Source organism: Thalia democratica, chromosome 2, assembly GCF_965202585.1.
Source record: "Thalia democratica chromosome 2, ktThaDemo2.hap1.1, whole genome shotgun sequence".
In the NCBI taxonomy this organism is placed as follows: Eukaryota; Metazoa; Chordata; class Thaliacea; order Salpida; family Salpidae; genus Thalia; species Thalia democratica.
Window position 1 is genome coordinate 34,620,802 of NC_139166.1, and position 105,777 is coordinate 34,726,578.

General features: G+C 25.2%; 3 protein-coding genes across 7 annotated transcripts; 1 reads left to right on the top strand and 2 right to left on the bottom strand.

Moving 5' to 3' along the window:
- Positions 1–2,042: 2,042 nt before the first annotated feature.
- Positions 2,043–16,296, top strand: LOC145850010 (uncharacterized). 3 transcript variants are annotated; one of them, XM_082955145.1, is made up of 9 exons: positions 2,043–2,332; positions 3,226–3,397; positions 8,429–8,727; positions 8,829–8,998; positions 10,359–10,491; positions 10,670–10,757; positions 12,356–12,441; positions 14,879–14,998; positions 15,246–16,296. In XM_082955145.1, the coding sequence occupies exons 1-9, from the start codon at positions 2,099–2,101 to the stop codon at positions 15,954–15,956; spliced, it is 2,013 nt and encodes a 670-aa protein (XP_082811271.1). In that variant the 5' UTR covers positions 2,043–2,098; the 3' UTR covers positions 15,957–16,296. The 3 variants fall into 3 exon arrangements, with proteins under 3 accessions (XP_082811271.1, XP_082811272.1, XP_082811273.1); XM_082955146.1 differs by having other exon boundaries at positions 10,362–10,491; XM_082955147.1 differs by having other exon boundaries at positions 8,429–8,721.
- A 4,363-nt stretch (positions 16,297–20,659) lies between these two features.
- On the bottom strand, positions 20,660–48,539 carry LOC145828554 (maltase-glucoamylase-like). Its single transcript, XM_082936310.1, has 35 exons — positions 48,513–48,539; positions 48,205–48,355; positions 47,723–47,834; positions 45,194–45,419; positions 44,255–44,415; positions 43,255–43,427; positions 43,095–43,187; positions 42,578–42,816; positions 42,215–42,333; positions 41,880–42,069; positions 41,322–41,438; positions 41,171–41,261; positions 40,739–40,886; positions 40,328–40,452; positions 39,472–39,652; positions 35,754–35,873; positions 35,499–35,641; positions 33,902–34,164; positions 31,318–31,550; positions 30,558–30,783; positions 29,882–30,042; positions 29,494–29,666; positions 29,334–29,426; positions 28,553–28,791; positions 28,167–28,285; positions 27,831–28,020; positions 27,291–27,407; positions 27,140–27,230; positions 26,707–26,854; positions 26,296–26,420; positions 25,922–26,102; positions 25,616–25,735; positions 25,361–25,503; positions 21,559–21,821; positions 20,660–20,764 (listed from the first exon to the last, which is right to left on the bottom strand). Exons 1-35 carry the CDS (start codon positions 48,537–48,539, stop codon positions 20,660–20,662), a joined length of 5,406 nt encoding a protein of 1,801 aa, XP_082792436.1.
- Positions 48,540–62,544: 14,005 nt separating this feature from the next.
- LOC145829391 (zinc phosphodiesterase ELAC protein 1-like) lies at positions 62,545–80,495 on the bottom strand. 3 transcript variants are annotated; one of them, XM_082937165.1, is made up of 8 exons: positions 80,422–80,495; positions 77,138–77,299; positions 75,906–75,999; positions 73,188–73,336; positions 71,280–71,489; positions 68,545–68,645; positions 63,535–63,746; positions 62,545–63,267 (listed from the first exon to the last, which is right to left on the bottom strand). In XM_082937165.1, the coding sequence occupies exons 1-8, from the start codon at positions 80,477–80,479 to the stop codon at positions 63,117–63,119; spliced, it is 1,137 nt and encodes a 378-aa protein (XP_082793291.1). In that variant the 5' UTR covers positions 80,480–80,495; the 3' UTR covers positions 62,545–63,116. The 3 variants fall into 3 exon arrangements, with proteins under 3 accessions (XP_082793291.1, XP_082793292.1, XP_082793293.1); XM_082937167.1 differs by lacking the exon at positions 62,545–63,267 and adding an exon at positions 63,945–64,026 and having other exon boundaries at positions 63,546–63,746; XM_082937166.1 differs by lacking the exon at positions 71,280–71,489.
- Positions 80,496–105,777: the final 25,282 nt, after the last annotated feature.

The window sequence follows — 105,777 nt, forward strand, 5'->3', positions numbered from 1 at the left end:
AAAAAACTATATACACCTTTAATTGTAAACGTTAGAAAAAAACAATAGAATAAAAATAATTAATTTGATTAAAATAAAAAACTAACCGTTAGTGTTTTACATTTACTAGATATTTAAAATTTAAGTCATGTTTACGACAAATAGTTTTATTATTCAAAAATGTTGCAAAAAATGTGTATTTTATAACAAACATTCTAAAATAAAGCTTGTAAAGTCGGTCATGTACAAATATACTGTTAAAAATATCAAAAACTTATGACATAACCGTGTTTTTAGTTTAAAAGTTTTAAACAAAAAGAGTAGTTTAGAAAAAAGAATCTATCCTCCGCCAACAATAAACAACAAAACTCATTACAAAAGTGATTTGTTAATGAAAATTCATTTCTTTTTGTAAAAAAAAACTTTGTTTAGTTTTGAATGCATTTGCTTTTTACCAAATATATTTAAACCTGAACTTAATTATACACTATTATAAAAAATGTACACAAATTCTACAAACAGTCAAATTTTTGATTTCAAAGTAAGACAAGCTTTATATATAGAATATAACACTTAAATCTTTTTAGGACACAAAACTCTCGGACTCTAACTCTTTATACAATTTTGAACTTTAATGTGATGCAGTAAAAGTTTTTAGATTAAAAAAAAAAAATAATTCGATTATTTATCTGATTTCTAAGTAATAAAAACTATATAGAAAACTATGAATGTTATTAAAGTTTACGAAACAAGCTAAGTTTCAATTACTAATTTTAATAAACGTTTGTATAAGAAACTAAATGTTTTAAATCTAGGTAAATAACTTTTACAATTAACTATTTGTTTAAAATATAAAAATATCACGTGACTTTAATCGAGATGTGATTAATTTCCTGTTAAATTAACGTCATTCTGTTTTGTTTCGTTTTAAATTTAAGTTAGCTTTGTTTGAGTACCTTTTTTTTAAATAAATTAGTTTAAAGTATAATCAAACTGATAAAGCTTGGTATAAATAAGTAACAAATACGTTTTTTTTAAAGTTATATTCATGCAATTTGTTATTTTATAAAGTATTTTTTGTAGCATAAGCTAAAAAATTTCTGTAACATTTTTCTTTTCTTGATCTTAAAGACTAAATGAGGAAGATGATTTAAACACTATTCTTTAAAGAAAAACAATGTTATTATTTTACAACTATTACTTTATTCATAGTAAAACTTTCTTGTAAAACATTAATAGTCTTAAAGTGATAATATGATTTTTAGCAAAGTAAATATGAGTATTCTTTTAAATTGAAAGTTAAGATTAGTAAAACTAGTATTATTAGGTATTAATTAAAAAAAATGTGAATTAAAGTTTCAAGAAATTTAAGCTAATATGTATTTAATTATATAGTTTTTGTTTTTTGTTTTTTAGGTAACTATTTAAACTAAGTAATATGATCATTCACATAATCAACTTAGTACATAAAACTACTAAAAAAATTTTTTCTTTATAGTCCTTGGAATTTTATTTGTGCAGTATTAAATACTCCATCAATAAACTACTTAAACAGATATTTATGCAATAAATTTATTTTGTGTATCAGAGTGAAATATTAAACAATATACCTGCAATTAGAAAGTTTTGGTCGGATAATTTCCGATCTTTATAAGGTTTTATTTTATAAGTTTAAATAAGCTTCTAAAATATTTGATACTGATAAGTATAAATATAGGTACATTTAAACAAAGTTTTTAGTCAATAAAAAGAGCTATAAAGTTATGTAGTTAAGTATTGAAAAAAACGAAATATTGTTTGTTACAAGACAAGCTATTTATTGCAACATTAAAATAAGTACTTAATTACGTAAAAAGTATTTCCGACTATTTAAAATCTGTTTGTTAAGTAACAAAAAGTAAAAAAAAACTAGTTCATAAATTACAATTAAAATTCTAGAATGAAAATTTAACAATTTATGTGGAAAATAAATCTTGAGTATAATCTTACTAAATTTAAGTGTATTTGTAATAACCAAACTTTAAAGTTAAATGGTCATTCAAAATAATACACAACACATTTGTTTAGGGTAAAAATATATTAAACGACTTTTTAAATGTATGTTGACTGAAGTAAACAAATGCGAGGCCACCGTCGAGTTTCTTGTAATGACTTAGGTAAGGGCGACTGTGAAGGTTGGTTGTGGAAGAAAAAAACAGAAGGAAACTCAACTGTTTCATCAAGCCCAGCAATTTCTTTTAAATGGTCTAAGAGGTGGGTTGTGATTAAAAACTCCGCAATTTACTGTTTTCGTGGTAATGAAGTTGAAGACGAAAGGGCAGCAGAAAGCTACATCTTATTGCCCTGTTATAAAGTTAGTAATCAATATATAACTATAAAAAGTAAATTATAAAAGCTAATTTTCATTTTAAAATAAATTAAAGTTTCATAAGTTCAAAGTAACTATTTCTTAAGTTACTAATTTTATTAAATAAACTTTTCCTCTTAATTTAATGGGTTAGATTGTAGAATTACTTATTGAAGTATAGTTTTGGTGATTAAAATTATAATGATTTGAATCTAATAACAGAATTTGAAAAGACGTTAAAATGTATCCGTGGTGTGCGACTTGATAAGTGAAAGGTTCTTCGTGCACCAGGTCCTAGGACCAAATATTTTAGCGTTTTTTTTTGTCATTCAATTAAATATATATATGATGTAAATTTAAGCTTTAAAATCTTATTTTCACTTGAATTTTAATTGGTATACTATCAAGTTAAAACTTAAATTTTGGTATAGTTAACATATAGATATTGAATTAGTTATTACTACTTTCAAATTTTAAGCTTTTCCAAAAAGTTATAGATTTTCCGTTAACTCTGGTTAGGTACATATTTATTAGAAGTAGTCTTTATATTCAAAATTTCAAAAGATAAAACCCAATAAATGCAAATTATCACTATATGTTTATTTCATAAGTTTATCGAAATAGTCAAATAAAATTTAGTATAAGTATAAGCTATCGTGAATTAGTTTAAACTTTAATCTTATTACGCCGTTTCACTACAAAAAAAATTTTTCAAAAGAAAATAAAGCTTCAACAACTATTTTTTCATATAGCTCAGACGCACACCAGCAAGTTTTAAGTAACTAAGCTTTAGACTCAAATTAAACAATCTAAAATACAAATAGTTGATTAATAAATAGTAGTTAAATAAAAAAGTGTTCTATTCTGATATTTAAATTATAAATCACATCAATCTTCAGGTGCAACCAGCGAATGAGTGCAAAAGAAAATATGCATTTAAGATCACTCATACGGAACGAAAAACATTTTATTTTGCTGCTGAGAGACAAATAGATCAATCTCGATGGATGAACAAAATGCAACTTGCTTCTATTCAGTACTACGAAGAAAAAGTAGTAACACAGAAAGAAGGTAAGTAAAATATAGAAAATTAGTGCTTATTAAGGTGGTGAATATATTTATGCTTAACATTTTACCATCTAAAAAAACTAGTACACAGATGATTGTTAGTTAAAAAATTGCGCTAAAAATTGTAGAAAAAATAATTTAGTAATTTCTATAGCCCACAAAAATATCTACATCAAGACTTAATTACTCAATTAGATATGTAATATAACTCAATCAAACTTTAAGGGAAATAAAAATTAAAATATAGTTTATAGATTTCATGCAAAAAAAATATGTTTCAAACTTGTAAAAAACTAAGAGTTTTTTTTTTAACTTAGGTTTATACTTTCGAAGTTTAGAACTTAATAAAGTTATATAAATGTTTATTTTTTTACATTATTAGTAAAATCAATCTAATTATTTTTCAACCTAAAGTCGTAAAGTTTAAATGTTATGAAATTGATTGTATATTGAACTTTTAATTTTTATAACGATTGTATTTAAACCTGATTTAAGCAATCTGCTTTTCAAGTTTCGCTAGTTTCAATTAGTTGTTATATAAGGTTATTACATACTAACATTACTATACTGATCTTAAAATGTTTGTTTTCATTATATGCTAACTAAACTTTTTCTGTCAAGACCGTATTAATAATAAACTAAAGTTTGAACGATTTGAAAAAAAAAAGACTTTAACTTAAATGGAAATTTTAGCTATAAATCTTTTTTAGTAATTAATTTCCACAGTACATTTGAATTTAAAAACAAATCATTTTATTTGCTGAGTTGATATAGCTTGAAGATTTTTAAAATTAATAGACCACATTTAAAAAATATGTTTATACCGATTATTACGCTTTTTTTTTTTCGAAATTCGTTTAAAAAAAAAAGTATTTTTGCAGAGTAGATTTTTTTTTATACATTCTAGTTTGTTATTTTAGCTTAATAGAAATGATAGAATTAAATTTTTTTTCTAACTGCATTGGCTATAATTTCAGTTAGAAAATAAGATTGTTTTATATTTTAAGAATGCATTATGATAAAAAATTAAGATAAATAGACTCAAAACATAATCGTTATTTTTTCAATTTAAATAACATTTATAAAAGCTTGTTTCTGTATATTTAAAATATTAAGCACACGTGTACAGTACACGCTACCAAAACATTAGTGTACAATAAACAATTGAAAGTAGGAATACTTTAAAAAGTTGCTAGTTTAGAGTATTAAAAAAGTATTCTAACTTTTATAAAAGTTACTTTAAATATTGGAAATATCGCCGAAAATAATTTTTGTTTTCACATTAATAAAAAAACTATAACTAACTATATGTTTTGTTCGTCATTAAGTTTAAATAAAGTAAGTCATAGTATTATTTTGCTTTAAATAAGAAGTACCTATTCTTATATTATTAAGTACTATTTTTTGTGATCTACCGAATCCAAGATTCGGATTCGGCCGAATGTGGCCTTTTTGGACTCGGATTCGGATCTAGCCGAATATTCATTTTAAAATGAGATTCGAATTCGGATCCGGCCGAACCCTATATTTCGAAATAAGACTCGGATTCGGATCCAGTATACCACTTTAAAGTTTTTGAATTGTACTCAATTCTTTGTCAAAAGTTAAATGAAATGTAAAACTTATTAATGATTTCACGCTTGAGTGGATAAAACAGTGCTTTTTCACACTCATAAAAGCCTTCTCAACTTTGATTTCGAGTTTTGTATACAATATAAAAACTATGATAAATTGTTTTTGGTAGACTTTCAAATAAATTAGGTACATATTAAGGCGTTTAATCTCAGCTTTTTGGATAACTGCTCTTACTTATTCATCATATGTTTAGTTTTTATGTTTGACCATGAACTTATTTCGGTTCAAATAAAATTTTGTTTATTCTCCTACGAGAAAAGAAAAAATGAATATGCTTGTAGGTAATTTATTTTATTTCATTTTGGTAAGGTTTTTCTCAGGTCACCTCAATTCAGTAAAATATTATCTGCATAGCTCAGGCCTAACCAGGTTTTTATTCTAAACATTTCTGTTAAGGTTATCTTGAAAATTTTTGACATATATTTTATGGATAAATTTATGGAGTTTCTAGTAAGGAGGTCTAGTTTAGAAAGACCATGTAATTATTTAAAGTATCTTTTGTTTGTTAAAATGATTTTCAGTCGCTATTTAGATGTTGATTGTTTACTTAATTGTGTCATAAATGACTTGTGTGGAAAACTAATTGGATTGATATAATTTACTTTTTCCTAATTTAAAATAATTACTATGTTATTGTGTCTTTTTTGGAGAGCCTGTTAGCTGGAATAAAAATCTAAGTTATAATAAGGTTGTTTTTTTTATATAAAGGTCAACTATTTATACAAAATAAAAAAATGCAACTTAAATATGTAACATTAGATCAGATGCTTGCATACTTTTATATACTTGTATGTTAATGTTTTATTTATTTATATTGACATAAATGTTATAACTTCAAACATTTTATAGTTTATTTTCGAAACAATGTTCTAAAGAAAAAAAAATCTGTTAGTAATAAAATCTAAATTAATTTATAATAAACTTTTATTTTATTTAATGTTCTATTTTTGGATTAAAAGATTGTTGTGAAAACACAATCTTGAAATAGTTTAGGTTATATCATTCTCTTGAACGATAATAATGATCATAATTAGCAATATATCATTTTATCATAAATTTCTTTAAGCGCGCATTGGTTAAATAAAAATTTGAAGTTCAAACATCGTGTTTTGCATTGCCGGGAAATGGTGGGTGAGCACACTGGCAAAAACATTTGTAATAACATTCAGGATATGCTTAGTATTTTTGAATATTACCTTTGATCGTGTTCACGTTTTTTAGCGAGACAACGCAAGAAACATTAAAAAGGCAATATCATTGTTAAAAACCTCGTCAGTACGCTTCAGCTAATCACTAAGGATTCATTATTTGAGGACGATCGTATCAAATTGCTATTAGCAAAGGTATAAAAATTAGTTTGCTATTTCAGACTTTCTTCTAAAGCGAGTGAATAGCTAAAAAAAATCAGATAAATTTTGACCACGCACAAACAAAACAAAAAGCATTTTTTAGGTGGAACTAAACATATCTTATGCTAGAGTTACTAAAAAATCTAAAATCAAGTGTCCGGTACTATGTGGCTAAGCATAAAAACAATTAAGATTCAATTGTTACAGCTGAAGAATGGCAACTGTTCAATCACATTATTCTACTGCTCGAACTTTTTTTTTTGTAACAAAGGAGTGTAGTAAAAACAGTGCGTTGCTCTCAAGCGTGATCCCGCATGCAAGATCAATGAAAAAGTTTGTTAACTTTTATAAAAATTCAGAAGAAGTATCAAATGTTTGTAAAACTTTAGCCAAAAATATAGGAGTTTTGCGAAAACAGGTTCTATACAAACTTGAATGACATAAAACTACTGTTAGTCACAACAGCTGTTGATTTACGACATCGACTTTCCGCTTTCCCTTCTTACCTCAATATAATGTTAAAGAGCAGCTAAAACTAAATGCTAAAAAAACATATTTGTTTCGAGGCTGATCAAAGCGATGGTTCTCCTATATTGCCACCAGAGAAACCAACACCACAACCCTCTGTAATTTTTGATCCGAAGAAAAATCAAAAACAGCTACACAGGAGGACGAGCAACAGAATTCTATTGATGAAGAAAATAAAGCAGAAATAAAGGGCTTTTTTGCTACAGAAAACTTGAATGCAGAAACTGAAGAGGATTAAGTCTTAAACTGGTGGAATTTGAAAGAGACAAAATACCTACATCTTGCCAGCTTTGCAAGAAAATATCTTGCTGCACCATCATCTTCTTCTATGTATTCTCAAAGATTATTTTCTTAAGCTGGTAATTTATACGAGCAAAAGCGTAATCGATTGCTTCCAAAGACCGGCTAAAAACTTTTATTTTTCTTGTACAACTTCAAAAAAACAAGAACAGTCTTTTGTAGTATAACAGAGACATCTTTTGCAATTGTAGTTCGTTTTATATTTATTTATATTTCTTTATTGTAATGGTAAAAGTGTAATCTTAAGTTGAATTTAATTTTTTTTTATTTCAACTGTAATTTCTACTCTTTTTAGGCCTTTACCTAAGTTGGTATTATATTTAGATTTATTACGGCTTTATGTTATTTTAAATCTAACTATGTTTTATAAGTAAGAACACTTTTAAAGGTTTGTGTTCTAACTCGTTTGTGGTCACAATAAAAACTAATTATTAAGTTAAACGTAAAATGTTTTAACTTTGTTTGTGATTTGTTTTTTGCTTTAAGCATTTATTAAAGTCAAAAATTTATCTATTATGCATAACAAAAATACAAGTTAATTTGTTAATAATGCTTGAATGGATATCAAAATATTGTAACTAACTAAGCTTTTGTGTATGTAGCTTGATTTTTTTTTCATGCATTACGTTTAAACTTTTTTTTTCTAGTAAGTAACAATATAATACGTAATTATTATTTATAAGCTTGTTTTGTAATTACATTATAAGTAGATTGAATAATTAGGATTACAATTATTAAAATATTCGGATTTGGATTCGGCCAAATCAAAATTTCAAAATTGAGATTCAGATCAGGATTCGACCGAATCCTAATTTGCAAATAAGACTCGGACTCGGATCCGGCTGAATCCAAAATTTTTGGATTCGGTAGATCACAGTATTATTAAAACACATGTAGAAAGTTTCATTCAATTTCATATTTATCAAAAAAAAAAAGTTGACCTGACAAGACAATAAAAACATGGAAAACTGTACGTGTACATAGAAAAAAAAAACTTAAAATTCTATAGTTAATAATTCACATGAAAAATTAAACTTTTTTGTATTAGAAAAATTATTAATTGTTATAGTATAAGAACTAATAACAAGTTCTAATAATAATAGTTAAGTAAAAATAATGATATATGAAGTTTTTTATTACTTTTTAATGATTAAAGTTGACCAATAATTTAAAATTATAAAAAAAAAATAGTTTCTGCCTTATTTTTAGTTATAAAAAACAGAAGCTTATTTAAGTGAAAGTGAAGAGGAATTTACTCAAAAAGACCTGGATAACTCAAATATCTTAGAAGGAACATCAAAAAGTTTTCTTTACCAAGATGGTATTACTCCAAGATCCTCTCCTTGTAAAGTTTCAAAAAATAACAGGAGAAAGTCACAATCTCTCGATGACCTGCCACTAGATGGCAAAAATGAAAAAATCAGAAACAATAGTCAAGATGACTGTTCCCTACCTAGAAAAAACAAAGAAAACACAAGTAAAGGTGAAAAAAGAAAAAAAGTAACAGCAAAAAGAGTATGTGTATGTATTGATATGGACTAAAATATTAAAAAAACTAAGATTATTATATTATATAGTACAAAAATTTTTTTCAACATTAACTAACTTTTTATATTTTTCAGACTCAGTCTCAACTTAGACCATCAAGTGGCAACTCTTTCACGTCATTTTTAACGAACCGTCTCAGAAAAAGCCCTTCTTCGATATCTATCGATAAAAAAGTACGAAAAAATGAAAAAAACGACCGAAGGTCCGCAGGTTTTCTTTGGAGTCCTAAAGTCTCCGAAAAGAAGTTAGATTTTTTTCGTAATTTTATGAAGAAAGTCTTGATTAAATAATAGTCTGTATTATCCTTAGTATTTTTTGCTTAAGTCTTAATCGTAATTAAAATCCCAGCTAGAACAATGATAGGCAAAATATTATTAAATTTGAAATAGTTTTAGAGTTTTAAAAAATTTACTTGCTCAAATTAGAAAATTATACTTCGTACTATTTGAACGAAGATTTTTTACAACATATTTAATTCATTAATACTTTGAAGTGTTTTTTACATTTATCTGTTTTAATTTTAAAGTTTAATTTAAAACTAATTATATTTTTTAGCAAACTAATCTCAATATTATTTTCTAATATTTGTTATAATTCAAGCTTATATAATGGTTGAAAGCTATCTTAAACAGAGTAGCATAGTTTTACTATTTAAAATAAAAACAAGAAAAATTCTTAGTTTCAAATGTGAAGTAATTTTATGAATGATACAATAAAAAATGAATAGAAATTCGAGAATGTTTGAAAAATCTAAACAGCGTTTGTTGGAATATAACCAAAAGAACCTTGTTGAAGACAAGGCAATTTAAACAAGTTAAACTAGTTGTATTTAATGAATTTCGAAACATTTAGAAAAAACAAATATATTAGAAGATTAAGTTTAGCATTTTAAAAAATAGTAATTTCTTTTCTGTTTACTAAAAGTCTAAAACGCTTCTGATTGGCTAATATTTTACTAATTTTTTTTCAAGTTTAGTTTATAAAAAAATCTTTTTTTGATAATTTTTTTGTATATTTAGTTAAGGTGGGTTTGGGATATGAGTAGAAGTTAAAAATTTTGGGTAAAAGTGGTTAGGGAAAGGGGTTTAGATGTTATTAATATACTGCTGTTTAATTACTTTACCTTATTTGCATAATGTTACAAATGCAAATATCTCAGAAACCTTATAACTGCAGCCGACTAACTTATTTTAGGATCTAGATAACTTTAACATTAAAACTGAATAGTTTTCTTAAACATGATAATAACATCATAGTTATACTGTTATTTGAACATCACGAGTTGTTTATATGTTTTTTAAAACTGAACAATACTCTGAATTCAAAGTCGTTTCGACTAAGTCTCTCAGATACTAGAATATTATTTTATATTATGCTTACATTTCAGTTAATTCTACTTACTTATTTATGATATAAATTTTTCTTAATAGCAAGCTTGTTTTTAAACTTTCTGTTCTATGATAAATGCTTAAAATATGTTTATGATAATTAGAAAAAATAATACATAAACAGATATATATATAAAACTGGTTGTGGAATAAATCATAAACTAGCATATGCTTTTACAAAACTAAAAAACATAATTACAATAATGTTTTATAAAGTAGACTATCTGCTCCTGGTACACCATCTAGTGGATACTTTTACCGCAGAAGTTATGATCCTTCTCACCAAAGTTATTTAAGTGGAGAAAACAGTTCTGTGTCAATGGTTTCATCGGATAGAAGTGGAAGCTCTGTTAGTAAAAATAGTGTAATACTATATATTGTTTAAGTGTTTTTTAAAGAAAAAAGATACCTCTGCTGCTTTAAAAAAATAACAGTTATTACATCATTATGAAAAACTCAAGTTTTTAGAATTCAAAATAAATTAAATTATACTGTTATAACTATTTTAAAACTTATAACTTTTACAGACTCCAAAGCAAAATGAAGAAAACGGTAGAAATAGTATTAAAATAACGATATCTCCGAAAAACAAAAAGAGTTATAATTTTAAAGAAGGTATTGTATTTTTTATCGTAATAATGCAAATTTAAAGTAGAAACTTCGCTTTGATTTTAAAGGTTGTTTATCAGTTAATTCAAATTTAAAAAAATTATGGACAAAACAATGTTTCACTCGTTTAAACTAAATCAAACAAGATCATCATTTGAATTAAATCTGTAAATTGTTTTACATAAACATGCAAAAAGACTTTAGGCTAAACTTGAAGTAAACCTGGCATTTATTAGTTGTTTGTTGATTGACAAAAAAGGCGCTCAAAATTTTTGGTCAAAGGACTTGGTGTACAAAAAGAAAAACATTTTGGTTATCGATACAAACACGAAGGATACAGTTTAATGTCTTGTCTAGGACATGTTATATTCTCAATAGTCCTAAAACTAAAACAATAGAACATTTATATTAATAAATTGAACAATAAAAACATTTCAATATAATTTTAGATCAACTATTTTTAATTCATACAATTTTTGATAAAAGTAAAATATACAGCTTTTAGCCCATAATTATTTAGCTATAAATTCATACTTTATTTCTACTTTTGTACTCACATTTTGACTAATAATTTTATATAAAGTAAATTTAAAGAACCTTTTGTTTAAATCTGATATTTAGTTGAATCAAGCAAAATTTTTATCCAATATTTATCAAAGAAATTTTTTTTCAGTTAAAAAAGTAAAATACTATTAATTAACTTAATGTAGAAATAATTTTATTAGAAAAGTAAAATATGAACTAAAACTATATAAAAGTTCATCTAGAAACTTCGAGTAGAAAAATAAATAAAATTTATTTACAATCTTTACATAAAAATTTTTAGAATGATTTACCATTAGAATATAAAAAGTTTTTTTGCTGTAAAAATGTTACAATAGTTAAATTTCAAAGTTGGTATAAAAGCTTGTTTTAATTTAGGTAGAAAAACTCATACAACATACATAATTATTCAAAATATAAACTTAATCGTTTGCTGATAAAAGTCCTAGCGAAACAAGTTCACTGGAATATGTAAAAATAGCAAATTTAAACAGTACTTTTTTATTATAGTACTAGTACATGTTTCTGTGTGTTAACAAGTCAACACACTTCAAGGGAGCCAAGTATTATACAACGTACATATATTTTTTTCATAAATCACATTTGTTTTAAGTTATTTACAAAGAAACGAATAAACACTATTAAGTTTTTGTGCTTATCAAGTTATTCTTTTCAAAAAACAATTGTTCTAATAAATTTTAATAGTTGTTTAAAATAGAGAAATCTATTAGTAAAGTATCAATTCTTAATCTAAATACTTTGACTAATATTGTGGATATTTATCTGTTTAATCTAAGATTTAAGCTAGGCGTAGAACTTAAGTTTAACGTTTATTTTGCATAGAATACCTTAAATTTTAAACTTTCAATTGTTCTAACATAAGCTAATTTGAAAGGTCTAAAAGTGTTAGTCTAGGATTCTATTGAAAAAAAAACAAGTTTATAGCAGCCGACTATTTTAATACTTAGCTTTTTGTTTTGTGTTTAACAAATCATAAAACCTTTAAACTAAAAATATATTAATATAGTTTTTCTTTAGTAAAAAATTAACGATTTTTTTAGTAAATGGTGACAACAATATTGAAAATAAGGAAAATCAAGAAGCATCAACTCATCAGGAACTATTTGCTGCAATTAAAAAAGCTGAAGTTAGTTAATTTTATTGTCGAAAATAACATACAGTTTCTATCTTTATAGCATTAAATTATTGAATCAATACAACAACTTTAAATTACTTATCAACTATACAGTGTGCATAATTTCAATAAAAAATTTAAAACTCTCATAACTTAAGTTGATATAAGTAAAAAGATATCATATGAGCAACTGAAATGCATTGATTCTTGAAAAATTCTATATTGTATATTTAATACTCAAAAAACTAAGAATTCTAATACTTTATGAAATATATTTATTAAAACATTATTAAAAAAATGTATATTGATACTTTTAAAACTATAGAAAGGATTGGCTCTACAATTTTAAGATTTGGCTAATATAAGAAACTAATGCGTTTTGACTAAAATAAAAACAATTGCAAGAGAGGGAAATAAATTAAAAAATGATGTTTTTATATATAAAAATAAAAACAAGTTGTACAGTAATCTTCCTTTATTGTACCAGCATATGTTTCTGTGTGTTAACGAATCAACACACTTGAACTGGGTTCTGTAAAAAAATAATTACTGTAATGAAAGAATAGAAGCATAGAATAAAGTAGGTGTATACATGTTTTCATTAAAATAAATAATTTTTACAGATAATAGTTAATAATAGGTAAAATACTTAAAATAAAATCCGACTGTTAGAAAACAGGACAACCAGGTATGATCAGACTCTAAAACGAGCTTTTCACGGTATAACAAGTCCAAGCTTAAGCTCTGTAGACTTTCGCCTAACTTATTTAAACTTATTTTATATAATTTTTAGTGAAGTTTATATGGTTCGTTACAATATATCAAAAATAATAATTTAATGAACTTAGATAAGTAATTCTTGTTCATTGGTTTTCAACTTACTGAACATTTTTTAGAACAGAAATTTCTGGTAAGCAACGTATTTTTTGCAACTCAGCACAGCTTATGCAAAGGATTTAAATTAAGCCTTTTAAATATTTTTACAATTTTTCTCTTAATTCGATTTTTAATTAAATTAACGCTTATTTAATGGACTTTATACTACAATAAGAGTTATTTAGTTTTTCGAATTGTTTTACAAAACTATGGCGGCCAAAAATATTTGTTTATATTATTTATAACAAATATGACCCGCAAAAGACTTTTTGTATTAATTGATATTATGAATTGTTCTTAATTTATAAAAGGCTGTCGTACACTGCAATAGAACTTTGAATAAAGTTTACAAAGGTAAATTTATTTCTAAATAGAAAATACGTTAAAACCTAAAATCGTACAAACAAATAACAATCATAAGTATTGATTTGATATAAAAAGAAGTTTAATTTAAACAAAAGTTCTATTGAATTTATTGCTTTACAAATATTTCTCGCTTATGCGATGATCACATATAAAGATTACATGTACAAAGGCTTCTTAAGTGTGAAGCTCTCTAGCAATTTATTGTTTAACCTCAATATGAAAAGAAGTAAGCTGAACGAGTATGAATCAATCAACATACTAATTCACTTTTAAGCATACAAGTTAAATCTTTACCATTAGAATTTTAATTAACGCTTTTGTAAGAATTAAAGCAAACATAATTATTTATAGATGTTTGTAGTATTTTATTTTCATTAAAAGCTCTATCCCAGTGGTCTTCACAATAATTGAAGTCTTTGCACTATAAAAACCTGAAAAAAAAATCGGTGCAGCTAAAGTAAAAAACATCCGACAAGTATGCCGAAAACCTTTTCTTTCTTTTGTTTTTGCTTTTCACCACGAAAACAGTAATAACTAGTGAAAGTTAAAAAATTACACAAAATGTTTTTTATAAATTTAAAATCATCGATAAGCTTTGCCAACAACTTTTTTTTTTGTTCTTCATTATAAGAACATCTAGACTAGAATAACCCTCAAAGATAATTTTGTGCACCTTTAAATAATTTTCGACCATCCTGAAACTTTTGTGCATCCTAAAACAACTTTCGTGCACACTGTGAAGACAATTGCTGTATCTAACTAATTGCATCCGAATCTGTATCTTAGCAAAAATTAAAAAGAAAAAAGGATGCAGTAGATTACTACTAAAATCTTAGTTTAAACAAAAAATAAGTTAATACAATTAAAAAAGAAATAAAGTCTGTTATCTTATCAAAAAAACTTATTATTTATAGTAAAAGTTTTCAAATTTTATTGAAAAATTTAAAATAATCTTTAAATAAGAGTCTTTTAGTTTAAAGTATAAACATAATATGTCTAATTAAAGCTTTTACTAGTAATTTAATACAGAACAAAAACATTTAGTATGATTTGTAAACACTTCATACTTTTAATAATTGAGTAACTTATGATAAGTTTCTTTTCACAATCTCTCTTCTACGTACATGTTCGATTTCTTAAAAGCTCCAGAATCTTTTTTTAAACTTGTAAATTATAAAACTTTAATTTGTTAAGAAATTTTTCTTAGGTTGATATAAACGGAGGTGATCGAAAGACGAGTTTGAGAAGAAAGATGACTGTGCTATCACGTGATCCAACCAAAAATGAAAAGATGCTAAAAAAACGAGCATTACAGAGAGAACTTAAGGTACTTGAGATCTTTTCTACTTTGTTAAACGATGTATATAATGAAATTAAGTGCGAAAAATTACAAAAAACTTAAAACTTAAATGAACTAGTCAAATGCAATTTAATTAAAAGATAAATTAAAGGAATCTAAACAAAACTTATAAATGGAAAATAGTTAAAACAGTTGTTAATAAACACAAACATTTTTAATCTAACGATCAGAAAAGTCAAAAATGTATTAGATGTACTACTAGAAATATTTACAGGCAAAAGAACAAGAGTTAGAATACTACAACCAGTTGCTGAAAGATGGTATTTCATCTGTAAGCAATCATCAACTTCATTTGTGGATAAATCAACATCTCTCACTAGTAGCAGACATGGGAACCATAAGACAAATGGTGCGAAAAAAGAAACGTGATGCAGTTGCCAATGTTAATTTTTCCCCGTCTGAAAATACAACTGAATCAAAAGTTTATGAAAAAGTTTTTGAATCGAGTGATATTGAAAACATAAAAAAAAAAGATGAAATTTCCGGAAAGTTAAAAGGTTTATTATTAGAAGAAGACAATTACTATACAGAAAGTAATGAAGATTTAGTAAAAGAAGAAAGTAGTTTAGACGGTCGAAGTCCTTCCATTGAAATACTTATCAACAATGTCAACAACTTTATGAAAAGTTCAGAAGACAGAGAAAAAGTACCTGATAACCTAGAAAAAAGTCTTAAAACAACTGTAAATAAAGCTTTGGTAAACAATGCAAGTAATGATAATGATGAAAAGCAAGAACTAACTTTAACTAAAACATCTGATGAAAATGTTGAAAAAAATATCAATTTAAACAACAATGTTTCTAGAAAAAGATCAAAATCACAAGATTTTGATAACAGTGATAAAGTTTACATTGATAACTTAACTACTATTGAAAGTTTTCAAAAAAAGAATGACTCTTTTTCATATTTAGAAACTGATTTATAATAAAATCATAACACGTTTTTTTACGTTATATTTCATTATACAACAAAGTTATAAAAAAATACTGAAAAAATAATGATATTGTAATAAACAAAGGTTAAAAGAAAAAAGTATTTGAAATACAAAAGTGTGGAAAAACTAAAGTATAAATTGTTTATAACAAGTAATAAGTTAATTTTTAGTTTACATGTATGAGCTCAGTTATTTGTTTTCAATTATATTGCTATAAAATCGTATATAAAATGTATTTAAATAAAAAAAAATTACTCCACAAACTATCGGTTATAGTTACAAAAACTAATTTTATGCTTAGTTTGTTGATAATTTAACTAGAATTATGTATAACAACTTTTTAAGAAATATGTAGCTTTTCATTGCTTTTTAATACATTACTGAGTTTTCATAAATAATAAGATCTTATATAAAGGAAGTTTTATAAGTTATTAAAAATAAAACTTTATCAATTTCTAGTTTTTATTTTATTAAGTAAAAATATGTCTTTGTTTTTTTCAAACAAACTATAATAATCATTTTTGAGCTAAAAATAGATTCTTTTATTTTAGTAATTTACTATTAAGAGGATATAAAAAATATTTTATAAATTATTGTTACTAAATTTAAAAGCAAACAGTTTAAATTCTTATAGCATATCGTTTTTTATTAACTAGAAATGTTATTATCTTTACGTAAAGCTTAACAAAGTACTATTCATAATGCAGAATTAGTTATTAACTTATATAAACTTATGACGTTTAGCCAGAAAAAGCTGACTTAAGTACGGATTTGTATCGTTTTATGCAATTATTTAAAATAAAAACTAAGTTTTTTTAAGTACTCTGTTTATATCTTTAAATCATTTAGTTTTTATTATCAGTATCATCAATGTAATTTTTTAACAAAGTTTATCAAAAAAATGTTTAGTAAAGCAGCAGAAAACTCTTTAAGTTTTTCATTTACAATTTTGTTGCACAAAATTTATTGATATTACTTCATAAATTTTAGCATTTTGAAATTCATGGGCAAGTAAGAAAAAAAGAAATCTTTTTCATATAAATGAAATACCAATACCCCAAATCTTCTTATACATCTCCTTTGTAAATTTTTTAACTAAAAACTATTTTATCTCATTAACTAACAAACAATTAGAGAATTGTACTAATACACGGTTATATGGTAGTACAAATTCTTAAAATTTAATTTATTCAAGGGGCCAAATCTCAAAAATTATTTGAAATTGAAAAAATACAAATAAACTAGAAGGTCTAAATAATAAAGTTTATGATTGTATAAGAATATTCAATGTAGATTACCACAATAATTACCAACATTTTAGTGTTTTAGCCGTATCTCGAAAGTAATTAAAAATCTGAAAATTAAAAAAGTACATAAACGTCAAACATATAAAAAAAATTAAAGCAATAGACGTTAAAGGTATTGAAAAGAAAGCACAAGCGAGTCTACTAAAAATACTAATGTTTCATAGTAAAAATTTACTACTAAACAACGAATAATTAAAACTTCTTTTTTTTATCAGTTTTTCTAGGGTTGCACAGGAAACCAGAAAACCAGTCTTAACACGCGCCTGCTTATTACTTATATCGACTAAGAAGATAAATGATTTTATATTTTGTGTCACGTTCTAAATAACAAATATTTTTTTAACTATAGAAACTTTAAGTTTTGTTTAAAAGAAACGTAGAAGAAGTCATGTAGTTAAAAGAGGAATATACCAATATACCAAAGAAACTGATGCTTATTATTAGTTACATATTACAAAATTTTTATAGAAAAAAATAAAAAATAAAATAACTATGTTAAATTTAATATTCAATTGTTTTTTAATACACATTGTGCTAAAAAAATTAAAAGTTTATCAAAAATAAGTTTTGTATATTTTTATGAGTTGTTTGGTTACGAACTAATATTTACAAAGTCCTTGTTATAAGATTAACGTTATCGCAACTATGCAAAAATTATTAAACTGTATTTTGAATTGTCTTAATAAATCTCCAATTTACAAAAGTTTATTATAAACTGTGAAGTCCATAACTGACACATTGTAGAATAGTTTTGATTATAAACGGTATAAAAAAATATTTATTTTATACATACCGTCAAAAAAAGGCGTTACCAACAGACACATTACAAACTTTAAAGAAAAAATAAAGCAAAAAAAAAAAAAAAAGTATAATTTTTGCCTTTGTAATGATAAACATTTACTATGGTAGAGCAAGAGTAAAAAATCTAATACTTGATGAATTCTGTAAAGAAAAAAGTTTCAGATAGCAAACTTCTAAAGATATAAACAAAGGCTCGGCTTCTTAGTGTGAATGTTGAAAAGAGTACAGTCACCTTCCTCTCTAGTTCATTCTTCAAACAAAGCTAAAAAGTGTGATTTCAAGAAATTATGATCAATTTTTTAGAAAACAACTTAACAAATATTTTAAAAGCCCATAGTATTGTGCAGACATATAAAATACATAAAAAAATAAAACAAATATTCAATTAAAAAAATAAAATCTTTTGAACATTTTTAATTTGTTTAATTAGTTAAATAGATATATAGAAATAATTTTTCAATATAAAACAATTTTTAATATATTTTTTAAATCTTAAATTTAAGTTTAATAGTATTTTTTAGAAACTGTCTTCTAGGAAATTTTATTTTAGTTATAAATGATGCTAATGTAATGTGTAAATTTTGTTAAGTGATTTTTATACTTTTTAATTTATGTTTAAGAATAACACTTTAGGTGTAAACTGTTCTGTTTTTTATCTTATTTTAAAACATTTTTATTAGTATTTTTGAGTGTTTTACATTGGTATTTTTTTAGTTTCATTCAAAATAAAAAACCTTAAATAAAAAACTATTTTTCGTGAACAATTAGTTAGTAATAGAGTTTAATTTGAAAAATAGTGAAAAATACAATTTTGCACTTTGAACACAACGTATTTTGGATAAAAAGTGCGAACTCAAGAGAGAAATCGTTAATAAATTAAAAAACGATACTAACATAAAATAACTTGATTTAGTATTTAAAATAAGTGTTAATGTGATTGGTTCTAAACTAAATGCGTATTTTTCTCTCATAAAAATGATAGTAATTTGAAAATATTTAACAAATGTTAAAGCTTTTTAATACAACTGTTATAAAAATAATAAAAAACTGGGTACTATTTGTAATTAAATTACAAATAGTACAACTCATAAATATTTAGAGCATGAATTGTCAAAGTTTGAAACTTGTGCTCCTATTTAAAAACTTTTATTCACCCAGTTTTCCTTGCACTGCAAATACATATTTTTAAAAATAAGTGCTCTATTGTATGATTTTAACCTTACTCTACTACCCTATAAAAATAGTTCCTAAAATAAACTACTTTCTTTTAATTTTTGGTTTCTTCATTGTTTTTATGTTTTATCCTAGACAAGACACTAAACACACCTGTATAGTGTATACTTGTTTTATTTGGCAAATAGTATTTATTTTACAATTAAATGAACAAGTTACTGCTTATTGTTTACTGAACAACTAATAAAAGCGCTCAAAATATTGGTTCTAAGACCTAGTGCACGAAAAAACCTTTCGGTTATCGAGTCGTACACCACTTGGATACCTTTTAACGTATTGTCCAGGACATAGTTAAATTTGTTTTCGTTTAAGTAGGAACCCAAACGGAAGTGAATCAATAAAGTCTATAGTTAATTATACATAAAATAGAACTTTTTGCCATTATATAAAACTATATAAAAACTACTATTAAATAAAAGTGTAAACATGTTTAGTATCTTTTACTGTTATTTATTTAAATAGCTAATGACATAGCTTTTATGCTAGTGCACAATGTCATAATTATATGATTATTGATTTGAAGAAACAACTTTAACTAAAAACTAGAATAAATGTTAGATCAGTTTTTTTTGTGTTATTAAAGCGAAGCTTACTGTTTTAATAGTTTGTTTTCGATACTTTTAGTGTTTACAACTTTGTAGCGCTAAATTGAATATACTCTTTAAAAAAGTTAGGTTAGAAAAATTTATGAGAACAAAAAATTAATGCTAAAAACACACTACAAAAGAAAAAGAGATACATTTTTAGAAATCTAAATCTCAACATATTTATTAAAACATCATGGTTTGAATAAAATACAAGAAGTATAAAGCTTTTGTGCTTTTCTTTAAGAAACTAACAACTGAGTATGCACATTTTTATTAGTTAAATTATCAATTAAGTAATTGATTATTATTTTGTGTTTTTATGATCTGACCAAGCTTAAATGAGAAGCTAATCAAAATATAATAAGGATTATATCATGATGTATACCATTCTTAACTGAATTTTGATTTAGAAAAGTGTTTTAGAACCTTAGATATCCTAAATATTTATGCGGTGCGTACAATTTTTTAATTTTTAAACTGATTAAAAATACTAAACAATTTTACACTTAAACATCATCAAAAACTTTTAAATTATCGTGTTCATAGAGCTTTAGTTTCTAAAAGTATTTTCATCAAATTCAATTTATCAAAATTTAGTATCAATAAAAATTAATTCATGTCATTTTAAATAGTATTTAAATGTTAAAAAAACACCAAAACGACTGTTTCTGTAAACATTTTAAAAGTTTTAAAATTAATTTAGTTAAAGCAAAAAGGCATATAAAATTATAACAAAAGTATATAAAAAAACAATTAAGAACATTTTTTAGCTGTATTCTATATCAAAAAAACTGTCGACTTCTTTTTCAAATCTCCACTCTATACTCCAGGGAACGTTTGGGTTTAACGTTAAACCTTCTACATTTAATTTCTGAAATTTAAATATTGTTATATCCAAAAACAAAAAAAAAAGTATATATGATATTCTAACATAAATAAACTTTATAAACTAATGCTTAACAGTAATTTATATACCACTAACAAAACAACAAGTTTACAAACTAGTTTTAATTTTCAATTTAAATACAACTCATAATTAAGTTATATTTAATGTCTGAAACTTTACCTTATTTTCTGGACTGTACGTAAAATTTTTATGTACATTATTATCAACTAATACGCTATTTACACTATCAAGATTAATCCCAAGTACTTCTACGTTATCAAAAGTTTGATTCATTTTATAACTCCCTTCCGATACTGTAGATGCCAATGAAGTCTACAAATTAAGGTGTTATGAGTTCAAAGTTGGGAAAGTTAAAAGTAATTCGGTAAACTAATTTTAGTGTAAGTACGAATGGGTATTTATACGACTACTATAAATTCTTTGTATAGAAGATATTGTAAAACAAAAAAGTTTACAAAAAAGAAAGTTTTGAATAAAATCACAACTTTAAAAAAAATTAAAGTTTTAATTATATTTTTTTGCTGTTTAACGTTTTAGTTAGTCTAAAGATCTTTAAAAGTATATAATCAGTAATAAACAACAGTATTTAAAACACTATGATGTAGTAAAGTTTAAATTTTCCATTTATTTACTTAAGCTTTTTTTTGTAATATTTCTGTCACAAACCAACAATAAAAATTGAAGTAACTTTTTGTTTTGTTTTTAAGAACATTAATTAGTATAAGAAAAAAAAAAGTTTTGAACAAAAGATAAATAACCTCGTTTCCTCTAAAAACAAGAATTAGATACTCATCATCTTTAGGGTCAACAACTTCCCCATTATCCCAATAAAACTGTCCATAACTCAACACTCCTTCATCATCACAAGCATAAATAATTCCCATGTTGTTATTTCTTTGAATTGATGTAGTTTTTTCTGGCTTCTGAGTGACGATTATAGCTCCTCCTCTAATATGAATAGGAAGTTTTTCTAATGGTGCTTCAAGACTTTTTGAAGACTTTCTAGCTTCTATTTCATTACCTAACAGTAGAAAGTGTTTAAGTTTTAGAGAAAATATTGAATAAATTTTTCAAGTTGGTAATTAAAAAAGTCCTTTTTAGTTTAAGCATCTTTATATATAAATATCCATCAATAAGGAAGTATAAGTTTCTATTTAGATATTTTGTAATACTTATAAACATAATTTAGTTTTGAAACACAGCTATCTATAAAACTTAGTTTTTATGTAATAACTTCTTTGTCTGTTTTACTCATTAGATATCTTAAACGTATAATTATTTTGTTTATGTTATTGTCAACAATGTTTTAATTTTCCTTAAACTTTCGTAAATAATATTTAATTCCGAATTGTAATTTAGATCGAAATAGGAAATGGTACTATAATATCACTTAAAGTAATTACAGTATACTACCGCTTAAGTACGCACTTTTTTTGGTACGCATCACGCCTTTAGTACGCACTTATCCAGAAAGACAAAGTAAAGGATATTATACTAGAACTTCAAGAAATTCCAGTTTTTTTGCCTAAATTTTCAATCATCAAGTTTTTCCAGATTATTTTATGTTTCCAGGTAGAATTGCCAACCTGCTGAGTTAGCCTGATACTTTCACAATTTTTAAACTAGGGTGAGTAATCCTGAGTAGGCCAAGTGGCCTGAGATTGTGACAGTCCTGTTGTTAAATGTTAACAAACTAAATACTTATGTTGTGGTTGCAGAAAAGTAAAAAGAATAACGATATTTGAGCTGTAATGCTATAAAATAAATAAATATAGATGACAAAGTTAAAAAAACCTACATATACAAAATAGTTAAGTCATAATTTAACTTAAATGTACATACATTGATGTTTTAAAAATGTTTGGTAAACACAAAGTAGTTTGGTACTTTCCCTCTAACAAAACAAAATGTAGCTTAATATTTTTTTTAAATCATTGACTGACATTGACTTTCTATATTAAATGTATGTATTAATTATGTAGAAGCTTTTAATAGAAAAAATAAATCATTTTAAAATCTATTAAAAAAATTTGCAAATAAGAATTATGTTTTAAATGTTATTTGAAATAAATGACTTGTTTATTTGGCTTAATTATTTGGTGGCTAGTTGTAAGAAAGAAAACAAACAACTAAATTTCATACTATACTATATCGTCAAAAAGTACGCACTACCCGTGCTAAGTACGCACTTTTTGGTCGGGTTCAATTTGCGTACTTAAGCGGTAGTGTACTGTAGTTACGTAATGATGTTAAAATAATATATGTGTTATTTGAGTTTTTTTTTAATTAAAACATTTTTATTAGTTAAATTATCAATTAAGTTGTTATATTGTAGTTGTTGTATGTGTTCGAAAGTTCAGTGTCATTTTCATATATGCCACCTTTAAAAGATTTTTTATGATTGGCATACCTGAATCTAAACTGAGTCGAGCACAAGCCGACATGGAACCTCGTCTCAACGCCAGAGTTAACTGTGGCCTTGTAGACGATGTTCTCTGAACGGCAATTGCCCCCTTTCAAATTATATTTACGGCAAATTTATATGTACTGCAAATTTGGAGAATATCATTAAGGCACACAACCAAAAAATTTTAAATCAAAACTCAGGAATTCGAAGTCAGTGTGGCTGCGCTGGCAGCTGTAAATATAATTTGAAAGGAGGCAATTGCCGTTCAGAGAACATCGTCTACAAGGCCACAGTTAACTCTGGCGTTGAGACGAGGTTTCATGTCGGCTTGTGCTCGACTCAGTTTAGATTCAGGTATGCCAATCATAAAAAATCTTTTAAAGGCGGCATATATGAAAATGACACTGAACTTTCGAAGTATGTTTGTGGCTTAAAGCGCGGCGGCATTGACTTTAAAATATCCTGGGAAGTTATAAAAAGAGCACAGCCTATAGCTGACGGAAATAGCCCAATATGTAGGCTGTGTCTCAAAGAAGCATCAGCCGTTGTATATGCACTGAAAGACAAGAGATGCCTAAATAAAAGAAGCGAGTTTGTATCGTCTTGTAGACATATAAAAAAGTCGCTTTTAAAGTTTAACAAGTTTTAATTTCATCTTAAAATAACCTAAATTTCAGTTTGTATCTTAATTTTATCTTTATCTCTTTCAATTATCTGTCCTAATATAAAAAAGTCGCTTTTAAAGTTTAACAAGTTTTAATTTTATCTTAAAATAACTTAAATTTCAATTTGTATCTTAATTTTATCTTTATCTCTTTCAATTATCTGTCCTAATATATGGTTACTCACTGAAGTTTTATGAATTTTTGCCAGTTTATTGTCGATTGGTAAATTAATCTTTGCACAAGCCGTTTTGCATGATTTTTGATAGTTTCAAAATTACGTCATAATCTATTTATGCAAAAAAAAATTTAACTTTCATTCGTGATTTTGTTTTGTGCTTTATTTTAAACTTGTTTTGAAGCTGATGAGTGCATAGACACGAAACTCGAGTCCTTTCAGTTTTACATCTTGTAATAAACTTTTATATATATATATAAATATATAAAAAAAGGTTAATGTTATAAATATATATATATAAAAAGGTTTATTTAAATAACAAAAATAAAAGGTTTATTTAATAAAAAAAAACAAAACACACAAATGAAAGTTAAAAAATTTTAACATAAATAGATTATGACGTAATTTTGAAACTATCAAAAATCATGCAAAACGACTTGTGCAACAATTAATTTATCAATCGACAACAAACTGGCCAAAATTCATAAAACTTCAGTGAGTAAATATATATTACGACAGATAATTGAAAGAGATAAAGATAAAACTAAGGTACAAATTGAAATTTAGATTATTTTAAGATGAAATTGAAAACATTTAACTAAAATTACTTTTACTAAATTTGTACCTTAGTTTTCTTAGTATCAGCCAGTTTAATTCAAAAATTTATTCTAAAATCTAATTTATTATAAATTTTTGAATTAAACTGGCTGATGATTAAAGCTTTATGAAAAATATTTACCAATATTTTTAAAATCGTACTTTTCCAATAAATTATATATATTTAACAATAAAAGAATAATATTTTTAGTTCAAGGAAAATAAATTTATCGTGACAATAAAGTGTTAACGTTATAAGTGTTACAAATAAATAAATTTGAAAAGAAAAACAACTATTCTGCTAGATTTTAATGGAAACAGAATTTACTATTAAGAAGTATTTTCATCAAATTAAGAAGTCATCTTTTACGTAAAAATATGTTTCTAAGCAATAATGCAAAACCACAATGTTAAGATTTTTTACAATACAAAACAGTAGTTTTAAATATTAAGCAAATTCATATTATAAAGAAACGTTTATAGTTTTGTAAACATAGTAAAAGCTTTCTAAACAAATGTATTTTAAAACAAAACCAACTTTAAATTTTTTCATATTTGTTATAAAGTTTTTGTACTATCGCTTACTTTTACTTAGTATGTTTTTTAACTTAGTTATTCGAAGTTTTCTAAAACTAAAAGTCTGAAAATGTCAAATAATAAATCAAACTAAAACTATTAGAAAGTAAAAGTTTCTAATATTTTTTGTTAATATTAACCTGTAAAGTAATCAAACCATCTTGCATCTGGAAAATAACCGGTTACTTCTGTAGCATGTTCTTCTAAAACAGGAGTCAACAAAATATGTCCTCCAATTAGTATCTGTTCACTTATTGTGTAAGTGTTAACATCTTTTGGAAACCTAAAGGTATAAAATGTTAAGTACTTTTATAATTGAATATTTTACATGTTTTTGAGCTCTATTAGGTATTAAACTATAAAGTTTATTTTTAGTAACAATTATTTGCATTTACTCAGCAAGTAGAGATCGAACTACAGTTGATCCTCGTGTACTTGACATATAAAACAATGTGTAAAAGTGAGGTAGTATTGTGTACCGAACCTTTAGTATATCAGCAACTGCCTTTTCGAATCTGTTAAAAAAATTATACAAGTTGAAATATATTTTTTACTATTAAACTTCACTTAGCAGTTAAGGCAAATGTGGCAGAGTTCATAGAATACTTAGTGAACAGAGGCTGGTGAAAATAAAGGATACTTGTTTTCAAAATAAATAAAAACGTATTTTTACGAGAGTTTTAACAACATAATACACAAACTCTTTATCAAAGTTAGCTGGATCTTGATCTCTATTTGCTACATCATTGTGATTTCTAGAAAATGGGTAAAAAGCACCAATTAAACTCCATCTTAGGCATAATTCTCTCGGAGAGTCATAAAAAAATCCACAAATATCGGCTCCAACATAAGGTATTCCAAATAAATTAAATTCCATCATTCCTGCAATTAGTAAATAACTTTTCAAAATATCTAAATTCTATTACAGCTTAATTTAATTATAAAAAAAAACATATCAGAATATACTTAAAAAGCAATAAAAAAACAAAAAAATTGTTTATAAAAACTTATGTTTTCAATAAATAAGTAACTCCGTCTGATTAAGTTTAAAGTTTAAACAGATAATAAAAGTAACCAATCAATGAAGCTCTCATAAAAGGCCATTCACTGGCATTATCACCTAACCAATGACCTCCGTGGTGCCCGCTACCAGGGAAAGTTGATCTAGAAATTACTATACACCGACCTCCAGTGGATGCTCTGGTGATATTTATGAATATTTTATTGTGTATAATCTAATTAAGTTTAAGTAAATAGTAGCTAGTTGTTTTACCGAATTAAGATTGAATTTAATACCAAAAAGGTATCTTAAACCATAAAAGCTAAAAGTTTAATCTATATATTTAACTCGAAGATTAATTTACATAGTTATAGCTTAATATTTAAGGAAAAAGTCTTTGATAGTAAATAATTTAAAAATAACTTTTTTATATCAATCTAGACATTTGTTCGAAAAATTAAACTTTTATTTATACAAACATTAGACCTGCATGCATCTTTAGTAGCTTCAATTTGATACCTTCCATACAAGCTATGCATGTTGTAATGGAGTTCATCTGAACTTAATGTTTTTGGATTGTGTTGCTTACTTGACATGCAAAGAGTTTTTTCGTATAACCGATTTCCTATCACGTCTGTTTGTTATTCATAAACATACTATAATAAAATCTTAATTCAAAGTTTGTTTGTTACTATATTAAGTTTCAGTTTATATTTAAACAAAAATAAAACTAGTATAAAGTATTTTTGGGATATATAATAGTAAATTCAATAAACTGAAACGACTAAAAAACGAACTAAAATAAGTTTTAAAACATTTACTACGAATTTATATTGTTGAGTTATTGATAAGTTTTTGACTAATATGAAACTAACAATAACAGTTGAAATTATAAAAGATTTATTTTAACGGTACTTACTCGGATGAAATGGTATATCGTCATCATACTCACTCGGAGGGCAGAAATTATCAACTGTGCCATTTTTAAAACCTACTGGCTCATTCATATCCTAAAATATATTTTCAAATATTAGATATCTATTCAAAGTTTTCTTAAAATTTTATCTTACAATCCAAAGTCCATCAAATTCAATCAGGTTTTCATGGAAATCGACACATTGTTTTTTCCACCATTCTTTTGTTGAAGGTTTTGCGAAATCAGGAAACCCAACATAAGCTCTAAAAGCCTTTCAAAGAAAACAAAAATTATGAACTAAAAAAAAAAGAACTTTAAGCAATATGGTACTTAAAAATAGACATGAGCATATTGAATTACTGAGCTCTTACGTAAAACTTGAGATGTTAATTTGAGAAAAAACCAAAAAAAGTAAACTATTTTAAAACTTAGTATTTTTTAATCTATGTAATGTAGTATGACGTTATGTTAGTTTGTGTTTGCTAGTATATATTGATGTTATTATTTATTTAAAAATTTATAAGTCCGATTGTTTTTTTATTGTTAAGTAAGAAGTAAAAATAAAATTTTAAAAGCAGATGAAGTATGTGGAACGACATCTTATTTTTCTGTTTGAATAACATTTAATTAATTTAGTTTTTAAGTGGAAAATAAGATGTTAAGTTTGTGTTTTTTGAATATCATTATGTCTAACATTTGTTTGTTCCCCTACAGGCCACGAATCGTTTGTAGTTATATTTGGATAATCAGGCCATTGTTTTTGGTATAATATATCTGATCCGTCAATGTTTTTGATAAAAACGTCATTATTTTGACCTTCTTCGAATGGAGGATAAGGATCGGTTTCGTTCACGCTTATTGATGGATCCAAAATTACTATATATCTGTTAGTGTTTTATCCATCTTATTTAAAACAACTGAAAACATTTTTTAGCTAATGGAAAAAATAGAGATAACAAAGTATTATAGTAGAAGTAGTAAACAAAAAAAAAAATTAAATACTAATAAATTTTAAAGAAAAAAAAAAAACTTCATTTGGTTATCATCTTTTAGTTTTCGTACGTAATCAGGAAGACCATAGTAGGTTACATTATCAACTGTAAAGTCAAGTTGACGTTCCATGTAATCAATATCAGAGTATTGAACATCCTATACAAAATTTTTGTAGATAAAGATGATTACGTACAACGGAAGTTAACATATATATTTTTAAGTTAAAGTAATAAAAATTTAAAAACTTTTAAATTATTTTAATATTTCTTATTTGCAAAGTTCATTTACTATTTCTTATATTTATTTTATATAAAAAATATTCTAAGAATTTTTTACTTATTTCGTGACACAAATAAAATAAATTCTAAAAAATTAAACTTTTTAAAAATTTAATTAGCTGAAGGAATAAAAAAAAAAACTTACATATGGAATATCGCTTGCCAGCATTCTATCAACTACTTTTGTTAGATTTTCTATATTTTCGTAACCATATCTACACAGCTGAAAACCTAGTGACCAAAAAGGTGGCATGTATGGACGTCCAATTAGCTGAGTGTATTGGTCAGTAACTTGTTCAGGAAGTGGTCCAAGAAATATTTCAAAATGAAAAATTCCACCAACTGATCTGTAGGTTAGAGCAGGAGTCGGTTGCAATTCTATTTCTGTTTAAAGAAATTTAATTTTTATATTTTTCAAAAATATATTTTAAGTAATAGTTATACTCGAATAACTTAAAATATAAAAACATTTTCTTATAAAAAAGTACTGTGAAGTTGATTAAACTTTAAAACTAACCACAGCTTTTTTTAGTTTACTCAAAATCAGAAGTTATGTATTACAAGTTTGGTTGGAAAAATTGCTTTAACTTTTGTTCTTTCAAACAATATAAATAAGACTAAATTTTTCAGAACAAAGTATATTTCATGCTTCTTTCGTCAGTTGTATACTAAGCAATAAAAATAAAATTTCAAATCTAACATATGTAGTGGAAATGTTAGATTTGAAATTTTATTTCTATTGCTTAGTATACAACTGACGAAAGAAGCATGAAATATATTTAGTTCTGAAAAATTGAGTCTTATTTATATTGTTTGAAAGAATTTATTTTAATGTCAAATAATGTTTAAATAACTTTGTTGATGTACTTTAAGTAAACAAAACGAAGTTATGAACGATGTAGCTATTTGAAGTTAGTAAAGCGAACCTTGAGCGTTGCTGTTAAGAAACAAAATTCCGTGGCAATTTCCATCTGATTCCATGTTTATATGAAAAGGATGGACTCCATATAAATTTGCATCTTCCTGGCGCGTATTAATTGATAATATATTATAAAACTTATTCAAATTTATTTATGCTTGAGAAACTAACTCCAACAAACTGATCCCTTGAAAACATTCCAAATTTTTTCCAATTTACATCGTGGTTAAAGTTTCTGTGCTGGTGTTCTCCAAAACCGTAAATATACTCTGATGATAATTTTGTAGACAGTTGTAAAAACTTGTCTGCAAATATCATTTGCCCTAACGTTGAATCAAATCTGTAAATGTTTAAGTTGCATATTACTAATAATAATCAATACTAAATAATTATGAAAACAAAAACCTTACATATTTAACAATTTTTTAATAACATAATTTTAATTTATTTTCTGAAAGTAAAAATAACAAATAATAAATAATCTAAAACACCACGACATTGAAAACATATATTTTAAATTTAGAACAAGTAAAACTATAAACTGTAGTTACACACATAATATTTCCAGATGATTTTCTTTTAACTTGAATTCCAAATTTTCCATCAGTGATGAAATCAACATTGTACAGAAAGTCATCATCATTGATTCCAGCTTGCGGTGTATCTTGATAAGTAGTAATTGGAACCTCGTATCTGTCTTGTCCAACGGGAACGATCTTAAAAGTATAAACAAATTTCACATAAAGTATAATGCTAGAGTAAGTATCTTCGGCAATGTTTCAAAACCTTTATAAACTAAAATGCACTCGTTTCTGAACAGTATGTTGTAAAGTAGAGTAGTTTATATACAAAAACCTAGCATCGAAAATAATGAAACAGTTAAAAGCTAAACTACTTAGTTTAAACAAAAATTTCACTAAACTTTTATCTTACTTAAGTTTTATGATTTAGGCCTCATTTTTTTACAGAAAATTTAAATTTTAACGTCGAGGTTTTTTTAATAGATCAATTTAAACTTAACTTAAAAATAAAAAGTGTTCGAGGATATGTTGTTAGTATTGTTCATGATAATTAAAGCTGAACTTTTTATTATTTATCTTAACAATTCTTTATCCTAGCTATTTTCGTTATTTCAAGTTTTTGTTTATCATATTATAAATTAAAAAAGTCTTATGTTTACTTTTAAAGAGTTTTTTTAAACACAGTTTGTCTTATGTGTAAGTACACTTACTTTAACTTGTACTCTTTCTTTAGTCATTCTTACAACTTCGACACTAAGTTCTTCAAAATCAGATCCATACCAGTTTGAGCTAGCTGCTTTTGCACTTTTAGTTTTTAAGACAATTTTTTTTCCGTTCTTTGTCAATTCTTCCTCTTGTGGTATATAAGTATCAAACTCCTCGTTGTCATAGTAACAATTTGGAGCTTCTGAACCAGTGGGCTCACTCCATATGCAACTTTATTATTTTTTGTAAAAGTTTAGATAGTTTTTATGCTTAGTTGTTGTTTTGAAAATTATAAGTTTTTAAATTCATATTTACTTAAACAAAAATTTGTATAAAAATACTTTTAAGTTTTCTTAGAAATTAAAAAAAAATCATAAAAAATTCTTAGAATTACTGTAAAAAATATTAACCTGCTTTTTTACTATTTTTTTAGTTATAATTCTAAACTTTTTTATTATAATAATTGTTACTTAGGTTTACAAAGTTTATAAGTAAACATTTTCGATTTTTAGTATAAAAGCTTAAAGTTTTACTTGTTGTAAATGTTTTACAACGGTTTAAAACACTCCTTACTAGCTTTATACAATATTAACACTACTACTTAGTTTCTAATAAATAGCCTATTAAACAGATTTCAAACTTCAATTTTTTTTCGTTATTTAACTTTAAAAACCTAAAAAATAATACTTTTCTTTATCTAAGTTTTGTTTTTGATCTAAGCAAATTAATGTAAACAACGAATAAAGTTTTATACAAAAAATTTACTCTCTGGCTTTACAATCATCTTCAGAAACTATAGTGTCTATATCTGGAAAGCAATTGAATCGTTTATTTTCATCAACTTGTTTTTGTGTTGTACTTTCCCAAACACTAGTTGTAGGATTGTTAGTAGTCTGATCATTTGGAAGTGTAGTAGATTCTTCAGGAACTGAAACAAATCCCCAAGATACTTTCCAGTCAGTGTTAGGATTAATTGACAGTCCATTGACTTTTAGTGTCTATTAGTTTTGCGTAATTAAAGTTTATTTTTAATAAATATATACCTTTGTTTACTACCTTGCTATTTAATAAATTGAATTGCAAGAATATATAAATGGTTAAACAGTTGATACGAAAATCTTAAATAAAATCTATTTAACTTACAAAATTGCTTTAAAGTTTAAATAATTTATGCTTTAAATTATCAAAAGAAACCTGACTATAGTATTTGTACCTTAGTTTCTTTACTATATGTAAAGTTTTTATGATCAAAATCGTTGACTAGGACCGAGTTTACGTTATCAAAAGCAACTCCCATTACTTGTATATTCTCAAAAACTTGATTCATTAGGTAACTTCCTGAAGATACTTTAGATACTAATGAAGTCTGTAAAAACACAAAAAACATTTGAAAATTATATTTAAGCGTGTTTCAGTTATAAAAGTTTTCAGAAGTTTCTAGTAGTACGTGTTGTTAAAAAAATCTTAGTGTTTGTATGTAAAAATTAAAATTTCCGTAACTAAATTTAATGAATTTTAAGCTCAACAAAAACAAATTGTGGTAACTTTATAGACAAAAGTTGAGACTGTTGTATTTTTAATTTTTATCTTCTCTTTAAAACTAAAAACCTATTTGTTGTATAATTACAATGTAGTATTTATTCAAGTAAGTTAAACGTTCGCTTTATTGTACCTAGCTATTTGTTGTTAACAAAAAAAAATAAGGGGAAAACACTAAAATATTTACATCAAAACTATAGCTGTTATACATCGCTATGTCAATAAAACTAGTTAGATGATCAAAAAATAAAAGATCAAAATACCTGTGTTATACTTTTATAGTAAAAATGATTAAAAAAAGTTTGTTACTCTAGTTTTAGCTTGGTATAAAAAAGTTTAGGTTTATTAAGAAATATGTTTGTATTACAATTCACAAACGAAGTTTTAATTTAAGCTTAAAATTTTAACATATCTAAAATTTGTTTACTTACATTTAGCTTTTTGCATGGTTCGGTTTTACGTTTTTAAATGTTATAGGAAAAACCTTATAAAAGCAAAAAAAAAAAAAGAATAATGCAAAGTTAAACCGTGCGAAAAACTCATTTTATGTAAAAGTGATATTCCCTGCTATATTGACGCTGTGCTAAAGTATCGCTCCATGCAAAATTAATTTTTTTTTTGCTAAAATGACAATTTGTACTAAATTTACGCTCTGTGTAAAAGTGACATTCTGTTAAAAAAAGATCCTCCGTGCTAAAGTGTCACAGCGTTCAAAAGTGACCCTTAGTTCTAAAGTGACGCTTGTTGATAAGTGATTCTCTGTGCAAAAGTGACGCAGTGGGATTCTGACTATTTCCGTGGAAAAATAATTGTATAAACTTTTATAAGTATTGTAGTAATTTTTATTTAAATTTTTAATTAAACTTTAAAAGAAAAGTTAAGTTTTTAAATAGGAGATCTCTGTATTTTTGAATGATAATTTAGAATATTTATAAGATTTACTTGTTTTTATCCCATATTAACTCTAACATTAAACTCAGAAACTGTAATGATTTTTCTTAAGTAAAAACGATTTTGTTATTTGTTACTTGTAGAGTTATGTTATTCATTGTATTGTTTTTCAGTATCTGTTATCTTTAAAAGTCTCTCATTTTTTTAAAGTAACCTAAATTATTTTAAATAAGGAGGTATTATTTATGAATGGTAATGTTTAATTAAATTCTATATGTCTTATATATAAAAACGAAATACCAGGTTAAAGATGAGACGTCAAATAAAAAATTAATCATCAGATCAAAAATAAGACAACAACTTTATTTCACATACGTACAATGTTGATATATTTTTAGTGTGCGACGTAAATTGAATCAAGTATTTGATAGGTCAAGGGAAATAATTATTAACTTAATAAAAGAAGTTTTGTCCATTTTTTATCCTTGAAAACTTACTTGCCTCAGACCAGATTCAAAAAATAATTAGTCTTAAAGCTAGCTTTGGCCTAATTTATAATGCAGAAACACTGCAATTTCATTTGCCGGTTGCCTTTTATGTGTTTTTAAATAGGCTAGGGGGTGCAGAATTTTGAAACTCATTTATCGTGTTTCATTATTTACTATCTTAACGGATTGTTCGTTATTTATAAAATAAACTAAAGCAATTTAAATAAGGATTTGTTCATTAGCACTTTTTTATAAAATTATGAGAACTTTTAAGTTTCTTAAGTACATTTTACTAAAAAAACACCTGTGAATAACGTTGAAACAATTGAGAAATATACTTTTACTATGGGGTGCTCTTAAATAAGCATACTTTTATACTGTTCGACTTATATATTTCTAAATAATCACATCTCATTAAATTATTCAATTACCTCGTTTCCTCTAAAAACAAGAATTATATACTCATCATCTCTAGGGTCAACAACTTCCCCATTATCCCAATAAAACTGTCCATAACTCAACACTCCTTCATCATCACAAGCATAAATAATTCCCATGTTGTTATTTCTTTGAATTGATGTAGTTTTTTCTGGCTTCTGAGTGACGATTATAGCTCCTCCTCTAATATGAATAGGAAGTTTTTCTAATGGTGCTTCAAGACTTTTTGAAGACTTTCTCGCTTCTAACTCTTTTCCTAAAAAAGAAGGTTTTATCTACAAGATATTTTCTAAAAATATTTTACTAAGTTTTTGTGTTTAGAACTTAGATTAACAAATACCACACCTAACATGTTTTATTAGGTAAATTAGATATAAGTATTTTACATACGATACTAAAATTACCACTAATAAATATAAAAAACAAATGATTATATAGTTAATTCATATCTACTAAGTTTCATAACAAAATAGCTTTATAAAGTAAACTAGTTGTAAAAACTAGACCAAAAACAATAAATTTTAATCTGCTTACTTTTGCAGATTTTCAACAAGCTATACCATTTAAAATACAACATGTACTAGGTTTGCTTTTTGTTATTACATTAACAGTCAGTAACACAAAAATTAACAGTAAAAAATACAAAAGGTATTATGTAAATATTTTACTTTTTAGATTTTGTATGATGTATTGCTTATAAATTAATTTCAGTTTTTTTTTTAATTTATAGAGAAAAAAAAAACTTTGTGTTAGTACGTTTTCCCTAATTATATTTATCTTCTCTATTTTAACAATTTTTTAGATATGAGTTGTTGTAATGTATTACTAGCTTTTAGTTAATAGCTTAAGGTAGTTATTTATTTTACAATACATAACAATTAGAGTTTATAATACCCTTTGGTCAACAAGAGTTTTACTATAACATACCATTTTACTGTAAGAACAGTTAGTTTTATTTTGTTAATTGTTAAAAAATGAATAACTAAAACCTCAAATAGTTTATGTACGTTTTGATAGCTTTATGATTTTTTTTTAACACCCTGATTGTTCAAAAAACCACAATAAATAAAGAAAATTGAGTTCTAATAAAAGAATACAGCCGTTTTGAAGTGTTAAACTTAATGTATAAAAATCTTGTTAGGAAAAATAATTATTCTGCTTGGTTTAAAAAAAAACTATAATAACTAACCAAAAATAAACTCGACCTAATAAATAACTGCACATAATACTTTGTTTTGAAAAAAATACTATGATGCAAATAAAACAATAAACATAACGTAAAGCTTTTTATAATTCAAAGTAATAGTTTAAAAAATATCAGTGAAATCTTATTATAAAAAAAAATGTTTGTAACTTTGTGGACATTGTAAATATTCTAAAAAATTTCTAAACAAAACCAACTTTAAACTTTTTCATATTTGTTATAAAGTTTTTTTACTATCGCTTACTTTTACTTAATATGTTTTTTAACTTAGTTATTCGAAGTTTTCTAAAACTAAAAGTCTGAAGATGTCAAATAATAAATCAAACTAAAACTATTAAAAAGTTATGTTGTCTAATATTTTTTGTTAATATTTTTTTAGTGATTACCTGTAAGGTAATCAAACCATCTTGCATCTGGAAAATAACCGGTTACTTCTGTAGCATTTTCTTCTAAAACAGGAGTCAACAAAATATGTCCTCCAATTAGTATCTGTTCACTTATTGTGTAAGTGTTAACATCTTTTGGAAACCTAAAGGTATAAAATGTTAAGTACTTTTATAATTGAATATTTTACATGTTTTTGAGCTCTATTAGGTATTAAACTATAAAGTTTATTTTTAGTAACAATTATTTGCATTTACTCAGCAAGTAGAGATCGAACTACAGTTGATCCTCGTGTACTTGACATATAAAACAATGTGTAAAAGTGAGGTAGTATTGTGTACCGAACCTTTAGTATATCAGCAACTGCCTTTTCGAATCTGTTAAAAAAATACAAGTTAAAATACGTTGTTGTACTATTAAATATTTTTACCAGTAAAGGCAATTGTGGCATAGTTATCAACCCTCGATTAACTCAGATAAGGCATCGTACAATGGAATAAGTTTTGTTATACATATAGTTTATCGAACAAATGCGAAAAAATAATAATTTTTGCTCAAAAATTTTTTGGTTCAACGACCTGGATAGCAAAAAGAACTCTCGGTCATCGAGTTGCATACCCAAACTTAAATTGGTAAAAATTATGATGAGCTAAAAATAAAAAAAAAGAAAAATTTAAACTCTAAAACGAAAAGCTCTATGAAAAATGACACTATTAAACTTAGCTATATTAAATATTTGTCTAAAAAAAAAAAAAAATAAATTTCCAAAAAAATTAAAGAACTTTACACAGACATATATCTAACTTTACGTTAAAAGGTTAAGTTTTTATCTGAAGTTTTAATTTTAAAATTCATCTAGAACTTTGCAAATAACTTAATTTTTATATGATTTAAAAAAGAGAAAAAAAAAAAATATTTTAAGTTTTTTTTTTTAATGTGTGTTTAAGAATTTCGACTTTACTACCAACTTAATTTAACTTTTAAAAAAAATAAGTAACAGTAAAATAAAGCTACAACATTGAAAAAAAATAAAATAACAATAAAAAAATAAATAAAGTAAAGCTGCTATATTCAAAAAAAAAGTAAAACAAAGCTGTATCAATAAAAAAAATTGCTTAAATTAAATAAAAAGTATAGAATAAATATATAATTTTAATTAAGCATTTCGAGCTAAAAAGGTTTTTTTTTGAATTTTATAGTTTAAGTTAAAAAATAAAAATATTTCACATTTGAATAGTTAAGTAAACTATTGTAAAATTTTTACTTGATTTAAGTGTTTATTGTATTTGAATAAGCTTAGTCTGAGGAACAGTATATCATTGAAACAGTGTAACTTAAACACAACTTAATAAAAATTATTACAACTATGGTAGTACACTAAAAAAAAACTTACACTCGCAACATTTTAGTATGTTAAAATTTAAACTTTTTTTAAAGAAATGTTTATGTAAACGAATCAATTACAATAACTCTTAAAAAAATTGTTTAGAAATGTGAATACATAACAATCTCAAAATACTCTGCACTGCAATGCGTTTAAAATGTTAATTTTTAAGTACAACTACTTATCCAAGTATATAAATATTTTGAATTTAGCTTCTTTGATTCGAGCGATTCTAAAACTTAAACTTTTGCAAATACTAGACGTACAGCTTTCTGTAAAGCATTTGGAACCTCTAAACCTAAAAAATTCAATATACTGTTAATATGTTGTACATTAAATAATTTTTTGAAAGTCAAAACTAAAAATATCTAAAAACAAATAAAACTAATAAACTTCCTAAAGTAAAAAAATAATATAAAACTGAATTAAACGTGACATTAAAAAAAAAAAACTGTTAAATAAGTCAACATAACTAAAAATTTTAAATATGTTAAAAGTACTTAAAACATGAACTTATGTAATTATAAAGTAAATGATTAAATTTGTTTTTTGTTGTCATTAAAAATTTTGCGTTAATAATCTAGCAGACTTTAGGAACTTCTATACATTTCTTTATATACTTTTTTATTGTTATTTATAGCGAGGAAAACAAAATAAAACTTTAATATTCGATTTTTCTTCCTTTTAGTTGCCCCAAAAATTGAAGGCTGAAGATATAAAGAAAGTGTTTAACCATATTTCGGAAAATCTTAGATTTCGTAGTTAGAAAGCTGAGATAATATAGCAAAAGAAAAGTTTACAAATGTGAACGACTTTACACCATTTAGTTGTGAATTTTTTTATCTAAGGAAATTCCAAAAAATATGTGGTCGTAAATTTTCTTTATTTTAGTTTTCATTCCCTATACTTCTCTACAACGGATTTTGAAAAGTCAGTAAATAAAGAATTAGAGGAAGTTTGGACTTAAACTAGATATAAAAATAGTTTAATTAATTATGGTAAAAAAATATAAATATTTGAGTGTTACAATAAATAGTAACCTTAGTTAGACAGAATATGTGGATACATTAAAAACTAAACTATGAAAAACAGTTAGTATATTGTATAAAATAAAATTCTTTTTAAATAAGAAGTATCTGTGTTTAATCACATTAGATACGGTTTGTTGTGTAAATGTAGATCTTGAAAGAAAGAAGTCTGTTTACTTATAAGTTAGATGTATTTATTACAAAAGATATGATGCAGGTGTAAGAACGTAAAAGTTGCAAAAAGAGTATCAGATGTTGAAAATTTGTTTTAAATTGAGCTTATTGTATAAATTTTATCAGCTTTTTAGTGTTATTTTAAGAACATAAATAAAGGTACACATACAGACAGCAAGTTCTTCTAAAAACTATTTTTTACCGTAGTTTAATAAAATTGAACAAAATCTATTAGCTTATAAGGTGAAATTATAATTAAAATAGGCAATTAGTTAACAGATCATCTTGGAAAGTTTCAAATTGACTTGAGAGATGTGTTAATCAAAAAATTAAGACAAATAAAGTGTAAATAGGTTGCTTGAGTTATTATTTTGCTAATTTTATGAGTATGCTGATAATTTATTAATATCAAAAGATAGTCCTTACTAAGTATTTTGGCTGGGTTACCAAATGAGTTTGTTTCAGTCTAGACTCTAGATCGAAGCAATTACTTATATAACTTAGAAAACGACTAAAATATTACTTTGTAATAAAGTTTCTTATTTGTAACTAGATTTACTACATCTTTTATATAATTGTTTACTTATTGAATTAAAAAACACATGAAAAAAATAATTCAAAAATTGAATAGTTAAAACCTTGGCTGAATTAATGTCGAAATAAAAAGTTAATGGCATCTTATCTAACTTATAAGTTTGTTTCCTTCTTATGAATAAATTCACATAATATACGGTCTACTTATTTTTTTTTGTTTCTGTATAATTGGTTTATCTCGTTATTGTATAACTTACAAGTATTTATACATATACATTTAAAGTTATAAAAGTTAGTTGTTCAAAAAAGGTAAAATTAATTTTATTTTATTCCAAAATTATTTTATGTACTTTTAGGATTAATAACATTTTTCTTTCCCTGATATTTGCTAAAGAATTTTTCTTTCAACCAATAACATAAAAGTTTTAATTTTCATACTAAGTTAATCTGAGTTAAATTTCATATATTGTCTTTTCAGTTGTACGATTTTTGTTTTTGTTATTGATTAAAAAAACTAAACTTTCAAATGTTAATCTTTTTTTATATATTTTTAAATAGCTATAGAACATTTAAAATTTTTTTTTAACTTTCTTTGACTATACTTTTTAGCATTGATTTTTTTATCGTTTTCAACAAACTTTATATTTATAATTTCTTACTCAAGTTATTATTATCTGTGTGACTTAAAAAATTAGTCACTGATACGTAATTTAAAATCTTGATAAAAATATTCGGCGTAAATTTGACTGAAACTAAAATAAAGTTTATAAAAGACTATATAATTTAAGCTCTGATATTATTTAAGTTCATTAAAAAGGTGTTTTCTTTAAAGTTTTAACAACATAATATACGAACTCTTTATCAAAGTTAGCTGGATCTTGATCTCTATTTGCTACATCGTTGTGATTTCTAGAAAATGGATAAAAAGCACCAATTAAACTCCATCTTAAGCACAATTCTCTTGGAGAATCATAAAAAAATCCACAAATATCGGCTCCAACATAAGGTATTCCAAATAAATTAAATTCCATCATTCCTAACAAAAAATTAAACTCAAAGTATTTAGAATAGTTTTTTATGAAAGTTAAGTTTACCATTTTAGAACTAAATATATTTATTGACTAACCACAAACTAATTATAAAAATGTTTAACCAAGATTTACTTTTATATTAAATACAGGACATATTAGTTAAAGTAAAACTCAAATCTTTAAATGTTTTTATTGAATGCTTACTTGAAAAGCTTATTTTGTCAAAAACCTTACATAAATAAAAGAATAACATATACAAAAAATGTCATATGCATTTTTACGCTCGTATAATTACTAGTATTTTTAATTTTAATTTTCATGAACTTAAAGAAATAAAACTTTAGTAAGTTAAAAGGTTTTTTAATATACAAAAGCTCTGTTATAAATGGTTTTTTAATATACAAAAGCTCTGTTATAAAAGCTTTTTATATTGCTAACTTTTGGGAGTTGTATTTAATTTGTTTTTTTAACTATAATTATTAGATGTTTAAGTTTTTACGCTTAATTAATTTACAAAACTTAGCTTTATATTTTATACAACTAGATTTAAACATAACAAAGAACAATAAACTGTAGTTTAATCAAAAACACAAAAAAATTAAAAGTATGTTATTCTAAAATCTATAACTAAGTAACTCCACCTGATTAAGTTTAAAATAAAAACAAATAACAAAGATAACCAATCAATGAAGCTCTCATAAAAGGCCATTCGCTGGCATTATCACCTAACCAATGACCTCCGTGGTGCCCGCTACCAGGGAAAGTTGATCTAGAAATTACTATACACCGACCTCCAGTAGATGCTCTGGTGTTATTTATGAATATTTTATTGTGTATAATCTAATTAAGTTTAAGTAAATAGTAGCTAGTTGTTTTACCGAATTAAGATTGAATTTAATACCAAAAAGGTATCTTAAACCATAAAAACTAAAAGTTTAATATATATATTTAACTCAAAGATTAATTTACATAGTTATAGCTTAATATTTAAGGAAAAAGTCTTTGATAGTAAACAATTTAAAAATAACTTTTTTATATCAATCTAGACATTTGTTCGAAAAATTAAACTTTTATTTATTCAAACATTAGACCTGCATGCATCTTTAGTAGCTTCAATTTGATACCTTCCATACAAGCTATGCATGTTGTAATGGAGTTCATCTGAACTTAATGTTTTTGGATTGTATTGCTTACTTGACATGCAAAGAGTTTTTTCGTATAACCGATTTCCTAACACGTCTGTTTGTTATTCATAAACATACCATAATAAAAGCTAAATTCAAAGATTGTTTGTTACTATATTAAGTTTAGTTTATATTTAAATAAAAATAAAACTAGTATAAAGTATTTTTGAGATACATAATAGTAAATTCAATAAACTGAAACTACTAAGAAACAAGCTAAAACAAGTTTGAAAATATTTACTACGAATTTATATTGTTGAGTTATTGATAAGTTTTTGAATAATTTTAAGGTAACAATAACAGTTGAAATTAGAAAAGATTAATTTCAACGGTACTTACTCGGATGAAATGGTATATCGTCATCATACTCACTCGGAGGGCAGAAATTATCAACTGTGCCATTTTTAAAACCTACTGGCTCATTCATATCCTAAAACAGATTACAAAATATTAGATATCTATTCAAAGTTTTCTTAAAATTTTATCTTACAATCCAAAGTCCATCAAATTCAATCAGGTTTTCATGGAAATCGACACATTGTTTTTTCCACCATTCTTTTGTTGAAGGTTTTGCGAAATCAGGAAACCCAACATAAGCTCTAAAAGCCTTTCAAAGAAAACAAAAATTATGAACTAAAAAAAAAAGAACTTTAAGCAATATGGTACTTAAAAATAGACATGAGCATATTGAATTACTGAGCTCTTACGTAAAACTTGAGATGTTAATTTGAGAAAAAATCAAAAAAAGTAACTTATTATAAATCTTAGTATTTTTTAATCAATGTAATGTAGTATGACGTTATGTTAGTTTGTGTTTGCTAGTACATATTGATATTATGATTTATTCAAAAAAGTATCAAAATTTATAAGTCCGATTGTTTTTTATATTAATAAGTAAGAAGTAGAAAAAACACTTATTTTAAAAGCAGATGAAGTATGTGGAACGACTATCTTATTTTTCTGTTTAAATTACATTTAATTAATTTATTTTTTTCAAGTGGAAAATAAGATGTTTAGTTTGTGTTTTTTGAATATCATTATGTCTAACATTTGTTTGTTCCCCTACAGGCCACGAATCGTTTGTAGTTATATTTGGATAATCAGGCCATTGTTTTTGGTATAATATATCTGATCCGTCAATGTTTTTGATAAAAACGTCATTATTTTGACCTTCTTCGAATGGAGGATAAGGATCGGTTTCGTTCACGCTTATTGATGGATCCAAAATTACTATATATCTGTTAGTGTTTTATCCATCTTATTTAAAACAACTGAAAACATTTTTTAACTAATGGAAAAAATAGAGATAACAAAGTATTATAGTAGTAGTAGTAAACAAAAAAAAAATTAAATACTAATAAATTTTAAAGAAAAAAAAAAAACTTCATTTGGTTATCATCTTTTAGTTTTCGTACGTAATCAGGAAGACCATAGTAGGTTACATTATCAACTGTAAAGTCAAGTTGACGTTCCATGTAATCAATATCAGAGTATTGAACATCCTATACAAAATTTTTTTAGATAAGGATGATTACGTACAACGGAAGTTAACATATATATAAATTAAAGTAATAAACGTTTAAAAACTTTTAAATTATTTTAATGTTTCTCATTTGCAAATTTCATTTACTATTTCTTATATTTACTATTTTACTATTATGTATAAGAAATATTTTAAGAATAAATTCTAAAAAATTAAACTTTAAAAAAATCTAATTAGCTGAAGGAATAAACAAAAAAGCTTACATATGGAATATCGCTTGCCAGCATTCTATCAACTACTTTTGTTAGATTTTCTATATTTTCGTAACCATATCTACACAGCTGAAAACCTAGTGACCAAAAAGGTGGCATGTATGGACGTCCAATTAGCTGAGTGTATTGGTCAGTAACTTGTTCAGGAAGTGGTCCAAGAAATATTTCAAAATGAAAAATTCCACCAACTGATCTGTAGGTTAGAGCAGGAGTCGGTTGCAGTTCTATTTCTGTTTAAAGAACTTTAATTTTTATAATTTTTAAAAATATATTCTAAGTTTTAGTTATACTCGAATAACTTTAAATATCAAAAATCTTTCTTGTAAAAAAGTACTGTGAAGTTGATTAAACTTTAAAACTAACCACAGCTTTTTTTAGTTTACTAAAAGTCAGAAGTTATGTATTACAAGTTTGGTTGGAAAAATTGCTATAAATTTTGTTGATGTATTTTAAATAAACAAAACGAAGTTATGAACGATGAAGCAATTTGAGGTTAAGTAAAGCGAACCTTGAGCGTTGCTGTTAAGAAACAAAATTCCGTGACAATTTCCATCTGATTCCATGTTTATATGAAAAGGATGGACTCCATATAAATTTGCATCTTCCTGGAGCGTATTAATTAATAATACATTATAAAACTTATTCAAATTTATTTATGTTTGAGAAACTAACTCCAACAAACTGATCCCTTGAAAACATTCCAAATTTTTTCCAATTTACATCGTGGTTAAAGTTTCTGTGCTGGTGTTCTCCAAAACCGTAAATATATTCTGATGATAATTTTGTAGACAGTTGTAAAAACTTGTCAGCAAATATCATACGACCGATGGTAGAGTCAAATCTGTTGTTATAGTTACTGGATATCGTTATTAACTAAAGGTGGGCAAATACGGCTTGTGGGCTGAATCCGTAAAGCCAAACAAAATTCTCAACCCGTGACGTATGTTTCAGCTTGAAACTACTATAAAAGAAACCAAGTACAAATTTTTGAACATTATTTATTGAAATATTTTCTTAACTTGATTTTTAGTACTCAATAGTTTTTATAAAATCATTTTGTCTTAAAAATTTTACTTTTAAAAAGTTTCAGTTTGTTTTAATACACGGCCGAGAATACTTTTTCTATTAAATTAGACTTTAAAATAGTGTATACTCCTATAATTTATTTTAAAGGCTTATTCACTTCAACTTTAAAAAATGCTCTATAGCATTAAAACAAATCCTGTTTTTTAACCCTGTATTTCACGGTTTTGTTGACATATTTACTACAACTTGTTAAACTCTTTTATAACTCTTATAACTATCTAACATCTTTTTTATATTCATATAAAAATATTTTGTTAAGTTACTTTTTATGTTAATTTTTAAAAGTTAATTGTTTTTGTACATAAACGTACAAACTGGTTTAGTATATATCTATTTTTTCTTAATTTTGTTAGTGTGATACTAAAGTAGTAATAAAAAAGTGCTTAAATTCAATTTCCTTTACTAACTGTTTTTTTTTTGAAAAGTTACAATAATTAAAACATTTCTGAAACTATTAGTTTTAGTCTTATATCATTAGAATTTTTAAGGAATATTAAAACTTTTCTGTTTAATTTAAATTATGTTAACTAGAGGCAATGTAACTTCTTATTTTTGTTTCATTTTTAATAAAATCTTACAAACATAATGTTTTCAGATGATTTTCTTTTGACTTGAATTCCAAATTTTCCATCAGTGATGAAATCAACATTGTAAAGAAAGTCATCATCATTGATTCCAGTTTGCGGTGTATCTTGATAAGTAGTAATTGGAACCTCGTATCTGTCTTGTCCAACGGGAACGATCTTAAAAGTATAAACAAGTTTCACATAAAGTATAATGCTAGAGTAAGTATCTTCGGCAATGTTTTTAAAACCTTTATAAACTAAAATGCACTCGTTTCTAAACAGTATGTTGTAAACTAGAGTAACTTATATACAAAATCTAGAATTGAAAATAATGAAGCAGTTTCTATTTAAACTACTTAGTTTAAATAAAAATATTGACGAAGCTTTTATCTTTTTAATGTTAAATTATAAACAATGAACTTTACCGCAAGATCAACAACAACAGCATCCAAGACAATCCTACGACCGGTTTCGTCCTTATTAGGACTCATCAGACCTGTCTGATGAGTCCTAATAAGGACGAAACCGGTCGTAGGATTGTCTCGGATGCTGTTGTTGTTGATCTTGCGGTAAAGTTCATTGTTTATTATTGATGGCATATAACATCTAAACTTTCTTGATGATGGCCGAAATAAATACTGGCTAATGTTAAATGATAAAGGTTTTATTTTTCTACCGAAAGTTTTAGTTTTAATTTTTAGAAAATTTAAAAAGATCAATCTAAACTTTACTTAAAAAGGATATGTTGTTAGTATTGTTTACGACACTGCAAGCTGAAATTTTCCGTATTTAGCTTAACAAATATATATTTTAACTACTTTCGTTATTTAAAGTTTTTACAAATCATACTAAAAATTAAGAAAAACCTTATGTTTACTTTTTAACAGTTTTTTTTAAACACAGTTGTCTTTGAAAATTAAATGTGCTTATAAAGTATATGTGTAAGTACACTTACTTTAATTTGTACTCTTTCTTTAGTCATTCTTACAACTTCGACACTAAGTTCTTCAAAATCAGATCCATACCAGTTTGAGCTAGTTGCTTTTGCACTTTTGGTTTTTAAGACAATTTTTTTTCCGTTCTCTGTCAATTCTTCCTCTTGTGGTATATAAGTATCTAACTCCTCGTTGTCATAGTAACAATTTGGAGCTTCTGAACCAGTGGGCTCACTCCATATGCAACTTTATTATTTTTTGTAAAAGTTTAGATAATTAAAAAATACTATTTTAAAGCTTAGTTATCATTTTTAAAATAAGAAATTTTCAAATTTATCAAATTTTTAAATTACTGAAACAAAAATTATTTTAAAATAGTTACAAGTTTTCTTGAAAGTATGAAAGTCTCAATATTTTTTTAAATAACGGTTGCTTTGTTGAAAAAATTAAAATAATTTTGCTTAATAAAAAAAAATGTATATACATATATATTTATTTATTTATTTATTTATTTAATTATATAAAAACAATAGTTTAGACAGCTGTTTCGTATATGAAATATAAAACATCATGTACTCCTCAGTAAGCTACAGTTTATCACAATAGTAAACAGAAATTTAGATATTGAATTTTTTTATAATAATTATGACGTAGTAAAAATACAGTTTATTATTGTACAGTTAGCTGAGTTTGAAAAATACGCTGTAGCTAACTGAGGAGTACATGAAGTTCTATATTTCATGTACGAAACACCTGTCTAAACTATTGTTTTTCTACAATTAAATAAAATCTAGCTCCAATTCAATTTGTCGAGCACTATCGACCAGAATGGTTTTGCATGAATTTTTATAGTTTGAAAATTACGTCATAATCTATTTATGCTTAATTTTCTAACTTTCTTTTTAGTGTTTTGTTTTTTGCTTTATTTTGATCTTGTTTTGAAGTTGATGAGTGCATTGGCACGAAACTCGAGTTCTTCAAGTTTTACATCTTGAAATAAACCTTTTTTTTTTAAAAAGCCCTTAAAGAGGGCCCCGTTAGAAGATTAAATTAAGTTTAAATGAAATTAAAAGAAAGCTCTGATTAATGTTATGTATGTTATGTATAATGTTATAATGTATTAATGTTATGTATAATACTTTTAATATTGGTACTGAAATACTTTTTGAATTAGTTGTCTAGAGCTGTCAAATTTTTATAACCTAAGTTTTCAAACATCTTTTAAACTTGAGTGTTGTAAAAATTGTTTTTTAGGATTATTTAATTATAAAAACACATAAGTCTGATGAATAAAGGACAAAAAACGCTCATTACTTAATGTTTTGAATTTCGTACTTTGCACTATTGTTTATACTCAACTCAAACTCTAAAATATATATATATATATATCAATATTATTAAAGATTTTATAAAAAGTTCTGGTCGATAGTGCTCGACAAATTAAATTGAAGCTATATATTTATCTAATTATATAAAAACAATAGTTTATACAGCTGTTTCATACATGAAGTATAAAATTTCATGTACTCCTCAGTAAGCTACAGTTTATTAAAATAGTAAAGAGAAATTTAGATTTTGAAAATTTTTATAATAATTGAGACGTAGTAATGATACAGTTTATTGTACAGTTAGCTGAATTTGAAATAATACGCTATAGTTGTTAATTTGTGCATATTGGAAAATTTAAAAAGGTTATTTTAGAAAATTTTTATAAGCTATTAGAAAAAAGTTTAAGACTGTTAGAAAAATGTTTTAAAATACTCGTGTTTGCGGCTTAAGTTTATTTGTTTTATTTTTTTTTGTTAAAAAAGTATTTTTGATAATGGATACATATATTGTTTTGTCTTTCGCTTTTCTTGTTAAGTGCTACGTTCTTATCTGATTTATAAATTTCTATTTTTTCTAAGTTACAAAGTTTGCAGCTGAATTTAGTATTGAGTTTTGTTTTTGTCCGGTTTAATATAATTCAGTGGGAAAAATTAAACAGGACAAAATCAAAATTTAATACTAAATTCGGCTGCAAACTTTGTAACTTAAAAAAAATAGAAATTCATAAATCAGATAAGAACTTAGCACTTAACAAGAAAAGCGAAATACAAAACAACATATGTATCCATTATCAAAAATACTTTTTTAACAAAAGAATTAAAACCAACTAAATATTAAAACAAGTAAAACTTAAGCCGCAAACACGAATGTTTTAAAACATTTTTCTAACAGTCTAAAACTTTTTTCTAATAACTTAACACATTTTTCTAAAATAACCTTTCTAAACTTTCCAAAATGCATAAATTAACAACTACAGCGTATTATTTCAAATTCAGCTACCTGTACAATAAACTGTATCAATACTACGTCACAATTATTATAAAAATTTTCAAAATCTAGACTTCTGTTTAATATGTATTGTAATAAACTGTAGCTTACTGAGGAGTACATGAAATTTTATATTTAATGTATGAAACAGCTGTATAAACTATTGTTTTTATATAATTAGATAAATATCAATATTATATACATATAGTATTAAAGTTTCAGTTTGTACAAACTTTCTCGTTTTGCAGTTTTCTTCTGTAATTACTTCATTTGTTTCAGGAAAACAATTAAATCTTTCTATTTCTTCTATTGGCTGTTTAACTGGAATTTCGTCGTTTTTAGGTGCTGTTACAAAATAATGAAAAATCAAGTCAATCATCAAATATAGTAAACAAAACGTTTAAAACATTGTTGTTTTTAAGTTTTTTCATTAACACGCTAATAATTTTTTTTCATACTTTCTGCTTTTAAGCTTTACGTTTTAAAATTAATCATAAATACGATATTTATACAGCAGCTAGCAATTTTTAAGTGATTTTAATTTACTTTAATATTAACTAATTGACTAAGTTCTAACAATTCGCCATGTATAGTTTCAGAATAAACAAAAAGCAAAACATCAAACGGAATATGTTTAATCTAGTTTTTTTTTTGCTTTAATTTTTATACAAAACGAAGTACATTGTAACAAAATAGTATATAAAAAAAGATTAACCTATCACTTTGTAGTAAACAGGTAAAACTATAATAAGAACAAGCACTCCAAGACCTGCAAGACCTCCTGCCACTTTTAAAAACAGCTTTTCATCTTTTTTAGAAATAATTGAAGATGAACTTGAACGATTTATATTTCCTCGTTCTTCAAGCTGTATATGTAACAAAAAGAATAAATTTTTCTTTATATTTTTCCAATTAATCTAAGTGTAAGTGTATAAATATAGTGATAATGCATTCTCTTCTTCTTATTATCTTTAAAAAATTAGAGAAAATACGATAAAAGCTTCAAAATTAATTTTAACTAACTGAAATTCTGTCGAAAGACTCTGTCATATCTTTATAAAAGGTCTTCAAAAAATATCAAACTATATTTTTCTAGTCAGTAGTATGTTAAAACAAAATCTATCATAAAATATAAATCAAAGATTAGAAAAAAAACTTTTGAATTTTAGTTTTTAATAGGTTCGTTAAACTTATCTGTTATTTTATTATATGCTTTATAAATGCTACATGTAAAAAAGTAAGACATTTCTTTATCAATATGTAGGGTAAACTCAATAACAAAAATAATAGATACATTTCAGAGCTTTTTTTAATTGGTTTTCTAACTGAAAGACTTTTATTAACAAATTAACCACTATAAAGTTACTTCTTTCAAAACTATTTTTTTCAAACAAGAAGTTGTAAGAAAAACTTTTTCAAGGCCAGTTAATTATTAAGTGAACTTTACGTTAAACATCTTCATTTTCAAGGTCTGTTTTTACACTAATAAAAATACATTTTTGTCAAACAAAAAGCCTTAATAAAACAAAAAGTTGTTTAATTAACAACGCATTCTACGGTTTTAATCATCTCTGCAAACAACTTATGTAAACAGTTAAAGAGAGGAAGACTTAGCGTAAAACGTTACATCATATGCTTGTTTTCGTTTAATATATTCCTAAGATAACTATATACTATAGTTTTATACATAAAATCTTTTTTTCCGATTATGATAATAGTTTTAGATTACAGTTTTTTTTCGAATTGGGATCATTTAAGTAAATTATATGTGAACTTTTTATAAACTTTGTTTACTTATTAAAAATATTTTGGTAGGCCTTAAAATATTTTATAACATGATTTTAGTTTTAAATAAAAATTTTAGTTTTACAAAAGAAAGTTTGCATATTAAACACTCAAACTTATTTTTAGAAAATCAACTTTATATAAATACCTGAAATTTGCAAGCTATTTCTAGTTTTATTAAATATAATACAAAAGTATTATTTTTATAAATTTTAAAATGTACTGATTGAAAGTTATTTACCATACAATAAATATTTTTAAATGGTATTCAAGAACAAGAGTTTTATAATAGTAACTTATTGTACGTTAAGGGCTGCTTAGCAGCAAAACCTCGGTAGCACCAATAAACGTCTTTTTTGAATCGATTTTATGATCGCTCACGTTTGTTCGAGCACTTTATTTTTATCTAGCTAGAGACTTTTATAGTCTGAAATAGTTAAAAAATTAAAATATATTTCATATACTATAATAAAATATGAAAAAGAATTATTTCATATATTGTAATATAAATATATTTCTATATTTTAGCGAAATTTATACATTAACAACGTATTACTTTCAAGATAGAAAAATATATAAATCAATGAAAAAAAAAAAAAAGTCAATCAAGAACTTTTCAAAATATACAACCTGTTTTACAATCTACAAAACGTTCGACCTTAGAGTTTATAGCTTAAAATTGTTTGTAGATGTTCAATTATCACAAAACTCATTGTGCTTAATTTAAGACGATTTATAACATTTTACATGTTGATTTATGTAACTTTTTCTAATTTTCAAAAATTTTAAGTGTTTTTCGAAAAATCAAAAAGTACCTCTGTATAACTCCTCCATGGTCTTAAACTCTGCACAATGTGTTTTTGTGATAATTACCAAAACAATTATTTTCAGCTAAAAATTTGAAGTCGCATTTTTTAGATACCATACAGTTGATTTCAAAAAAATCGAAATTTGCTACCGTGAAAGTTTTTTTCTAATCATTTAAAACTTTGCTTACAGTGTTTTTTTTTTTAATATTTGCTAAATCAAGAAAAAAAATTGGTAAAAAACTTAAAGGTCGTATCTATTATAAGCAGTAAGCACCCTACTCAACATTACTAATTTTCTTAGTTTATTATTTGATTTAAAGCAAAAATTTACACAATTTTTCTACAAATTTAATTTTGTTTAAAGTACATTTGTTTTTACTACTATATTTTAAATATTTATGAAACCAATATGATTAAACTATATACTAAATAATTATATTTTATTATAATATAATAAATAAAATAAACACTCAATAAAAGAAAGAAAGGTTTATGTTAAGAAAAAAGGTTAAAATGTCAAATGAAAATGAAATCAAATTGCTGATTGAAAATTCCAAGATTGGAAAGCAACTGAAAGAAAAACTTATAGCATTTGGAGTTCAAAAAGATATGTAGTTTAATTCACTTCAAAATGATATTTGCAAATTAAGAAATGAATATACTGAGAAAAGCTTGAGTCTCGAACAAAGGTTGGTCGGATTAAGAAGTGATGATTGTACATGTGAAAAAAGTCTAAGCCTTGACAAAAATATACTGCAATGGAACAAGAAATTTGTGATCTACAGACATCTTTCCTTGAGTTTAAACAAGAACTTTCTACAAAATTTGAAAAGTTCCAAACTAAGTTTCTGACCTACGCTGATGCAGTTCGATTGAACAAATCAGCTGAGTTTTTCACAGATATTAGTACAAAATTGATTTTGGTTACTGAAAAAATTGAAGCTCAAAGTGATGAAAAACTAAAAGTAAAAAAGGCACTCAATGTGATTGTTTTCAATATTTCAGAATCAGAAAGTCCTAATAGCTCACTTGAAAATTCGAAAAAGATTTAAAAACTGTTTAAGAAATTCTGGGAGTAAACAAAACTATTAAATTTGAGTTCAACTCATTGTATAGAATGGGAAAAATTAACAAGGATAGATGCAGACCAATTATGATTAAGCTCAACAATTTAAAAGCAAATGAGAGACTTTTAAAATTAAGAAATCTGCAAGTTATTAGCAAAGGAAATGAAAAGGCAGTATATATTAACCCCGATAGAACAGCTTCAGAGCTATTGGATTTTAAGAAATTGCAAGAAGAATTAAAAATAAAACAACAACTAGCTGATGAAAAAAATCTGAGAGTTTAATACGTAATACGAAACAACAAAATAGTTGAAAAAATACAGCAGCCCTTTCGTTACACCACCCTGGAACTCTGGGGTTAGTGTTAGTTGTAACAATTTTGTTGAAAACTTTAATACATTTAATCTATTTTGTCAATCTGTTAATTAACTGTTAATAGTACTATTAGTTCTTTAAAACTTAAGTGTACTGAAACCTTAAGCACAAATTTTCTTAATAGGTCAAAGTCTAGTAAAAAAAAATTAATAAAAGTTTCATATACAAATATTAGATCTATTATTAATAAAATAAGTTTTGTTGAGTTTTATATGTGTACAAAAATATAGGTTTATTTTTCTTAACTGAAACTTGGTTAAATCCTAACATTATTAATTCTAATTTTTGTCTATTTGGGTATAATGTTATTCGCAATGATAGACTGAGCAAGGGGGATGCGTTGCTGTTTTTGTTAAAAATTGTTTAAAAATTATGAAAGTTAAAAGTGAATTTATTACTTTTGTCGGTTTTGAATTTATATGGTTTGATTTAATTCTCAATGAATTAAAGTTAAGTTTTTTATGTATTTATATCCCTCCAAATCTTTCTAAGTCTATAAAAATTGTATGAAACATGATTGACCTAATTAAACATTTTACACCAAATAATGTTTCTTTTTATATCATTGGTGACTTTAATTTTTCAAATATTGATTGGAGTATTCCAAGCTCAACTTTTAATGAATGTAATAAAAGTTTTATTAAGTTTTGTTAAAAAAAATTTTAAATCAAATTATTTATTCACCTACACATAAAGACGGTGGTATTATTGATTTAGTGCTTTGTTATTGCATGGGTTTGGATAGAATTAAGTTTCATTCAGTGGACTCACCTTTGACCAATACTAATGACCATTCCCTTATATCTTTTGGTATTAATGTTAATAAGAGTATGAAATCAGCTACTGTGACACTTTACCCAGGTTTTTCCAGAGCGGATTTTAAGTGTGTAACGAGTATTTGATAGATATATAAATTGGAAATTTATTTATAATAAATCAGAAAATTTACAGGAGTTTTATTATAAATTTGTTAACATTATTAACTTTGCAAATCAAAAAATTTGTGCCATTGAAGAAGAAAAATAGAAAAAGAAAAATATATCCTTCTAATTTAAAAAAGCTACTAAAAGAAAAGCAAAAGCTATACAAAAAATGCAAGTTAGATCAGCAGATTACTAAAAAATTCAAGCTAGTTTCAAAAACATACCAAAAAGCTTTGAAAAATGTTGACATACAACATGAAAAAAGCTTTTGTAAAAGTACAAACTCAAAAAAGTTTTACTTTTGTAAAATCAAAGCTAAATTTAGCACCTTTCTTTCCTCTTTTACTTAATGAAAACAATTTACCATTAACTTCTGACTTTGATAAAGCATCTTGTTTTGACAAATCATTCCAAAAAGTATTTAGTAAAGATTATGAAGATGAACATGTTAAACTTATTGATAAAAGTTGTCCTGAAATGCAGGATTTTTTTATTAGTAATAATGACATAATTGAATCTAAAAATTATTTAAAACATAAAATACTTAGAACAGCAGAAAATATACCTTCATATTTTTTAAAACAAACTATTTGCTCTCTCATTTTTCCAATCTCGTTAATTTTTAATTGCTCTTTAGCTATATCTTTCATACCAAAGCAATGGAAAATATTTTACTTTATACCAATATACAAAAAAGGAAACAGAAATACTCCATTAAACTACAGATCAATTTCACTAACTAGTAGCTATGCAGATCTTTTGAACATATAATTTAAATATACTTAAATACTTAATAAAAATACTTTATCATCTTTTTTAAAATAATCTTATTTCTCCGAAGCGATTTGGTTTTCTTCTTAAACGAACTTCCTGTATTCAATTATTTGATTGCTTTCATTCATGGTTAGTATCTTTTTTTACCAATAAATCTATCAATGTAAATTATTAAGACATTCAGAAAGCGTTTGACTCTATCTCTCATTTTAAGTTAATTAAAACTTTATCTCAATACAAAATTATTAGAAATCTAGTTGAATGGTTTGAAGAATTTCTTCAGGATAGAACACAAAGAGTAGCTATCGGTAACACGTTCTCAGTATAATTACCAATATATTGTGGAGTTCCTCAAGGAGGGGTCATTGGCCCACTTTTATTTATAATATACATTAAAGTTATAGCCTCAGAAGTTGATTATAATAGCAACATTAACCTTTTTGCAGACGACACAAAAATATTTAGCCAATCTAACTTAGTTTTACAAAAGTCTTTAGATAAAATCTACCATTGGTTAAAAGAAAGGAAATTAAACCTAAATCCAAGCAAATGTCATGTTTTAAATATTCACAGAAGTACATCTATTCCTACGTTTGACTTTAAAATAAATAATGTAATCTTACCTAAAACTGAAGTATTTAAAGACCTTGGAATTTTTATTTGAGGTAATTTAAAATGTAACCATCACATTAACTATATTTACCGTACTACATCAATTATATTTTTTTTGGGATTCTTAAAAGTTTTATATCTACGGATTTGATAATTCTTAAAAAATTGTACCTAGTTTACATCCGTCTAAAGATGGAATACAACACACCTTTATGGTCTCCATGTTCTATAAAAGACATCAACCAACTAGAAACTATTCAAAGAAAATTTACGAGATCAATCTTTAATCGGTGCAACATTTTATATACGTCTTACATAGACAGACTAACAAAGCTTAATATAAAAACTTAAGAGTACAGAAGACTTAAATTTGATCTTAGTACTTTTTTTAAAATAACTAACAATGAAACTACTATTGATTCTAAAACTTTTTTTAAACCTTATAAAAATAATTACTCACTAAGAGGTAACAATAGAAAATATACATGCAAATATCATTTCAACAATGTTGGTTGGCAAAGATCTTTTTCTATCGTTTGGTAAAAATGTAGAACGAAATTCCAAATGAACTAGTATCTTGCAAAAATCTTGAACATTTTCGGTTAAAGTTAAAAAAACTGATTTAAATAAAATATTTACCAGTAAAGTTTATAAGTAATTAGTTTTGGTCATCTCTTTAATCATTGATTTGGTATGTGGTATGTAGTTTATTGGTAGTTTGATTTGTAAGCAACACCTACCCCTTAAAGATCTTAAGTACTTTTTAATTTCGATTTTTTGGCCGGTCTATTGTTAAAGTGCTTAGGGCTTAAGATTCTAAAATTATTGGATGCTTAGTTGATTTGTAAGCTAGATTTGTGAATTGTTGCTGCAACATGTTTGAAGTGATTTTTGACTGAATTTGCCGTGGTGAAACTTTGTGAACATGATTAATGGCGAATAGTTGTTGAGATCAATATTCTGCAAGATGAAGATTTCTGTCTAAAACTTGAAAATTAATGCCGTTTTGAAATTTCTTGTTTGATGAAGAGTGGTTGATTTATGATTTCAAGATGGCTCCTAGAATTTCGAGCCAGGTTCTGAAGAATTTTGTCAAGAGATGCTTGTTTCAAAGAACTGTTGTTTTGGAATGTATAATTGGAGATTATTGGCTTTTGAATCGTTGAATATTTTGGTTGTGAAAGTTTGAGTTTTTGCAGTTTGTGCCTTGTATGGGTTTTATGTTTGTTTTTAACACTGTAATTTGTTTTTTTCTTTTTATGTTAGTGTCTTTCAGTTTAAGTGGCTTAGGTGTTAATGCCTAGGTCCTTCGTTTGACAATAAACTTCAATAGTAGTAATTAAATTTACAACACATAGGTGTTTTAAAGATATCAGTCATTACTTTTGACGGTTTTAAAATTTCACTATTAACGTTCAAAACTATGCTTAACTGTTTTAAATTATAAGCCATATTTTTAGTTTGTTTACATGTACTTTTTTTTGCTTTGTCATACTATTGTAACAATTTAATTTCAACCAGTTATACCTACAAAGTTAGTTTTGTTAACTAGATATAATATTTTTGACAAATGTTTTTACATAATCTAGGCAAGATTTTAGTTTAAAGCACAAACAAATTGTTTTAATATTTTAATAATAACAAATTTAAACAGTACTCTTTCTTTATTAAACTAACACATGTTTTTGTGTGTAAACAAGTTAACACATTTCAACAAAGCTCTGTAAAAAATAAATATTGTAGGGAAAGAATAGAAGCTAAAGTAGGTGTATATATGTTTTCATTAAAAATAAATACTATATATTGTTCTAGAATAATTATTAATAGTATATACAATATATAATGTTTAATCCGAATGTTATAAAACTGCATAATAATTGTAATTATAAAATCTAAATTATGTAAAGTAAAATAAAAAATAGAATAACAAATCAAAATATAAACCACTCACATGAATGTGAAGAAAACTAATTCATAAGTCTGAACGGTTCTTAAGTATGAGAAAAAATATTTAATAATTACGTCACGATATTATGTTCTAATACTTTAGCATTGAGTAAAACCAATTATCTTGCATTGCAAGATAGATAATTTATTCTTTATGTCAGCAAAAAAGCAAAACAGTCAGGCACACAGAACAGTCACGTGTAGACCACTTTTAAGACCTGGTGACAAAGATCTGAAATCCGAGCATAAAAAATGTGGTCAGTCACACTTTGATTCATCTGTGAGACAAGTTTTATCAGGATGAAATTAGTAAACTTAAAGCACCTGTACATGTATAAGTACAGAGTAAGTACATGTACAGGAAATTGTCAAAAATATTGTTATTAAATTGAAAAAATTCTCATTGATTCTTGAACTGCTTAAAACAATATTTTTCAGAGTATTTAGTAAATAACTCTGATTAATAAATTAATTATTATGTGATTAAACTTAAGAAAATATTAATTGTAATAAGTTTTTGATTTGATTTAAGTAGAAGCCATATGTATTTTATTAGGAAAATTTATCCTTTGTCAACGCAAAAACGAACTAGTCTATTTTATAGGCTAATGATTTATTGTCTAACAAAACCGTAGTTTTTTCTAAAAAATACTATGTATATAAAAATGCGGCTGACAATGTACTTTTAATCTAAAAGCATAGTTTTCAATTAAAAAAAATGTTCTATGATAAAAACTTATAATTAGGCTCTTAATATAATAATTATTAAAAATTTCTGTTATTGTTTATTGAGCAATAAAAAAAGCGCTTAAAAATTTTGGTCTAAGAACCTGGTCTACGAAAAAAACTTTCAGTTATCGAGTCGTACACCACATGCTTTTACAGTTTCTTACGAGCTATTACACATAATTTTTTATCAACTAAATATTTAATCTTTAGTAATAAAACAATCAATTAAACGAAGTGAAAGAATATAAAACTAAACGAAAATTAACAGAATGTACTTAAAAACTTGTCTAATAATATAAGAACTAAAAAAGAAATATATACAATTTTAAACTAACTTATAAAAGGAGATAAATGTTACTAATAGCAAACATGTGATTACTTAAATGATAGGTTACAACTTCTTTAAAGAAGGTAAAAATGTAGTAGGCTGAAACAATTTTATGTTAAATTTTTTCAGTATTTTGTGCTAAAAGTGTAATTTTTCTTTTTTATTTGTTAATTTTACTTGACTAGTAAACTAATTTAACATTTAAATAGATAAATAAACTAGTAATAGTAATAATAACAATAACAAATTTCTTTCTACTTTACAATATATTTTTTACATTTTGTTTACTTGTCTAAGTCTAAAATTGTAATAATAAAAATCAAATAATATTTGCAAACATAAAAAAAAAACATTTAATTTTTTGATTTTCTTAGAAAAAGAGATTTTTAAACATAAGTTTGCTTGAAACAGTTATCTCAGCTTACTGTTTAAATACTTGATTTTCTTTTAAAGTATATATATGTATAAGTAATTTTTTTTACATTGGCATGCAAAAAAAAAGGAAAAAGTTTGCAAGCATTCTGAACTTAATTCAAAATAGTAATCTTAGAAAATAATCTAAAGAGTAACCAGATAGAAAATGTTGCAATCTAGACTAAACCACTGTTATTGTAGCCAAACAAATCAACTTTTGAAAAAAAAAAAATTCGGCAATTAAATGAGAAATACTTTTAACTCCTTAAACAAAAGTAAATAAACGAGTAGCAATGATCTCTAATGACCTTAATAATCACTATTTGATAGATAACTTTTAAGTTTATCCTGGAAATTTCCAAAATAGCATATTTTTTTTAAACATAATGGTAGCTTAGTCCATAACTTACTACCTTGGTACGATAGCGATTTATAACCTATTTTGCTGTTTAGCTAGGTAGGAAAAAAAAATGTTACTGTAGACCTCGTATGACAATTATGGACATTTCTTGCACTTTTATAGTAGCTATTAAAGTTATCTGATAACAAATTATTGTTAAACTTCAACTTAAACAGACCTGATTTATATAGATATAGACTTTTAACATCTAATTTTTTTTCTAAGTTTTTAAATCTTTTACACTATCATCATATTTCTTATAATGTGTGTATCTAAGTGCTCTGTCTATGAGAACATTGACATCTTTTATACATTTTTTGTTTGCTTTTCCCCAGCACAACAAGCCATAACTAACATTGCTCACAAGCAAAGAATTAAAGATCAAATATAATGCTTTTTCATTTAAGATGTGTCTCGTTTTATAAAACATACCCAACGCTTTTTGTAATTTCGTTTTTATAGTTTCTATGTCTTCAGACCATTTTAAATTTATGTCTACAATCATCGTTTAATTGATTGTTTTATTACTAAAAGTTAAAATTATTAGATGATAAAAAATTATGTGTAATAGCTCGTAAGAAATTTCATAAGCATGTGGTGTACGACTCGATAACCGAAAGGTTCCTTTGTACACCAGGTCCTTAGACCAAACTTTTTGAGCGCTTTTTTTATTGTTCTATAAACAGTATATATACTTTATATTATAGTTATATATATTATAGTTATTCCCAAATATTTATAGCTACTTGTTATTGTTATAATTATTTAACCTACTTTTACATTAGGATCTATATATTTCCAAAAACTATTTTTTGATTGCTGTAGAATCATGCTTCTGGTTTTATTATATATACTGTTTATTGAACGACAAAAAACGCTAAAAAAGTTTGGTCCTAGGACCTGGTGCACGAAAAAATCTTAATTATCGAGTCATACACCAGAACAGTTTAAAGTCATATCCAGGACATATTGAAGTAAAGTTTGGGTTGTTTACCATAAGCTAATCTGATAGTTTTTTTAGTTATGTATTAAAACTTTTACTATCATTTAAGTATGTGTTTTTTGTTAATGTTTATGATAATAATGTTCACAGTACAGTTTATGAAATATGAGTTCTAGTACTTTAGTCTTTTTTACTTTATACATTTTCTAAAACGATAAACTTATCCTGATTACCACAATTAGTTTAAGTAACTATGGCCTGCAGAATCTTTTTACTACAAGTGTGACCCAAGGGCAACTTTAACTAAGAAGTTTCACCCGCAACTTATCAAAGGCTGAACTAATTAGGATTATGACCAATAAATACGTAAAACTTATGGGTTAGTTTTTTTTCTACAGATTAAAAATTTTGTTTTTAGGAATAGTGACCCACAAAGTGACCTTTACTCTAAAAAAAGTTCATACGCAAAACTTTGCAGTTTTAGACTGACAAGCCTCGATTTAGAGTTTAGACTGACATTTTTCTAATGTTTGTTGCTCTAATGTTTGGCGCCCAGTTAACTTTATAACCATATGAAGGAGTGTAATCTATTAGTTATAGGACTTTTTGATACATTTTTATTCGTTTAGTTTCATTTAAACCCTAGATAATATTTTAGGAATTACTGAGTGCATGAAACTTACATTACTGGTAAAACATATTTGTTAATACTCAGTCCTAGTTAAGTCTACAAAATGAAAAAAAAATCTTTTTAAACACAACTCTTAGAAACACTAACTTTATCATTCATATCATTATTTATCACACAAAAATTACACTTTATATAATTTTCTCAAATTTCACTTTAGAAATTTTTTAAGCATTTGAACTGATAAAAATGAAAAATTTTCTAATATTGTCAAAAAAAGTATCCCGACTGTATGAACCCTGTTTCTACTAAATATATATAAATATAGCTTTATGTAGTTTAATCAGTAAAGATACTCTAAAAAAATTGTTTTCAAAAGAACCAAAAAAATGTAAAGGCGATAGAATGAAAAGAGTTACTGTAATATATAAACTTGAAATAAAAACAATCTAAGTTATGCTAAACTCTTTAATAGAGAAAAAAAATTAATGCATCCTAATCCCTCATTAGTTTACAAGCTTTTCAATTTAATAAAAAGAGGTATACATTTTCAAAAAATTTTTTGAATTATTTGATTTATGCCTAGTTGTTCTTACACACGACTAGCAGGCGGAAATTAACTTTTTAGAGAATAAAAATTAACGAAGTGAGTGTTGTATTTGTTTGGAAATTCACTTTTTAGTAGTGATGTACCGGACTCACAATTTCGGGTCCGGCCGGACCTGGACTTTTTTTTCAAATTAGAATCCGGCCGGAACCGGACTTTTTTTTCAATTTAGGATCCAAAAGAATCCGGATTTTTCTTTTAATTAGAATCTGGCCGGAACCAGATCCGGACTTTTTTTTTATATCAAGATCCGGCCGGATCCGGATATCAGACAAAAATGGCAATATCCGGCCGGATCCGGATAGTGAGTCCGGTACATCACTACTTTTTAGAGAATAAAAATTAACGAAGTGAGTGTTGTATTTATTTGTTTAGAGCTGGGTTTCTTTTTTTTTTTTTTAATATTTTTGTTTCTAGTAGTTTAGAAGTTATATAACTTTAAACACAACAGTTTTTGTATATCCAGTTTAAAAGCTACTGAAAATACTCTATAATTTATGTAAAAGCTAAGGTTAGCAATAACTACACAAAAATAACTCAAATACTTTTGTATATGGTAATTCTTGTAATATTTGTATAGATCAAAGTCCTGAAATAATCATCGTTGTAATTTTTCTAAGGCTTTAGTATATAATAAATGATAGAGAAGCTAAAAATAAATTCACAGACATTTTTGTTTTTAGGACCAAATTTTTAAAAGGATTTGTAAGTATTATTTTGAAACCTATCTACGTTTAAAAAACAGTATCAATTAAAAAAAAAATTTTTATTCTAGAATTTTATGTATTCAAACAACTCATCTCGATAAACAGTAAATGTAATCAATAATAAAAATTGTGTATACATTATCTTAAGCTCTGTTTAAATTTTTAGAAGGCTTTTGAAAGCAACTTTTTACAAAAAAAACATGAGTAATCTTGACTAATCTTTCTACAGAAAAATTTGGTTGCAATTCAAGTTTCATAAGTTTTATAAAAACGTGAAGCAAAATAAAAAATCAGGTTGAGAAAGAAGAATTCCATTTTATACAATCATGTATAATACTTGGTTATCTAGTCATCAAAAGTTATTACCGCCTGACCCCCTTCTAGTCCTTGTTGAAACTGAGCAAAAACAAAAAGTAATCAAGTTTATTATAATGTGCATTACACTATAAAAACAATTTTACCAATTAGACACAATAAAAACTATAAAGTACTAAAACTTATAGTATAAAATGGTAAAGATAATCTATATTTGTAAAGACTGTTTCTAAAAAACTAATGCGTATTTCTCTATTAAATAAGAGTTTTATCAGTAACTTTTTTTAAATACAGTGCTTATTCAATATAAGTTTCAGTTGAGTAAAAAATTTCAGTATTAATCATCAGAATTTTTGTGTGGTACAATTATTTATGTTGTAAAAACTTTTAAGAATTTTTTAAAGTTCAGCATTTTAGTTCATTATTATGACGTAATTATACTACTAAAGCTTACATTTAAACTTTGTTCAGAACTAGTTAAATTATCAAAACCTTTGTATGTTAAGTAAATCAGTTTTTAGATTTTTTTTAAATAAAGTTTGTTATAATATGACTTAAAGCTTTTTTGATAATGATAACTTGTTTTACGAAAAGAATGAATAACAATTGTTTATGTTTGATTTATAATTCAAACTACATTATAAAAGCTGTTAACTCAAACACTTTTTGTTTGAGATGAGGTGCATGACAATTCTTTTTTTATGTTCATTTATAAGTTGTATAAATTTGACACACTCAACATACCAGGTTTTAGAAATGGACAAGACATAAAAAAAAAGAAAACGAGTTGCACTAACCTTTAAAAATAAATAAGAAGTTTGTAATGTAAAAAAAAAAGTGCTAAAGTCTTTTATAATGAAGTAGTTTAGCACAGGTAGGTCGACTTTGTACGACGTTTGAAAAGTTTAAAATAGAAAAAGAAGAGCTGAGCTTTTCTTATGCATTGCATGATATAAAGCAGTTATATTATTTTACAGAAACAAATGATTTTTTGTACTTATCCGGACATGTTTACAGAAAAATTTTGCCGAAAATGTACGGATAAGTGAATAAGCCCTGTGCTAACCTATAGGATTTATATAAGTTAGACTGCTTAATAAGGATCTAGTCATGTCAAAAACGTTAAGCTGCTATGGAGATGTCCAATTATTTCTTATAATTAATGCAACACGAACTAAACATGTAAAAATGACAGTAAAAACAAAAAGCATAACTTCTTGAGAAAATTCTTGAGATTTTTAACATAAGAACAATAAATTTATCAATTTAATGTTGGTTATCTAATTAAGTAAGATAACTATTTTTCCGAAAAAGATAATAATATAACTTTTTTTCAAATAATGTTTTTTGCTTAAAAAACAGATCACATTAAATAAAATGGGTTGAAATTCCTAGTTTAGATAAAAAATTGGAAATAGTTTAAGGAACAACAAATTTAAGCTTAAAAACAATGAGAAAAATATAAATTGTTTTATTCAGCATTAAAACTTAAACTTAACAAGGACAGAAAATAATGAAACGCGGCAAAAAAAATACAATTTACTAAAATATTACCTAATAAATAAAGCTATATAAAAAACACTTATAACTAAAATACTTTAAAGGAACTTTAAATGCAAGTAACTTTAAATGAACAATAAATCATAATTTTATTAAACTATCACAACTTATATTTCTGAATTATATGTAGCTACTTTAAAGATTTTTTCAATAATTAAATATTCAAGAGAAATAAAATCTAAAATTTAGTACAACATAAGTTAAACTAGTAGCAGTAAGGTAACAAAAAAAATCAATGTTACAATTATATCCCAATATTATAGATAGATGTAATTTTAATTTCAATAGTAAGTTAAAAAACTTTCAATCAACTTTTACAATACTAATATTTAAAAAACAACATATAAAATTTATATAAGATAATTAACTACATGGTTGTCACAAACTCAGGGTACTCAGGATAATTGGAATTCTAGAAAATCTCATGATGACTCAGGATATTTTAGATTTACTAATCTACGATGCTTTGAAAAACTTGTCTAAAATTTTGACTGGTGATTTATAGTTTAAAAAAATATTAATAATCTTTTTTAATTTGCTTTTTTTTTGACTTAATTTTCAAGCATCTGAAATTTACAAAAAAAAAACTGAAAAATTCAAAACTAAATAAATTAAATTTTTCTAATAGCTTAAATTATCGTAACAAAGTGTAAAAAGGTAATCTTTCTTATTCAATTATACTACTATTACTGTAAAAAAAGAACTTATGCTTTATACTTTACGGGAAACAGTAGACCGTCGTATGCACAAGTTATATTGTCAGCGTTAAAAACTTTTGAAGCTTCTTCTTTCAGTATGTTTGTTGTCAGAACTTCCTTTTTGTTATCATCAGTTACGCTACCTTCATCTTTGTATCTTTGAAAATTCAATTACCATTGAGTTATTATAACGTAAAATATTATAGGCTAAATTACTACTAAAATGAATTTGATATCAGTTGATAAAAGTTGTAAATCATATTTAAATATTGAAGTATCCTTAAGATTAAAAAAAAAGTCATAGAAACATTGAGAAAAATGTATATATTGAATTAGAACAGGAAATTAAATAAATATATTTGCTTAAAGATTAGTAAAATTGTTTTCAAAATCGATTAATAATTATTCTAAACAGAAAAAAAACCTTTGGCTGAAATGGGTGAGTATTAAATGACGACCATTGACTACATTGTTGAAAGCAAACTTTGCTGCTTCGAGTGGTGTCGAATGTCCGTGTTGATGGCACTGCTCCTTATCCGCTTCACAGTTTGTTGCTTCATGTACTATGACGTCGCAGTCAGCGCAAAGCTTGCTCATACCTGAAAACGCATCGCAAGTGTCTTGGATAACAGCAACCTAAACATTTATCTAGTTATAAAAATTTATCAAAAAATTAGTTTTTTAAAGTAAGCATCAACAACTTAAAATCAAAACTTTTTTTTTTTTTTTTTTAATTACTAAAAGTAAATACACAGCACAACTTTATGCAGTTTTTACTTATGTTTTGACAGTGATAATAAAGTTGTAGATGAAAACTTGTAAAAATGCAATTACTGTTATATAAAAGTATCTTCATAATTATAGTACGGTTCAGGGGTGTCGCGTGGGGTGGCACACTGGAGAGCTGTTGTTCCACCTAGTCAAAAAAAAGAAGAAAAAAGAAATTATTTTCTATTAATTTACGATTTTTTGACTTTTTGTTGAATTTAATGATAAATTAAAATCAAGCTAAATTTTTGAGCTGCATTGAGCTACAGCACTATGTAAATTGAAAAGATAGTTTTTGAACACTATACATTGAAAAATGTACTGAATGTAAACAAACAGAATATACTAGATCTGAAGTTAACTCTCTTAGTTGGGTGTGCAAGATCCGACTAACACACATACAAAAAAAAAACTATCCTAGCCTAAAGTTTTAACGAACAAGTTCTGATAGGCATTATTGTTGAAAATTACAGAACTTAATAGTTTTGTGTGTGTTTCATTGACAGTTCTTAAAGTAATTGTCCATAAAAAAATTAACCATATTTTTCACATAATATTTTTATTTTATTTCGAAATACCTTAAAGTATTTAGAGAAAATAAAGGCACTACCTTATTTACATGTAACACATGTAATTTTTCTAAAGATTATTAATTTATTTTTTGATAATTTTTACTATGGAAATAAGCAATATGTTGCTGACAAGTTTCATTTTTCAAACTAAAAAAGTACTCTCAAATTAAAAAATCTGTTTCTACGAAACTTTAAAAATCTTACATGTTTTGCTGAAAAAATTTGTAAATATTTTGTAATTACTGCTACAAAATTCCTTGCATTGTCATTGTTTGAACGTTGAGCTCAAGAGAGTATTTAGAGCTTGATACGGTTGCATGCACGAGCCAGATAAAAAACGGCCATATTCGTACACTAATGCAATGTTTCAAATATATAGATACTGACGCAATGGAGGACCAAAAAACATGAAGGTAGTTTTCATGTGAGAAGTTAGTCAGTTAGTTTTGTGTGCAGCTGTGTGAGAGACCTCAAGAAAGAACTCTTTACTTTTTGTGTATGTTTATTGTAAGTATTGTTTGATATAGACTTAATATTTAAATTGTATGTAAACTGCTTTAAATTATTAAAGCCAGATTTACATGTTTAATAGTTTATCAAACCTTTTACAGTTTATTGCTTACTAAAAGTTTTATTTAATTTTTAGTTTATTGTCTCAAGTGTTTTGAAATAGACATAAATATTACTAGTTGTTTAAGTGTTTATTACTTACTCACTAATACTTGGTTTATTGAATTTAAAAGATTTAAAAAATTCAAAATAATTTTTGAGATATAGCCGGTCAAAGTCGGAGGCAACAATAGGATCCTTATGGTAGGCGCAAACTAAAACGGCAAAAATAGACTATTTCACTAAAAACCTATCTTCTCCTTCGTTTTTTGAAAATAACTACCTCAAACTTTTAGGAAATGTTCCTTGGTATATTTAGAAAATTCCGTCGGAAAGAATTTTAATAAAATTAAAAAACAAAAATTTCATATAAAAATAAAGAAAAAAAACTGTTTTTTTGTTGTTTTTTATTGTTATAAAATTTTAAATTTTTTTAAAGTTTGTTTCGAAAGAATTTTCTAAATATTGCAAGGAAGATTTCCTGAAAATTTGAGGTAGTTATCTCAAAAAACGTAGGTGAAGATAGATTTTTAGTGATTTAAAGTTATTTGCTGTTTTAGTTTGCGCCTCCCATAAGGATCCTATTGTTACCTCCGACTTTGACCGGCTATATCTCAAAAATTATTTTGAATTTTTAAAATCTGTAAAAAGCATCTTGTAGCTTAGTAAAAACTTTATAAAATAAGATCAAATTTTAAAAAATGTGTTTTAACCAACCTTATTTAAACTTACAAGTTTCATGCATTTATTTTAAATGTAAATTTTATTCAATATTAAGTATATAGATAGGTTGTTTAACTGTTTTTGTTGTTGTTGTTGTTTTATAGTATTTTTTTTAATTTGCTTTTTATGTCTTTTAAAATCAGGTATCATTTGCTTTAATGTTTTAACAACTTTTAAGTCTACACTCTCTTTTATGGCATCATAAATATTTTTTTAGAAAAAATTTTTAAATTAAAATACTTTTACATAGTTTTTGCTTTATTTGTTATTTAAGTGTATTGATGGCTAAATTTATCTAACTTTGACTTTTGGTTTTTTATTATTTTTTTCAATACTTAGATGTTTTATATTAATATTACATTTTTTAGATAATTTTTATTATTATTACCTGTAGGTAGTTATACAAATCTTATGGTAAGTGTTAATAAACTTTACTTTTTATTTTACAATTTATTAAAAAATAAATTTATAAATATTTTAGATATGTAGTTATTAATATCATTATTAGACTTTAATAATTTCGTAATTAATTTTAAAATTGTTTACTCTAAGTTTTTTTATTTTACAATTGTTGTTGATTTGTAATTCGCTAAATGTTAATTTTAAGTTAGTAAGTTTGTAATTGTGCAAATGCAGAAATTTTTATGGATTTTAAATTTTAAAAAGTAGCTATAGTTGTCATAAAACGGTAAAGATAAATAGAACTATTAGATATATTTTTTAAGTATATTTGTTATTTTATATTCGATTTAACATGTATTCAAACTAATACGTAAAAGTTTTTTTTTTGCTTAAAAGTTTGCCTGATTATTTATTTAACATTAATGATTTTTCTAAATGTTTCAAAATAGGGGATTTTTTAACTTCACAATGTCAATCTGCAGCACCCCCTTAACATAAAGACCACGCGATGCCACTGGTAGGGTATAATCAAAACCATTAGTAAATAATTTCATAATTTAAAAATGAAGTAGTTGTCACTACTATATTATTGTTTTAATAAATTTTAAAGATCATATCTAGTAGAGAATGTCAATAAAACTTGAGCTTGTCTCACGGTGCATAAAAGTCAAGGCTGAAACGAGCGTGTCAACTGTCATGTTAGTGAAAATAAATTTTACACGTACGGCAATTAGACGACCTGACGTCATCGATCTTATCAGGGACCAGTAGCTTCGTGTTAAAACATAACAACTGTTTGCAGATTTCCTACTACAGCATACTTCGGTTACAGTTGACTAATTGCTTGATTAGCTTGATTGAGAAGCTCGAGTCTTAGTCTACCGAGAGATTGCGGTTTGATGATCCACGTGAATCAAAACCTGCTATTAGCTGAATTTGAGCACTGGAAATCTCACAGCACATGACAGTCCAGGTATTAGCTATGATGTCTCTTACCAATGTTTTTTATCTAGTATGTGTTAAGTTGTGCAGTTAGCTAACTAATTAACTTACTTTGTACTGAATTAAAAACAGTGGAGAACTTTGATTATGAAGATACAATCAATATCTTTAACTTAAATTCTAAAAACTAATCGATGCGTAAATTCAGCAGAATATAAAAGGGTTTCTACGCAAAATTTAGCAACTTCCCTAACTATTATTGGTCTGTAACCAGTTTGGCTTATAGCTAAAATAAATGATGTTGCCCGTAATTTAGTTGTAACTGCGTAGCATATTATTAAGATAATTTTTTAGTACATATTTATTTTTCAATTTCGAAATAACTAATTGGATATGACCCCTGAAAAATCATAATAACTTAAGTTGCTCGAACTACTTCATATATATTTAACCAGAGTTGTCATTCTTTAAGGCAAAAACTTTACCCTGAGTGATAAAAAACTAGCCTAAGTTACATCAAGCTAGCCTGAGTTAAAGAGAAAATCAAATATAAGCTAATATTAGTCAATAATTTTTTTTTTAATTTTTAACCAAGCCTATACACCTACATATACAAATATAACAACAGAAGGATTAGGAAAAAAACACAACTTTAAAGAACAATAAAAGATTAATAGTCATGCAAACTGTTTTAATGTTATATAGAATTATTGAAACTAGCCTGAGTTTTTCGGAAAAAAAAAACAAGCAAGTTTGAGTCAGCTTGGGTTTAAAAAAAGTTCAAACTAGTCTGGGTTGGCCTGAGTTTTTCAAAAATTTTTAATTAGCCTGAGTGTACAACAACCTTGTGTAATATTTTACTTTCTGAGTGTTAATTTTTTTTTCAATAAGTTTAACTACAGCAACACTAATACTGACTTTATGATAGTTCCCATTCACTGATAAATATACCTCTTTGCAAACAATCCCTGCATGCGTCAAATTAAAAGTTTGAAATTGACAAACCTTTTTTTTGCGTACAAAGAACAAACTTTTATTTAGAAAAAAAAAATAAATACTAATTCATAAAAAAGTGATTCTTAAATTTATTTTAGAAATTCAGAAAATTTAAAACATTTACACTGACATATTTTGACATTTTACCAACCTTACATAATTATAGTAGAACTAAGGGTATAAAAACTAAATGTTTATATAGAAAAAAAAATTACAATCTAAAACTTTACTTTAATAATAAAAAAAAACAATTTTAATTTTGGAAAATCTGTATTTTCAAAGTTTTTAACTGACAAAAACTGACATTTTCCAATATTTCTAGAAAATGTGATTTTGTTTGATTTGGCCTGACGCGTGGAAACCGTGACATAAGCTAAAATTTACTGCAATGTTTTCAATCAAACTATTTCAAATCAACCTACTTTTCTACCTTGCTGTTCGGGTCCTAAAAAACATTCAGCTCGTATATACCTTCCATCTTCTAACGTTACTGAAATTCCTTGTTTAATGTCCTTAAAGTATTCTGGAAACATTTTTTTTATTCAAATTTGTTACAATTATTTTTTATTTATAAATTACATTTAATTAAAACACAATGTAATTATTTATCATTTAATTTTTCAGGTCTTCTTAAACTAACGATTTTTTTTGTAATCAAACTTCTAAACCACTTTCAAACATTTTGTGTTGTTAATTTTACTAAAAGTTTTAACAAAACTTAAGTCTATTAAACAAACAAGAATAAAGAAATAAACCTAAAGCTTTTTAATAACTACTAAAAATTAGAAATTTTAAGTTGTTTATCTAATTTTCAAAACTCAGTCTGTATTAAAGACCCATCAGATTTCGTCACAACTTGATTTTAGAAATAGATCCGAATCAAGTTAAATGTAAATATGATGAGTTAATTTTTTGTAGAAACAAAACGTCTCAACTTAAAAAAATTATACTAGATTAATAACAAATAGTTGCCTGAAACCACACAAGTACACAATTAAGCATAAACAAATTAACAGTATTAAATATCTTTACAAATTGTAATTGATGTATATTTAAGTTAAACAGATTTATAAATTTTGTAACGAGATTATAGAAGTTACAAAAAGATGAATGAAAAATGCCAAAATAAATCTTCAATTACTATCAAGGCTTTCAATCTTATTTTTACACAGGTTATTACAACAGTTTTATTGATGAATTAAATCATCAAACTTCCATTACATCACTTAAACCATCTGTGTACGATTGATGTATTTTCGATAAACAGCTCTATCAGCAAAATATAGCCGTCAGACTTAGCATAAAAGTTTTAAAATAACTTAGAAGGTAATAATATCTAATAATAATAAATATTTATCTAAAATTTTTAACACTTATATAAATTATTCACTTAGTTTAAAAAGATACTACCAAAACCATTTGAATTAAAATTCATATATTAATAATCAATTAGAAAAGAATAAACTTAAGTAACAGTAAAAAAAAAAAAAAAGTAAATTATATATCTGTTACATAAAATATTTCCTCTTATCATTTAATACAAAATTTGTAACAAACAAATATGATTTGTTTATTTCGAAAACTTAAATTATTCTACAAAAAATTACAAATAAGTTAACTTACTATAAAATATACCTCTCTTATAACTTATTATTCAAGTTTAAACAACTTTAAAAAACTATAAAAAGGTATAGTATACACATAAACTTGTTACATAAAATACTAAACTTAGTGATTAATCATAAAAAATTTAATTATATACTTAAACAAAAAATACTTTGATTCTAAAATTCTGCAAGATAAACTTTTGTGTATATATCACAGTCTCACAATGGAAGTGTCCTTGTCATCAGTACTAAAAATATACAGAAACTGCTTGTTCAAGTAGGGTAGTTGTTTAATACGGTAATAGAAAAATTTTAGGAGTTTTATAAGAAAATTTTATTAGTTTATACCAGATGAAGGCACCGGAAATTAAGTAACTTTGTAATTTTAGTCTGCCAAAAGAATTTTTAATTGATTTTTATCATTTGAAAGCTTTGGAAAATAAGGGATTTTGTAAATTTGAATTTACAATATCCAACTTTTTTTCAAATTTTGTCAAATTTACTGACTTTTCTTCTAAAACCCTATTTTTTCCTGACTTTTTTTTATCTTTTTTAGTTTTTCCTGACTTTTCCTGACCTTGTGGCAGACCTTGTGGCAGCCCTGAATAAATCAAACATCCTTTTATTACTTCTTTCAATGTTCTATAATAGGGTTGGACAACTTTTCTAGTTAGTGGACTACATTTGGCAGCCTTTTGTATTTAAATTTTTTTTAAATAGACTTTGTCAGGCGAGTTGAGAAAATATGTTGACATAATCTACTGTTGTAATCTAAAAATACGGACTAAAACTATTAAACGGATTTTATTTAAAAATAACTAATTTTATGAACCAAAAATGACTAATACAAATCGATTTCCATGTCATAAGTTAAGCAAGTATCAAGCTTAAATTAATCATAATTTAGTTAAATCTTTTCAATAACGTAGCGTTGAAAAAACTTCTTTAATTTTTAAAGTAAATAAAAAAATAATAATCGCACAAACAAATTTTTATATATCTTTATCTACAATGAAAATTTTATTTATATACCTTCAACGATCTACAATCTACATGAACGATTTAGTAGGGAGATTTTAGAGGTACATGATCCAACGTAAAAATGCTTAAGACTCTTTGACTATTAGGAAAAGTATATACTTTAATAATAATAAGTAATTACTTCAAAAAACTATAAATCCTGTAAACCGGTGGTCCTCAAATTATTACACTTTGTGTAAGTCAAGTAAGTCATTAAAAATAAATTTTGTGTATACTAATTTATTAAAAAACATTTCATTAGGAATCTACTATTTTTAAGTTTTAATTGTGTATTGATATTACATTATATTTTTGGAACCTAAGAAATCACAAAATACAGTTTATATATTTTTACTATGTATCTGTTTAAAAATATTTTCAGTAGTCATAAAAAATGATAACCCTACTGTGCATTTTTTCAACAAAACTGCCCTGAACAATGTTATTTCAAAAAAACAACTTAAAATCTCCCAACAACTTATATATCTTATTTATTCAACATAAACAATACTCAAAATTTAAGCTCTTACTTTTTGGAACGCTTAGCTGGCAAAGTTTATCAACCAATAGTTTGCCAGGTTTTGGTAATTCAGTGAAGACATAACCAAATGTAGGAACCCTATGAGGTATTGGTCCAGCAAATACCGAAAGTTTTCCATCAACGAGCGACCAATGCTTGTTTTTTTCATTAAAAGTAATATTTTTTCCGTTTTTCAATTCACAAGGATGCAAAATTTGTCCTAAATAATTGAAATGATTAGTGTTTTGAAAAAATTTAAAGTGTACTGTACTTATGTTGAAAACTGTACGAAGTATTATTTAAAAATAGAATGATTAAACAAAAAAAACTTTAATTATTTTCAAGGTTGTCAAAGATATTTTTTTTAGTCCCCAGGTTTTTTTAACTACTTCAAGGTTTTTGGTTTATTTTTAAATCAAAATTAAATTTAAGGTGAAAACTGTCTTAAATAGTATAACAACATTTGAAAGAATATGTCAAGGTACTTAAAATGCGTTTTTCAATATATAAAATGTTCAATGACTGAAAAAAAATCTCTATGGTAGATAATTTGTATAAAACCAAAACTTCATAATTTGAAATGCAAAAGTAGCTAGAATTCCAGGTTTTTTAGTGATTTTCGTTAAAATTTCAGGTTTTACAAGGTTTTTTTGCAAAAATTCTTAATTTTTAGGATTTTCCATGTCATTTTTGCTAAAAATAGTAAATTCTAGATTTTTCCAGAATTCCAAGTTTTTTGGCAACCTTTATTTTAAACAACATATTTTATGCTTTTAACGTTTTAAAATTTTCTCATCATACAGAGTACTAGATAAATCTATAATCAAGAAACAGAATACTTTATTTTTTAGTAGTAAACTTAAAACGTTCTTAGTAAATAAACGGCTCCCTATAATATGGGTAGGTTTCAGAATCGCACAGCGACACTTTAACCTGGAGTGACACTCCAGGTTACAGAGTGAAACTTTAGCACAGAGCGACACTTTAGTAACAAGTGCAATTTTCATTCGTAGCTTCTCCTAAGCACGATTGAGAGTTTTTAGTTAACAAGTTTAAAAGTATTTAAGATTATGTACTTTAAACTTTTAAGATTACAATAAAAGTGCTAACTTATAAATAAGGAAAACAATTTCACTTCGAATGTTTTTATTTTGTTACCAAAACAATGTTTCACTCGTTTAAAACAATTTAAACAAGATATTCAGTTGATAAATAAAACTTGTAAAAATTTATATAAACATAAAAAAAGACATTAGGCTAAACTTGAAATAAATTAAGCAGTTATGTTTAAAAAACAAACAAAATAAAACTAATATTTCAAACTAACAATTTAGCTTAAGCAGCTTATATTTTTCTAACCTTAACATGAATTAGCCTATTATTTTTATTTTTTTGCTAAATTAGTTAAAGATTTTACTTGTAAAACATTCAAAGCTCGTAACTTTTAGTTTAACATTTTGCATAGTTCGTTTAAGACTTATAAACATAATAAAACCAATATTATTTAAGCATATTAAAGAATTACGCAAAGTGACTTTAATGCTAAAGTGTCATTTCATGGTAAAGTTATCCTATGTGCTATAGTAATAATTCCCAAGTAAAATATTTTAAGCTTAAACTACGAATTTAGTTGAAAGAAAATTATATTTCATGTAACTTTTTTGTTTTGTTTTTAAAAATTATTTAAATTTTAAGTTTTAGCAGAAGTTAAAACTCGCTAGGCAATTACATATCAACTTTAGCGTTAAAATACTAAGTAGTTTGATAAAACTTGTTTTCATCTAGAATTTTATAAAAACATGTAATTATAAAAACTAATCAATAACTAAAAAATGCATTTCATTGCGTGTAGATCAATAAAAACTTCAGCTAAATATATGTTTTAGGGTTTAGTATTTGAAACTTTCAGACTAATTACCCTCACAGTTATGGTTGACAGGCCATTGCGACCACTCTGGTTCATTTGGCATTGTGCTTTTGTACTGGGATGGTAAGGGCATCAACTCATGAACAACATATTGAAAAGTCAAGTACGACCTCGACAGTGACAAAGCATTACGAATGTATCTGTAAAAAAATAGTTTCGAATAGATGTTTTAAAAGTAAACAAAAAAAAATCGTTTACTACTACTGCTATTTAAATTTCTACTATATAAAATTAATATTATTTTTAGTCTTTTAGGTCTTTTTTTAGTAACTGATAGATACTTTTACAGTTTTACAAAGTAAGCTTATTCTAGACGTAACTATTCAAATTTGGAAATTAAAATTTAATAATTTTTAAAAGTTTTTTGAACTAAGTATGTTTAAATTAAAAATCGACCGGATCTCAGATTACAATTCTGCCTATAATTCTTTAAATCAAGATCGGGTCAGAAACTGATCACATTTTATTTATTGAGATTCATCAAAATGAAATAATTAAAAGAACTTTGACTATTGACGCTAAATAACACATATTTTAATTCGAATACTATAGTATAGTTGATCATCAGGCAAGATTTGACAAAAAAAAAATTAAGGTCCAGACAAATCGAAATGTAAATCAAGATGAACTTTTAATGTTGGTAAATTGTACTGTACACTTTTAATTCTTTAAAAACAGAATTGTATTAAAGGCTCAATTTATAAGTACTTAATAAGTACGAAAATATAAAAGAACACATTAAAAAATATTTGTTATAAAAAAACTTAATTTATAATCTCTACACACAAATGATTTAAAGTTAAAAAAATTGTCAAGGGCAAGAGGTTTCTGCTTGGCATTTTGCATCCTCCTTGCAAAGCAAACATTGCCCATCTTTAATTTATAATTATTAATAACTAATTGGTTTTTGGTTTAATGGGTTACTTGACAATTCAAAATGTTTAAAATATGTGTTAAGGGCCACAACTCAAAAAGTAATATATACTTGAAATAAAAAAGCGGGTGTGGGTCTAATTTATAAAATTATGGTAATAAAAGAAATAGAAAAGAAAATTCATTAAAATAAAATTTAAAAATTACTAAATTTTTTAATTTATTTTAGCCTTATCTCAAAAAACATTCATAATTTTGCATAAAAAAAAATTTGTAGGTATTAATTAAACCTAAAACAGCTTTTTTTTTTAAATATATACACTTTTTAAGTTGTAATCCTTTAAAAAAAATAAAGTAATTAAATTATCAGAGTTTAAATAGTTGTACACCCGCTTAAATGATTTTATATTTCATCTATTTTATAATAGAATGTGTTTAAACGTGCGAGTAGGATAAGTTCTGCTACTAGTTTTTTAACTATTAAAGTTTGCAGTAAAAAAAGGTTACCATAGGTTTTTTTAAAAAAATTCCTGGTTTTCTGAATTTCTTCAAGATTTTGAAAGTACATCTTTTTTTACCATTTCTAGTAGTAAGTTAATCTCACGTTAAAACTTAAAAAAAAATTAATATATTTTAATTAGATAAAAAATATTATAGTGCAACCTAATTTTTTTATTTTTGTTTTGTGCAATATATGAAAATCATAAAAGAATCATCCTGTGCAAAAGAAGAAGTAGTTCAAGAAATTATATATGCTATATTTGTTGTTTAGTTTACTATTTTTCGTTAATAAATGAAGATTTTTAAATAGTTACTACATTTTCGATTAGTATTAAGCTTAAGAGTCTAGAGATTTTTTTTTATTCTAGTTTAGTGTGCACAAACTTCAATTACCAAGAATACCACTGCTTTGCTTTGATAAGCTAACCTTATCAATTCAAGATATAAAACATCAATTTTAAACAAAAAATTTATAATCATTAACACTAAATTTAAAATAAACAAAAAATTAAAGGTAAATTTGGTACAGTGCTTATTCACTTTACGCTCACTTATCCGGACAGATTCGGTCAGAAGAAAATTCAAAAAAATTCTATAGTAAACACAAAAAATCCTTCAAGAAGTTTCACAAACTTTTAAATTCCATGAGTTTTCTGCTTAAAAACGTGGAAAAAATATAAAACAAACGTCTATTATTTATTGTTTTAGTAAAAATTACAATAAAAGCTAGTTTGTTAGGAGTAATATGTTTCCGTAAAATTGACTAAAAACTTAGTCAAAGTTTCCCGTTTTCTTTCTGTCTGTTTTTTTAATTAAAAAAATATTTTATCTAATCAGATAGTTTTAAATTACTTTTTGTTTTTAAAGATATATTTTATTTATTTTTTCTGTTAATAAAAAATTGATATTTTTTTAATAAATAGTTAGGGCAGGTGGAATTGCAAATGACAAATTTTAATTGCTTGACCCTCAAATAACGTATATAGTTGTAGAAGGTTAGTAAGTCTGATTTTTTTCTACCATAAAAAATAAATTAGTAAGCCTAAAGTTTAGCTTTTATTATTTATCATCTTATTATATATTACCCACAATTACTATGTATTTTTTTACCGTAACAAGCATTATATGCAGCTGTTATACTGTATGAAAAAAATGATTTTTTGTAGTTATCCGGACATGTTTACAGAAAAATCTTGCCCAACGTGTCCGGATAAGTGAATAAGCACTGTACCAACTTATTTTAGTATATAAAATTTCTTATGTTTCAATAAAAATTATTTACATTAATTTCTATAAATCAAAGCAGTTATTGTTATATAATATAATCCAACACACAGTCTCAATCCAAAAGGTCCATAAATTTCAATGACCTTCTTTGTTTTTTCAACATCTTGATCTTCATTTGCCATTGACAAAGTGCAGAGCAAGCCTGAAAAAAAGACTTATTATTATAATTTATATGAGAATACTAAAATGTAAAATTGTAAGCCCCTACTTGATTTTGTCTGAGAGAAGTAACGAAAAAAGTGGGATTTTACTGTCTAAGAACATTTTAAAGCCAAACACTACTCGAATATGCACCACAATTTTAAGATATCTTAATAAGTTTCCTTTGTACTTCAATTTCAAGTTTTACTTAGCAATCCACTCTTCAATATATAGAACCGTAATCTAGACTGTACAGCAAATCTGAACTAACAACATTTTCAAGCATGTTATAGTAAGTTCCTTTATTTAAAGTAACAGAAGTATAATTGGCAACTTTGACAGAAGGTTGAAGTGTACAAACAAATTTGGAAACTTTCACTTTCCGTCTGCTTGATATAATAAACAACTGAGTCTTGATTGTTGAAAAACTTCTGTTGTTTTAGCCAGAAAATGTTAAGTAGTTATAGGAAAAGTGATTGTTTCCTCAAATTCGAACAATGATTTTATAACAAGCTATCAAGAAACAAGTAACTCAAATATATTGACGCCCGTCAATATCAACTAACTCTAATCTTTATTAAGTGTAAGAGTTTTTTTCTTAATAGTATTTATTTTGTGTTGTACAATAAAATTTAAGAGCTTAATTGTTAATAGTTGCTATACCTTCAGATAAGCTTAGCAAAATATCAATTATCAAGCTATTGACTTAATACTTATTTAATATAACTTAATAGACTAGACTGTACCAAGGTTTATATAAGGTAAACTTAAACTAATAATTTTAAGTTTATGTGTATTGGTAGTACTAATCCCTTATAGTGGCTATGCGTTGAGCACTAGTAGCATGAAGCTCAAGCCTTTATTAATCACCAGTATTTATAAGATGGTTAATACTCACGGTTTGCGTACACAAACAGCTGGAAAGGATTCGAGTGCTAGTAAAGATATTCAAGCTATCAATTATGAACGAACTACAATATCTGAACAGCACATTGTAGTATTGTTAGCAGAGGATTAAAAAATCATACAGTTTGTTCAAACAGTCTAGCCATAAAATACAGTTTATTTACATAACTACAATTTGATTTCATGATTTAATATAAATATTGATATAAAAAAGCCAAACTAGTAAGACAAACCAGGCAATCCAAACACGTGATCTCCGTGTAAATGGGTTATAAAAATTTTTGTAATCCTGCTAGTTTTAGTCAACTTAAATTTCTTCAATTGAATTTGAGTGCCCTCACCACAATCAATTAGCCATACTTCACCATCATATCTTATTGCTAATGAAGACGTCCCTACAAAACATCTTTAAAAATTAAACAAAACATTAAGAAAAATTATCACTGTTTTATTTAAAAATTAAAGTTAATAACTGTAAACTTCAATTGAAAATGTTTTCTAATATTAGCTCTTCTAAACTTAATAACTGTATATTTTAAAAGATAAAACTTAAGGCCATAAAAAGTTATAATTTTTTATAAACATTGGAAATTATTTTACAGCTTACAGCAGGGGCGTGTTTTGACTAGTTTCCTGTTTCCTGTGAACCCCATGAAAAAAAAAAGAAAAAAAGATTCTTAAAATATCACTAAAAACGTTGTTTATTGATTTTGTTTTGGTTATTTGATAAACTTTGAATAATGAATGTTGAATTTATAACACTAAAAGATTAAAAAGTTTCCTTAACAAAAAATGCTCTTTTTTGCCCACCTGAAAAAGATTTTAAATAAAATTTCAATTGTGACGTTATGTTAGGTAAAAGTTTTAAAGTAGCATTTTCTTTCTAGGAAACTTTTTACTAAGATGCTCTTAGTTCCCACTTTAAATTGTTACTTAGTGTAAATAACTTTAAATACAGTACTGTTTTTGAACTAGTAAGTACAATTTTACTTAAAAAATGTCCAATATAATAACTAAAATTTTATTTTTTTTATTTGGTTGTATATAATAATGTTGTGTGAAGCTTTTGTACTTTAAAATTTAGATTTTTTGTTTATGTGTCAACCAAATGGGTTTAAATCTTGAAAAGTTCAGTTTAGAGAGTTTTCAAAATTATCTTTAGACCTGCCAACTTATTCTTTTATCATTTAATGGTATTTTAATATTCTTTATTTAAGTTGTTTTATTTTTGTATATCTGTTGTCCACAAAGTTGGTTTTTGATTTTTTGAAATTTTTAACTCGGAGAGATTTCAAAATCATTATTAGAATTCCTCTACCATTAGGCAAACACTTAATTATAGTTTAAAGGTATTTTAATTTAGTTGCATAAGTCTAAATATTTTAAGGTAATTACCTAGGATGATGTTGCACCAATATCAAGCTGAAATTATATTGTGTTTAATATCTTTTTGAACCATAATTTTAGGTATGATTGATCTAAAATTACACTTCGTTTTAAACAAGCTACATAAATACATAGTTAGAATAAAATTCATTTATTAAAAAATACTTAATTTATTTTATTTTACAGTATAGTAATGTATATAAGTTATGTATCATTTGCTTTGTTTTAAAATAAAAAGGAATTAAATATTTAAGTTTTATTGGCTTATAATAAATAAGTTTTATTTATGTATTTATAAAATATAATTTTTGAGCCTATAATTATGGTAAAAAAAACATTGAAATTAATATAATTTCAGCTTGATATTGGTGGGACATCATCCTAGGTAATTAACCATTTCTTTTAGTAAAATTTTAACTGTTATAGATTAAATTACTTAAAAAAATGTTTTTATTATTGATATATTTTTTCCTGCTCTTTTAGTTTTAATTTATCTAAATTTAATACAGTAAAATAAATAAAAATATTTAACATTTTCCCATTACTACTTATATGTTTTTTCTTATTTCTAAGAAGAAAAAAGCATTTTAAACACACACTTTTTCAGCTAAATATTGCGTACTTAACTTTACCCAAGAAATGCGTACTTAAGCAGAAAATTAAGAACTAAAAAAAATTGTGAACCCCTTTGAAAAAAGTCTAGACACGCCCCTGGCTTACAGTATATACGTATAAGTAATTACTTATAGTATTATTTTTAAGATGCGCTACATTTAATTAAAAGTATTTAATTAACTTTTGAGATATAATCAGTTTTGCAAAAAGTTTCCGGGTAGAAATATAGAAAACAATTTATATGGCTGATTTTATCACTTTTTAAAAATATATACTAAAAACTAATTTATTTCAACATTTCTAGAAAAATTTATGACAGTTTTCAACAAATTTTTAAAGAAAAAATAACAATAAATACTTTCTTGCATTTCTATTTGAATTTAGAAGGAAACTTTTTGGCATACACGTATTTACTACTACTGTATACAACTGAACTAAAAGTATAATAAAGCTAGCATTTTTAAAGTTTTTGTATGGTCATGAAATTGATGAAATAGTCTGTTCTCAATATGAATTACCATTTATCAAAGTTTTACAAAGTTAACATTATATATATTATGTTTTTACTTCAGTTATATACAGTAGTAGTTGAGTACCATCATGCTTGTATATTTTCAAACAACTTAAAAAGCAGATGATTTAAATAGTTAACATAACTTTTTTAAAAATATTACGTTGAATTCATATTTAGAATGAAAATTGTATATAATTTTAATAGTGGAGAAGTAGTAATCACAAATTAAATTTATAATTTGAAGTACAAAAAGTTGTTTGTTAACCATTGAAAAAAGATAGTTTAAATTTAAAATAATGATTAAACTGTAAGTATTGAAACAAATCAGTTGTGTATAATAATTTAAAATCTTAGTTGTTGTCTAACTAAATAATAATGAACTGTTTTAAATCTTCAATGAGTAAAATATAAGTAAAATATTAGTCTGAAAAAAATAGCCTAACAAAAAAAAAATACTGGTTTTTGTTCAGTTTAAGTTTTAGCTAACCAAACTAAAATATATTTTTCTACAAACTTAAAGGTTACAGAAGTATTTAATAACTTAAATAAATAAAAATAGTATTAAGTTGCTTCAATACAAAATTTTAAAAATAGTATACTAAATGTTTTGTATAATATTAGTTGCCACTCTTTAAAACAAAAAAAGCTAGCCAGCGTGATAAAAAATTAGCCTAAGTCAGCCTGGTAATAAAGTTGATAAAAATAATTTCACTATAAGCTAAAAACTGGAAAAAACTATTTTAAATCAAGCTTTAATACTGGAAAACTTTAAAATAATAACATAAGGACTTTAAACCTAAAAAAATTAAATTCATAAAAAACTAGCTTTTAGTTATTTAGTTAAAACTAGATTTTAAAAAAATATTAAACTAGACTAATTCAGCTAAATTTCTCAGAAAAGTTTAACTAGTCTGGTTTGGCTCAAGTTATCATAAAAATTAAAACTAGCTTTAGTTATCTTGAGTCTGTGGCAACCCTGTAGTTAGCTTTAAAACTTTATACCTCTGCATGGCATTGGATACCCAGAACCAGTTCCATAGAATGCTATATCAAAACTCATTATTGAATTTCTGTAAATAAAAAATTAAAATGAATAGCTGTAATCAATAAAACCTTTAAAGGAAGAGGAGGTTTATCCTTTTTAAAAAATGATTATAATACATTTAATTGTGCGCAGCTTTCTATCTGCAAATGGTGTAACATACATTCAGTCATGCACTAATCAGATGTAAAATATTATGTAACTAGTAGAAATCTATTATCAAAATAATATTCATTAGAAGCTAAATTTTACTGCTAATCCAGTATCTTAAGCTACTTTTTATTATATATTTAGACATGATTTTTTATTCAATAATTGTCAATTCTACATTTTATTCAGTTGTTTGAAAAAAAAAAATTGATTAAACTTTTGTATGTAGTTATGCTTTGATAACATTTAAAAACTTCTATTTAAAATTAGCTTTTATATTTAGAAAATATTTTTAAAAAAAGTTATATGATTTTATAGATACTAACTAGTTTGTAAAACTTGGATAACTAAATAAAGGTAATTTAAATTTTGGTAAATTTAAATAAATGTTTAACTACATAAAAAACTCTCATAAAGCAAAACTATATAAATTTCCATATTAATTATATGTAATAATTAAGATGAACACTGTATAATTAAGTAAAATTAAATGGAAGAGCAGAAATAATGAAAAAATATCACCTATTAAAATCAAAATTAACTCAAGTTTTAATAGTTAAACTAATCTCAATTTTTGATAAAAAAATAAATCAAAGGGTTTGTGCTAGTGGTCTACCGAACCCAAATAGGGGTAGGGAGTACTTTGGTGATGTTGCTAGACTTATGAGGAGATATGATTTGGATCTGTTTTCTCTTCATTAAAAAGTATTAAAAAAAAAACTTACTGCCCAAAAAACTAATTTAAACCCCGAAATTCACATACTTTTTGATTTTTTGACACTAAACAGTAATAAAATCACTTATACATGTCCTAGACTTATAATTTAAATCTTAAATCAAAGCTTATAATTATAGGCATAAATTAAATACCTTTCAACTGCTTTTGATGTATTATGACGTCATTATTACACAAAATATGCAAAATTTGTCTTTAAGAACTACTTTTTTCTAATCCAAAAGGCAAATTCTTCTGCTGTTTTTACTTTACCTTTTTTTGATTTTGTTAATAAAATGTGTGGAGTCAGCTAGCCAAAAAATATTACTGATGTAATGTATTTTCAATTGCATGTTGATATATATATAATACGTTTTAATATACTTCCTGCTATTAGAAATTATGATTATTGAGAGCACCTGTTTAAGAGTAAAATATTTAGACCTACATATCATTAAAAAATCTCACCTTAAAAAAAAAATATGGTTCATACACACAATACTAAAGATTCTAAAAAAATTATAATTTTGTAGTTGAACGACTTAGAACAGGGCTTGGCCTAAACTCATTCAAGTATTTCAGCCCCAAGTTTTGGTCTAGTGTTCCAGAAATTTTTAAAAGCCTAAAAAAGGAGCTTTTTAAATACAGTTACAAAAAATTCTTGTTAAGCCATTATACTAAGTAGGTTGGAGTGCTCTGGTTGAGTAATTTGTTTTGCATTCAAATATTTCTTAATCGCTTTTGGTTGTTACTTGTTATCTGTTTCTCTTAATATTAGTAAGGTCAGTTTTAAATGTGTTTATTCTGATTATGGTTGGCTGGTTTTGGCCTGTTGTTGGGGAAAAATATTTATATGGTTGTGCGTGATTGTTTATTTGCTGTTTTCCAGTTTTGTTGTATCTTATTTGCTAGCTCTGAATATATCAATTACTATTGCATAACTTTTTTTTTTTACTATTATTATACTAAAATTAATTCTACCAATACAAGTTTCAGAAACTACCTTTTTCTAAATAGTTTTGATAGATTTTTCTTTTGAGTTACATTTTAGTAAAATAGTTACATAATAAGCTTCAAGGTATTTAATTAATGTTAATGTAAACATTATAACATTAGTTTAATGCATTTTCTCAACAACTAATTGTAAGTTCATTATGGTTGCAGTGGTCACAAGATTGAATTGTTGGCATGATTTTTTTGTTGTAGTGCAGTGAACACTTATTTGGGGATTTGAGCTTCATGATTTTCCCACGTTTAATGCTTTTTAGTGTTGAGATTTTGGCCTTGGGAGTGTTCTCCAGATGGAGTGTCACCAAGGATTTTTTATTTGTTTAAAAGATAGTTTTTGTTTATACTATGTTTAGATACTAAAAGTTAAATATTAATGGGGCAGGTAAAACTACACATGATGTAACACACTCACTTTTCCCTAGAAAATGTTTATTATTGTAAGGGATAGAGTTTGAGACCATAAGAAAAAATAAAGAACATACTTGGTTTTTTTTTATCTTATTTTTACAATGCCAAAAAAATTTTAGAAATCATGTTTTCCAACAAACAATTAATTCTCTCTTGTTCTTCAGCTTGATATTCATTTGATAGTAGTTTTCTGATATCAAATACATATTGATAATCAGTTTACTTATAAAAGTGAGTTTCGATTTTTTTAATTCTACAACTTAAATATTGAATCTACTTTTCCATTAGTGTAGGCTTTAGAAAAAAAAAGTTTATATAAAAGTTTCACGAAGACAATGAAAATGGTTATATAAACAAAACTTAACTTTCAAAGTATTTTTGTGACTTAAAGCGCAAGAACATCGATTTTAGAATAACTTAGGAGGTGACAAAAAGAGCGCAGCATATAGCAGATTATAATATTCCTTGTATGCAATGTGCTTAAAAGAATCAACTGCAGTTATGTATGCGTTGAAACAAGAGAAGCGAATTTATATCGTCTTGCCGACATATAAAAAATCTTATCTTAAATTTCAACACATTTAAGTTCTCGTAGTAAAAATTTTTCGTTTTCTTATTTTAGCTGTTAGTTTCGAAATGAATTTGATTTTTGTCTTGATATGCGTTCTGTACAAAGTTTTATGATTATGTCATTATGTTTTTTTTTATAATTTGTGTTATGTACATTGTACATTTGATTCATTTCAAGCTTAAACAGCTAAAGGTTATAGCAACTTTCTATATGAAATAAATGTAGTGTATAGTATTTTGATCGTTCTATTTGGTAAAAAAAGTATTAAAAACCTTTTAAGTGGGCTCAGTGAAAATTGATAATATATTTTAGTATTACTTTATGTACGTACTACGTTCTACTAATAGTGTAAACAAAATCCAACAGATTACATATGTTTCGCCTCTTAAGCTTGAAGCTTTAAGTGTTTACCAAGCTGTGTTTATCATAAAATTAGAATCGAAAATAAACCACTTGTACCAGTAAAGACATTTAATGATGCATCTTTATAAGGTATTTTTTCATGTGTTTATATGAACAAATTAAAAAAAAAAGGTTCTAATCTTTTCATAACGTCATATCTTATTTTAGGTAAAAATTACACAAAAAAGTTTACAAAAATAAGTCAGGCTTAAATAAAATTAAACATTTTACATAAAAAATGCTATGATAAATGGCTACATTTAAAGTACTACTGCTAGGTTTTGGAGCGTTACTTTTGTAAACATACAAGAAAAAGGGTCTCGGCTCGGCCGATAAGACGTGCACTTTGTTTCTGATTTGTAAACATGTATACAACCACATGCATAAAAATAAAGTAAAAAACATATATTACTGTTTTATCAAGTTTTAATAAAAGGTAATAACTTCTATAAAGTGGGTCATTTTTTAAATGTGTAACTTAATTTGAATTATGGGTACTTTTATAAATTTTATATATATAAGTTATGATTAAAGAAAAATGTATTTACTTGTGTTTAATAACAATTTAAAAAAAAATTATTTTTGAAATTTATCTATAATGATACCATCAGACTTCTTTTGTAATATAATTATCTTTTACACATATAATTTTCTTATTAAAATTACATTTGACTAATTAAAAAAAACATTAAAGGGATGTGTTTAGGTAAGCTAAAATAAGGAAAATGTTAAACTTAAAACTAAATATAAAGAGGTTACTCGCATCGTGTTTTAAAACAAAAACCTAATAAACTTTTAAATGGTTGTAATCTGTTTATTGTATTTACTTCATTTAAGCTTAAAGCTAGCCATACGCAGTCTAAATTACTTTTTTACAAAAAGTTGTATATGCTCTTAACTGAAAGCATAATAAAATACTCTAAATTGATAACTTTTTATAGTTTGTTATTCTATAATAAAATAAATTCAATTGTTCTACACAAAACTGTAGGTATCCTTTAGTTTATTCTTATATAATAACAAATTAAGAAAAACAATTTCGTAACTTTTTTCAGTTTATTATATAAATTGAAGTGAATTTATTCACCTGCACTTAATAAAATAACTTCATGTTACTTAGCAAAATATATAAGACTCTTGTTTTATCATAAAACAATTATAAAGTTGGATAAGTTATTATTAGTATATAAATAAACCAATTATATTTAAAAAAAATATTGTTTAATCATTCAAAAACATGAACTATCTAGTGTACTTTTTTGGATTAATAATTGTCTATATTAGGGGTGTGTCTAGACCAGGGGTCGGCAAACTGCGGCCTGCGGGCCAATTGCGGCCCGCGAAGGATAAATCTGCGGCCCGCGAGCACGTTATTTTTTTGAATGGAATGCGGCCCGCGAAAGAAAATTTTGTGGCCCGCGAGCATATAAATGTGGCCCGCTGAGCAAAATATATTTTAAGTTAAATTGTTTTCGGTAATTCGATTTAATTTGATTAGTTTAATTATAACATTTTAAAACAATTAGAAGAAACTTTAGTTTAAAAATATGAAAAAGACAGATTAGCATTCTAACAAGATATTTTTCTTTGTTTCATAATAACTTCTTTTTTACAAAAGCATGTAATTACCTGAAAAAAAGAGTGTAAAGAGTGCTTGGATTTAAAAAGTTAGTTATATAATTCCTATTTATTAAATAACTAAATGCAAATGTTTTTCATTTTGTGCAAAAGTACTGCACAGTAATTAACTAAAGTATTATTTCTTTATCGCTCAGATATACTTTTTTAATATTTTTTTGTACCTAAGTTTCTTTTATAGATTTTTTATTTGTAAATGTTATATTTTAGTGTAAAAATATTTAAAATAACATAGTAGTAAGAAATAAGGTTTATTGATTTTTGTTTTGATACATTTTAGTTTTTAAGAAGTTTTCTTTGCACTTTGAATTAATTTCTATGCACACCAACTTAACAAGATGCTAATATTTCAAACCACTTTTTATTTAATACATTAGTTAGTTTAAGTTCAGTTTATGCATAATTTTCTAACAATTTTGTTTCTACATGTAGTACTTAAATTTGTACAGACACATTTGAAACAACATATATGACATAATATAGTTAGTTAGATATAAATTTTCAAATTTCAAATTGTTTTTGTCAATCTAAGTTAATTTTTATGCATTGCATATCAATACACACAATTGCTGTTTTTTGAGCTACCTATTTAAAATAAACTAGATTTAGGGATGGTAAACTTATTAAGTTTGTACATTGTTAATTAAAATAGTTCAAGCTCAAGCAAATAAACAACTAAACACTACCACACACTCAGACTATCAATATTTGATGACTTCAAATCTCAGGCCAACTAAGTCATTTTTTAAGTTTTTGGCTAGAATTGCTTTTTGTATACAAAATATCAGGAATGTTTTTGTTGACTTAGGCTGGCTTTTTGCTTGAAAGAGTGGCAAATTAAACTTATGATGTATGTTTTGCTCAATCCACAGTGTTAGTTTGAGTTATAATATATGTTAAATTTTAAGTCTTGCAGCTGATATAATTCAATATATTATTTATATTATTGTGTACATTTAAGTGTGAACAATCAGTGTTGCCAAAAAAACTTGAATCCCGGAAAAGCTTTGAACTTGAAAATTAATGCTTAAAAGTTCTGGAAAAAACTTGAATTTGAGAATTTTTGATAAACCTGGAATTTCAAACAATTTTTACATGTAAAGTAATGAACTTTCAATTTGACACAAAAATTTTACCAAATAAATATTTTTTTATTAAAGAATATATTAAAGTAGCTTAACAGTATTGTTTAATACTGATATATTTTTAAATTAATTTTTTAAACTTTAATTAAACTATATACCAAAGATAGAAAACGAATTGTACTACCAAAAACTTTGTAATGGTGCATTGCATCTTTACTTGTAAAATTTCTCTAATTTTTGTGCTTCGCGTTGGAATTAAACCAAGAAATTCTACTAAAATGTCAATGTTAGTAGAAACATCTCTAAAAAAAATTCTAAGATGAGCAACAGTTTTTCTACCAGTGCTCTCATGTTAACAGATTGGTTAGAGTCTTAATTTGATTTATTCGACATTACAACCTTAATGCGTTTTTTAAACACGACTTCTTGTTGTCATTAAAGAAATAAACAATTTTTTTTCATTACCGCCAATATAAATTTTTTTAAAAAGTTTTCAATTATAAACGGTATCTCATTTTAAATAATAAATTTTGCTACTTTATAACTTGCCTTAACAATTTTTATCTGATCATTCTGTAGTTACTAAAGATAATCACGTGCTTTGTTGGATCTGACTTTAGTGATTTGTATTTATCGTTTCTCGCAATAACTCCTAACTAACGTTTTTTTATTCTTGTAGCTCGTCTTATATTTTACTAGCATTATTTTTAAATGCAATTTATTTATTCCAGATAAAGAATTGCTATAAAACTTATTAAAAAATAGGTTATTCTACTTTTTAATGACCCAAAAATTTTTTTACTTTTTTTAAGACACTTAATTGTCCATTCCAGCTGACTTATATTTATTTTGGCATGTGACTTATTTACTGTTAATAACCTTCGTTATTTCTTTATGTTGTAAGCTTTATTTAACTGAGTTGCTACACAAACAGGCTTTTTTAAAAGCTTAAAAACTCAGGTGTATGCGAAACCTTTATTTCAAACACTTTAAAGAAATCTTTCGATTCTCAAAATAATTATTATGACTGTAGTGTAGTTTACTAATTGCAATTTTTTCTTGTTTTCTTACACTTTTTGTACTTTTTGATAGTGATAATGTTTTAACTAGGTATTTAAGCTTGATTAACAACTATTTTTTTATCTTTTTCGACTTTTAATAAACTTAGGATGGTTTGATACAACTCAGACAATTTTGCTATTGAAATGGCAACCATGTTAAAGACTAATTACTAATAAGATATTTTATTAAAGTATTCGAGAATTAATTATATTTAAGTATTTGTTTTAGCTTTATTAGAACAAAAAGGTATCAATTTTATTAAGTTAACTAATTACTAAATTTTTTAATGAGTGTAAATTATATAAAACGCAAAAACTTTTTTTGAAGTAAATATTCCTAGAAATAAGAAAAAAGGGTTGATAATATAACAAATGTATAAAAGTAACCTATAAATTGTCTTTCAAGTTAAGTTTTTACAGAGAGTTAGGTTGTAAGTAAAATTACATAAGTATTAAGTTTAATTTTTTAAGTGCTTATGAAAGTAAGTAGTTTATTAACAATTAAGTATATTAGTCTACGTAAATTCTATTCTAATAAATAATAATTTAAATAGACATTCTATGTATAGCTAAAAGTTATTTAAAATAATAAGGTGAATGAAAGTAAAACTTTTCTCTAGTTTGACTAAAACTAAAACCAAAAAATTATTCAATCGTCACTAAAACTAAAACTGCGGCCCGCGAAGACTTTGGAAACTTGAAATTTGGCCCGCGACCACCAACTGCCTGCCGACCCCTGGTCTAGACTTTTTTCAAAGGGGGTTCACAATTTTTTGTTCTTAATTTCCCGCTTAAGTACGCATTTCTTAGGTATGCACTGCCAGTTAAATACGCAATATTTAGCCGAATTTTAGATAATTTAAAACTAAAAGAGTCGGAAAAAAAAATATTTATAATAAAAATATTTTATCAAGTAATTTAATCTATAAAAATTTAAATTTCACTAAAAAAAATGGGTAATTGCCTAGGATGATGTCGCACCAATATCAAGCTAAAATTATATTAAATTCAATGTTGTCATTTTTTTTAAGTAATCTCTTTTACCATAGTTATAGGCTAAAAAAATATATTTTATAAATACATAAATAGAACTTATTTATCATAAACCATTAAACAATAAACATCTAATTGCTTTTATTTTTAGAATAAAGCAAGTGATACATAACTTATATACATTACTATACTGTAAAATAAAATCAATTAAGTATTTTAGTTTATAACAAATGAATTTAATTCTAACTATGTATTTATGTAGCTTGTTTAAAACGAAGTATAATTTTAGATCAATCATACAAAGCTTAAAATATTGGTTTCAGGTATAAAATTATGGTTCAAAAAGATATTAAACACAATATAATTACAGCTTGATATTGGTGCGGCATCTTCCTAGTTAATTACCAAAAATGTTTAGACTTTTACAACTATGTAAATTAAAAAAACATTTAAATTATAATTAAATGTTTGCCTGATGGTGCAGGAATTCTAATAATGATATTGAAATCTCTCTGAGTTAAAAACTTCAAAAAATCAAGATAAAATTTGTTGGCCAACAGATATACAAAATAAAACAACCTAAATAAAAAAATATTTAAATACCACTAAATGATACAAAAATAAATTGAACTTTTCAAGGTTTAAACCCAGTTGGTTGACACATAAACAAAAAATGTAAATTTTAAAGTACAAAAGCTTCACACAACATTATTATATACAACCAAATAAGTAAAACAAAATTTAAGTGATTATATTGGACATTCTTTAATTAAAATTGTACTTACTAGTTCAAAAACAATACTGTATTAAAAGTTATTTACACTAAGTAACAATTTATAGTTGGAACTAAGAGCATCTTAGTAAAAAGTTTCTTAGAAAGAAAATGCTACTTTAAAACTTTTACCTCTTATGACGTCACGATTGAAATTTTATTTAAAATCTTTTTCAGGTGGGCAAAAAAGAGCATTTTTTGTTAAGGAAACTTTTTAATCTTTTAGTGTTATAAATTCAACATTCATTATTCAAAGTTTATCAAATAACCAAAACAAAGTCAATAAACAACGTTTTCAGTGATATTCTTTGAATATTTTTTCTTTTTTCTTTTCTTTTTTTCAGGGGGTTCACAGGAAACAGGAAACTAGTCAAAACACGCCCATGGTCTATATTATCACTAGAATAAAATTGTTGATTCTTACTAGCATTGTTTTGTTTTTTATTATTGATAGTTTAAAAATATGTCTACTTTAAGGTGGCTCATCATTAACACTACTATATATTATACTACCCAAATTATTTAAAAACTATTACTATCTTTATCATCGTTATCAACCGTTACAACTCCTGGGTACTTATTTATTATTTAATATCTAGTTTAACCTAACTTACTAAACTAACAGAATGGTTTGGCTCTCAATATCTATTCGTAGCAAAAGTGGTTGAAGATCATTAGATAATTATACTAACTTCGTTACCACTAGCTTTATAATTAAAGATTGTGTTTAGTAAATTAGCAGTTGTACTTTCGAGGCCATTTACAAAAGGGAAAAATGTATATATGTGTATATTTAAGGCCATTGCACTAAACGCAATGTGGGTTAATGATTACAAAATTTTAATAAAATTACCAATAATTTAAAGAAAGTTACACACTTTAAAAACGACCCACTTTATGGTGGTTATTACCTTCAAATAAAACTTGATAAAACATTAAAAAATTAATTAATTTTTGCTATTATGCATGTGAATGTACTTGTATATTAATAAAAATCAAAAACAAAGTACACGTCTTATCGGCCGAGACCCTTTTAATGTATATTTACAAAAAAATATGAAGCTTCTGAACCTAGCAGTAGGATTTTTAATGTAGCCATTTATTATAGCTTTTTTCAATGTAAAATTGTTCAATTTTCTTTTCATCATGACTTATTTTTGTATTTTTTTTGTGTAATTTTACTCAAAATAAAGTTATAGAAAAGATTGAAGCCTTTTTTTGCAAAATTTATGCAAATATGCACCATGAAAAAGATTAATAAAAGTTCTACCCAACTTGTACAAAAATATATATGACGTAATATTTTAATACTCTATGAGCCGATTTATAAAAACCACAACACAACTCAAAATTTATATATGTATTTATAAAAAATATTAGAAATCTTTTCATGTACAGAGTATGTAGTTAGTAAAGGATGGAAAAATTGATGAAAGTTAGTAGCAGTCTATTGTTTTTTGTTTATACCATAAATATATGTAGCTTTACCTGAATTATAAAAAGTATAGAGCACTTTAAACCAAGTTAAAAAAACTACATATAATACACATAACTATTCAAACGATAAATTAAGTGTTTGTTAACAAAAGATCCTACTAAAACAAGTTCACTGGAATATATTTATCATTAATCTTTTTTATTAAATATTGTCACGGTACTTTCATGCAACTTGTTGCTGCAGAGCTAAATATTTAAGAAAAAAACTTGTTTTACATTAAAATTGTGTCAGTAATATTTGCATCAATTGTCAATAGACTTTTTTTAGTTTTGACAATTGGTGTAAATAATAGTGAAACAAGTGTGATCAATTTCGAAAAAAAAAACATGCTTTTATTTAAAGTACACATTATAAACAACTAAATAAATAAATAAAAATATATATATATCTATTTATACACAATGCATGAATAAACTTTGTTTTTTACCTTCCATAGAACCTAAGTTACTGAATCAAAGTTTATTATGCTTCTCGCTAATCCGGTATTCGCTAATCCGGCCGGTTTTAGTCGAGAAGTCGACTTATTTACTTTAGCGTTTTTAGCGTTTAATTTCATTTTACTTCGAAAAAGTATTCAATTTACGTTTTATAAGTATCCAAGCAATATATTGATACGTCATAATAAAGTATCATTTGTATAATCTTAAGTTTTTTTTCATACTTTTCCCGCTCAGTTGTTACAAACTTGTTTATTATTCATTTGCGATTTTTCTGTCTTTGCTAAGCAAGTTACACTTTAATATACTACAATCAACATATCTGGTTAAAAAATGGATAAGACAGCAAAGAAACGAAAACGCGTTCAACTAACAATTGAAAACAAGTTAAAAGTTTGCGAAATGGCAAACAATAATGTGCCTAAAGCTGTTATAATGAGCCAGTTGGTAAGTCAACTTTAAATGACATTTTGAGAGGCGAAGAAAAGTTCAAAAAGTTTAAAGCCGAAAAGGAGGAGCTGGGACTAATTGGAGCTGCTAAAACGGCAAAAAAAAGTAGAGGGAGGCGTCTTTGACAAGCTAGACAGCGTCCTTTACATTTGGTTTCGTCAGGAACGTGAAAAGGGCTGTCCAATAACTGGCCCAATACTATTAGAAAACGCCTCCGAGTTCCATCGTTTAATTTATAGTGAACACTCAAAGTCCTTTTCAGCAAGTACGGGGTTTCAATGGAGGTTTTGCAGAAGATTTGGCTTGCTTAATCTTAAAATATGTGGCGAAAAATTAAGTGCAGATAGTTCAGCTGCTAATAAATTCATAAATGAGTTTTCTGTCGTAACTGAGGGCTATTCTGAACACTAAATTTTTAACTGCGATGAAACTGGGTTATACTTCAGAATGTTGCCTGGTCATACATTAGCTTCAGTTAACGACCGGCCAGATGGGACGAAGAAAGCAAAGGACAGGGTAACAATAAACGCATGTGCTAACGCAATTGGCACAATAAAGCTTCCTTTATTGTTAATTGGAAAGGCTAAAAACCCGCGTTGTTTCCGTAACCTCAACAAGGAAGCGCTGCCAGTTGTCTATCGTAGTCAAAAAAATGCTTGGGTCTACGTGACATTATTCGCGATTGGTTTTATAACTGTTTTGTTCCCGAAACAAAACAAAGACTAAGTGAACTTGGGCAAGAAAAGAAGGCAATTTTGTTCCTTGACAATTGTTCTGCTCATCCTAGTGAGGACGAACTTGTATCAGCTGATAGAAAAATCACTGCAAAGTTTATGCCTCCAAACGTTACTTCACTCGTACAACCAATGGATCAAGGTGTACTCGAGTCCATAAAAAGGGTTTATAGAAAGTCGATTCTTAGAGATCTTATATCGCAATCGACTTTCACAATTGAAGATTTTTTGAAAAGAATCGACATGACAAAAGTTGTCGACACCGTTTCATCTGCTTGGGGTATGGTAAAGCCTTCTTCCATTAGAAATTCATGGAAGAAATTAATGCCATTACAGCAAAGCTCTTCCATGCATAACATAGACCCTTCAGAAAAAACTCAAGACAACGAGTTTGTACAGCAAATTGCGAGATTAAATATCATATTTACAGAAGATGATATTCAAAGATGGATGAATTGCGATGGTCCTGGATATGAGCATATGGACGAGCAAGGAATTGTTGAACTGGTTACTGGGGATAACGAAAAAGAGGCTGTTGAAGTTGTTGAAGATGAAATTCGTGTTTACAAGCCTTCTAAGTGTCCATTTCTCATGCTGAAGCCATGCAGAAAATGGACAATTACTTAGCTTACTATCGTTGCCAACCAGAAGCCACACCTGAAGATGTGTCAAAACTTATCCAATTTCGTGAGTTTTCTGCTAAGAAACGAGAAAGCACTGTAAAACAATCTTCCATTCTTTCTTTTTTCAAAAAAAAATCTTAGTTTAGTTAAAGTGTTAACAGTGTAGTTTTTTTCCATTAATTTTGAACTTATAAAATTTTGTTTCGTTTAGCTTTGTCTGTTTTAATTCTTTTTTCTTTGAATAAAGTAAAATAAATTAAATTAACAGAAATTTTATAGTACGTTTTGTTATATACATTCATAATACAACTAAGATAGATAATTTGTAAAAAAAAGCGATATTTTGTTCTTATCCGGCCAAAGGCAAATCCAGCCGTATTTTCAAAAAAATCTTGCCCAACTTGGCCGGATTAGCGAGGAAGAACTGTAATATAAACTCGACCAAATTTACCCTTCTAAGTTAAGTAAAGCTTAATTAATTCAAATAATTCGACTTATTAAAAAGAAAATGTCAAATTGAATAATCTATATAAAGTATTTCTTCAAAAAAACATTAAAACTTCTCCAAATTATTTTTATAAAGAAAACCCTATCACAGCATTTGATACGACGCATGAGGTTAAAGGTTAAGCTTTTTTTTAATGAAAACATTTAGCTGCAGAAAAATTCGATAGGTTTGTAATTTTGTTTACACGTTGTCATGACAACAACTTTCATGATTAAAGTTATTAAAAGTATCTTATTAAGAAATAAATTTATCATTTTATATTGTACTTTTAAAGAACTATGAAAGAGAATGGCTGAAGTGAGTTACGATTTCAAATTATTTTTGTTCAAAAACAATTCCTTGGACAATGCAATTTATTTAATAATTATCAAAATTTTAATTAAGTTTACTTTTTATTTAAAGTACATCAAAAAATAAGACTAACTATAATTACAGTGTTTATGTAAATATTTTTTTCAATAAAAACGGTCTTAAACGTTTCAAAGCAAAATTATTTGAAAATATTCAACTTTAGAAAAACAAAACTTATACTTAGTGCGATGGTATTATATGAAGTATTTGAAACAAACTATTTTTGATAGAAAATATTTTCAGATAATTTATGCTTTTGTCAAAACTTTTATTGCATAAAAAATTAGAAGTCATAACTAAGAAATTTTTAATTAAAAGATTGTAACATATTTTAAGTACTTAAAAACTTTTATTTTAAGACAGGTTGTTTTACAAAAAACAAGCCACAGTTTTTCCATAGATACAAGTTTTACAAATTGCTTGGAATGGTAAACTATCGATTTTAATTATTTTGTTAAAGTAAATACTATTTTGATTAGACGTTTTGATAAAAAAAAAGGATAATTTTTCTGTTAAATTTTTAAATGTACAGTTAAACCATCAATAAAAAAATTGCAGCATTTTTTATTTTCAATACTATTAGCCTCACAAAAGTAAATTCTTTAGTTGATAAAAAATAGTAACTTTATTGTTATTATTCTTAAAAGCAGTTTAAATTCCAAAACAATTAAGGTGTTTAAAGTTAGAAAACTAGTTTTAAATTATATATGTCATGTTAAAATCTTAAATTTTACATATTTGAATTTTTTATATCTGATTCTATAACAAATAGAAATATTACAAGCTTATATTTTTTATCAGGGTGCTTTTGGCCGAGTTTATAAGGTAAAAGATAAAAAAGATGGACGCTTTTACGCTCTAAAGATTATTCAAATAGATGAAACTAAGTTAGATGTGTTTCATAAAACAAGTAATAAAGAAGAGAGTAAACTAAAAACTAAATTTTAAATAAACAGCTTGTAAAATTTTAAAATATTGTAAACACCTAGAACGAGTTTAAATTATATTTCAGACCTAAATCTGAAATGAGAGCTAAAAGTGAGGTAAGAGCTTTATATAATCTAAGAAATGAATTTATAATCCAACTACACGGTGCATATTCTGAATCCATAGCAAAATGGTTGTTCAAAATAAAAAAGTTCAAGTTAAACTCCACAATAAAGTAAGCAAGATGCATATTTTTACAGTTTTTTTAGAAACTAAATTAATTATTTTTGTATCCCATGTACATAAAGGAAAAAAAAAACAATAAGCATGTATAAGTTATAAATAAAAAGATAATTAAATAATTTAAAATATATACATAATGCGTCATGTTCTTTATGTTTAATTTTTATAGCTCAACATTATAATATAGCAAAGTAAAAAATATCCATTAAAAAACATATACTGATTTTGCGTATGTTTCAGGTATGACTATTATGTACCGAATATTTTTCAGACGTAGCATTTATTTAAAAAAAATAGTATATATAGTAATGAGTAATATAATATAAAAATCTATAAGTCGAATAAAAAAGTACACTGTAAACTTTTGAAAGTATGTTTTTTTTTTGATATAAGATTATTAGATATTCAACATTTGATTTAAACCTATTTGAGCAAAAAAAAATTATAAAGTTCATTGTGACTTCTTGTTATTTTATAATTTTTGCTTTGAAAAATAGTTAACATTATTGTTTTAATTAAATCATAAATAAAACATAAATAGAAGTTAATTTAAAAAGAAAGTTTTGTGATTTGTTCTAAATACTTAATTAAAGTTTTTCTTCAAAAATAATTAGTACTTATAGTTTGATATTTTGAAATAAATGCACTAATTGTAATAAAACCTTTTTATTAACAACAATGTGTTTTTTAAATACAAACAAAAATTTTTTATATGTTGAAAAGCAGCTAAAGCAGTGCATCGCTTTTAAATAGTTAAAATAAAACTTTGTTTTTATAATAAATATATACCTGCTTGTGCTACTTAAATGTATCGAAGCACTATACGCTTTAGTATTTACAAACACATTTAAGTTTTTTATTTTTTGATAATTGTATGCTATTTATCAATATTGAAAAAAAAACAATACTGTAATTTGAGTCGGTATTCAGTAAATCATTGAAAGTTTAGATATAGTATCTTTCAAAAGTTTTTATAAATAAATACTTTCTTAGAAAAGTTGATGAATAACTTGGAGATTTAAAAAAATTTTTAGCTATGCAAATTAAAAAACTAAAAACAAAGTTTTACATCTAGTAAAAAAACAAAGCCATATCATAAAATAATGTATCTATAACTTATTGTATATAAAGTCACATCATACATATTATGAATAAGGTATAAAAAAGTTAGCTTCATGAATTTTTTTAGAAAAAAGTCAACGAGCTTTAAAACTTTACAGATTAAGACTTTTAACATTTAAAAGAAAAAAAACAACAAAAAACCAAATAGTAGATGGTTATGTTTCTAATAACTTTTCTAATGAGTTTGAAAAAATTAAAAAAGAATTGCTAGTTGGACACTCAAGTTCAGAAGAATGCAACCCTAAGTACAAAAAGAAAGTACAAATTAAAACTAAAGTAGTCAGAATAGTTTTGTTAAAACTGGAGCTATGCGAAAGAAAAAGTTTAAAATGCTATCTATTAATGAATAGAGAAAGAGATAAAGTTTTGTTGTTGAACTGGTACTCTCAAGTGGGTAACTAGTATAAGAAGTAAGGTTATAAATTAAATAGAAAGAAATTTAGTATATAACTAGATAGTCTACTTTAATTCAAGGATAAAAGAGATGAAATATAAATTTCAAGTAATTTAAGTACATAAAAAACTTTTTATATAAACATGTTTATAAAAGAAATACAAAAAAATAGTATACAGATACTAAAGGGAGTCATGTTTATTCACAATCAAAACTACCTCCATCGAGATTTAAAACCAGCAAATATTTTAATCACTTGCAACAATAAAATTAAAATTATCGATTTCGGTTTATGTGTACAATTGAAAAGTATTAGCGGAAATAGACAGAAACTTTGTAGAAAAATTGGAACTAAAACATACATGTCTCCTGAACAGGTATGTTTTACTGTTTGTTGCATAAAGGGATCATGTTGTTTAGAAATAGTTATTTAATACTTGTTAGTATTCAAAAAATTATATCAAAACCAGGCGTATTAAAGCCGAGGTATTTAAAATAGTTGTTCTTAAGTATATTTTACAAAAAATTACGTAAAACTTTTTAAATGTTTGTCTTAATAACTTTTGTCCTACTGGTTTTAATAAATAAGTTTTTTATTTATTTTATAATCTCTGTTTAAGAGTAGACAGCCTTTTATATGTAACAACCATGATTCAAACAGATAAATTTGTTATGGGTTGTAAGCATTTCGTAAATTTGTAACAAAAAACAAAAACAACTTGTTTAAAAACAAATTTTTTAAGTTATCCGTTTAGTTAGCAAAGCTGCTTACAGCTAAGTTAGCATCAAATTAGTATTTCAAAACTTTATGAAAAGTGGGAACGGATCTAAATTGCACGAAGACAAAATTGCACTAGTGCACAAAATTGCGCAAAGCCAAATTTGCACGAGGGCACAAAATTCAAAGAAGGAACAAATTGCACGAAGACGATTTTACACCAAGGGTAAATTTTGCTTGAGTTACATTTTTGCACGAGAGTGAAAAAATACAGAAAAAAAAAAATTAAAAAAACCAGGTAAGGGGTAACAGTGATAGTAAAAACAAACATAAAAAAATAACTAACAAAAACTAAAATTTAAAAACGAAATTTTAAAAAAAGCTACCGACCGATGGTAAGGGCTAGGGTAACAGTGATAGCAGTGATAGTAAAAAAAATGTTTTATATGAAAAAAAAAATTAAATAAATAAAATTTAGTTACCGACCGAGGGTAAGAGTAAATGGTAACAGTGATAGAAAAACTAAACAAAATTTTATTAAAAAAAAAATATTATAAAACTAAAAAAAAAAAATTGTCGTCGTGCAAAATTGTCGTCGTGCAAAAGTGACCCTTGGTGCAAAAGTATCTTCGTGTAATTTTATCCCCTCGTGCAGAAATATCTTCGTGCACTCGTGCAACTTTTTCACCTCGTGCAATTTAGACAGCTACCCATGAAAAGTAGTATATGTTATGTTGCACAAGCTTATTTAACAAAAAAAAAAAACCATGAATCGAATATTTGTTCTTGACAGACCGGATCCGACCTGCGAGCTTTAGCTGAATGATCTCTGTTTTAGTGATAAAGCTATTTATATGATTAATACTTTCTGTTTTCTGAGTTCTTGAATATTATTTTATCAACTATTATGCCTTTAAGCTTAAAAATTTTTCTCTTTCTTAGTTGAGCAGTATAAGGTTGCCTTATACTTAACAAAAACACCTTTTTGCAAAATACAAATTAAAAACTTAAATTAAGAATGTAAAAAAAAAACAAAAAAAAAAAACAAACAGGATTAAGTTAAGTTGCTTATAAAAGTTTGATTAAAACTAAGAAGTAACCAGTTTTTAAATTTTTCTAATAACCTATTTTGATATATTTCATTTAATAATTAAAAACTAATTAATCTAGCTCAATTATACAGTTACTTAACTCTTTACACACTTTGAATTGTACTTTAAACTTGAAAAAAATACTTTAACATATTATTTCAAATTTTTTATTTTGCAAGTATACAAAAGTGGCGATTTAAAACAATTTAGCGATACAGATTTTTAACGTAACTAGCTATTTTTATCATAGCTTTGTTACATATTAGTATAGTTTGCAAAAGACTCAAAAAATTACAGGATACGTTTTAGTTTACTAATAAACTTTACAGAAATAATCAAAATAGACAGTATTTAAAAATATGATTCCTACATTATTTTTCAAGCAGAGAACTTCACGTTACTACAGTTATGAAGCTGAAATTTACAGTCTCGGTTTAATCTTGATTGAAATGCTTAGATTTTTCAAAACAACAACAATGCGTAATAAAGCTTTCGCGCTTATAAATGAAAAAAAAGTTGTTAATAAATTAATTCCTAATCAGCCAGAAATAGTAAGTATTTTTTATAACAAACTTTTAATTTTGTACAAAAACATTAAACTGATCTTTTTTTACTTATACTTATAATTTTGTTTTTAGCTAAGTTATACAACTACATATTTGAAATAAATTTAGTATTTTTAGACTGAATATAAAAAGAAATTCTTTTAAAGAAAAAACAAAATTAATTTTAAATTTTTAACTGTTACTTAAAACTTATTATTATTATTAATATCGTTTTTCTTATGAATATAACAATCTAACACAAAAAATTCTAGCAGCATATACTCTTTTAAAAAAAGCTACACAAAAATACAAATGAATTATAAAATTTTGATATTCGAAATTAAACATTTATAAAAAGTAAGTTGTTTAAACTTCAAAAATTCACAGGCAAGTTTAATTCTCAGTATGACACGTTTTAGTCCTCAAAACAGACCTACACTAGAAGATGCACTAAAAGTTATTGAAAGAGAAATTGAAAAAATACAACTTGGCTAATATTAAACTCATACATTGCTATTGATTAAAACAATATAATATCATCGGTTTCGTTGTTGCTTATTAAAAATAGTCACTTTTTTCTGGATTAATAAAAACGGCTAGATGTATAAACCTGCTTATAAACTTACTTATTGTACAGTTTTATTTACTTTTTAATTTTACTTAATTTGTGTAACTCCTTTTAAATTTTAATAGTCACCCTAGCTTTGTTATAAAATAAAATGTATTATGTTATCTAGTAAAATACGATAAGTTTTATCTTAATACTTTGTATATTTCAAACTATTTGTGTGTTTTACCGTTTTTTTTTAATAAACGATTGTTTTTCTAGTTGTCTGATAAAAATTTTTACTGATTTTTGTCTTATATTATTTTGATGCCCTAAGTTTTTTGTTTGTTCTAAATTAATATAAGTCTTTTTAGTCTGAATTTATTAATAATCAATAAGATTTTTGTCTAAACTTAAGCAACTACGATAAAATCACTTTACTAATTGTGGCAAACTGAAAACGTTTTTAATTGAACTAATAGTCAACTTGGTTATTATATTATAAATTGCATTAAATAATTTTTTTTGGTTAAGTTGTGGTTTTTACTTTAAAAATCTTAATTTTAATAAAATTATGAGTATAAATTTTTTTTTTTAACTAAAATATAATTGTGTTCATTTTTTTATTTATAATTAAAAACTTGCGCTTACAGCTTTTAAAGAACATGGAAAGTAATACTTTATTTTACTTAAGCTCACTAAGTACTACTTTTCTCTAGTATAATTTCAAACCTTTTATTGATATATTGCTTATTGAAAGACAAAAAAAAAACTCAAAATAGTTCTTCCAAATTTCTGCTGTACAAAAAAACCTTTCGGTTATCGAGTCGTACACCACTTGGATACCTTATAATGTTTGGTCCAGGATAATAGACTTTTTTCATACTAGATTTGTAGAATACTACACATTCACTAAAGTTTTCAGGTTTTCAAAGCTTCATTTGTACCATTATTTGTTATAACACTTTTGTTTTTTTATGAGTATAAAAAGATGATGAACAGAGTTTTTTATTAATGTAAAAGCATGAGATCTAGGGTTTAAATAACGTCAATATATTTCCTTTTACTTTAACCAATAATCAACAACTATGCTACTAGATCCAATGGACTTCGTCTACTATTGAGTCTAGCAGAAAAACTAGTTTATTTACTAAATAAACTTATTTCTATACACTTTCAAAATAATGTATAAACTATTTGAATACGCGAGTTCTTGAATACATAAAAACCATGGAGATTTTTAATATATTAATAGGAATAAAAACTATATAAATAAAAACCCTACAAAAGTAAAAAAACAAAAAGTAATATTAGAAAATGGGCTATGTTATTGATTGCTTCGCGTTTATATATACAGCAACTCGTCAGGATCAAAAACGCTAGTTAGCGGACAGCGTTACAAAGAAAAAAAAAACGTGTAACTTTTTACTTTAGTAAATCCAAAAGTTATAATACGTTCAGAAAACACGATTATATGTGTACCTGAAGAGCTGCTTAGCTGGAAAACCTCGGTAGTACCAATAAACGTTTTTGTTCTGAACGTGTTACAATTGTATAATCGCTCACGTTTGTTTGAGCACTCTACTATTATCTAGCTAGTGACTTTTATAGTCCATTATCTTTTAGAATATCATGTGTTTAGGATACTGAATGTTTTTTTTATGATTTATTTATTAAGACTATCTTACAGAGATTAAACAGCTAACACTCCGTTTTAAATCTTATTTATTCCACTGACGTTAAGAATTTTTTAAAGTACAATTATAATATTATTTTAGTATGTAATAAGGTTTTTGTTTTTTTTACTCTTTCTCGTATTTATATAAATTTGTATCAAAAAACCTAAAAACTGTCTTGGGTTTTTGTTTTTGCTGTATGTACTTTTGACGCCGTCTTCCTTAGACAAACAAAATTAAATGAACTAGAAAAACTAGTTAAAGTAGTTTTTTTTTTGTAATGTGTCGACCACAGGGTATCGATCTTGTAACGCTCAACTTAAAGAGTTTTTAAAGTCGCCACTGTCAACTCCTTTCAGGCCACGATAAATTATTTTGAATACAATATGACTGAACAACCAAAACTAACTAAACAGAGTTATTTAGTAAAATACTCTCCATTAATAATTGACTATGATTTAAAATAAATATAAAACAATCTAAAAATTACTAAGATTGTGTAGCAATTTGACTTAAACATATCAATAAGTTGTATACACAAGTTAAAACCTAAAATTTAAAAATCAATAAACGCGTCTTAAAAAATTACACTAATCATCTAATAATACGTTAATAATGTCCTGGACAAGACCTTAAAAGGTATCCGTGGTGTGCGACTCCATAACTGAAAGGTTTTTTCGTGCAATAGGTCCTAGGACAAAATATTTTGAACACACATTTTTGTCGTTCAACAAACAATAGTACTAAAGTCCTTAGATTTTTTTTAACTACTGGCTATTTGCGTTATAACGACATATTAACAGCTTCTAGAAAATTTGTTTAACAAAAAGTTACGTTTTATGCTTCGTTATAGATCTTTTTTAGAGTAATTAGTAAACATTTTCACAAAATAAAGCACCAAATAAATGTTTTTAGCACTTTTTATTCCTATCAACTAATTTATCAAAAGTTAAAACTTTATGGTTTATGCGTAAAATTTACCAGCTAATTTGTACTTTTCAGTATAATATTCTAAAATCCATTTTCTTTATTAAAGAAAATATCACTATTTTTTAACTAATGTTTTGAAATTAATTATTTGTTATGTAGTTCAGTTTACCTTGAATAAATGTTCTAAAACTTAATTATTTTAAATTTACTAGTTTAATCTTAGTTTTGTTTTAAAGTAAAGGTTGTCTGGCTCCTATATCTTCCATAAAACGGTTATATTTTTGATTATTTATAGTAATTTTTAAATCAACTACATACTAAATTCTCAATATGTTGTTTTATATTTGCTGTGAAAAAACTGACTGTCATAAATTAAGCCTTTTTCGTAAATTTTAAATCTAAAATTAAAACATTTTTATCTTACTTTGTACTTTATATACTAAATATTATTTCTTTAAGTATAATTTTTATATATTCTTCTAAAACACGTTAATTTTAAAAGTTGAAACAAAAACATGTTTTTATTTAAATTTGCACATATTTTTGTACTTTTATTTTAAGAGTAATAAATATTTCACTTGCATATAACGATGTACTTCTGATCAAAACTTTAATTATCAAGATCGATAAATCAAATAATCCAAATAACTGATTGAAGAGATATAAATGTATTTTTTCGAGATTTAGAATTATTTTGCCTTTACTAAGCTTAATTTGTTTTAGGTTAAAGTTTTTGACTACTTTAATAATATTAAAAAAATTTGAAAAAAAAAATCCTTCTTAACTTATTTATACATAAAGTTAGTTTTTCTCAATTTTATTTTATTTATCTAATGACTTGAAGATTTTTGTTTTATTGTAATAAAATGTTTATTTTTATACCGTCAAAACTATTTTTTGAAGTTTGATTTCTAAAGTAAATAAACTTTATTATACTTAGTTTTATTAATTTATTTTAAAATTTTATATTAAGAATTAACTATTTTTTAACTTTAAGTTTTTTGTAGTAACAAGCTTTTTTTTAATCAAATAGATCAAAAATTTTCCACCGGTCATGGAATTTTTTTTGACTTATACAAGCTTTTTCAGTTTGCTTAAAGATAAAGTACAAAGTGCAAACATGTTTGCTAATATTAACGTATCTTACAAATAAACAATTTATTAGTAAGCAACGGTTTTTTTTTTTCAATTCAAAAAATTTATTCACAAAAAAAGCTTCTTTATATTAATATAAAAAAAAAACGTTAAAAATACTCGTTCTTGGGATTTTATAGGATAAAATAGCTTTTTAAACGAAAAAAAAGACGCTAAAAATATTTGGTCCTAGGACCTGGGACACGAAGAACCTTTCGGTTATCGAGTCGCACACCATGGATACCTTTAGGATAACCTATATATTATATAAAAACAGTGTTTACAAACTAATTATACAGAAAATAATCAATTATTTGCATGAAAGTTAGTGACTAAACAAATGGTAGACTATATATTTATCTATGTCAAATAAAAGTTTTATATGATTAATGCCAACAAATTGTTTACCCTAACAAATAAGTAAACATAATTAGAACTTGTTTTTAAATTATTAAGCACAGCTGTGCAATGTTTAATTCAGTCAGACTTTAAAAAAAAAAAAACTTATGCACGAATTTAATATCTTTTTCTTTTTGCTTATTTTTAAAGTTTTTTTGCTTCAAATTAACAAATTAAACAGATTATTTTTTAGCTTAAAAACGTAAAATGTCTATTGAAGAAAAGAATATCTTGTCTGACTTTTAATAAACTGTTATACTAATTTTTGCTATCACACCTCTCAAATATAGCGAATGTTATTAAAATTAATAAAATCAGGCTTTTATAAAATTATTGTAAGCTGAAAATAACAAAACAGTAGTATAATAATCAAGAGATGAAAAATAATAGCTTAAATAGTAAAACTCGTTAGAGATAGATTTGAACTTTAAACAAAGATTAAATTTGCGACTGCTTGAAACTAAAAAGTAAAGGCTAAAATTAATTTCAAGAACCCAAAAAAAGCGTTATTTAAAACTTTAAGCCAGAAAAAAAAAACTTTGTATTTTTGAATTGTAGATAAAATTGTAAAGCTTAAAAAAAATACTTTGTCTTAGTACGCTCATTTTAGTACTATCTAGTTAAAGTGAAAACATTAAGTTAAGTTGTATTATTAAAAAGTCTACTTTATTGCTTTATTTTAACATTTTCACTTTTTTTATTTCTTTCAGCAAATTCTTATGTTTCAGAAACTCTAAAAAAACAAATAAATTAATATTTCCTCTATTTAGTCATGAAAAAAAAAACTAGGCTTTAAAAATCTTGGAGTGTAGCTTTTCTATGATTAAAATAGTTTTAAATTAGTTGTTTTATTAATTACATAACTTGTATAAATCAAAATATTTTAGCGCTTTGCACTAAGCCATAATTTGAAGCTTACACCAAATATTCTGGAGTTGATGGTGAAAAGCAAAAAAAAAAAAAGTTTAAGGTTAGTTTTTTGAGAAATGTTGTCAGAAGAGGCCATAAATTTTATTTCTTTTAAGGGAGCCTTCAAAAAAATATTGTAAAACCCTACTTTCAAAATCAAACTAAAAACGACTAAAATTATAAAAATATAGGTTTCTTTACCTTTTTGTCGAGTAGTTTTTTTAAATAATTGTTTCATGTTAACAATTTTAAGTTCTATTGATTAAAATAAACAAAAGTTTTCAAAGCAATATATAAAAAATAATAAACATTTAACTATAGTTTAGTAACTGGGTAATTTAAATGCAAATTTTATAAAATTATAATAATTGGTATTAATAGATTAAGTGGTGTTTTTTACAAAAGATACTTCATAAATCTGCAACAACTAAAGTAAAAACAGAAGAGATCTAAAAGTCGGTAAACTATACTCAACACGAGTGTTTATCAAAATGTGCACCTAGGCACGTTGCATAGTAGTAAAATCTTATAAACCTGTACACGTTAGTGTGCACACTAAATTTTGTGAAATTTTTGCTGGACAATTATTAGATAGTTATGTTTAAATACTTATAATACTAGTTGATAAATAAATGTTTACTATGTACTAGGCTTACAAAAATAAATATAAAAAAAGTATAAATAATCTAAAAAAACAAACAAATACTTTTTAAAGATATTAAAATTAAAAAGTTAAAGTTACTACTTGGATATTTAATCATTAAAAATTTTTTAGAATAAAATCAACTTTACTCGGCGATTTTCTTGTATTTTATATGTTTGAAATCATCCTGCTTAAACGTATTATTTGATTGTAAGAAGACTTTAAGTTTGTTCATTTAAAAAGTTCAAAATTTACAAATGATACTTTAGTTTACATTTCTTAAACTAAAAGATTGAACAAAAATTGGTTAATTTGTTAGTGGTGCGTTTAACAAAGTTTTTTAAATGTACTTAAACTTCAATTTCCCGTAAAACTTTATAGAATTGAAATTATCTAAATAATTACTTTTAAAGCTGTTGGTAAACGCAAACTTTAGCTTTGTTTTATAAACTTAATATGTTTTATATTGTAGTTTACACAAAAAACAGCAGACAAATTTTTTTAAGAATAGTTGCTTACACCTTGTATTTTTTTACTAATAATAGTATCAGTTGAATTTAAAACTTTGTAAAAAATTAACTACTATTTTTTTCCTTTACACTTCTTAAATCTTCTATTTCGAGTAAGCGAG

Bases quoted from the DNA above. Each gene is read 5' to 3' on its own strand.
- LOC145829391 (XM_082937165.1), bottom strand. From the start codon at position 80,479: ATGAGTTTTGATATAGCATTCTATGGAACTGGTTCTGGGTATCCAATG. The intron at 77,300-80,421 runs GTATAAAGTTTT...GATGTTTTGTAG, and splicing joins GTATCCAATGCCATGCAGAG to GGACGTCTTCATTAGCAATA. The intron at 76,000-77,137 runs GTTTGTCTTACT...TCTTTTTTTCAG, and splicing joins TCACGTGTTTGGATTGCCTG to GCTTGCTCTGCACTTTGTCA.
- LOC145828554 (XM_082936310.1), bottom strand. From the start codon at position 48,539: ATGACAGAGTCTTTCGACAGAATTTCA. The intron at 44,416-45,193 runs GTAAGTGTACTT...TATACTTTTAAG, and splicing joins AAGAAAGAGTACAAATTAAA to ATCGTTCCCGTTGGACAAGA. The intron at 40,887-41,170 runs GTAAGTACCGTT...AATAACAAACAG, and splicing joins CGATATACCATTTCATCCGA to ACGTGTTAGGAAATCGGTTA.
- LOC145850010 (XM_082955145.1), top strand. From the start codon at position 2,099: ATGCGAGGCCACCGTCGAGTTTCTTGTAATGACTTAGGTAAGGGCGAC. The intron at 12,442-14,878 runs GTTAGTTAATTT...AATTTTTCTTAG, and splicing joins CTGCAATTAAAAAAGCTGAA to GTTGATATAAACGGAGGTGA. The intron at 14,999-15,245 runs GTACTTGAGATC...AAATATTTACAG, and splicing joins CATTACAGAGAGAACTTAAG to GCAAAAGAACAAGAGTTAGA.